We start from the raw sequence: 144,179 nt of genomic DNA, 5'->3' as shown, positions 1-144,179 counted from the left end.
GTGTAGTATAAAGACAGAGATTGAACCGAGAGCACATAGAGTGGACTGAGAGGACAGTGAGTGAACTGACAATACAAAGAGGGGACTGAGATGACAGAGTGAACTGAGAGGACAGAGAGTAGACGGAGAGTGGACTGATATGACAGATTGGACTGAGACTACAGGAAATGGACTGGTAGGAAAGAGAGTGCAGTGACAGGAAAGAGATTGGAATGAGAGCACATTGATTGGACTGATAGAGTGGACTGAGAGTACATAGAGTGGAGTGAGCATACAGGTAGTTGACTGAGAGAACGTAGAGTAGATTGTCAAGAGGGAGTGGACTGAGATGACACAGAGTGTACTGAGAGAAGAGAGTGGACTGAGGAGACATAGAGTGGACTCAGAAAACAGGGAGTGGACTGAGAGGACACAGAGTGTACTGACAGAACATTGGGTGGACTGAGACGACATAGAGTGGACTGAGAGTAAAAGGAGTCGACTCAGAGGATATAGAGTGTATTGAGATGACAGAGTGGATTGAGAAGACAGGCAGTGGACTGAGAGGACATAGACTGTACTGAGAATATAGGGAGTGGACTGAGAGAACACAGAGTGGGGAGAGAGGACAGGGAGTGGAATAAGAGGACATAGAGTGGACTGAGAAGACAGGCAATGGACTGAGATTAGATAGAGTGGACTGAGGGGACAGGGAGTGGACTGAGAGGACATAGAGTGGACAGAGAGTACACAGAATGTACTAAGAGGACAAAGATTGTACTGAGAGGACATAGAATGGACTGAGAAGACAGGGAGTGGACTGAGAAGACATAGAGTGGACTGAGAGGACATAGAGTGGACTGAGAGGACATAGAGTGGACTGAGAATAAATACAGTGGACTGAGAAGACAGGGAGGGGACTAAAAGAACATAGAGTGGACTGAGATGACATAGAGTGGACAGAGAAGACAGGGAGTGGATTGAGATGACATAGATTGGAGTGAGAAGACATAGAGTGAACTGAGAAGAAAGGGATTGGTCTGAGAGGACACAGAGTGTACTGAGAGAACAGTGTGTGGACTGAGATGACATAGAATGGACTGAGAAGACAGGGAGTGGACTGAGAAGACATGGAGTGGACTGAGAAAACGGAGTGGTCTGAGAGGTCACAGAATGACTGAGATTACTGAGAGTGGACTAAGAGAACATAGAGTGGACTGAAAAGACATAGAGTGGACTGAGAAGAAAGGGATTAGTCTCAGAGGACACAGAGTGTGCCCAGAGAACAGTGGGTGGAGTGAGAGAGCATAGAGTGGACTGAGATGTCATAGAGTGGACTCAGAAGACAGGTAGTGGTCTGAGAGGACATGAGGTGGACTGAGAAAAGCTGGGAGTGGATGAGAGGACACAGAATGTACAGAGATAACACAGAGTGTACCAAGATGACATAGAGTGGACTAAGATGACACAGAGTGTACTGACAGAACAGAGGGTGGACTGAGACGACATAGAGTGGACTGAGAAGATATAGAGTGGAGTGAGAAGACACAGAATGTACTGAGAGAAAAGAGATTGTACTGAGAGAACGTAGAATGGACTGAGAAAACATAGAGTGGACTGAGAGGACATAGGGCGGACTGAGAACACAGGGAGTGGACTGAAAATAGATACAGTGGACTGGGAGGACAGGGAGGGCACTAAGAGGACATAGAGTGAATAGATATGACATAGAGTGGACTCAGACGACATAGAGTGGACAGAGAAGATAGGGAGTGGACTGAGATGACATAGAGTGGACTGAGAAGACATAGAGTGGACTGAGAAGACAGGGAGTGGACTGAGAGGACATGGGGTGAACTGAGAAAACAGGGAGTGGATTGGGAGGACACTGAATGTACTGAGATCACAGAGAGTGACCTGAGAGGACATAGAGTGGACGGAGAAGACAGGAAGTGGAGTGAGATGACATAGAGTGGACTGAGAGAACATAGAGTGGTCTGAGAATACATAGATTGAACTGAGAAGACAGGGAATGGACTGAGAGAACACAGAGTGTACTGAGATGACATAGAGTGGACTGCGAAGACAGGGAGTGGACTGAGTGAACACAGAGTATACTGAGATGACGCAGAGAGTACTGAGATAACATAGAGTGGACTGAGAAGACAGGGAGTGGACTGAGAGAACACAGAGTGTATTGAGATAACACAGAGGGTACTGAGATGACATAGAGTGGACTGAGATGACACAGAGTGTACTGACAACAGAGGGTGGACTGAGACGACATAGAGCGGACTGAGAAGACATAGAGTGGACTGAGAAGACAGGGAGTGGACTGAGATGACATAGAGTGGACTGAGAGGACATAGAGTGGACTGACATGACACAGAGTGTACTGACAGAACAGAGGGTTGTCTGAGACGACATAGATTGAACTGAGAAAAAAGGGAGTGGACTCAGAGGATATTGAATGTACTGAGATGACACAGAGTTGACTGAGAAGACAGGGAGTGGACTGAGAGTACACAGAGTTTGCTGAGAGAACAGAGAGTGGACAGAGAGGTCAGGAAGTGGACCAAGGGGACATCGAGTGGACTGAGAAGCAGGCATTGGACTGAGATTAGAGTGGACGGAGAGGACATAGGTAGGACTGAGAGAATATAGAGTGGACTGAGAGGACATAGGGAGGACTGAGAGAATATAGAGTGGATTGAGATGACATGGAGATTATTGAGATGGTAGGGAGTGGACTGAGAGGACATATAATGTACTGAGAGAACAGGGATTATATTGAGAGGAAATAGAATGGACTGAGAAGACAGGGAGTGGACTGAGAATAGATACAGTCGACTGAAAAGACAGGAAGGGGACTAAAAGGATATGGAGTGGACTGAGATGACATAGATTGGACAGAGAAGACAGGGAGTGGACTGAGATGACATAGAGTGGACTGAGAAGACACAGAGTGGACTGAGAACAGAGGGATTGGTCTGAGAGGACACAGATTGTACTGAGAGGACATTGGGTGTAATGAGAGAACATAGAGTGTAGTGAGATGACATAGAGTGGACTGAGAAGACAGGGAGTGGACTGATCGTACATGGGGTGGACTGAGAAAGCAGGGAGTGGACTGAGAGGACAGGGAGTGGACTGAGAGGACACAGAATGTACTGAGAGAATAGAGATTGTACTGAGAGGAAATACAATGGACTGAGAAGACAGTGAATGGACTGAGAAGACATAGAGTGGACTGAGAATACAGAGAGTGGACTCAGAAAAGATACAGTCGACTGGAAAGACAGGAAGAGGACTAAAAGGACATGGAGTGGACTGAGATGACATAGAGTGGACTGAGAAGACACAGAATGTACTAAGAGAACAGAGATTGTACTTAGAGAACTTAGAATGGACTGAGAAGACATAGAGTGGACTGAGAGGACATAGAGCGGACTGAGAACACAGGGACTGGACTGAGAATAGATACAGTGGACTGGGAGGAAAGGGAGGGGACTGAAAGGACATAGAGTGAACACAGATGACATAGAGTGGACTCAGAAGACATAGAGTGGACAGAGAAGACAGGGAGTGGACTGAGAAGACATAGAGTTGACTGAGAAATAAGGGATTGGTCTGAGAGAACACAGAGTGTATTGAGAGGACAGTGAGTGTAATGAGAGTACATAGAGTGGACTGAGATGACATAGAGTGGACTGAGAAGACGTAGAGTGGACTGAGAACAGAGGGATTGGTCTGAGAGAACACAGATTGTACTGAGAGGACATTGGGTGTAATGAGAGAACATAGAGTTGTACTGAGATAACATAGAGTGTACTGAGAAGACAGGGAGTGGACTAATCGGACATAGGGTGGACAGAGAAAACAGGAAGTGGTCTGAGAGGACACAGAATGTACTGAGATCACAGAGAGTGGACTGAGAGTACATAGAGTGGACGGAGAAGACAGGGAGTGGACTGAGATGACATAGAGTGGACTGAGAGAATATGGAGTTGTCTGGGAGTACATAGAGTGGACTCAGATGACATAGAGTGGACTGAAATGTCAGAGAGAAGACTGAGAGGACATAGAGTAGACTGAGAAGACAGATAGTAGACTGAGAGGACTCAGAGTGTACAGAGATGACATAGAGTGGACTGAGATGACAGGGAGTGGGCTGAGAGTACACAGAGTGTATTGAGATGACACAGAGAGTAATGAAATTACATAGAATGGACTGAAAAGACATAGAGTGGGCTGAGGGAACACAGAGTGTACTGAGATGACACAGAGAGTACAGAGATGACATAGAGTGGACTGAGAAGACATGGAGTGGGCTTATAGAACACAGAGTGTACTGAGATGACACAGAAAGTACTGAGATGACATAGAGTGGACTGAGATCACACAGAGTGTACTGAGATGACGGAGAGTGTACTGAGATGACACAGAGGGTACTGAGATGACATAGAGTGGACAGAGAAGACAGGGAATGGGCTGAGAGAACACAGAGTGTACTGAGATGACACAGAGTGTACAGAGATGACATAGAGTGGACTGAGAAGACAGGGAGTGGGCTGAGAGAACACAGACTGTACTGAGATGACACAGAGAGTACTGAGATAACATAGAGTGGACTGAGATGACGCAGAGTGTACTGAGATTAAACAGAGTGTACAGAGATGACACAGAGAGTACTGAGATGACATAGAGTGGACTGAGATGACACAGAGTGTACTGAGATGACATAGAGTGGACTGAGATGCCACAGAGTGTACTGAGATGACACAGAAAGTACTGAGATGACATAGAGTTTACTGAGATGACACAGAGAGTACTGAGATGACATAGAGTGGACTGAGATGACACAGAGTGTACTGAGATGACACAGAGAGTACTGAGATGACATAGAGTGGACTGAGATGACACAGAGTGGACTGAGATGCCACAGAGAGTACTGAGATAACATAGAGTGGACTGAGATGACACAGAGTGCACTGAGATGACTCAGAGAGTACTGAGATGACATAGAGTGGACTGAGATGACATAGAGTGCACTGAGATGGCACAGAGTGTACTGAGATGACACAGAGTGTACTGAGATGACACAGAGTGGACTCAGATGACACAGAGTGTACTGAGATGACATAGAGTGGACTGAGATGACATAGATTGGACTGGGATGACGAAGATTTGACTGAGATGACACAGAGAGTACTGAGATGACATAGAGTGGACTGAGATGACACAGATTGTACTGAGATGACAGAGAGTACTGAGATGACATAGAGTGGACTGAGATGACACAGAGAGTACTGAGATGACATAGTGTGGACTGAGATGACACAGAGTTTACTGAGATGACATAGTGTATTGAGATGACACAGAGTGGACTGAGATGACACAGAGAGTACTGAGATGACATAGAGTGGACTGAGATGACACAGAGTGTACTGAGATGACACAGAGAGTACTGAGATGACACAGAGTGTACTGAGATGACACAGAGTGTAGTGAGATGACACAGAGTGTACTGAGATGACACAGAGAGTACTGAGATGACATAGAGTGGACTGTAAAAACAGGGAGTGGGCTGAGAGATCACAGAGTGTACTGAGATGACACAGAGAGTACTGAGATGACATAGAGTGGACTGAGATGACACAGGGTGTACTGAGATGACACAGAGTGTACTGAGATGACATAGAGTGGACTGAGAAAACAGGGAGTGGGCTGAGAGAACACAGGGTGTACTGAGATTACACAGAGTGTACAGAGATGACATAGAGTGGACTGAGAAGACAGGGATTGGGCTGAGCGAACACAGAATGTACTGAGATGACACAGAGTGTACTGTAATGACATTGAGTGGACTGAGATGACACAGAGTGTACTGAGATGACATAGAGTGGACTGAGAAGACAGGGAGTGGGCTGAGGGAACACAGAGTGTACTGAGATGACATAGAGTGGACTGAGAAAACGGGGAGTGGACTAAAAGAACACAGAGTGTACTGAGAGAACTGAGGGTGGACTGAGAGGACATAGAGTGGACTGAGAAAACAGGGAGTGGACTAAGAGGACACATAATTGACTGATAGGGCAGAGAGTGTACTGAGTGTCAGAGGAATGGACAGGTTGGCTGTGTGTGGACAGAGAGGAAGCAGATTTTACTGTGGAGAGAGTGGACTGGGAGGACAGAGTGAACTGAGAGCACATAGAGTGCACTGAGAAGACAGAGAGTGGACAGACAGTTTAGAGAGTGGACTGAGAGGTCAGAGAGTGGACTCAGAATACAGAGAATGGACTGTGATGACAGAGAGTTGACTGAGAGGACATAGAATGGACTAAGAGTTCAGAGAGTGGAATATGAGTACAGAGAGTTGACTGAGAGAACAGAGAGTGGACTGAGAGGCCAGAGAGTGGACTGAGAGTACATAGATTGGACTGAAAGGAACCAGATTGGACTGAGAGAAGAGAGAGTGGACTGAGTGCACAGAGAGTGGTCTCAGAGGACAGAGAGTGAACTAAGAGAACATAGAGAACTGAGTGGACAGAAAAGGGATTAAAAGGACAGAAATTGGACTGAGAGGACATAGAAGAAAATGACAGAGTAGATAGAGAGAACAGAAATATATGTTGATCTCAAGAAAGTTATTCCCCTCAGTGAGACTTGTAATCTTGCTAGTTATTAGTAGGGGAAAGAAGAAAATGCTAAAGAAAAAAAGAAAAGAAAAAGAAAAAACAAAAGCAGGAAATGTAGATATAAGTCTCTTGCTGTGATAATTACGGGCTACCGTTTGAACTCAGTGAGGGCATTTTTCTTGAGGTCGAAACTAGTAAATTTAAAACAAATCGTTATAAAAAAAAAGCTATTTCTGTAAACATAATATCCCATGTCCACCTATTAGCAGGCCATAGTTGGAATCCTGTCAGGACATTATTTCCCTAGTTCGATCCTTGTAAACTTATTAGTGACAGGTACAGCCGGTACAGGTATGAAGAAAATGCTAAAAAAAATTGTACAATTTGTAAATATTAACGCCGTTACTGGAATAGTAACAGGCTGTACTTTGAAGTAAAGAATAATTTACCTAATTCTAGCCTAATGTAAACATGTGACATTAGTATGGCTATTAAGGAGTTAGTATTCTAAAAAATGCATGTGAAATCACAGCTGATAACATACGAAATGTCGGTTACCTCTTTATTCACAACTTACACCAAATGTAAATTACATGAAGTTATCAGTTCTGGTGGGCCTGTTATGCACTGGAATGAAATGGAATTTCGGGATAGGGGCACTATGACCCAGCACTGCTACCTATAACTATTGCACTAACCCTCGAGGTAGGCACATTCCCAAACTCAGACCGGCTGACTACAATAAGGTGCGCTATGTATCCAGGTTTCGAGTAGGCAAACCCACTCATCCCTAGGCCAGCCCCTCCTTACGTCACTAGCAGGCATTCGAGGAATGCTATGGAATAATGACTGAATGGAGAAATGTAGATTCCTAATCAGGGAAAACGGGATAACCCCGAGGAAAACCCAACTGCAACCTTGCTAATCACGAGTGTCACTATGGATTCTACAATTAAAGATCCCATACAAACCTGACTCTGTCAGAGAGTTACGCCTTATGACTTGTTATAAAAGTTTCATTTGTCCTAGAAGTTCGTTTTTTATGATGTGTAGTACTCAGTTTCTTACAAGTAGGCCTAGTCGAACCGTTATTTTGTTCGGTACTTGCTTTGTTTTTTTTTCATTTGTCTTTTAATCCTAGTATTTTTTCAATTCTCTTTTAATCCTAGCATATCGGTATATACGAGTAATTAAGTTTACTGTTACCCTATTTATTTAGAAAGGAGAAAGTTACACAACAGAACTGGATGCATTTTATTCTACACCTGATATAATTATGAACATTAAATCTAGACGTTAGAGATGGGCAGGGCATGTAGCATGTATGGGCGAATCCAGAAATGCATATACAGTGTTAGTTGGGAGGCCGGAGGGAAAAAGACCTTTGAGGAGACCGAGACGTAGATGGGAAGATAATATTAAAATGGATTTGAGGGAGGTGGGATATGATGATAGAGACTGGATTAATCTTGCTCAGGATAGGGTCCAGTGGCGGGCTTATGTGTGGGCGGCAATGAACCTCCGGGTTCCTTAAAAGCCAGTAAGTAAGTATGTTTATAGGCACCCTAACCCTTTTTTTGATACTTCTAATTTCTGCAAATGCGGCGAATTTATTTTTGCCACCAATTCGGTAACATTGACTTCTGAAATATAACTGAAAAATGCTTAATGAAGTCCATAAACAGAAATAAAATAATATTTCCCTTTTTCTCAACATCAGCCTCCGTGTCACTCATAGCTCAATCACTAATTCTTTCGATAGAAATACACGTGCCGGTATCGCTTGTTGTGGCTGGACTGACCTCGACCGACGACTTTACTGATACGAACTCCCACGCGAGGTGAAGCAAACTATGTGAGCAAGCTACAGCACGTACAGTAGGAACAAGCTCCGATACTTTTTATTAATACATTTCAGAGCTTCCTCGCAAAAAGACCAAACTCGTTTTGCTCATGAGGAAGATGACCAAAGCAAAGTAAGGTCTTCAATTAAATTAATACCACCCTAATATTTAGATGCAGTGCAAGTAGTAAATTCCGTATAAAGGAAATAATTAGTTCGTGAGTTTTGGCAAGGAAAACTTGTAGTTGAACAGATTCTTAACTGTATTATTCCCTATAGAGTTCAAATCGTGTGTGGGACAAATTGACTGGTTGACGATTTTTCCAGGGTTTTCCCTCAACCCTTTTAGAGCAGATGCTGGGTAGCTTTCGCCGCTGGACCCTAAAATCATTTCGCTTGCATTATCACCTTTATATTAGCCAGACGCTAGATAGCTATTATAGTTGAAGCGTAGGGCAGAATAACGGTCTATGTTACAATTTTTAAAATCGAGTTTTAATGGAAATTGTTTTTCAATTTCAGTATCAGAGGCGCTTCTACACAAGTTACAACCATGAATTTCTTGCTACAAACAACGGTCTATTTCACTATATTTTTAGTCACTTCTACCAAAAGCATATAGTATTGTAGGGCGGTGTCTAGTAGCTACTTCTGAGAGAGGTATTGAGGAACTAGGAGACCGTAACCTCTCGACCTATGAGTGCAATATGCCGAGCTGAGATAACTGAGATAACATTCAGTAGGGTATATCATCCGTTGAAAAACATTACCGCTCCATAGTCTGTAAAGAAACATTTTAAATCTCTGCCTCTATGCAAGTCACAGTTTGCGTTTAGAAGGAAGAGAGATAGCAAAATGTTGTAATGTTTTTAATACTATACTAAAAGCATGAGATTTCTGCGGAAGATACTGCAGGATCGAAGACTCATTCGAGGACGACCGAACATTATTGATTTGCGTTGCAAGAATATGACAAAAGTTAAATGCTTTAGAGCAGAGCATAGACAAATTGTCTCTGTGAGTCTTCGATAGACACCGATTTGAATTTCCAAAAAATAGTGCCAGAAAAGATAAGATGTTAGAAGGAAACAAGTCAAAAGGCTAATAATAGTAGATATAGGTTTCGAAACTGATTTCTTGATGGTGGTCATCTCAGTTATAAAGTTGGCTCAACTAGTGGTGACTACCACCAAGAAATGAATTCCTCCAGCTTAGAGAAATGGTTGAGAGAGCGAGTACCTCCAAACTTGCCACCTGCCTCTGTAACAGTGCGAGTCATCTATGGACGAAATAATTCGAGTAAGTGGAGATGAGATGATGGAAGTGATAGTGATGATGGTGGTGGTAGTGGAATGAAAGTCCTAGTGCTAGTGATAACTCTGTCTTAGCTATGCCTTTGGAGTGAAAAACACATGGTTTTATGTGACAATAATAACATATACAAGTTAGACTATGTATATAATTATATAAACTGGGTGTAGTATAAGCAGTAATATGTGCTGTTGTTAGGAAGTCAGGAGGAGAATAGCAATGGCAAAAGAAGCTTTAATACAATAATGAGCACCTTCTGCCGACCTATGAAAAAAGAAGAGGAAGAGACTAGTGATGTGCTTTGTGTGGAGTGTGGCATTCTGTGATGCTTAAACATGGACATTACGACGAAGTGAAAATAAGAGACCAGAAGCATTTAAAATACGGATATGGAGAACAATGTAGCGTATGAAATGGACAGACAGAATAATAAATGAAGCTGTGTTGTAAAGAGTAGGTGAAAGAATAATGCTGAAACTGTTCAGGAAGAGAAAAAGAAATAATTGGCTGGGTCACTGGCTGAGAAGAAACTGTCTACTAAAGTATGCACTGGAACGAATAGTGACCGGAAGATAAGTTCGAGGCAGAAGAAGATATCAGATGATAGACAACTTTATGATACACGAATCATATGCGGAGGTTAAGAGGAAGGCAGAAAGTAGTGAAGATTTGAGATTGTTGGGTTTGCATTGTAAGGCCTGCCTTTGGGCAGAAAACTATGAATTTTCATTCATTCATTCATTCATAGTGTTCTGCCCTTGGGCAGGTCTTTCATTACAAACCCAGCATTCTCCAGTCTTTCCTATTTCTTGTCGTCCTCTTTGTCTCCGCATATGATCCATATATCTTAATGTCGTCTATCATCTGATATCTTCTTCTGCCCCGAACTCTTCTCTCGTTCACCATTCCTTCCAGTGCATCCTTAAGTAGGCAGTTTCTTTTCAGTCAGTGACCCAGCCAATTCCTTTTCCTCTCTCTGGTAAGTTTCCGCATCATTCTTTCTTACCCACTGTTTCCAACACAGTTTCGTTTCTTATTCTGTCTGTCCATTTCACACGTCCCTTCCTTCTCCATATCCACTTTTCAAATGTTCATAGTCGGTTCTATCCACTTCGTCGTAATGTCCATGTTTCTGCCCCATACAATACTACACTCCACACAAAGCACTTCACTAGTCCCTTCCTTAGTTCTTTCTCCAGAGGTCCACAGAAGATGAGCACGATGAATATATATATATATATATATATATATATATATATATATATATATATATATATATATATATATATATATATACTTATACATGCCAGTAAATCTACTGACATGAGCCTGTCGCATTTAAGCACACTTAAATGCCATCGACCTGGCCCGGGATCGAACCCGCAACCTTGGGCATAGAAGCCCAGCGCTATATATATATATATATATATATACATTCATAGCGTTCTGTCCAAGGGTAGGTCTTTCAATGCACACCCATTATTCTACAGTCTTTCCTATTTTCTGCTTTCCTCTTTGTCTCCTCTTATGAACCATATAATATATAATTTTTAAGAATGTAATAAATGGATTTAACTGCTAATTCACACAATACTCAACTTGGATAGTCTATGTCTATATTCGTAATTTACATATCCTCAACGTTCAAGAACGTCGTAAGGAATGTGTGCAGTATACAACACTTGGGAATGAGCTTATTATCATAAATAAAGACTTGCTACTACATCCATACAGTGAAATCTTGTTCTCCTTATCGGAATTATAACATAACTTGTGCTGCTTATGTATATAGAGCAAATGTTTTTCGTACGCTAGTACCAGCTTTTGTAGAAGTTAATATAATTCGCTTCTCGCGATTACGTCATAATCAGGACTACGGAGTCCAGCTCGCTACTACGCGGCCCTACACGAGATACTTTACAAGTGCACACAAATATGTTGCAGTATCAGTACCGCAGGCCACAATACAAAACTATTCCTTTCTATGTACAGTAAAAAGGTAAAGGTATCCCCGTAACATGCCATGAAGACACTTGGGGGGCATGGACGTAGAGCCACATGCTTTCCATGACCTCGGCACTAGAATGAGGTGGTGTGGTCGGCACCACGCTCTGACCATCTTTTACCCCGGGGAAAGACCCGGTATTCAATTTTATAGGAGGCTGAGTGAACCTCGGGCCCGTTCTGAAAGTTTGGCAACGAGAAAAACTTTTGTCGCCACCTGGGATCGAAACCCGGACTTTCCAGTCCGTAGTCAGCTGCTTTACCAACTGAGCTACATACAGAAATATTTGACTGATAAGTGATATATTTTGAAAGCAGTGTGCCGTAAAAAGTAGGGACTGTTCATATTTGAAACTCAATATTTAAAAAAAAATCATAATGTTCAATAAATATAATACGGCATGTTGAGTTCGTGTAATATTAAATGATGAACGTGGTACGTAGACTGTAAAGTATGAGTGTAGTGATCATTGACTAATCAGCCAAACATAACTTCGACCTTGTTGAGGCACGACACTGCACAGCCATGCAGAACTTTCAATTACGTCAGGCTCAACAGTATGCAATATGTTGACTTACTGGAGCCTCCTCATATAAGAGACGCAGTGGAGATGGGGAAGCACCTTCAATTGCCCACGTGCAGGTGTTATACTTTGGTTTAACATAGGTACAGTACTGATGCACTAGGCTTTCATTTATCGCATAGGCAAGGGTATTATAAGAAATCATTGATTTAGACATCGAAGCCCATATCACGCCAAATATAAACTGTAAGAAAACCGAAAGAAAACGATAGGTTTGTTCCTACGTTAGGCAATTATATGGAAATACACTCCTTTACAGTTTATGTTATTTCCTTATTTTTAATGATTATATTGGTGTTGTAAAATAATTGCATTTGCACGCGTTTTTTATGTTTTACCGTCATTGCATTCATCATTACCTAAATATTGTCATGCAGTTAGGTACCAGTACTGGTTCAACATTATTGATTAGTTTCTTCATATACTGTTTACTAACATCTGTAGTTTATTATTGTTTATACCAGAATGTGTTAGGATTGTTCAATATGTAATACATTCTATGTGTACAACAATATTGGTATGATTTATTTACTTGTTTCATGATTAATGTCTCACTTTCCCTGCGGATCACTTTCCCTCATACTAGGCCTATCCTTACCATCTGTGTCAACTGTTCTTATTGGATTACATTATTCCACTCTAGAAAATAATCCCCTTCCAGGTGTGATACTAAGGATATTTCAGTAAGATGTCGTGAAGTATAATAATCTTCCAATTTTTTTTTGCCTTTCCCTTCATACACACACTTATAACTCATAAGTTCACAATGCTCGAACTTAGGAGTTAATGCCCTTCAGCCTTAAATCAATTGTCGATTACTATTTAGGACAGGGACTTCTTTACAAATTCTGCATTCTTTCTTTAGAGTACCAAATCCTTCATACCCATACTAATGTCATATGTTTACACTAGGCTCGAATTAGGATAATAATTCTCTGACTTACTTCAGAGTACGACCTGTTACTAATCCAGTAAGGGCGTGTATATTTACTAATTCTGCAATTCTTTTTTAGCATTTCATACCTCTACCTGTCATTCAGAAGTTTACAAGGATCGAACTCGCGAAATAATGTCCTGACAGGATTCCAACTATGACCTGCTAATACATTGACATGGGACATTCTGTTTACAGGACTATCATTTCTTACAGTTCCTTCATATCCATAACGATATGTTATAAGTTTACTAGGATCAAACTCAAGACAGAATGCCTTCACTGAGTTCAAACAGTGGCCCGTAAGTTTCACAGCAAGAGACTTACCGTATGTCTAGATTTTCTGCTTTTGATTTTTTTATAGCAATTTATTACTTCCCGTATTAATCACATGCAAGATTACAAGTCTCACTGAGGGGAATAATTTTCTCGAGCTCAACCTATATTTCTATTCTCTCTGTCTACTCTGTCATATTCTTCTGTGTCCTCTCAGTCCACTTTCTGCCCTTACAATTCTCTTTTTGTCCCTCAGTCCTCTCACTGTCCTCTCAATCCACTTTTTGTCCTCTCAGTCCATTCTATGTCCTCTCAGTCCACTCTGTACTCTGATTCCACTCTCTGAACTCTCAGTCCACTCTATGTTCTCAGTCAATTCTCTGTCCTCTCAGCCCCATTTCTGAACTTTCAGTCCACTCTCTGTACTCTCAGATCACTCTATGGGCTCTCAGTCCACTCTTTGTCCTCTCAGTCCACTCTCTCACCTCTCATTACAATCTGGTTCCTCTCAGTCCAACCAGTCCAGTCTCTGAAATATCGCTTCACTTTATGTCCTCTCAGTCCATTCTCTGTCCTCTGAGCCCTCCCAGTCCACTCTATGTCCTCTCAGTCCACTCTGTATTCTCAGTCCACTCTATGTCCTCTCAGTCCGCTCTATGTACACTCAATCCACTCCCAGTTTTCTCAGTCCACTCTATGTCTTCTCGGTCCACTATATGTCCTCCCAGTCAACTCCCTGTCTTCTCAGTCCAATTTATATCATCTGAGAACACTCAATGTCTTCTCAGACCATTCTATGTCCTCTAAGTCCACACCCTGCTTCTGAGTCCACCCTATAACTTCTCAGAAAACTCCCTGTCTTCTCAGTCCACTCTATGTCATCTCAGTCCACTCTATAACTTCCAAGTCCACTCTATGTGTTCTCAGTCTACTGTAAGTCCTCTCAGTCCACTCCATGTCTTCTCATTCCATTCTATGTGATCTCAGCCCACGCCATATCCTCTCAGTAAACTCTATGCCCTCCCAGTCCACTCTATGCCCTATCAGCCCACTCTATGTCCTCTCACTCCACTATATGCCTTCTCAGTCCACTCTATGTCCTCTCAGTCCACTCTATGCCCTATCAGTCCACTCCCTGTCTTCTCAGTCCACTCTATGACATCTCAGTCCACTCTAAGTTCTCTCAGTCCACTCTATGTGTTCTCAGTTCACTCTATGTCCTCTCAGTCCACTCTATGTTTTCTCAGATTTCTGTATGTCATCTCAGTCCACTATATGTCATCTCAGACCACTCTATGTCCTCTCAGTCCGCTCTATGTCCTCTCAGTCCACTCCCTGTCCTCTCAGTCCACTCTATGTCTTCTCAGTCAAATCTCTGTCTTCTCAGTCCACTCTATGTCATCTCAGTCAATTCCGTGTATTCTCAGTCCAGTCTATATGTCATCTCAGACCACTCTATGTCTACTCAGTCCACACTATGTTTTCTCAGTCCACACTATGTTTTCTCAGTCCACTCCATGTCCTCTCAGTCCACTGCCTGTTTTCTCAGTCCATTCCCTGTCTTCTCAGTCCAAGATATGTCCTCTCAGTCCACTGTATGTCATCTCTGTCCACTCCAAGTTTTTCGGTTCACTATGTGTCATATCATTCCACTCTATGTCTTCTCAGTCCACTCTATGTCATCTCAGTCCACTCCCTGTTTTCTCAGTCCACTATGTGTCAACTCAGTCCACTCTATGTCTTCTCAGACCACTCTATGTCTTCTCAGTCCACTCTATGTTTTCTCAGTCAACTCTTTGTCTTCTCAGTCCACTCAATCTATTCTCAGTGCACTCAAAGTCTTCTCAGACCAATATAAGTCCTCCCAATCCACGGTATCTCCTCTCAGTCCACACTATGTCCTCTCAGTCCATTCTATCTGCTCTCAGTCCACACTAAGTCCTCTCAGTCCACTCTATGTCCTCTCTATACACTGTGTCTCCTCTCAGTCCACTCTATGGTTTTTCCGTGCACACTATCTCCTCTCAGTCCATTCTATGTCCTCTCAGTCCATTCTATTTCCTCTCAGTCCACTCTATCTCATCTCAGTCCACTCTATCACCTCTCAGTATACTGTATGTCCTTTCAGTCCATTAAATCAATTCTCCGTCCAATCTATGTGCTTACAGTGCACTCTATCTCCTCTCAATCCAGTCTATCTCCTCTCAGTCCCCTCTATGTCCTCAGTCCACTATATCTCCACTCAGTCCACTCTATGTCCTCTATGTCCACTCTATCTATTCTAAGTCCATTCTACCTCCTCTCAGTCCACTCTATCTCCTCTCAGTCCACTCTATCTCCTCTCTATCCACTCTATTTCCTCTCAGTCTACTCAATGTCCTCTCAGTCCACTCTATGTCCTTTCAGTGCACTCTATCTCCTCTCAGTCCACTCTATCTCCAATCAGTCCACTGTATGTCCTTTCAGTGCACTCTATCTCCTCTAAGTCCACTTTATCTCATCTCAATCCACTCTATCTCTTCTCAGTCCACTCTATCTCTTCCCAGTCCACTCTATCTCCTTTCAGTACACTCTATGACCTTTCAGTGCACTCTATCTCCTCTCAGTCCACTCTATGTCCTCTCGGTCCATTCTTTGTCCTCAGTCCAATCTATCTCCTCTCAGTCCACCCTAAGTCCTCTCAGTCCACTCTATCTCCTGTCAGTCCACACTATTTCACATCACTCCACTCTATCTCCTCTCAGTCCACTCTATGTCCTCTCCGAACAATCTGTGTCCTTGCAGTGCACTCTATCTCCTCTCAGTCCACTCTATGTCCTTACAGTGCACTCTATCTCCTCTCAGTCCACTCTATCTCCTCTCAGTCCACTGTGTGTCCTCTCAGTCCACTATATCTCCTCTCAGTCCACTCTATGTGCTCTAAGTCCACTCTATCTCCCCTCAGTCCATTCTACTTCCTCTCAGTCCACTCTATGTCCTCTCAGTCCACTCTATCTCCTCTCAGTCCACTCAATGTCCTCTCAGTCCACTCTCTCTCCTCTCAGACCACTCTATCTCCTCTCAGTCCACTCTATCTCCTCTCAGACCACTCTATGTCCTCTCAGTCCACTCCAGCTCCTCCTAGTCCAGTCTTTCTCTCAGTCCACTATTTCTTTTCTCAGTCCAGTCTAATCTCCTCGCAGTCCACTGTCTCCCCTCTCAGTCCACTCCCCTTCTTCTCAGTCCACTCTAAATATTCGCAGCCGACTCTATGTTCTTTCAGTGCACACTATCTCCTCTCAGTCCACTCTATATCCTCTCAGTCCACTCTCTATACTCTCAGTTCACTCTACCTACTCTCAGTCCACTCTATCTCCTCTCAATCTACTGTATGTCCTCTCAGTCCACTGTATCTCCTCTCACTCCACTCTATGTCCTCTCAGTCCACTCCATGTATTCTCAGTCCACTCTAGCTCTTCTCAGTCTACTCTATCTCCTCTCAGTCCACTATATCTCCTTTCTGTCCATAATATCTCCTCTCAGTCCACTCTATCTCCTCTCGGTCCTCTCTATTTCCTGTCAGTCCACTCTATCCCCTCTCAGTCCACCCTATCTCCTCTCAATCCTATCTATCTCCTCTCAGTCCACTCTATCTCCTCTCAGTCCACTCTGTCTGCTCTCAGTCCACTCTCTCTCCTATCAGTCCAATGCATTTGCTCTCAGTCCACTGTATCTCGTCTCAGTCCACTCTATCTCCTCTCAGTCCAATCTATGTACTTTAAGTCCACTGTATCTGCTCTCAATCCACTCTATGTAATCTCAGTCCACTCTAACGCCTCTCTATCCACTATAAGTCCTCTCAGTCCACTCTATGGTCCTCTCAGTCCACTCTATCTCCTGTCAGTCCACACTATCTCCTCTCAGTCCACTCTGTCTTCTCTCAGTCCACTCTATGTCCTCTCCGAAAAATCTATGTCCTTTAAGTGTACTCTAACTCCTCTCAGTCCACTCTATCTCCTCTCAGTGCACTGTATGTCCTCTCTGTCCATTATAACTCCTTTCAGTCCACTCTATGTGCTCTAAGTCCACTCTATCTCCTATCAGTCCAATCTACCTCCTCTCAGTCCACTCTATCTCCTCTCAGTCCACTCTATCTCCACTCAGTACACACGATGTCCTCTCTGTCCACTCTATCTACTCTCAGTCCATTCTATCTCCTCTCAGTCCACTCTAAGTCCTCTCAGACCACTCTAGCTCCTCTCAGTCCAGTCTTTCTCCTTTCAGTCCACTCTCTCTCCTCTCAGTCCACTCTAATCTCCTCTCAGTTCACTCTCTCTCCTCTCAATCCACTCTGCCTCCTCTCAGTCCACTCTAACTACTCTCAGTCCACTCTATGTCCTTTCAGTGCACGCTATCTCTTCTCAGTGCACTCTATCTCCTCTCAGACTACTCTATAACCTCTCACCCCACTGTATCTCCTCTGAATCAACCCTATCTCCTCTCGGTACACTCTATCTCCTCCAGTCCACTCTATATCATCTCAGTCCACTCTATGTACTTTGAGTCCATTCTAGCTCTTCTCAGTCGACTCCATCTCTTCTCTGTCCACTCTATCTCTTCTCAGACCACACTATCTCCTCTTAGACCACCTTATCTCCCTTCACACCACTCAATGCTCTCTCTGCCCACTCTATCTCCTCTCAGTCCACTCTATGTCCTCTTAGTCCACTGTATCTCCTCTCAGTGCAGTCTACGTCCTTTCAGAGCGCTCAATCTCCTCTCAGTCCACTCTATGTCCTCTCGGTCCATTCTATGTACTCTCAGTCCACTACATATCCTCTCAGTCCACTCTAAATCCTCTCAGTCCACTATATATCCTCTCCGAACAATCTATGTGTTTTCAGTGCACTCTATCTCCTCTCAGTCCACTCTATGTCCTGACAGTGCACTCTATCTCCTCTAAATCCACTCTACCTCCTGTCAGTCCACTGAATGTCCTCTCAGTCCATTATATCTCCTCTCATTTCACGCTATGTGCTCTAAGTCCACTCTATCTTCTCTCAGTCCATTCTAACTCCTCTCAGTCCACTCTATCTCCTCTCAGTCCACTCTATCTCGTCTCAGTCCACTCAATGTCGTCTGAGTCCACTCTCTCTCCTCTCACTCCGCTCTATCTCCTCTCGGTCCACTCTATCTCCTCTCAGTCCACTCTACGTCCACTCAGTCCACTCTATATACGCTCAATCCAATCTATGTCCCCTCAATCCACTCTATATACTCTCAGTTCACTCAATCTCCTCTCAGTTCACTCTGTCTCCTCTCAGTCCCCTGTATGTCTTTTCAGTGCACTCTAATCACCTCTCAGTCCACTCTATGTCCTCTCGGTTCATTCTATGAACTCAGTCCACTCTATCTCTTCTCAGTCCACTCTAAGTACTCTCTGTTCACTCAATCTCCTCTCGGTTCACTCTGTCTCCTCTCAGTCCCCTCTATTTTTTTTCAGTGCACTCTAATCACCTCTCACTCCACTCTATCTCCTCTCGGTCCACTCTATCTCCTGTCAGTCCACACAATCTCCTCTCAGTGCACTCTGTCTCCTCTCCGAACAATCTATGTCCTTTCAGTACACTCTATCTCCTCTCAGTCCACTCTATGTAATAACAGTGCACACTATCTCCTCTCAGTCCACTGTATATCCTCTCAGTCCACTATATTTACTCTCAGTCCACTCTAGCTCCTCTCGGTCCACTCTATCTCATCTCAGTACATTCTACATCCTCTCAGTCCACTGTATCTCCTCTCAGTCCACTCTATGTAATCTCAGTCCACTCTATCTCCTCTCAGTCCACTCTATGTCCTCTCAGTCCACTCTACCTCCTCTCAGTCCACTCTAGCTCTTCTCAGTCCACTCTATCTCCACTCAGTCCACTCTATCTTCTCTCTGTCCATTCTATCTCATCTCAGTCCACTCTATCTTCTCTCAGTCCACTCTATTTCTTGTCAGTCCACTCTAACTCCTCTCAGTCCACTCTATCTGCACTCACTCCACTCTATCTCATCTCATTCCAATCTAAATCCTCTCAGTCCACTCTATCTGCTCTCAGACGACTCTATGTGCTCAGTCCACTCTCTCATCTCTTAGTCTACTCTATGTACTCTCAGTCCACTCTATCTCCTCTCAGTCTACTCTATGTCCCCTCAGTCCACTCTATCACCTCTCAGTCCACTCTGTCTCCTCTCAGTCCACTCTCTCTCCTCTCAATCCAATCTATTTCCTCTCAGTCCCCTCTATCTCCTCTCGGTCCACTCTACGTCTTCTCGGTCCATTCTATCTCCTGTCGGTCCACTCTAGCTCCTGTCGGTCCACACTTTCTGCTCTCACTCCACTCTATCTCTCCTCAGTCCACTCTATCTCCTCTCAGTCCACCCTATCTCATCTCAGTCCACTCTATCTCCTCTCAGTCCACTGTATCTCCTCTCAGTACACTCTATGTCCTCTCAGTTCAATCTATCATCTCTCAGTCCACACTATTTCCTCTCAGTCCACTTTATGTCCTCTCAGTCCACTGTATCTAATCTCAGTCCACTCTATGGGTTTTCAGTGGAATCTATCTCCTCTCAGACCACTCTATGAGCTCTCGGTCTATCCTATGTCTTCTCAGTCCATTCTATGTCCTCTCAGTCCACTCTATCTCATCTCAGTCCACTCTATCTCCTCTCAGTCCCCTCTATGTCCTCTTAGTACACTGTATGTTCTTTCAGTCCATTAAAACAATTCTCAGTCCACTCTATGTCCTTATAGTGCGCTCTATCTCCTCTCAATCCACTCTATCTCTTCTCATTCCACTGTATATCTTCTCAATCCACTCTATCTCCTCTCAGTCCAATCTATTTCCTCTCAGTCCACTCTAACTCCTCTCAGTCCACTCTATCTCCTCAGTCCACTCTCTCTCCTCTCAATCCACTCTATCTCCTCTCAGTCCACTCTGTCTCCTCTCAGTCCACTCTATCTCCTCTCATTGCACTGTATTTCCTCTCGTTCCACTCTAGCTCATCTCGATCCAGACGTTATCCTCTCAGGCCAGTCTATCACTTCACAGTCCACTCTATCTTCTCTCTGTCCACTCTGTTTCCTCTCAGTCCGCTCTAAGTTCTCTCAGTTCACTGTATCTCCTCTCAGTTCACTCTATGTCCTCTCAGTCCACTCTATGTCCTCTCAGTCCACACTATGTCCTCTCAGTCCACTCTATGTCCTCTCAATCCTCTCTATTTCCTCTCAGTCCACTCAATGTTCTCTCAGTCAACTCTCACCCCTCTCAGTCCACTCTATCTCCTCTCAGTCCCCTCTATCTCGTCTCTGTCCACTCTATCTCCTCTCTGTCCACTCTATGTCCTCTCAGTGCACTCTATCTCCTCTCAGTCCCCTCTATGTTCTTTCAGTGCACTCTATCTCCACTCAGTCCACTCTATGTCCTCTCGGTATATTCTATGTCTTCATTCCAATATAAGTTCTTTCAGGTTACTCTATGTCCTCTCGGTCCACTCTATATCCTGTCAATCCACACTATCTCCTCTCAGAGCACTCTATGTCCTCTCCGAACAATCTATGTCCTTTCAGTACACTCTATCTCCTCTCAGTCCAATGTATGTCCTTACTGTGCACTCTATCTCCTCTCAGTCCACTGTATGTCTTCTCAATCCACTATAGTTCCTCTCAGTCCGCTCTAGCTTCTCTCGGTGCACTCTATCTCCTCTCAGTCCACACCATCACCTCTCAGTCCACTATATCTCCTCTCAGTCCATTCTATGTAATCACATTCCACTCTATATTCTCTCTGTCCAGTCTATGTCCTCTCAGTCCAATCTATATCCTCTCAGTCCACTCCAGCTCTTCTCAGTCCACTCTATCTCCTCTCAGTCCACTCTATCTCCTCTCAGTCCATTGTATCTCCTCTCAGTCCACTCTATCTCCTCAGTCCACTCTCTCTCCTCTCGGTCCAGTCTATTTCCTGTCAGTCCACTCTATCACCTCTCAGTCCACACTATGTCCTTTCCGTGCACTCTATCTCCTCTCAGTCCATTCCATGTCCTCTCAGTCCATTCTATGTCCTCTCAGTCCACTCTATCTTCTCACAGTCACCTCTATCTCCTCTCAGTCCACTCTGTGTCCTCTCAGTACACTCTATGTCTTTTCAGCCCATTAAATGAACTTCCGGTCCACTCTATGTACTTACAGCGCAGTCTAACTACTCTCAATCCTGTCTATCTCCTCTCTGTCTACTCTATGTACTCTCAGTCCACTATATCTCCACTCAGTAAACTCTATGTCCTCCAAGGCCCCTGTATCTCCTTTCAGTGCATTCTACCTATTCTCACTCCACTCTATCTCCTCTCAGTCCACTCTATCTCCTCTCAGTCTTCTGTATGTCGTCTCTGTCAACTGCATCTCCTCTCAGTCCCCTCTATGTCCTCACAGTCCAATCTATCTTCTCTCAGTCCAATAAATGTCCTCTCTGTCCACTCTATGTCTTCTCAGTCCACTCTACCTCTTCTCAGTCCACTCAATCTCCTCTCAGTCCACTAAATCTCCTCTCTGTCCATCCTATGTCCTCTCAGTCCACCCTTTCTCCACTCAAACCTATCTATCTCCTCTCAGTCCACACTAGCTCCTCTGAGTCCACTCTGTCTCCTCTCAGTCCACTCTCTCTCCTCTCAGTCCAATCCATCTGCTCTCAGTCCACTCTGACTCCTCTCAGTCCACTCTAATTCCTCTCAGTCCAGTCTATCTCCTCTCAGTCCACTCTATGTACTTTAAGTCCACTGTATCGGCTCTCAATCCACTCTATGTCTTCTCAGTCCACTCTAGCTCTTCTCAGTCCACTCAATCTCCTCTCAGTCCACTCCCTCTCTTCTCAGTCCACTCTAAATCGTCGCAGCCCACTCTATGTTCTTTCAGTGCACACTATCTTCTCTCAGTCCACTCTATGTTCTTTCAGTGCACACTATCTCCTCTCTGTCCACTCTAAATCCTCTCGGTCCACTCTCTCTCGTCTCAGTCCTCTCTATGTCCTCTCAGTCCACTCTATGTCTTCTCAGTCCACTCTAACTCTACTCAGTCCACTCTATCTCCTCTCAGTCCACTCTATGACCTCTCTGTTTACTCTATGTCCTCTCAGTCCACTCTATCGCCTCTCAGTCCCCTCTATCTCCTCTCAGTCCACTCTATCTCCTCTCAGTCCACTCTAAGTCCTTACAATGCATTCTATCTCCTCTCAGTCCATTGTATGTCCTCTCAATCCACTATAGTTCCCCTCTGTCCGCACTAGCTTCCCTCGGGCCACTCTATTTCCTCTCAGTCCACTCTAGCTCCTCTCAGTCCACTATATCTCCTCTCAGTCCACTCTATGTAATCTCATTCCACTCTCAGTCCTCTCTAAGTCCTTTCAGTCCAATCTAGCTGTTCTCAGTCCACTCTATCTCCTCCCAGTCTACTCTATCCCCTCTCAGTCCATTCTATCTCCTCCCTGTCCACTCTATCTCCTCTCAGTCCACTCTATTTCCTGTCAGTCCACTCTATCTCCTCTCAGTCCACTGTATCTCCCCTCAGTCCACTCTATCTCCTCTCAGTTGAATCTACATCCTCTAAGACCACTCCTTCTGCTCTCAGTCCACTCTATATCCTCAGTCCACTCTCTCTCCTCTCAGTCCACTCTATGTTCTCTCAGTCCACACTATCTCCTCTCAGTCTACTCTATGTCCCCTCAGTCCACTCTATCTCCTCTCAGTACAATCTGTATCCTATCAGTCCACTCTATCTCCTCTCAGTCCAATCTACATTCTCTAAGACCACTACTTCTGCTCTCAGTCCACTCTATATCCTCAGTCCACTCTCTCTCCTCTCAGTCCACTCTATGTTCTCTCAGTCCACACAATCTCCTCTCACTATACTCTATTTCCCCTCAGTCCACTCTATCTCCTCTCAATACATTCTGTTTCCTATCAGTCCACTCTCTCTCCTCTCAGTCCACTCCATCTCCTCTCAGTCCACTCTACCTCCTCTCAGTCCACTCTATTGCCTCTCGGTCCACTCTATGTCTTCTCGGTCCATTCCATCTCCTCTCGGTCCACACTAGCCCCTCTCGGTTCACTCTATGTATTCTCAGTCCACTCTATCTCTTCTCAGTCCACTCTATCTCCTCTCAGTCCACTCCCCCTCTTCTCAGTCCACTCTGAATCCTCGCAGCCCACTGTATGTTCTTTTAGTGCACACTATCTCCCCTCAGTCCACTCTATCTTCTTTCAGTGCACACTATCAACTCTCAGTCCACTCTATATACTCTCAGTCCACCCACTCCTCTCAGTCCACTCTATATCCTCTCAGTCCACTCTATGTCTTCTCAGTCCACTCTAGCTCTACTCAGTCCACTCTATCTCCTCTCAGTCCACTATATCTCCTCTATGTCTGCTGTATGTCCTCTCACTCCACTCTATCGCCTCAGTCCCCTCTATGTCCTCTAAGTCCACTCTATCTTCTCTCAGTCCACTCAATGTCCTCTCTGTCCACTCTATGTCTTCTCAGTCCACTCTAAATCTTCTCAGTCCACTCTATCTCCTCTCAGTCCACTCTATCTCCTCTCTATCCATCCTATCTCCTCTCAGTCCACTCTATCTCTCTCGGTCCACTCTATGTCCTCTCCGAAAAATCTATGTTCTTACAGTGGACTCTATTTCCACTCAGTCTTCTCTGTCTCCTCTCTGTGCACTGTATGTACTCTCTGTCCACTATATCTCCTCTCAGTACACGCTATGTGCTCTAAGTCCACTCTATCACCTCTCAGTCCACTCTAGCTCCTCTCAGTCCACTCTACCTCCTCTCAGTCCACTCTAGCTCTTCTCAGCCCACTGTATCTCCTCTCAGTCCGTTCTATCTCAGTCCACACTATCTCCTCTCTGTCCACTCTATTTCTTGTCAGTCTACGCTATCTCCTCTCAGTCCACTCTATCTCCACTCTGTCCACTTTATCTCCTCTCAGTCTACTGTATGTCCTCTCAGTCCACTATATGTCCTCTCAGTCTATTCTAGCTCCTCTCAGTCCAGTCTTTCTCCTCTCAGTCCAGTCTTTCACCTCTCAGTCCAATCTCTCTCCTCTCAGCCCACTCTAATCTCCTCTCAGTCCTCTCTCTCTCCTCTCACCCACCTCAGCCTCCTCTGAGTCCAATCTATCTCCTGTCTGTCCTCTATATCTCCTCTCAGTACTGTCTGTGTGCTCTAACTCCACTCTAACTACTCGCAGTCCAATCTATCTCCTCTCGGGCAACTCTATCTCCACTGAGTCCACTCAATGTCCTCTCAGTCCACCGCATCTCCACTCAGTACACTCTATGTCCTCTCAGTCCACTCTATGTCCTCTCAGTCCACTCTGTCCTCTCAGTCCACTCTACCTCATCTCAGTCCACTCTAGCTCTTCTCAGTCCACTCTATCTCCACTCTGACCACTCTATCTCCTCTCAGTCCGTTCTATCTCATCTGAGTCCACTCTGTCTTCTCTCAGTCCACTCTATTTCTTGTCAGTCCACTCTACCTCCTCTCAGTCCACTCTATCTCGTCTCAATCCACTCTATCTCATCTCAGTCAAATCTAAATCCTCTCAGTCGCCTCTATGTCCTCAGTCCACTCTCTCTCCTCTCAGTCTACTCTATGTTCTCTCCGTCCACTCTATCTCCTCTCACCCTACTCTATGTCCCCTCAGTCCACTCTATCTTCTCTCTGTCCACTCTGCCTCTTCTCAGTCCACTCTCTCTGATCTCAGTCCACTCTATCACCTCTCGGTCCACTCTATCTCCTCTCAGTCCCCTCTATCTCCTCTCGGTCCACTCCACGAATTCTCGGTCCATTCTATCTCCTCTCGGTCCACTCTAGCTCCTCTCGGTCCACACTTTCTCCTCTCACTCCTCTTTATCTCTTATCAGTCCACTCTATCTCCTCTCAGTCCACTCTAGCTCCTCTCAGTCCACTCTTTGTCCTCTCAGTCCACTCTATCTCATCTCAGTGCACTTTGTCCCCTCTCATTCCACTCTCTATCCTCTCGGTCCACTGTATCTCCTCTCGGTCGACTCTATGTCTTTTCGGTCCATTCTATCTCCTCTGTTTCCACTCTATCTTCTCTCTGTCCAGACTCTCTCCTCTCAGTCCACTCTATCTCGTCTCTGTCTACTCTAAGTCCTCTCATTCCACTGTAGCTCCTCTCAGTCCACTCTATGTTCTCTCAGTCCATTCTATCTCCTCTCAGTCCACATTATGTCCTCTCAGTCCACTCTTTGTCCTCTCTATCCACTGTAAGTAATCTCAGTCCAATCTATGGCCTTGCCGTGCGCTGTATCTCCTCTCTGTCTATTCTATGTCCTCTCAGTCCATTCTATATCCTCTCAGTCCACTCTATCTCCTCTCAGTCCACTCTATCTCCCGTCAGTTCACCCTATGACCTCTGAGTACACTCTATGTACTATGATTCCATTAAATCAAATCACAGTCCAATCTATGTCCTTACAGTGCACTCTATCTCCTCTCAGTCAACTGTATGTTCTCTCAGTCCACTATATCTCCACTCAGTCCACTCTATGTACCCTAAGATCACTCTATCTCCTGTCAGTCCATTCTACCTCCTCTCAGTCCACTCTATCTCCTCTCGGTCCACTCTATCTCCTCTACGTCTACTCAATGTTTTCTCAGTCCGCTCTCCCTCCTCTCATTCCACTCTATCTCTTCTCAGTCCAATCTATCTCTTCTTAGTCCACCTTATCTACTCTTAGTCCACCCTATCTCCTCTCAGTGCACTCAATGTCATCTCAGTCCACTGTATGTCCTTTCAGTGTACTCTATCTCCTCTCAGGCCACTTTATCTAATCTCAATCCTCTCTATCTCCTCTCAGTCCACTCTATGTACTCTCAGTCCACTACAGCTCTTTTCAGTCCACAACATCTCTTCTCTCTCCACTCTAGCTCTTCTCAGACGAACCTATCTACTCTTAGTCCACCCTATCTCCTCTCAGTCCACTCAATGTACTCTCAGTCCACTCTATGTCCTCTCAGTCCACTGTACCTCCTCCCATTCCACTCTATGTTCCTTCCGTGTAATCTATCTCCTCTCAGTCCACTCTATGTCCTCTCGGTTCAATCTATGTCCTCAGTTCAATCTATCTCCTCTCTGTCCACTCTAAGTACTCTCAGTTTACTATATGTCCTCTCAGTCCACCCTATCACCTGTCAGTCCACACTATCACCACTCAGTGCACTCTGTGTCTTCTCCGAATAATCTTTGTTCTTTCAGTACACTCTAAGTCCTCTCAGTCCACTCTAGCTCCTCTCAGTCCACTCTATCTGCTCTCAGTTCACTCTATGTCTTCAGTCCACTCTCTCTCCTCTCAGTCTACTCTATGTCCTCTCAGTCCACTCTATCTCCTCCCAGTCCACCTTATGTCCCCTCAGTCCACTCTATCTCCTCTCAGTCCACTTTTTCACCTCTCAGTCCACTCTCTCTCCTCTCAGTCCTCTCTATCTCCTCACAGTCCACTCTATCTCCTCTCGGACCACTCTACGTCTTCTCGGTCCATTATATATCTTCTCGGTACACTCTAGCTCCTCTCGGTCCACTCTAACTCCTCTCAGTCCACTCTATCTCATTTCAGTGCACTGTATCGCCTCTCAGTCCACTCTATGTCCTCTGAGTCGACTCTGTCTCCTCTCAGTACACACTATGTCCTCTCAGTCCACTATATTTCCTCTCGGTCCACTCTAGCTGCTGTCTGTTCACTTTATCTCCTCTCAGTCCATTCTATATCCTCTCTGTCCACTCTATCTCCTTCCAGTCCCCTCTATCTCCTCTCAGTCCACTCTATCTCCTCTCAGTCCACTCTATGTAATCTCAGTCCACTCTATCTCCTCTCAGTCCACCCTATGTCCTCTCAGTCCACTCTATATCCTCTCAGTCCACTCTAGCTTTTCTCAGTCCACTCTAACTGCTCTCAGTCCATTCCATCTCATCTCAGTCCACTCTATCTTTTCTCAGTCCACTCTATTTCTTATCAGTCCACTCTATCTCCTCTCTGTCCACTCTATCTCCTATCAGTCACTCTACCTCCCCTAATTCCAATCTCTTTCCTCTCTGTCCACTCTATCTGCTCTCAGTCCACTCTATGTCTTCAGTCCACTCTCTCTCCTCTCACTATACTCTATGTCCTCTCAAAGCACTCTATCTCCTCTCAGTACACTTTATGTCCCCTCAGTCAACTCTATCTCCTCTCAGTCTATTCTGTCTCCTCTCAGTCCACTCTCTTTCCTCTCAGTCCACTCTATCCTCTCAGTCCACTTTGTCACCTCACAGTCCACTCTCTCTCCTCTCAGTCCACTCTATCTCCTCTCAGTCCACTCTATCTCCTCTCGGTCCTCTCTACGTCTTCTCGGTCCATTCTATGTCCTCTCGGTGCACTCTAGCTCCTTTCGGTCCACTCTAACTCCTCAGTCCACTCTATCTTCTCTCAGTTAACTCTATCTTTTTTCAGTCCCCTGTATCTCCTCTGAGTACACACTAAGATCTCTCTGTCCACTGTCTGTCTTTTCAGTCCACCGCACCTCCTCTCAGTCCACTCTATGGCTTTTCAGTGCACTCTATCTCCTCTCAGACCACTCTATGTGCTCTCTGTCTATTCTATGTCCTCTCAGTCCAATCTATGTCCTTTCTGTCCACTCTATCTCCTCTCAGTGCACACTATATCCTCTTAGTCCACCCTATCTCCTCTCAGTGCACACTATTTCCTCTTAGTCCACTCTATGTCCTCCCAGTTCCCTTTATGTAATTCATTCCATTAAATCAACTCTCAGTCCACTCTATGTCCTTACAGTGCCCACTATCTCCTCTCAGTCCACTCTATGTACTCTCAGTCCACTCAGCTCTTCTCAGTCCACTCCATCTCTTCTCTGTCCTCTCTATCTCTTCTCAGACGACCCTATCTCCTCTTAGTCCACCATATCTCCTCTCAGTCCACTCCATGTACTCTCAGTCCACTCTATCTCCTCTCAGTCCACACTATGTCCTCTCAGTCCACTGAATCTCCTCCCATTAAACTCTATGTTCCTTCAGTGCAATCTATCTTCTCTCAGTCCACTCTATGTTCTTTCAGTGAACTCCATCACCTCTCAGGCCACTCTATGTCCTCTCGGTCCATTCTGTTTCCTCTCAGTCCACTCCATCTACTCTCAGTCCACTCTAAGTCTTCTCTGTCCACGCTATGTCCTCTCAGTCCACTCTATCTCCTCTCAGTCCACCCTATCTTCTCTCAGTCCACTATATATCCTCTCCGAACAATCTATTTCTTTCCAGTGCACTCTATCTCCTCTCAGTCCTCTCTATGTCCTCTCGGTTCATTCAATTTCCTCAGTTCAATCTACAGCCTCTCACTCCACTCTAAGTCCTCTCTATTTACTCTATGTCCTCTCAGTCCACTCTATCACCTGTCAGACCACACTATGACCTCTCAGTGCACTCTGTGTCCTCTCCGAACAATCTATGTCCTTTCAGTACACTCTATGTGATATCAGTCCACTCTATGTCGTTACAGTGCACTCTATATCCTCTCTGTCCACTGTATGTCCTCTCAGTCCACTATATTTCCTCAAGGTCCACTCTAGACCCTTTCGGTCCACTCTATCACCTCTCAGTCCGTTCTACATACTCACAGTCCACTCTATCTCCTTTCAATCCCCTCTATCTCCTCTCAGTCCACTATATGTCCTCTCAGTCCACTATGTCCTCTCAGTCCACTATAGCTCTTCTCAGTCCACTCTATCTGCTCTCAGTCCATTCTATCTCGTATAACTCACTCTATCTCCTCTCAGTCCAAACTATCTCCTCTCAGACCACACTACCTTCCCTCAGTCCAATCTATATCCTCTCAGTTCAATCTATCTGCTCTCAGTCCACTCTATGTCTTCAGTCCACTCTCTCTCCTCTCAGTCTACTCTATGTCCTCTCAGTCCACTATGTCACCTCAAAGTCCACTCTCTCTCCTCTCAGTCCACTCTATCTCGTCTCGGTCCACTCTATCTCCTCTCAGTCTACTCTAAGTCTTCTCGGTCCATTCTATCTCTTCTCTGTACACTCTAGCTCCTCTCGGTCCACTCTAACTGCTCTCAGTCCACTCTATCTCCTCTCAGTCCACTGTATCTCCTCTCAGTCCACTCTATGTCCTCTGAGTCGACTCTATCTCCTCTCAGTACACACTAAGATCTCTCAGTCCACTGTTTGTACTTTCAGTCCACCGCCCCTCCTCTCAGTCCAGTCTATGGCTCTTCAGTGCACTCTATCTCCTCTCAGACCACTCTATGTGCTCTCAGTCTATTCTATGTCCTCTCAGTTCAATTTATGTCCTTTCTGTCCACTCTACCTCCTCTCAGTGCACACTATCTCCTCTTAGTCCACTCTATCTCCTCTCAGTGCACACTATTTCCTCTTAGTCCTCTCTAAGTCCTCCCAGTTCCCTTTATGTAATTCAGTCCATTAAATCAACTCTCTGTCCACTCTATGTCCTTACAGTGCGCTCTATCACCTCTCAGTCCACTCTATCTACTCTCTGCCCAATGTATGTCCTCTCAGTCCTCTATATTTCCTCTCGGTCCACTCTAGACCCTTTCGGTCCACTCTATCACCTCTCAGTCCATTCTACATCCTCACAGTCCGCTCTATCTCCTTTCAATCCCCTCTATCTCCTCTCAGTCCACTGTATCTCCTCTCAGTCCACACTAACTTCCCTCAGTCCAATCTATCTCCTCTCAGACCACTCTCTCCTCTCAGTCCACTCTATCTCTTCTCAGACCACCCTATCTCGTCATAGTCCACCCTATCTACTCTTAGTCCACTCAATGTCCTCTCAGTCCACTCTATGTACTTTCTGTGCACTCTATCCCCTATCGGTCCACTCTATGTCCTATCAGTCCACTCTATGTACTTTCAGTGCACTCCATCTCCTCTCAGTCCACTCTATCTCCTCTCGGACATTTCTATCTCCTCACAGTCAACTCTATCTACTCTCGGTCCACTCTATTTCCTGTCAGTGAACGCTGTATCCATCAGTCCGCTCATTCTCCTCTTTGTCCAATCTATCTCCTCTCAGTCCACTCTATCTCCACTCTGTCCACTTTATCTCCTCAGTCCACTCTCTCTCCGCTCAGTCCACTCTATGTCCTCTCACTCCATTCTATCTCTTCTCAGTCCACCTTATCTACTCTTAGTCCACCCTATCTCCTTTCAGTCCACTCAATGTCCTCTTAGTCCACTCTATTTCCTTTCAGTCCACTCTATCTCCTCTCAGTCCACTCTGTCTCCTCTCAATCCACTCTCTCTCCTCTCAGTCCACTCTATCTCCTCTCAGTCCACTCTATCTCCTCTCAGTCCTCTCTATCTCCTCTCGGTCCACTCTACGTCTTCTCGGTCCATTCTATGTCATCTCGGTACACTCTAGCTCCACTCGGTCCACTCTAACTCCTCTCAGTCCACTCTATCTCCTCTCAGTCCACTCTTTCTTCTTTCAGTCCACTGTATCTCCTCTCAGTCCACTCTATGTCCTCTGAGTCGACTCTATCTACTCTCAGTACACACGATGTCCTCTCAGTCCACTGCGGGTCCTCTCACTCCACCGCACCTCCTCTCAGTCCACTCTACGTCCTTTCAGTGCACTCTATCTCCTCTCAGATCACTCTATGTGCTCTCAGTCTATTCTATGTCTTCTCAGTCCATTCTATGTCCTGTCAGTCCACTGTATCTTCTCTCAGTGCTCACTATCTCCTCTTAGTCCACTCTATGTCCTCTCAGTTCCCTTTATGTAATACAGTCCATTAAATCAACTCTCAGTCCACTCTATGTCCTTACAGTGCCCTCTATCTACTCTCAATTCTCTCTATCTCCTCTCGGGCCACTGTATGTCCTCTCAGTACACTATATCTCCACTCAGTCCTCTCTATATCCTCTAAGTCCACTCTAATTTCTCTCAGTCCATTCTACCTCCTCCAGTCCACTCTATCTGCTCTCAGTCCTCTCTATCACCTCTCAGTCTACTGAATGTACACTCAGACCACTTTCTCTCCTCTCAGTCCACTCTATCTCTTCTCGGTCCACTCTATCTCTTCTCAGACCACCCTATCTCTTAGTCCACCCTATCTCCTCTCAGTCCACTCAATGTCCTCTCAGTCCACTCTATGTACTTTCAGTGCACTCTATCCCCTATCGGTCCACTCTATGTCTTCTCAGGCCACTCTATGTACTTTCAGTGCACTCCATCTCCTCTCAGTCCATTCTATTTCCTCTCAGTCCACTCTATCTTCTCTCAGTCCACTCTACTCTCAGTCTACTCTATGTCCTCTCAGTCCACTCTAAATCCTCTCAGACCACACTATGTCCTCTCAGTCCACTCTATGTATCCCCATTCCACTCTATCTCCTCTTAGTCCACTCTATGTCCTCTCAGTTCGCTTTATGTAATTCAGTCCAATAAATCAACTCTCAGTCCACTCTATGTCTTTACAGTGCGCTCTATCTACTCTCAATCCACTCTATCTCCTCTCAGTCCACTGTATGTCCTCTCAGTCCACTATTTCTCCACTCTGTCCACTCTATATCCTCTAAGTCCACTCTAATTTCTCTCAGCCCATTCTACCTCCTCCAGTCCACTCTATCTCCTCTCAGTCCTCTCTATCTCCTCTCAGTCTACTGAATGTGCACTCTGACCACTCTCTCTCCACTCAGTCCACTCTATTTCTTCTCAGTCCACTCTATCTCTTCTCAGACCACCCTATCTCAGTCCACCCTATCTCCTCTTAGTCCACTCAATGTCCTCTCAGTCCACTCTATGTACTTTCAGTGCACTCTATCCCCTATCGGTTCACTCTATGTCTTCTCAGTCCACTCTATGTACTTTCAGTGCACTCCATCTCCTCTCAGTCCAGTCTACTTCCTCTCAGTCCACTCTATCTTCTCTCAGTCCACTCTACTCTCAGTCCACTCTATGTCCTCTCAGTCCACTCTAAATCCTCTCAGACCACACTATGTCCTCTCAGTCTACTCTATATCCTCTCACTCCACTCTATATCCTCTCAGTCCACTCTATGTATCCCCCGTCCACTCTATCTCCTCTCAGTCCACTCTAAGTCCTCTCAATCCGCTCTATATCCTCTCAGTCCACTCAAGCTCTTCTCAGTTCACTATATCTGCTCTCAGTCCACTCTATCTCCTCTCAGACATTTCTATCTCCTCACAGTCAACTCTATCTACCCTCGGTCCACTCTATTTCCTGTCAGTCCACGCTGTATCCATCAGTCCGCTCATTCTCCTCTTTGTCCAATCTATCTCCTCTCAGTCCACTCTATCTCCACTCTGTCCACTTTATCTCCTCAGTCCACTCTCTCTCCTCTGAGTCCACTCTATGTCCTCTCACTCCACTCTATCACTTCTCAGTCCACCTTATCTACTCTTAGCCCACCCTATCTCCTTTCAGTCCACTCAATGTCCTCTCAGTCCACTCTACTTCCTTTCAGTCCACTCTATCTCCCCTCAGTCCACTCTGTCTCCTCTCAGTCCACTCTCTCTGCTCTCAGTCCACTCTATCTCCTCTCAGCCCACTCTATCTCCTCTCAGGCCACTCTATCTCCTCTCGGTCCACTCTACGTCTCCTCGGTCCATTCTATGTCCTCTCGGTACACTCTAGCTCCTCTCGGTCCACTTTAACTACTCTCAGTCCACTCTATCTTCTTTCAGTCCACTGTATCTCCTCTCAGTCCACTCTATGTCCTCTGAGTCGACTCTATCTACTCTCAGTACACACTATGTCCTCTCAGTCCACTGTGGGTCCTCTCACTCCACCGCACCTCCTCTCAGTCCACTCTACGTCCTTTCAGTGCACTCTATCTCCTCTCAGACCACTCTATGTGCTCTCAGTCTATTCTATGTCCTCTGAGTCCATTCTATGTCCTGTCAGTCCACTCTATCTTCTCTCAGTGCTCACTATCTCCTCTTAGTCCACTCTATTTCCTCTCAGTTCCCTTTATGTAATTCAGTCCATTAAATCATCCCTCAGTCCACTCTATGTCCTTACAGTGCCCTCTATCTACTCTCAATCCTATCTATCTCCTCTCAGTCCACTGTATGTCCTCTCAGTACACTATATCTCCACTCAGTCCACTCTATATCCTCTCAGCCCACTCTATCTCCTCTCTGGCCACTCTATCTCCTCTCGGTCCACTCTACGTCTTCTCGGTCCATTCTATGTCCACTCAGTCCACTCTATGTCCTTTCAGTGCACTCTATCCTTTATCCGTCCACTCTATGTCCTTTCAGTCCACTCTATGTAGTTTCAGTGCACTCCATCTCCTCTTAGTCCAGTCTATCTCCTCTCAGTCCTCTCTAACTCCTCTCAGTCCACTCTATGTCCTCTTAGTCCACTCTAAATCCTCTCAGTCCACACTAGGTCCTCTCAGTCTACTCTATGTACTCTCACTCCACTCTATCTCCTCTTTGTCCACTCTATGTACTCTCAGTCCACTCTATCTCCTCTCAGACCACTCTATGTCCTCTCAGTCCACTATATCTGCTCTCAGTCCACTCTATCTCCTCTCAGACCATTCTAACTCCTCTCAGTCCACTCTATCTCCACTCTGTCGACTTTATCTCCTCAGTCCACTCACTCTCCTCTCAGGCCACTCTACGTTCTCTCATTCCACTCTATATCCTCTCAGTCCACTCTTTGTCCTCTCAGTCCACTCTATCTCATCTCAGTCCACTTTGTCTCATCTCAGTCCACTCTCTATCCTCTCAGTCCGCACTATCTCCTCTTAGGCCACTTTATCTAATCACAATCCACTCTATCTCCTCTCAGTCCACTGTATGTACTCTCAGTCCACTCTAGCTCTTCTCAGTCCACTCCATCTCTTCGCTGTCCTCTCTATCTCTTCTCAGACGACCCTATCTCCTCTTAGTCCACCCTATATTCTCTCAGTCCACTCAATGTACTCTCGGTACACTCTATCTCCTCTCAGTCCACTCTATGTTCCTTCAGTGCAATCTATCTCCTCTCAGTCCACTCTATGTTCTTTCAGTGAACTCTATCACCTCTCAGTCCACTCTATGTCCTCTCGGTCCATTCTGTTTCCTCTCAGTCCACTCCATCTACTCTCAGTCCACTCTAAGTCTTCTCTGTCCACTCTATGTCCTCTCAGTCCACTCTATCTCCTCTCAGTCCACTCTATCTTCTCTCAGTCCACTATATATCCTCTCCGAACAATCTACTTCCTTTCAGTCCACTCTATCTCCTCTCAGTCCACTCTGTCTCCTCTCAGTCCACTCTCTCTCCTCCCAGTCCACTCTATCTCCTCTCAGCCCACTCTATCTCCTCTCTGGCCACTCTATCTCCTCTCGGTCCACTCTACGTCTTCTCGGTCCATTCTATGTCCTCTCGGTACACTCTAGCTCCTCTCGGTCCACTCTAACTCCTCTCAGTCCACTCTATCTTCTTTCAGTCCACTGTATCTCCTCTCAGTACACTCTATGTCCCCTGAGTCGACTCTATCTACTCTAAGCACACACTATCTCCTCTCAGTCCACTCTATGTCCTCTCAGTCCACTCTATGTAATCTCAGTCCGCTCTATCTCCTCTCAGTCCACTCTATGTCCACTCAGTCCACTCTATGTCCTCTCAGTCCACTCTAGCTCTTCACAATCCACTCTATCTGCTCTCAGTCCATGCTATCTCGTCTCACTCCACTCTATCTTCTCTCAGTCCACTCTGTTTCTTGTCAGTCCACTCTATCTCCTCTCAGTCCACTCTACCTCCTCTCAGTCCACACTAACTCCCCTCAGTCCACTCTATCTCCTCTCAGTCCACTTTACCTCCTCTCAGTCCACACTAACTTCCCTCAGTCCAATCTATCTCCTCACATTCCACTCTCTTTCCTCTCAGTCCACTCCCTCTCCTCTCTGTCCACTCTATCTCCTCTCATTCCACTCTGTCTCCTCTCCACTCTATGTCCTCTCAGTCCACTCTCTCTCCTCTCTGTCCATTTTCTCTTCTCTCAGTCCACTCTTTCTCCTCTCAGTTCACTCTAGCTCCTCTCAGTCCACTCTAAATCCCCTCTGTTCACTCTCTCTCCTCTCCGATCTCTCCAGCACCTCTCAGTCCATTATATGTCCTCTTAGTCCACTCTATGTGCTTACGGTGCAGTCTGTTTCCTCTCAGTCCACTCTATGTTCTTTCAGTGAAATCTATCTCCTCTCATTCCACTGTATGTTCTTTCAGTGCACTCTATCTCCTCTCAGTCCACCCTGTGTCCTCTCGGTCCATTCTATGTCCTTGCAGTCCACTATATCTACTCAGTCCACTCTAAGTCCTCTCTGTCCACTCTATGTCGTCTCAGTCCACTCTATCTCCTCTCAGTCCACTCTATCTTCTCTCACTCCACTATATATCCTCTCCGAACAATCTATGTCCTTTCAGTGTACTCTATCTCCTCTCAGTCCACTCTATGTCCTTGCGGTTCATTCTATGTCCTCAGTTCAATCTATCTCATCTCAGTCCACTCTAAGTCCTCTCAATTTACTCCATGTCCTCTCAGTCCACTCTATCTCCTGTCAGTCCACACTATCACCTGTAAGTGCACTCTGTGTCCTCTGCGAACAATCTATGTCCTTTCAGTACACTCTATGTGATCTCAGTCAATTCTATGTCGTTACAGTGCACTCTATCTCCCCTCAGTCCACTCTATGTACTCTCAGTCCACTCTATCTCCTCTCAGTCAATTCTACATCCTCTCAGTCCACTCTATCTCCTTCCAGTCCCCTCTATCTCCTCTCAGTCCACTGTATCTGCTCTCAGTCCACTCTATGTAATCTCAGTCCGCTCTATCTCCTCTAAGTCCACTCTATGTCCTCTCTGTCCACTCTATATCCTCTCAGTCCACTTTAGCTCTGCTCAGTCCAATCCAACAGCTCTCAGTCCATTCCGTCTTATCTCAGTCCACTCTATCTACTCTCAGTCCACTCTACCTCTTCTCGGTCCACTCTATCTCTGCTCAGACCACCCTATCTCCTCTTAGTCTACCCTATCTCCTCTCAGTCCACTCAATGTCCTCTCAGTCCACTCTATGTCCTTTCAGTGCACTCTATCCATTATCCGTCCACTCTATGTCCTTTCAGTCCACTCTATGTACTTTCAGTGCACTCCATCTCCTCTCAGTCCAGTCTATCTTCTCTCAGTCCTCTATCTCCTCTCAGTCCACTCTATGTCCTCTCAGTCCACTCTAAATCCTCTCAGTCCACACTAGGTTCTCTCAGTCTACTCTATGTCCTCTCACTCCACTCTATCTCCTCTCAGTCCACTCTATGTACTCTCAGTCCACTCTATCTCCTCTCAGTTCACTCTATGTCCTCTCAGTCCACTCTATGTCCTCTCGGTCCACTATATCTTCTCTCAGTCCACTCTATCTCCCTTCAGACCATTCTAACTCCTCACAGTCCACACTATCTACTCTCGGTCCACTCTATTACCTGTCAGCCCAATCTATCTTTTTTCAGTCCACTCGTTCCCCTCTCTGTCCAATCTATCTTTTCTCAGTCCACTCTATCTCCACTCTGTCGACTTCATCTCCTCAGTCCACTCACCCTCCTCTCAGCCCACTCTAAGTTCTCTCATTTCACTATCTCCTCTCAGCCCACACTTTGTCCTCTCAGTCCACTCTATCTCATCTCAGTCCACTTTGTCTCTTCTCAGTCCACTCTCTATACTCTCAGTCCACACTATTTCCTCTTAGGCTACTTTATCTAATCTCAATCCACTCTATCTCCTCTCAGTCCACTCTATGTACTCTCAGTCCACTCTATCTCTTCTCAGTCCACTCCATCTCTTCTCTGTCCTCTCTATCTCTCCTCAGACGACCCTATCTCCTATTATTCCACCCTATCTCCTCTCAGTCCACTCAATGTACTCTCAGTCCACTCTATCTCCTCTCAGTCCACTGAATCTCCTCCCATTCCACTCTATGTTCTTTCAGTGCAATCTATCTCCTCTGAGTCCACTCTATGTTCTTCAGTGAACTCCATCACCTCTCAGTCCACTCAATGTCCTCTCGGTCCATTCTGTTTCCTCTCAGTCCACTCTGAGTCTTCTCTGTCCTCTCTATGTCCTCTCGGTTCATTCAATGTCCTCAGTTCAATCTACAATCTCTCACTCCACTCTAAGTCCTCTCTGTTTACTCTATGGCCTCTCAGTCCACTCTATCACCTGTCAGTCCACACTATCACCTCTCAGTGCACTCTGTGTCTTCTCCGAACAATCTATGTCCTTTCAGTACACTCTATGTGATCTCAGTCCACTCTATGTCGTTACAGTGCACTCTATCTCCTCTCTGTCCACTGTATGTCCTCTGAGTCCACTATATTTCCTCTCGGTCCACTCTAGACCCTTTCGGTCCACTCTATCACCTCTCAGTCCGTTCTACATCCTCACAGTCCACTCTATCTCCTTTCAATCCCCTCTATCTCCTCTCAGTTCACTCTATGTAATCTCAGTCCGCTCTATCTCCTCTCAGTCCACTATATGTCCTCTCAGTCCACTCTATATCCTCTCAGTCCGCTATAGCTCTTCTCAGTCCACTCTATCTTCTCTCAGTACATTCTATCTCGTCTCACTCCACTCTATCTACTCTCAGTCCACACTATCAACTCTCAGACCACACTACCTTCCCTCAGTCCAATCTATATCCTCGCAGTTCAATCTATCTGCTCTCAGTCCACTCTATGTCTTCAGTCCACTCTCTCTCCTCTCAGTCTACTCTATGTCCTCTCAGTCCACTCTATCTCCTCTCAGTCCACATTATGTCCAATCGGTCCACTATATCTCCTCTCAGTCCACTATGTCACCTCTCAGTCAACTCTCTCTCCTCTCAGTCCACTCTATCTTGTCTCGGTCCACTCTATCTCCTCTCAGTCCACTCTACGTAATCTCAGTCCGCTCTATCTCCTCTCAGTCCACTCTATGTCCTCTCAGTCTACTCTATGTCCTCTCAGTCCACTATAGCTCTTCTCAGTCCACTCTATCTGCTCTCAGTCCATTCTATCTCGTCTCACTCCACTCTAACTTCTCTCAGTCCTCTCTGTTTCTTGTCAGTCCACTCTATCTCCTCTCAGTCCACACTATCTCCTCTCAGACCACACTACCTTCCCTCTGTCCAATCTATCTCCTCTCAGTTCAATCTATCTGCTCTCAGTCCACTCGATGTCTTCAGTCCACTCTCCTCTCAGTCCACTCTATCTCGTCTCGGTCCACTCTATCTCCTCTCAGTGCACTCTAAGTCTTCTCGGTCCATTCTATCTCTTCTCTGTACACTCTAGCTCCTCTCGGTCCACTCTAACTCCTCTCAGTCCACTCTATCTTCTTTCAGTCCACTGTATCTCATCTCAGTCCACTCTAAGTCCTCTCAATTTACTCTATGTCCTCTCAGTCCACTCTATCTCCTGTCAGTCCACACTATCACCTGTAAGTGCACTCTGTGTCCTCTGCGAACAATCTATGTCCTTTCAGTACACTCTATGTGATCTCAGTCAATTCTATGTCGTTACAGTGCATTCTATCTCCCCTCAGTCCACTGTATGTACACTCAGTCCACTCTATCTCCTCTCAGTCAATTCTACATCCTCTCAGTCCACTCTATCTCCTTCCAGTCCCCTCTATCTCCTCTCAGTCCACTGTATCTGCTCTCAGTCCACTCTATGTAATCTCAGTCCACTCTATATCCTCTAAGTCCACTCTATGTCCTCTCTGTCCACTCTATATCCTCTCAGTCCACTTTAGCTCTGCTCAGTCCAATCCAACAGCTCTCAGTCAATTCCGTCTTATCTCAGTCCACTCTATCTACTCTCATTCCACTCTATCTCTTCTCGGTCCACTCTATCTCTGCTCAGACCACCCTATCTCCTCTTAGTCTACCCTATCTTCTCTCAGTCCACTCAATGTCCTCTCAGTCCACTCTATGTCCTTTCAGTGCACTCTATCCATTATCCGTCCACTCTATGTCCTTTCAGTCCACTCTATGTACTTTCAGTGCACTCCATCTCCTCTCAGTCCAGTCTATCTTCTCTCAGTCCTCTATCTCCTCTCAGTCCACTCTATTTCCTCTCAGTCCACTCTAAATCCTCTCAGTCCACACTAGGTTCTCTCAGTCCACTCTATGTACTCTCAGTCCACTCTATCTCCTCTCAGTTCACTCTATATCCTCTCAGTCCACTCTATGTCCCCTCAGTCCACTATATCTGCTCTCAGTCCACTCTATCTCCCTTCAGACCATTCTAACTCCTCACAGTCCACTCTATATCCTCTCAGTCCACTCTTTGTCCTCTCAGTCCACTCTATCTTATCTCAGACCACTTTGTCTCATCTCAGTCCACTCTCTATCCTCTCAGTCCGCACTATCTCCTCTTAGGCCACTTTATCTAATCACAATCCACTCTATCTCCTCTCAGTCCACTGTATGTACTCTCAGTCCACTCTAGCTCTTCTCAGTCCACTCCATCTCTTCGCTGTCCTCTCTATCTCTTCTCAGACGACCCTATCTCCTCTTAGTCCACCCTATCTTCTCTCAGTACACTCAATGTACTTTCAGTACACTCTATCTCCTCTCAGTCCACTCTATGTTCCTTCAGTGCAATCTATCTCCTCTCAGTCCACTCTATGTTCTTTCAGTGAACTCTATCACCTCTCAGTCCACTCTATGTCCTCTCGGTCCATTCTGTTTCCTCTCAGTCCACTCCATCTACTCTCAGTCCACTCTAAGTCTTCTCTGTCCACTCTATGTCCTCTCAGTCCACTCTATCTCCTCTCAGTCCACTCTATCTTCTGTCAGTCCACTATATATCCTCTCCGAACAATCTACTTCCTTTCAGTCCACTCTATCTCCTCTCAGTCCACTCTGTCTCCTCTCAGTCCACTCTCTCTCCTCCCAGTCCACTCTATCTCCTCTCAGCCCACTCTATCTCCTCTCTGGCCACTCTATCTCCTCTCGGTCCACTCTACGTCTTCTCGGTCCATTCTATGTCCTCTCGGTACACTCTAGCTCCTCTCGGTCCACTCTAACTCCTCTCAGTCCACTCTATCTCCTTTCAGTCCACTGTATCTCCTCTCAGTACACTCTATGTCCCCTGAGTCGACTCTATCTACTCTAAGCACACACTATCTCCTCTCAGTCCACTCTATGTCCTCTCAGTCCACTCTATGTAATCTCAGTCCGCTCTATCTCCTCTCAGTCCACTCTATGTCCACTCAGTCCACTCTATGTCCTCTCAGTCCACTCTAGCTCTTCACAATCCACTCTATCTGCTCTCAGTCCATGCTATCTCGTCTCACTCCACTCTATCTTCTCTCAGTCCACTCTGTTTCTTGTCAGTCCACTCTATCTCCTCTCAGTCCACTCTACCTCCTCTCAGTCCACACTAACTCCCCTCAGTCCACTCTATCTCCTCTCAGTCCACTTTACCTCCTCTCAGTCCACACTTCCCTCTGTCCAATCTATCTCCTCACATTCCACTCTCTTTCCTCTCAGTCCACTCTCTCTCCTCTCTGTCCACTCTATCTCCTCTCATTCCACTCTGTCTCCTCTCCACTCTATGTCCTCTCAGTCCACTCTCTCTCCTCTCTGTCCATTTTCTCTTCTCTCAGTCCACTCTTTCTCCTCTCAGTTCACTCTAGCTCCTCTCAGTCCACTCTAAATCCCCTCTGTTCACTCTCTCTCCTCTCAGATCTCTCCAGCACCTCTCAGTCCATTATATGTCCTATTAGTCCACTCTATGTGCTTACGGTGCAGTCTGTTTCCTCTCAGTCCACTCTATGTTCTTTCAGTGAAATCTATCTCCTCTCATTCCACTGTATGTTCTTTCAGTGCACTCTATCTCCTCTCAGTCCACCCTATGTCCTCTCGGTCCATTCTATGTCCTTGCAGTCCACTATATCTACTCAGTCCACTCTAAGTCCTCTCTGTCCACTCTATGTCGTCTCAGTTCACTCTATCTTCTCTCACTCCACTATATATCCTCTCCGAACAATCTATGTCCTTTCAGTGCACTCTATCTCCTCTCAGTCCACACTATCACCTGTAAGTGCACTCTGTGTCCTCTGCGAACAATCTATGTCCTTTCAGTACACTCTATGTGATCTCAGTCAATTCTATGTCGTTACAGTGCACTCTATCTCCCCTCAGTCCACTGTATGTACTCTCAGTCCACTCTATCTCCTCTCAGTCAATTCTACATCCTCTCAGTCCACTCTATCTCCTTCCAGTCCCCTCTATCTCCTCTCAGTCCACTGTATCTGCTCTCAGTCCACTCTATGTAATCTCAGTCCACTCTATCTCCTCTAAGTCCACTCTATGTCCTCTCTGTCCGCTCTATATCCTCTCAGTCCACTTTAGCTCTGCTCAGTCCAATCCAACAGCTCTCAGTCCATTCCGTCTTATCTCAGTCCACTCTATCTACTCTCAGTCCACTCTATCTCTTCTCGGTCCACTCTATCTCTGCTCAGACCACCCTATCTCCTCTTAGTCTACCCTATCTCCTCTCAGTCCACTCAATGTCCTCTCAGTCCACTCTATGTCCATTCAGTGCACTCTATCCATTATCCGTCCACTCTATGTCCTTTCAGTCCACTCTATGTACTTTCAGTGCACTCCATCTCCTCTCAGTCCAGTCTATCTTCTCACAGTCCTCTATCTCCTCTCAGTCCACTCTATGTCCTCTCAGTCCACTCTAAATCCTCTCAGTCCACACTAGGTTCTCTCAGTCTACTCTATGTCCTCTCACTCCACTCTATCTCCTCTCACTCCACTCTATGTACTCTCAGTCCACTCTATCTCCTCTCAGTTCACTCTATGACCTCTCAGTCCACTCTATGTCCTCTCGGTCCACTATATCTTCTCTCAGTCCACTCTATCTCCCTTCAGAACATTCTAACTCCTCACAGTCCACACTATCTACTCTCGGTCCACTCTATTACCTGTCAGCCCAATCTATCTTTTTTCAGTCCACTCGTTCCCCTCTCTGTCCAATCTATCTTCTCTCAGTCCACTCTATCTCCACTCTGTCGACTTCATCTCCTCAGTCCACTCACCCTCCTCTCAGCCCACTCTAAGTTCTCTCATTTCACTCTATCTCCTCTCAGCCCACACTTTGTCCTCTCAGTCCACTCTATCTCATCTCAGTCCACTTTGTCTCTTCTCAGTCCACTCTCTATACTCTCAGTCCACACTATCTCCTCTTAGGCTACTTTATCTAATCTCAATCCACTCTATCTCCTCTCAGTCCACTCTATGTACTCTCAGTCCACTCTATCTCTTCTCAGTCCACTCCATCTCTTCTCTGTCCTCTCTATCTCTTCTCAGACGACCCTATCTCCTATTATTCCACCCTATCTCCTCTCAGTCCACTCAATGTACTCTCAGTCCACTCTATCTCCTCTCAGTCCACTGAATCTCCTCCCATTCCACTCTATGTTCTTTCAGTGCATTCTATCTCCTCTGAGTCCACTCTATGTTCTTTCAGTGAACTCCATCACCTCTCAGTCCACTCAATGTCCTCTCGGTCCATTCTGTTTCCTCTCAGTCCACTCTGAGTCTTCTCTGTCCTCTCTATGTCCTCTCGGTTCATTCAATGTCCTCAGTTCAATCTACAATCTCTCACTCCACTCTAAGTCCTCTCTGTTTACTCTATGGCCTCTCAGTCCACTCTATCACCTGTCAGTCCACACTATCACCTCTCAGTGCACTCTGTGTCCTCTCCGAACAATCTATGTCCTTTCAGTACACTCTATGTGATCTCAGTCCACTCTATGTCGTTACAGTGCACTCTATCTCCTCTCTGTCCACTGTATGTACTCTGAGTCCACTATATTTCCTCTCGGTCCACTCTAGACCCTTTCGGTCCACTCTATCACCTCTCAGTCCGTTCTACATCCTCACAGTCCACTCTATCTCCTTTCAATCCCCTCTATCTCCTCTCAGTCCACTCTATGTAATCTCAGTCCGCTCTATCTCCTCTCAGTCCACTATATGTCCTCTCAGTCCACTCTATATCCTCTCAGTCCGCTATAGCTCTTCTCAGTCCACTCTATCTTCTCTCAGTACATTCTATCTCGTCTCACTCCACTCTATCTACTCTCAGTCCACACTATCAACTCTCAGACCACACTACCTTCCCTCAGTCCAATCTATATCCTCGCAGTTCAATCTATCTGCTCTCAGTCCACTCTATGTCTTCAGTCCACTCTCTCTCCTCTCAGTCTACTCTATGTCCTCTCAGTCCACTCTATCTCCTCTCAGTCCACATTATGTCCAATCGGTCCACTCTATCACCTCTCAGTCCACTATGTCACCTCTCAGTCAACTCTCTCTCCTCTCAGTCCACTCTATCTTGTCTCGGTCCATTCTATCTCCTCTCAGTCCACTCTACATAATCTCAGTCCGCTCTATCTCCTCTCAGTCCACTCTATGTCCTCTCAGTCTACTCTATGTCCTCTCAGTCCACTATAGCTCTTCTCAGTCCACTCTATCTGCTCTCAGTCCATTCTATCTCGTCTCACTCCACTCTAACTTCTCTCAGTCCTCTCTGTTTCTTGTCAGTCCACTCTATCTCCTCTCAGTCCACACTATCTCCTCTCAGACCACACTACCTTCCCTCAGTCCAATCTATCTCCTCTCAGTTCAATCTATCTGCTCTCAGTCCACTCGATGTCTTCAGTCCACTCTCCTCTCAGTCCACTCTATCTCGTCTCGGTCCACTCTATCTCCTCTCAGTGCACTCTAAGTCTTCTCGGTCCATTCTATCTCTTCTCTGTACACTCTAGCTCCTCTCGGTCCACTCTAACTCCTCTCAGTCCACTCTATCTTCTTTCAGTCCACTGTATCTCATCTCAGTCCACTCTAAGTCCTCTCAATTTACTCTATGTCCTCTCAGTCCACTCTATCTCCTGTCAGTCCACACTATCACCTGTAAGTGCACTCTGTGTCCTCTGCGAACAATCTGTGTCCTTTCAGTACACTCTATGTGATCTCAGTCAATTCTATGTCGTTACAGTGCACTCTATCTCCCCTCAGTCCACTGTATGTACTCTCAGTCCATTCTATCTCCTCTCAGTCAATTCTACATCCTCTCAGTCCACTCTATCTCCTTCCAGTCCCCTCTATCTCCTCTCAGTCCACTGTATCTGCTCTCAGTCCACTCTATGTAATCTCAGTCCACTCTATCTCCTCTAAGTCCACTCTATGTCCTCTCTGTCCACTCTATATCCTCTCAGTCCACTTTAGCTCTGCTCAGTCCAATCCAACAGCTCTCAGTCCATTCCGTCTTATCTCAGTCCACTCTATCTACTCTCAGTCCACTCTATCTCTTCTCGGTCCACTCTATCTCTGCTCAGACCACCCTATCTCCTCTTAGTCTACCCTATATCCTCTCAGTCCACTCAATGTCCTCTCAGTCCACTCTATGTCCTTTCAGTGCACTCTATCCATTATCCGTCCACTCTATGTCTTTTCAGTCCACTCTATGTACTTTCAGTGCACTCCATCTGCTCTCAGTCCAGTCTATCTTCTCTCAGTCCTCTATCTCCTCTTAGTCCACTCTATGTCCTCTCAGTCCACTCTAAATCCTCTCAGTCCACACTAGGTTCTCTCAGTCCACTCTATGTACTCTCAGTCCACTCTATCTCCTCTCAGTTCACTCCATGTCCTCTCAGTCCACTCTATGTCCTCTCAGTCCACTATATCTTCTCTCAGTCCACTCTATCTCCCTTCAGACCATTCTAACTCCTCACAGTCCACTCTATATCCACTCAGTCCACTCTTTGTCCTCTCAGTCCACTCTATCTCATCTCTGACCACTTTGTCTCATCTCAGTCCACTCTCTATCCTCTCAGTCCGCACTATCTCCTCTTAGGCAACTTTATCTAATCACAATCCACTCTATCTCCTCTCAGTCCACTGTATGTACTCTCAGTCCACTCTAGCTCTTCTCAGTCCACTCCATCTCTTCGCTGTCCTCTCTATCTCTTCTCAGACGACCTTATCTCCTCTTAGTCCACCCTATCTTCTCTCAGTCCACTCAATGTACTCTCAGTACACTCTATCTCCTCTCAGTCCACTCTATGTTCCTTCAGTGCAATCTATCTCCTCTCAGTCCACTCTATGTTCTTTCAGTGAACTCTATCACCTCTCAGTCCACTCTATGTCCTCTCGGTCCATTCTGTTTCCTCTCAGTCCACTCCATCTACTCTCAGTCCACTCTAAGTCTTCTCTGTCCACTTTATGTACTCTCAGTCCACTCTATCTCCTATCAGTCCACTCTATCTTCTGTCAGTCCACTATATATCCTCTCCGAACAATCTACTTCCTTTCAGTCCACTCTATCTCCTCTCAGTCCACTCTGTCTCCTCTCAGTCCACTCTCTCTCCTCCCAGTCCACTCTATCTCCTCTCAGCCCACTCTATCTCCTCTCTGGCCACTCTATCTCCTCTCGGTCCACTCTACGTCTTCTCGGTCCATTCTATGTCCTCTCGGTACACTCTAGCTCCTCTCGGTCCACTCTAACTCCTCTCAGTCCACTCTATCTTCTTTCAGTCCACTGTATCTCCTCTCAGTACACTCTATGTCCCCTGAGTCGACTCTATCTACTCTAAGCACACACTATCTCCTCTCAGTCCACTCTATGTCCTCTCAGTCCACTCTATGTAATCTCAGTCCGCTCTATCTCCTCTCAGTCCACTCTATGTCCACTCAGTCCACTCTATGTCCTCTCAGTCCACTCTAGCTCTTCACAATCCACTCTATCTGCTCTCAGTCCATGCTATCTCGTCTCACTCCACTCTATCTTCTCTCAGTCCACTCTGTTTCTTGTCAGTCCACTCTATCTCCTCTCAGTCCACTCTACCTCCTCTCAGTCCACACTAACTCCCCTCAGTCCACTCTATCTCCTCTCAGTCTACTTTACCTCCTCTCAGTCCACACTAACTTCCCTCAGTCCAATCTATCTCCTCACATTCCACTCTCTTTCCTCTCAGTCCACTCTCTCTCCTCTCTGTCCACTCTATCTCCTCTCAGTCCACTCTGTCTCCTCTCCACTATAGGTCCTCTCATTCCACTCTCTCTCCTCTCTGTCCATTTTCTCTTCTCTCAGTCCACTCTTTCTCCTCTCAGTTCACTCTAGCTCCTCTCAGTCCACTCTAAATCCCCTCTGTTCACTCTCTCTCCTCTCAGATCTCTCCAGCACCTCTCAGTCCATTATATGTCCTCTTAGTCCACTCTATGTGCTTACGGTGCAGTCTGTTTCCTCTCAGTCCACTCTATGTTCTTTCAGTGAAATCTATCTCCTCTCATTCCACTGTATGTTCTTTCAGTGCACTCTATCTCCTCTCAGTCCACCCTATGTCCTCTCGGTCCATTCTATGTCCTTGCAGTCCACTATATCTACTCAGTCCACTCTAAGTCCTCTCTGTCCACTCTATGTCGTCTCAGTCCACTCTATCTCCTCTCAGTCCACTCTATCTTCTCTCACTCCACTATATATCCTCTCCGAACAATCTATGTCCTTTCAGTGCACTCTATCTCCTCTCAGTCCACTCTATGTCCTTGCGGTTCATTCTATGTCCTCAGTTCAATCTATCTCATCTCAGTCCACTCTAAGTCCTCTCAATTTACTCTATGTCCTCTCAGTCCACTCTATCTCCTGTCAGTCCACACTATCACCTGTAAGTGCACTCTGTGTCCTCTGCGAACAATCTATGTCCTTTCAGTACACTCTATGTGATCTCAGTCAATTCTATGTCGTTACAGTGCACTCTATCTCCCCTCAGTCCACTGTATGTACTCTCAGTCCACTCTATCTCCTCTCAGTCAATTCTACATCCTCTCAGTCCACTCTATCTCCTTCCAGTCCCCTCTATCTCCTCTCAGTCCACTGTATCTGCTCTCAGTCCACTCTATGTAATCTCAGTCCACTCCATCTCCTCTAAGTCCACTCTATGTCCTCTCTGTCCACTCTATATCCCCTCAGTCCACTTTAGCTCTGCTCAGTCCAATCCAACAGCTCCCAGTCTATTCCGTCTTATCTCAGTCCACTCTATCTACTCTCAGTCCACTCTATCTCTTCTCGGTCCACTCTATCTCTGCTCAGACCACCCTATCTCCTCTTAGTCTACCCTATCTCCTCTCAGTCCACTCAATGTCCTCTCAGTCCACTCTATGTCCTTTCAGTGCACTCTATCCATTATCCGTCCACTCTATGTCCTTTCAGTCCACTCTATGTACTTTCAGTGCACTCCATCTCCTCTCAGTCCAGTCTATCTTCTCTCAGTCCTCTATCTCCTCTCAGTCCACTCTATGTCCTCTCAGTCCACTCTAAATCCTCTCAGTCCACACTAGGTTCTCTCAGTCTACTCTATGTCCTCTCACTCCACTCTATCTCCTCTCAGTCCACTCTATGTACTCTCAGTCCACTCTATCTCCTCTCAGTTCACTCTATGTCCTCTCAGTCCACTCTATGTCCTCTCAGTCCACTATATCTTCTCTCAGTCCACTCTATCTCCCTTCAGACCATTCTAACTCCTCACAGTCCACACTATCTACTCTCGGTCCACTCTATTACCTGTCAGCCCAATCTATCTTTTTTCAGTCCACTCGTTCCCCTCTCTGTCCAATCTATCTTCTCTCAGTCCACTCTATCTCCACTCTGTCGACTTCATCTCCTCAGTCCACTCACCCTCCTCTCAGCCCACTCTAAGTTCTCTCATTTCACTCTATCTCCTCTCAGCCCACACTTTGTCCTCTCAGTCCACTCTATCTCATCTCAGTCCACTTTGTCTCTTCTCAGTCCACTCTCTATACTCTCAGTCCACACTATCTCCTCTTAGGCTACTTTATCTAATCTCAATCCACTCTATCTCCTCTCAGTCCACTCTATGTACTCTCAGTCCACTCTATCTCTTCTGAGTCCACTCCATCTCTTCTCTGTCCTCTCTATCTCTTCTCAGACGACCCTATCTCCTATTATTCAACCCTATCTCCTCTCAGTCCACTCAATGTACTCTCAGTCCACTCTATCTCCTCTCAGTCCACTGAATCTCCTCCCATTCCACTCTATGTTCTTTCAGTGCAATCTATCTCCTCTGAGTCCACTCTATGTTCTTTCAGTGAACTCCATCACCTCTCAGTCCACTCAATGTCCTCTCGGTCCATTCTGTTTCCTCTCAGTCCACTCTGAATCTTCTCTGTCCTCTCTATGTCCTCTCGGTTCATTCAATTTCCTCAGTTCAATCTACAATCTCTCACTCCACTCTAAGTCCTCTCTGTTTACTCTATGGCCTCTCAGTCCACTCTATCACCTGTCAGTCCACACTATCACCTCTCAGTGCACTCTGTGTCCTCTCCGAACAATCTATGTCCTTTCAGTACACTCTATGTGATCTCAGTCCACTCTATGTCGTTACAGTGCACTCTATCTCCTCTCTGTCCACTGTATGTCCTCTGAGTCCACTATGTTTCCTCTCGGTCCACTCTAGACCCTTTCGGTCCACTCTATCACCTCTCAGTCCGTTCTACATCCTCACAGTCCACTCTATCTCCTTTCAATCCCCTCTATCTCCTCTCAGTCCACTCTATGTAATCTCAGTCCGCTCTATCTCCTCTCAGTCCACTATATGTCCTCTCAGTCCACTCTATATCCTCTCAGTCCGCTATAGCTCTTCTCAGTCCACTCTATCTTCTCTCAGTACATTCTATCTCGTCTCACTCCACTCTATCTCCTCTCAGTCCACACTATCAACTCTCAGACCACACTACCTTCCCTCAGTCCAATCTATATCCTCGCAGTTCAATCTATCTGCTCTCAGTCCACTCTGTCTTCAGTCCACTCTCTCTCCTCTCAGTCTACTCTATGTCCTCTCAGTCCACTCTATCTCCTCTCAGTCCACATTATGTCCAATCGGTCCACTCTATCTCCTCTCAGTCCACTATGTCACCTCTCAGTCAACTCTCTCTCCTCTCAGTCCACTCTATCTTGTCTCGGTCCATTCTATCTCCTCTCAGTCCACTCTACGTAATCTCAGTCCGCTCTATCTCCTCTCAGTCCACTCTATGTCCTCTCAGTCTACTCTATGTCCTCTCAGTCCACTATAGCTCTTCTCAGTCCACTCTATCTGCTCTCAGTCCATTCTATCTCGTCTCACTCCACTCTAACTTCTCTCAGTCCTCTCTGTTTCTTGTCAGTCCACTCTATCTCCTCTCAGTCCACACTATCTCCTCTCAGACCACACTACCTTCCCTCAGTCCAATCTATCTCCTCTCAGTTCAATCTATCTGCTCTCAGTCCACTCGATGTCTTCAGTCCACTCTCCTCTCAGTCCACTCTATCTCGTCTCGGTCCACTCTATCTCCTCTCAGTGCACTCTAAGTCTTCTCGGTCCATTCTATCTCTTCTCTGTACACTCTAGCTCCTCTCGGTCCACTCTAACTCCTCTCAGTCCACTCTATCTTCTTTCAGTCCACTGTATCTCATCTCAGTCCACTCTAAGTCCTCTCAATTTACTCTATGTCCTCTCAGTCCACTCTATCTCCTGTCAGTCCACACTATCACCTGTAAGTGCACTCTGTGTCCTCTGCGAACAATCTATGTCCTTTCAGTACACTCTATGTGATCTCAGTCAATTCTATGTCGTTACAGTGCACTCTATCTCCCCTCAGTCCACTGTATGTACTCTCAGTCCATTCTATCTCCTCTCAGTCAATTCTACATCCTCTCAGTCCACTCTATCTCCTTCCAGTCCCCTCTATCTCCTCTCAGTCCACTGTATCTGCTCTCAGTCCACTCTATGTAATCTCAGTCCACTCTATCTCCTCTAAGTCCACTCTATGTCCTCTCTGTCCACTCTATATCCTCTCAGTCCACTTTAGCTCTGCTCAGTCCAATCCAACAGCTCTCAGTCCATTCCGTCTTATCTCAGTCCACTCTATCTACTCTCAGTCCACTCTATCTCTTCTCGGTCCACTCTATCTCTGCTCAGACCACCCTATCTCCTCTTAGTCTACCCTATATCCTCTCAGTCCACTCAATGTCCTCTCAGTCCACTCTATGTCCTTTCAGTGCACTCTATCCATTATCCGTCCACTCTATGTCTTTTCAGTCCACTCTATGTACTTTCAGTGCACTCCATCTGCTCTCAGTCCAGTCTATCTTCTCTCAGTCCTCTATCTCCTCTTAGTCCACTCTATGTCCTCTCAGTCCACTCTAAATCCTCTCAGTCCACACTAGGTTCTCTCAGTCCACTCTATGTACTCTCAGTCCACTCTATCTCCTCTCAGTTCACTCCATGTCCTCTCAGTCCACTCTATGTCCTCTCAGTCCACTATATCTTCTCTCAGTCCACTCTATCTCCCTTCAGACCATTCTAACTCCTCACAGTCCACTCTATATCCTCTCAGTCCACTCTTTGTCCTCTCAGTCCACTCTATCTCATCTCTGACCACTTTGTCTCATCTCAGTCCACTCTCTATCCTCTCAGTCCGCACTATCTCCTCTTAGGCCACTTTATCTAATCACAATCCACTCTATCTCCTCTCAGTCCACTGTATGTACTCTCAGTCCACTCTAGCTCTTCTCAGTCCACTCCATCTCTTCGCTGTCCTCTCTATCTCTTCTCAGACGACCCTATCTCCTCTTAGTCCACCCTATCTTCTCTCAGTCCACTCAATGTACTCTCAGTACACTCTATCTCCTCTCAGTCCACTCTATGTTCCTTCAGTGCAATCTATCTCCTCTCAGTCCACTCTATGTTCTTTCAGTGAACTCTATCACCTCTCAGTCCACTCTATGTCCTCTCGGTCCATTCTGTTTCCTCTCAGTCCACTCCATCTACTCTCAGTCCACTCTAAGTCTTCTCTGTCCACTCTATGTCCTCTCAGTCCACTCTATCTCCTATCAGTCCACTCTATCTTCTGTCAGTCCACTATATATCCTCTCCGAACAATCTACTTCCTTTCAGTCCACTCTATCTCCTCTCAGTCCACTCTGTCTCCTCTCAGTCCACTCTCTCTCCTCCCAGTCCACTCTATCTCCTCTCAGCCCACTCTATCTCCTCTCTGGCCACTCTATCTCCTCTCGGTCCACTCTACGTCTTCTCGGTCCATTCTATGTCCTCTCGGTACACTCTAGCTCCTCTCGGTCCACTCTAACTCCTCTCAGTCCACTCTATCTTCTTTCAGTCCACTGTATCTCCTCTCAGTACACTCTATGTCCCCTGAGTCGACTCTATCTACTCTAAGCACACACTATCTCCTCTCAGTCCACTCTATGTCCTCTCAGTCCACTCTATGTAATCTCAGTCCGCTCTATCTCCTCTCAGTCCACTCTATGTCCACTCAGTCCACTCTATGTCCTCTCAGTCCACTCTAGCTCTTCACAATCCACTCTATCTGCTCTCAGTCCATGCTATCTCGTCTCACTCCACTCTATCTTCTCTCAGTCCACTCTGTTTCTTGTCAGTCCACTCTATCTCCTCTCAGTCCACTCTACCTCCTCTCAGTCCACACTAACTCCCCTCAGTCCACTCTATCTCCTCTCAGTCTACTTTACCTCCTCTCAGTCCACACTAACTTCCCTCAGTCCAATCTATCTCCTCACATTCCACTCTCTTTCCTCTCAGTCCACTCTCTCTCCTCTCTGTCCACTCTATCTCCTCTCAGTCCACTCTGTCTCCTCTCCACTATAGGTCCTCTCAGTCCACTCTCTCTCCTCTCTGTCCATTTTCTCTTCTCTCAGTCCACTCTTTCTCCTCTCAGTTCACTCTAGCTCCTCTCAGTCCACTCTAAATCCCCTCTGTTCACTCTCTCTCCTCTCAGATCTCTCCAGCACCTCTCAGTCCATTATATGTCCTCTTAGTCCACTCTATGTGCTTACGGTGCAGTCTGTTTCCTCTCAGTCCACTCTATGTTCTTTCAGTGAAATCTATCTCCTCTCATTCCACTGTATGTTCTTTCAGTGCACTCTATCTCCTCTCAGTCCACCCTATGTCCTCTCGGTCCATTCTATGTCCTTGCAGTCCACTATATCTACTCAGTCCACTCTAAGTCCTCTCTGTCCACTCTATGTCGTCTCAGTCCACTCTATCTCCTCTCAGTCCACTCTATCTTCTCTCACTCCACTATATATCCTCTCCGAACAATCTATGTCCTTTCAGTGCACTCTATCTCCTCTCAGTCCACTCTATGTCCTTGCGGTTCATTCTATGTCCTCAGTTCAATCTATCTCATCTCAGTCCACTCTAAGTCCTCTCAATTTACTCTATGTCCTCTCAGTCCACTCTATCTCCTGTCAGTCCACACTATCACCTGTAAGTGCACTCTGTGTCCTCTGCGAACAATCTATGTCCTTTCAGTACACTCTATGTGATCTCAGTCAATTCTATGTCGTTACAGTGCACTCTATCTCCCCTCAGTCCACTGTATGTACTCTCAGTCCACTCTATCTCCTCTCAGTCAATTCTACATCCTCTCAGTCCACTCTATCTCCTTCCAGTCCCCTCTATCTCCTCTCAGTCCACTGTATCTGCTCTCAGTCCACTCTATGTAATCTCAGTCCACTCCATCTCCTCTAAGTCCACTCTATGTCCTCTCTGTCCACTGTATATCCCCTCAGTCCACTTTAGCTCTGCTCAGTCCAATAAAACAGCTCCCAGTCTATTCCGTCTTATCTCAGTCCACTCTATCTACTCTCAGTCCACTCTATCTCTTCTCGGTCCACTCTATCTCTGCTCAGACCACCCTATCTCCTCTTAGTCTACCCTATCTCCTCTCAGTCCACTCAATGTCCTCTCAGTCCACTCTATGTCCTTTCAGTGCACTCTATCCATTATCCGTCCACTCTATGTCCTTTCAGTCCACTCTATGTACTTTCAGTGCACTCCATCTCCTCTCAGTCCAGTCTATCTTCTCTCAGTCCTCTATCTCCTCTCAGTCCACTCTATGTCCTCTCAGTCCACTCTAAATCCTCTCAGTCCACACTAGGTTCTCTCAGTCTACTCTATGTCCTCTCACTCCACTCTATCTCCTCTCAGTCCACTCTATGTACTCTCAGTCCACTCTATCTCCTCTCAGTTCACTCTATGTCCTCTCAGTCCACTCTATGTCCTCTCAGTCCACTATATCTTCTCTCAGTCCACTCTATCTCCCTTCAGACCATTCTAACTCCTCACAGTCCACACTATCTACTCTCGGTCCACTCTATTACCTGTCAGCCCAATCTATCTTTTTTCAGTCCACTCGTTCCCCTCTCTGTCCAATCTATCTTCTCTCAGTCCACTCTATCTCCACTCTGTCGACTTCATCTCCTCAGTCCACTCACCCTCCTCTCAGCCCACTCTAAGTTCTCTCATTTCACTCTATCTCCTCTCAGCCCACACTTTGTCCTCTCAGTCCACTCTATCTCATCTCAGTCCACTTTGTCTCTTCTCAGTCCACTCTCTATACTCTCAGTCCACACTATCTCCTCTTAGGCTACTTTATCTAATCTCAATCCACTCTATCTCCTCTCAGTCCACTCTATGTACTCTCAGTCCACTCTATCTCTTCTGAGTCCACTCCATCTCTTCTCTGTCCTCTCTATCTCTTCTCAGACGACCCTATCTCCTATTATTCAACCCTATCTCCTCTCAGTCCACTCAATGTACTCTCAGTCCACTCTATCTCCTCTCAGTCCACTGAATCTCCTCCCATTCCACTCTATGTTCTTTCAGTGCAATCTATCTCCTCTGAGTCCACTCTATGTTCTTTCAGTGAACTCCATCACCTCTCAGTCCACTCAATGTCCTCTCGGTCCATTCTGTTTCCTCTCAGTCCACTCTGAATCTTCTCTGTCCTCTCTATGTCCTCTCGGTTCATTCAATTTCCTCAGTTCAATCTACAATCTCTCACTCCACTCTAAGTCCTCTCTGTTTACTCTATGGCCTCTCAGTCCACTCTATCACCTGTCAGTCCACACTATCACCTCTCAGTGCACTCTGTGTCCTCTCCGAACAATCTATCTCCTTTCAGTACACTCTATGTGATCTCAGTCCACTCTATGTCGTTACAGTGCACTCTATCTCCTCTCTGTCCACTGTATGTCCTCTGAGTCCACTATGTTTCCTATCGGTCCACTCTAGACCCTTTCGGTCCACTCTATCACCTCTCAGTCCGTTCTACATCCTCACAGTCCACTCTATCTCCTTTCAATCCCCTCTATCTCCTCTCAGTCCACTCTATGTAATCTCAGTCCGCTCTATCTCCTCTCAGTCCACTATATGTCCTCTCAGTCCACTCTATATCCTCTCAGTCCGCTATAGCTCTTCTCAGTCCACTCTATCTTCTCTCAGTACATTCTATCTCGTCTCACTCCACTCTATCTCCTCTCAGTCCACACTATCAACTCTCAGACCACACTACCTTCCCTCAGTCCAATCTATATCCTCGCAGTTCAATCTATCTGCTCTCAGTCCACTCTGTCTTCAGTCCACTCTCTCTCCTCTCAGTCTACTCTATGTCCTCTCAGTCCACTCTATCTCCTCTCAGTCCACATTATGTCCAATCGGTCCACTCTATCTCCTCTCAGTCCACTATGTCACCTCTCAGTCAACTCTCTCTCCTCTCAGTCCACTCTATCTTGTCTCGGTCCACTCTATCTCCTCTCAGTCCACTCTACGTAATCTCAGTCCGCTCTATCTCCTCTCAGTCCACTCTATGTCCTCTCAGTCTACTCTATGTCCTCTTAGTCCACTATAGCTCTTATCAGTCCACTCTATCTGCTCTCAGTCCATTCTATCTCGTCTCACTCCACTCTAACTTCTCTCAGTCCTCTCTGTTTCTTGTCAGTCCACTCTATCTCCTCTCAGTCCACACTATCTCCTCTCAGACCACACTACCTTCCCTCAGTCCAATCTATCTCCTCTCAGTTCAATCTATCTGCTCTCAGTCCACTCGATGTCTTCAGTCCACTCTCCTCTCAGTCCACTCTATCTCGTCTCGGTCCACTCTATCTCCTCTCAGTGCACTCTAAGTCTTCTCGGTCCATTCTATCTCTTCTCTGTACACTCTAGCTCCTCTCGGTCCACTCTAACTCCTCTCAGTCCACTCTATCTCCTTTCAGTCCACTGTATCTCCTCTCAGTCCACTCTATGTCCTCTGAGTCGACTCTATCTCCTCTCAGTACACACTAAGACCTCTCAGTCCACTGTATGTCCTTTCAGTCCACCGCACCTCCTCTCAGTCCACTCTATGGCTTTTCAGTGCACTCTATCTCCTCTCAGACCACTCTATGTGTTCTCAGTCTATTCTGTGTCCTCTCAGTCGAATCTATGTCCTTTCTGTCCACTCTATCTCCTCTCAGTGCACACTATCTCCTCTTAGTCCACTCTATCTCCTCTCACTGCACACTATCTCCTCTTAGTCCACTCTAAGTCCTCTCAGTTCCCTTTATGTAAAACAGTCCATTAAATCAACTCTAAGTTCACTCTATATCCTTACAGTGCGCTCTATCTCCTCTCAATCCACTCTATATACTCTCTGTCCAATGTATGTCCTCTCAGTCCTCTATATTTCCTCTCGGTCCACTCTAGACTCTTTCGGTCCACTCTATCAACTCTCAGTCCATTCTATATCCTCACAGTCCACTCTATCTCTTTTCAATTCCCTCTATCTCCTCTCAGTCCACTCTATGTAATCTCAGTCCGCTCTATGTTCTCTCGGTCCACTCTAGCTCTTCTCAGTCCACTCTATCTGCTCTCAGTCCATTCTATCTCGTCTGACTCCACTCTATCTTCTCTCAGTCCACTCTGTTTCTTGTAGTCCACTCCATCTCCTCTCAGTCCACACTATCTCCTCTCAGACCATACTACCTTCCCTCAGTCCAATCTATCTCTTCTCAGTTCACTATATCTGCTCTCAGTCCACTCTATCTCCTCTCAGACATTTCTATCTCCTCACAGTCAACTCTATCTACCCTCGGTCCACTCTATTTCCTGTCAGTCCACGCTATCTCCATCAGTCCACTCATTCTCCTCTTTGTCCAATCTATCTCCTCTCAGTCCACTCTATCTCCACTCTGTCCACTTTATCTTCTCAGTCCACTCTCTCTCCTCTCAGTCCACTTTACGTCCTCTCACTCCACTCTATCTCTTCCCAGTCCACCATTTCTACTCTTAGTCCACCCTATCTCCTCTCAGTCCACTCAATGTCCTCTCAGTCCACTCTGTTTCCTATCAGTGCACTCTATCTCCACTCAGTCCACTCTGTGTCCTCTGAGTGCACTCTATCTCCAAACATTCCACTGTATGTCCATTCAGTGCACTCTATCTCCTCTCAGGCCACTTTATTTAATCTCAATCCACTCCATCTCCTCTCTGTCCACTCTATCTCCTCTCAGTCCACTCTATCTCCTCTCAGTCCATTCTGTCTCCTCTCAGTCCACTCTCTTTTCTCTCAGTCCACTCTATCCTCTCAGTCCACTTTGTCACCTCTCAGTCCACTCTCTCTCCTCTCAGTCCACTCTATCTCCTCTCAGTCCACTCTATCTCCTTTCGGTCCTCTCTACGTCTTCTCGGTCCATTCTATGTCCTCTCGGTACACTCTAGCTCCTCTCGGTCCACTCTAACTCCTCTCATTCCACTCTATCTTCTCTCAGTTCACTCTATCTTTTTTCAGTCCACTGTATCTCCTCTCAGTCCACTCTATGTCCTCTGAGTCGACTCTACCTACTCTCAGCACATACTATGTCCTCTCAGTCCACTGTATGTCCTCTCAGTCCACCGCACCTCCTCTCAGTCCACTCTACGGCCTTTCAGTGCACTCTATCTCCTCTAAGACCACTCTATGTGCTCTCAGTCTATTCTATGTTCTCTCAGTCAATTCCTTGTCCTCAGTCCACCCTATCTCCTCTCAATGCACACTCTTTCCTCTTAGTCTACTCTATGTCCTCTCAGTTCGCTTTATGTAATTCAGTCCAATAAATCAATTCTCAGTCCACTCTATGTCCTTACAGTGCGCTCTATCTACTCTCAATCCACTCTATCTCCTCTCAGTCCACTGTATGTCCTCTCAGTCCACTATATCTCCACTCTGTCCACTCTTTATCCTCTAAGTCCACTCTAATTTCTCTCAGCCCATTCTACCTCCTCCAGTCCACTCTATCTCCTCTCAGTCCTCTCTATCTCCTCTCATTCTACTGAATGTACACTCAGACCAATCTCTCTCCACTCAGTCCACTCTATTTCATCTCAGTCCACTCTATCTCTTCTCAGACCACCCTATCTCTTAGTCCACCCTATCTCCTCTCAGTCCACTCAATGTCCTCTCGGTCCACCCTATGTCCTTTCAGTGCACTCTATCCGCTATCGGTCCACTCTATGTCCTCTCAGTCCACTCTATGTACTTTCAGTGCACTCCTTCTCCTCTCAGTCCAGTCTATTTCCTCTCAGTCCACTCTATCTTCTCTCAGTCCACTCTATGTCCTCTCAGTCCACTCTAAATCCTCTCAGACCACACCATGTCCTCTCTGTCTACTCTATATCCCCTCACTCCACTCTATGTCCTCTCAGTCCACTCTATGTACACTCAGACCACTCTCTCTCCTCTCAGTCCACTCTATCTCTTCTCGGTCCACTCTATCTCTTCTCAGACCACCCTATCTCCTATTAGTCTACCCTATCTCCTCTCAGTCCACACAATGTCCTCTCGGTCCACTCTATATCCTTTCAGTGCACTCTATCCTTTATCGGTCCACTCTATGTCCTTTCAGTCCACTCTATGTACTTTCAGTGCACTCCATCTCCTCTCAGTTCAGTCTATCTCCTCTCAGTCCTCTCTATCTCTTCTCAGTCCACTCTATGTCCTCTCAGTCCACTCTAAATTCTCTCAGTCCACACTAGGTCCTCTCAGTCTACTCTATGTCCTCTCAGTCCACTCTATCTCCCCTCAGTCCACTCTATGTACTCTCAGTCCACTCTATCTCCTCTCCGTCCACTCTATGTCCTCTCGGTCCACTCTATGTCCTCTCAGTCCACTCTATGTCCTCTCGGTCCACTATATCTTCTCTCAGTCCACTCTATCTCCCTTCAGACCATTCTAACTCCTCACAGTCCACACTATCTACTCTCGGTCCACTCTATTACCTGTCAGCCCAATCTATCTTTTTTCAGTCCACTCGTTCCCCTCTCTGTCCAATCTATCTTTTCTCAGTCCACTCTATCTCCACTCTGTCGACTTCATCTCCTCAGTCCACTCACCCTCCTCTCAGCCCACTCTAAGTTCTCTCATTTCACTATCTCCTCTCAGCCCACACTTTGTCCTCTCAGTCCACTCTATCTCATCTCAGTCCACTTTGTCTCTTCTCAGTCCACTCTCTATACTCTCAGTCCACACTATTTCCTCTTAGGCTACTTTATCTAATCTCAATCCACTCTATCTCCTCTCAGTCCACTCTATGTACTCTCAGTCCACTCTATCTCTTCTCAGTCCACTCCATCTCTTCTCTGTCCTCTCTATCTCTCCTCAGACGACCCTATCTCCTATTATTCCACCCTATCTCCTCTCAGTCCACTCAATGTACTCTCAGTCCACTCTATCTCCTCTCAGTCCACTGAATCTCCTCCCATTCCACTCTATGTTCTTTCAGTGCAATCTATCTCCTCTGAGTCCACTCTATGTTCTTCAGTGAACTCCATCACCTCTCAGTCCACTCAATGTCCTCTCGGTCCATTCTGTTTCCTCTCAGTCCACTCTGAGTCTTCTCTGTCCTCTCTATGTCCTCTCGGTTCATTCAATGTCCTCAGTTCAATCTACAATCTCTCACTCCACTCTAAGTCCTCTCTGTTTACTCTATGGCCTCTCAGTCCACTCTATCACCTGTCAGTCCACACTATCACCTCTCAGTGCACTCTGTGTCTTCTCCGAACAATCTATGTCCTTTCAGTACACTCTATGTGATCTCAGTCCACTCTATGTCGTTACAGTGCACTCTATCTCCTCTCTGTCCACTGTATGTCCTCTGAGTCCACTATATTTCCTCTCGGTCCACTCTAGACCCTTTCGGTCCACTCTATCACCTCTCAGTCCGTTCTACATCCTCACAGTCCACTCTATCTCCTTTCAATCCCCTCTATCTCCTCTCAGTTCACTCTATGTAATCTCAGTCCGCTCTATCTCCTCTCAGTCCACTATATGTCCTCTCAGTCCACTCTATATCCTCTCAGTCCGCTATAGCTCTTCTCAGTCCACTCTATCTTCTCTCAGTACATTCTATCTCGTCTCACTCCACTCTATCTACTCTCAGTCCACACTATCAACTCTCAGACCACACTACCTTCCCTCAGTCCAATCTATATCCTCGCAGTTCAATCTATCTGCTCTCAGTCCACTCTATGTCTTCAGTCCACTCTCTCTCCTCTCAGTCTACTCTATGTCCTCTCAGTCCACTCTATCTCCTCTCAGTCCACATTATGTCCAATCGGTCCACTATATCTCCTCTCAGTCCACTATGTCACCTCTCAGTCAACTCTCTCTCCTCTCAGTCCACTCTATCTTGTCTCGGTCCACTCTATCTCCTCTCAGTCCACTCTACGTAATCTCAGTCCGCTCTATCTCCTCTCAGTCCACTCTATGTCCTCTCAGTCTACTCTATGTCCTCTCAGTCCACTATAGCTCTTCTCAGTCCACTCTATCTGCTCTCAGTCCATTCTATCTCGTCTCACTCCACTCTAACTTCTCTCAGTCCTCTCTGTTTCTTGTCAGTCCACTCTATCTCCTCTCAGTCCACACTATCTCCTCTCAGACCACACTACCTTCCCTCTGTCCAATCTATCTCCTCTCAGTTCAATCTATCTGCTCTCAGTCCACTCGATGTCTTCAGTCCACTCTCCTCTCAGTCCACTCTATCTCGTCTCGGTCCACTCTATCTCCTCTCAGTGCACTCTAAGTCTTCTCGGTCCATTCTATCTCTTCTCTGTACACTCTAGCTCCTCTCGGTCCACTCTAACTCCTCTCAGTCCACTCTATCTTCTTTCAGTCCACTGTATCTCATCTCAGTCCACTCTAAGTCCTCTCAATTTACTCTATGTCCTCTCAGTCCACTCTATCTCCTGTCAGTCCACACTATCACCTGTAAGTGCACTCTGTGTCCTCTGCGAACAATCTATGTCCTTTCAGTACACTCTATGTGATCTCAGTCAATTCTATGTCGTTACAGTGCATTCTATCTCCCCTCAGTCCACTGTATGTACACTCAGTCCACTCTATCTCCTCTCAGTCAATTCTACATCCTCTCAGTCCACTCTATCTCCTTCCAGTCCCCTCTATCTCCTCTCAGTCCACTGTATCTGCTCTCAGTCCACTCTATGTAATCTCAGTCCACTCTATATCCTCTAAGTCCACTCTATGTCCTCTCTGTCCACTCTATATCCTCTCAGTCCACTTTAGCTCTGCTCAGTCCAATCCAACAGCTCTCAGTCAATTCCGTCTTATCTCAGTCCACTCTATCTACTCTCATTCCACTCTATCTCTTCTCGGTCCACTCTATCTCTGCTCAGACCACCCTATCTCCTCTTAGTCTACCCTATCTTCTCTCAGTCCACTCAATGTCCTCTCAGTCCACTCTATGTCCTTTCAGTGCACTCTATCCATTATCCGTCCACTCTATGTCCTTTCAGTCCACTCTATGTACTTTCAGTGCACTCCATCTCCTCTCAGTCCAGTCTATCTTCTCTCAGTCCTCTATCTCCTCTCAGTCCACTCTATTTCCTCTCAGTCCACTCTAAATCCTCTCAGTCCACACTAGGTTCTCTCAGTCCACTCTATGTACTCTCAGTCCACTCTATCTCCTCTCAGTTCACTCTATATCCTCTCAGTCCACTCTATGTCCCCTCAGTCCACTATATCTGCTCTCAGTCCACTCTATCTCCCTTCAGACCATTCTAACTCCTCACAGTCCACTCTATATCCTCTCAGTCCACTCTTTGTCCTCTCAGTCCACTCTATCTTATCTCAGACCACTTTGTCTCATCTCAGTCCACTCTCTATCCTCTCAGTCCGCACTATCTCCTCTTAGGCCACTTTATCTAATCACAATCCACTCTATCTCCTCTCAGTCCACTGTATGTACTCTCAGTCCACTCTAGCTCTTCTCAGTCCACTCCATCTCTTCGCTGTCCTCTCTATCTCTTCTCAGACGACCCTATCTCCTCTTAGTCCACCCTATCTTCTCTCAGTACACTCAATGTACTTTCAGTACACTCTATCTCCTCTCAGTCCACTCTATGTTCCTTCAGTGCAATCTATCTCCTCTCAGTCCACTCTATGTTCTTTCAGTGAACTCTATCACCTCTCAGTCCACTCTATGTCCTCTCGGTCCATTCTGTTTCCTCTCAGTCCACTCCATCTACTCTCAGTCCACTCTAAGTCTTCTCTGTCCACTCTATGTCCTCTCAGTCCACTCTATCTCCTCTCAGTCCACTCTATCTTCTGTCAGTCCACTATATATCCTCTCCGAACAATCTACTTCCTTTCAGTCCACTCTATCTCCTCTCAGTCCACTCTGTCTCCTCTCAGTCCACTCTCTCTCCTCCCAGTCCACTCTATCTCCTCTCAGCCCACTCTATCTCCTCTCTGGCCACTCTATCTCCTCTCGGTCCACTCTACGTCTTCTCGGTCCATTCTATGTCCTCTCGGTACACTCTAGCTCCTCTCGGTCCACTCTAACTCCTCTCAGTCCACTCTATCTCCTTTCAGTCCACTGTATCTCCTCTCAGTACACTCTATGTCCCCTGAGTCGACTCTATCTACTCTAAGCACACACTATCTCCTCTCAGTCCACTCTATGTCCTCTCAGTCCACTCTATGTAATCTCAGTCCGCTCTATCTCCTCTCAGTCCACTCTATGTCCACTCAGTCCACTCTATGTCCTCTCAGTCCACTCTAGCTCTTCACAATCCACTCTATCTGCTCTCAGTCCATGCTATCTCGTCTCACTCCACTCTATCTTCTCTCAGTCCACTCTGTTTCTTGTCAGTCCACTCTATCTCCTCTCAGTCCACTCTACCTCCTCTCAGTCCACACTAACTCCCCTCAGTCCACTCTATCTCCTCTCAGTCCACTTTACCTCCTCTCAGTCCACACTTCCCTCTGTCCAATCTATCTCCTCACATTCCACTCTCTTTCCTCTCAGTCCACTCTCTCTCCTCTCTGTCCACTCTATCTCCTCTCATTCCACTCTGTCTCCTCTCCACTCTATGTCCTCTCAGTCCACTCTCTCTCCTCTCTGTCCATTTTCTCTTCTCTCAGTCCACTCTTTCTCCTCTCAGTTCACTCTAGCTCCTCTCAGTCCACTCTAAATCCCCTCTGTTCACTCTCTCTCCTCTCAGATCTCTCCAGCACCTCTCAGTCCATTATATGTCCTATTAGTCCACTCTATGTGCTTACGGTGCAGTCTGTTTCCTCTCAGTCCACTCTATGTTCTTTCAGTGAAATCTATCTCCTCTCATTCCACTGTATGTTCTTTCAGTGCACTCTATCTCCTCTCAGTCCACCCTATGTCCTCTCGGTCCATTCTATGTCCTTGCAGTCCACTATATCTACTCAGTCCACTCTAAGTCCTCTCTGTCCACTCTATGTCGTCTCAGTTCACTCTATCTTCTCTCACTCCACTATATATCCTCTCCGAACAATCTATGTCCTTTCAGTGCACTCTATCTCCTCTCAGTCCACACTATCACCTGTAAGTGCACTCTGTGTCCTCTGCGAACAATCTATGTCCTTTCAGTACACTCTATGTGATCTCAGTCAATTCTATGTCGTTACAGTGCACTCTATCTCCCCTCAGTCCACTGTATGTACTCTCAGTCCACTCTATCTCCTCTCAGTCAATTCTACATCCTCTCAGTCCACTCTATCTCCTTCCAGTCCCCTCTATCTCCTCTCAGTCCACTGTATCTGCTCTCAGTCCACTCTATGTAATCTCAGTCCACTCTATCTCCTCTAAGTCCACTCTATGTCCTCTCTGTCCGCTCTATATCCTCTCAGTCCACTTTAGCTCTGCTCAGTCCAATCCAACAGCTCTCAGTCCATTCCGTCTTATCTCAGTCCACTCTATCTACTCTCAGTCCACTCTATCTCTTCTCGGTCCACTCTATCTCTGCTCAGACCACCCTATCTCCTCTTAGTCTACCCTATCTCCTCTCAGTCCACTCAATGTCCTCTCAGTCCACTCTATGTCCATTCAGTGCACTCTATCCATTATCCGTCCACTCTATGTCCTTTCAGTCCACTCTATGTACTTTCAGTGCACTCCATCTCCTCTCAGTCCAGTCTATCTTCTCACAGTCCTCTATCTCCTCTCAGTCCACTCTATGTCCTCTCAGTCCACTCTAAATCCTCTCAGTCCACACTAGGTTCTCTCAGTCTACTCTATGTCCTCTCACTCCACTCTATCTCCTCTCAGTCCACTCTATGTACTCTCAGTCCACTCTATCTCCTCTCAGTTCACTCTATGACCTCTCAGTCCACTCTATGTCCTCTCGGTCCACTATATCTTCTCTCAGTCCACTCTATCTCCCTTCAGAACATTCTAACTCCTCACAGTCCACACTATCTACTCTCGGTCCACTCTATTACCTGTCAGCCCAATCTATCTTTTTTCAGTCCACTCGTTCCCCTCTCTGTCCAATCTATCTTCTCTCAGTCCACTCTATCTCCACTCTGTCGACTTCATCTCCTCAGTCCACTCACCCTCCTCTCAGCCCACTCTAAGTTCTCTCATTTCACTCTATCTCCTCTCAGCCCACACTTTGTCCTCTCAGTCCACTCTATCTCATCTCAGTCCACTTTGTCTCTTCTCAGTCCACTCTCTATACTCTCAGTCCACACTATCTCCTCTTAGGCTACTTTATCTAATCTCAATCCACTCTATCTCCTCTCAGTCCACTCTATGTACTCTCAGTCCACTCTATCTCTTCTCAGTCCACTCCATCTCTTCTCTGTCCTCTCTATCTCTTCTCAGACGACCCTATCTCCTATTATTCCACCCTATCTCCTCTCAGTCCACTCAATGTACTCTCAGTCCACTCTATCTCCTCTCAGTCCACTGAATCTCCTCCCATTCCACTCTATGTTCTTTCAGTGCATTCTATCTCCTCTGAGTCCACTCTATGTTCTTTCAGTGAACTCCATCACCTCTCAGTCCACTCAATGTCCTCTCGGTCCATTCTGTTTCCTCTCAGTCCACTCTGAGTCTTCTCTGTCCTCTCTATGTCCTCTCGGTTCATTCAATGTCCTCAGTTCAATCTACAATCTCTCACTCCACTCTAAGTCCTCTCTGTTTACTCTATGGCCTCTCAGTCCACTCTATCACCTGTCAGTCCACACTATCACCTCTCAGTGCACTCTGTGTCCTCTCCGAACAATCTATGTCCTTTCAGTACACTCTATGTGATCTCAGTCCACTCTATGTCGTTACAGTGCACTCTATCTCCTCTCTGTCCACTGTATGTACTCTGAGTCCACTATATTTCCTCTCGGTCCACTCTAGACCCTTTCGGTCCACTCTATCACCTCTCAGTCCGTTCTACATCCTCACAGTCCACTCTATCTCCTTTCAATCCCCTCTATCTCCTCTCAGTCCACTCTATGTAATCTCAGTCCGCTCTATCTCCTCTCAGTCCACTATATGTCCTCTCAGTCCACTCTATATCCTCTCAGTCCGCTATAGCTCTTCTCAGTCCACTCTATCTTCTCTCAGTACATTCTATCTCGTCTCACTCCACTCTATCTACTCTCAGTCCACACTATCAACTCTCAGACCACACTACCTTCCCTCAGTCCAATCTATATCCTCGCAGTTCAATCTATCTGCTCTCAGTCCACTCTATGTCTTCAGTCCACTCTCTCTCCTCTCAGTCTACTCTATGTCCTCTCAGTCCACTCTATCTCCTCTCAGTCCACATTATGTCCAATCGGTCCACTCTATCACCTCTCAGTCCACTATGTCACCTCTCAGTCAACTCTCTCTCCTCTCAGTCCACTCTATCTTGTCTCGGTCCATTCTATCTCCTCTCAGTCCACTCTACATAATCTCAGTCCGCTCTATCTCCTCTCAGTCCACTCTATGTCCTCTCAGTCTACTCTATGTCCTCTCAGTCCACTATAGCTCTTCTCAGTCCACTCTATCTGCTCTCAGTCCATTCTATCTCGTCTCACTCCACTCTAACTTCTCTCAGTCCTCTCTGTTTCTTGTCAGTCCACTCTATCTCCTCTCAGTCCACACTATCTCCTCTCAGACCACACTACCTTCCCTCAGTCCAATCTATCTCCTCTCAGTTCAATCTATCTGCTCTCAGTCCACTCGATGTCTTCAGTCCACTCTCCTCTCAGTCCACTCTATCTCGTCTCGGTCCACTCTATCTCCTCTCAGTGCACTCTAAGTCTTCTCGGTCCATTCTATCTCTTCTCTGTACACTCTAGCTCCTCTCGGTCCACTCTAACTCCTCTCAGTCCACTCTATCTTCTTTCAGTCCACTGTATCTCATCTCAGTCCACTCTAAGTCCTCTCAATTTACTCTATGTCCTCTCAGTCCACTCTATCTCCTGTCAGTCCACACTATCACCTGTAAGTGCACTCTGTGTCCTCTGCGAACAATCTGTGTCCTTTCAGTACACTCTATGTGATCTCAGTCAATTCTATGTCGTTACAGTGCACTCTATCTCCCCTCAGTCCACTGTATGTACTCTCAGTCCATTCTATCTCCTCTCAGTCAATTCTACATCCTCTCAGTCCACTCTATCTCCTTCCAGTCCCCTCTATCTCCTCTCAGTCCACTGTATCTGCTCTCAGTCCACTCTATGTAATCTCAGTCCACTCTATCTCCTCTAAGTCCACTCTATGTCCTCTCTGTCCACTCTATATCCTCTCAGTCCACTTTAGCTCTGCTCAGTCCAATCCAACAGCTCTCAGTCCATTCCGTCTTATCTCAGTCCACTCTATCTACTCTCAGTCCACTCTATCTCTTCTCGGTCCACTCTATCTCTGCTCAGACCACCCTATCTCCTCTTAGTCTACCCTATATCCTCTCAGTCCACTCAATGTCCTCTCAGTCCACTCTATGTCCTTTCAGTGCACTCTATCCATTATCCGTCCACTCTATGTCTTTTCAGTCCACTCTATGTACTTTCAGTGCACTCCATCTGCTCTCAGTCCAGTCTATCTTCTCTCAGTCCTCTATCTCCTCTTAGTCCACTCTATGTCCTCTCAGTCCACTCTAAATCCTCTCAGTCCACACTAGGTTCTCTCAGTCCACTCTATGTACTCTCAGTCCACTCTATCTCCTCTCAGTTCACTCCATGTCCTCTCAGTCCACTCTATGTCCTCTCAGTCCACTATATCTTCTCTCAGTCCACTCTATCTCCCTTCAGACCATTCTAACTCCTCACAGTCCACTCTATATCCACTCAGTCCACTCTTTGTCCTCTCAGTCCACTCTATCTCATCTCTGACCACTTTGTCTCATCTCAGTCCACTCTCTATCCTCTCAGTCCGCACTATCTCCTCTTAGGCAACTTTATCTAATCACAATCCACTCTATCTCCTCTCAGTCCACTGTATGTACTCTCAGTCCACTCTAGCTCTTCTCAGTCCACTCCATCTCTTCGCTGTCCTCTCTATCTCTTCTCAGACGACCTTATCTCCTCTTAGTCCACCCTATCTTCTCTCAGTCCACTCAATGTACTCTCAGTACACTCTATCTCCTCTCAGTCCACTCTATGTTCCTTCAGTGCAATCTATCTCCTCTCAGTCCACTCTATGTTCTTTCAGTGAACTCTATCACCTCTCAGTCCACTCTATGTCCTCTCGGTCCATTCTGTTTCCTCTCAGTCCACTCCATCTACTCTCAGTCCACTCTAAGTCTTCTCTGTCCACTTTATGTACTCTCAGTCCACTCTATCTCCTATCAGTCCACTCTATCTTCTGTCAGTCCACTATATATCCTCTCCGAACAATCTACTTCCTTTCAGTCCACTCTATCTCCTCTCAGTCCACTCTGTCTCCTCTCAGTCCACTCTCTCTCCTCCCAGTCCACTCTATCTCCTCTCAGCCCACTCTATCTCCTCTCTGGCCACTCTATCTCCTCTCGGTCCACTCTACGTCTTCTCGGTCCATTCTATGTCCTCTCGGTACACTCTAGCTCCTCTCGGTCCACTCTAACTCCTCTCAGTCCACTCTATCTTCTTTCAGTCCACTGTATCTCCTCTCAGTACACTCTATGTCCCCTGAGTCGACTCTATCTACTCTAAGCACACACTATCTCCTCTCAGTCCACTCTATGTCCTCTCAGTCCACTCTATGTAATCTCAGTCCGCTCTATCTCCTCTCAGTCCACTCTATGTCCACTCAGTCCACTCTATGTCCTCTCAGTCCACTCTAGCTCTTCACAATCCACTCTATCTGCTCTCAGTCCATGCTATCTCGTCTCACTCCACTCTATCTTCTCTCAGTCCACTCTGTTTCTTGTCAGTCCACTCTATCTCCTCTCAGTCCACTCTACCTCCTCTCAGTCCACACTAACTCCCCTCAGTCCACTCTATCTCCTCTCAGTCTACTTTACCTCCTCTCAGTCCACACTAACTTCCCTCAGTCCAATCTATCTCCTCACATTCCACTCTCTTTCCTCTCAGTCCACTCTCTCTCCTCTCTGTCCACTCTATCTCCTCTCAGTCCACTCTGTCTCCTCTCCACTATAGGTCCTCTCATTCCACTCTCTCTCCTCTCTGTCCATTTTCTCTTCTCTCAGTCCACTCTTTCTCCTCTCAGTTCACTCTAGCTCCTCTCAGTCCACTCTAAATCCCCTCTGTTCACTCTCTCTCCTCTCAGATCTCTCCAGCACCTCTCAGTCCATTATATGTCCTCTTAGTCCACTCTATGTGCTTACGGTGCAGTCTGTTTCCTCTCAGTCCACTCTATGTTCTTTCAGTGAAATCTATCTCCTCTCATTCCACTGTATGTTCTTTCAGTGCACTCTATCTCCTCTCAGTCCACCCTATGTCCTCTCGGTCCATTCTATGTCCTTGCAGTCCACTATATCTACTCAGTCCACTCTAAGTCCTCTCTGTCCACTCTATGTCGTCTCAGTCCACTCTATCTCCTCTCAGTCCACTCTATCTTCTCTCACTCCACTATATATCCTCTCCGAACAATCTATGTCCTTTCAGTGCACTCTATCTCCTCTCAGTCCACTCTATGTCCTTGCGGTTCATTCTATGTCCTCAGTTCAATCTATCTCATCTCAGTCCACTCTAAGTCCTCTCAATTTACTCTATGTCCTCTCAGTCCACTCTATCTCCTGTCAGTCCACACTATCACCTGTAAGTGCACTCTGTGTCCTCTGCGAACAATCTATGTCCTTTCAGTACACTCTATGTGATCTCAGTCAATTCTATGTCGTTACAGTGCACTCTATCTCCCCTCAGTCCACTGTATGTACTCTCAGTCCACTCTATCTCCTCTCAGTCAATTCTACATCCTCTCAGTCCACTCTATCTCCTTCCAGTCCCCTCTATCTCCTCTCAGTCCACTGTATCTGCTCTCAGTCCACTCTATGTAATCTCAGTCCACTCCATCTCCTCTAAGTCCACTCTATGTCCTCTCTGTCCACTCTATATCCCCTCAGTCCACTTTAGCTCTGCTCAGTCCAATCCAACAGCTCCCAGTCTATTCCGTCTTATCTCAGTCCACTCTATCTACTCTCAGTCCACTCTATCTCTTCTCGGTCCACTCTATCTCTGCTCAGACCACCCTATCTCCTCTTAGTCTACCCTATCTCCTCTCAGTCCACTCAATGTCCTCTCAGTCCACTCTATGTCCTTTCAGTGCACTCTATCCATTATCCGTCCACTCTATGTCCTTTCAGTCCACTCTATGTACTTTCAGTGCACTCCATCTCCTCTCAGTCCAGTCTATCTTCTCTCAGTCCTCTATCTCCTCTCAGTCCACTCTATGTCCTCTCAGTCCACTCTAAATCCTCTCAGTCCACACTAGGTTCTCTCAGTCTACTCTATGTCCTCTCACTCCACTCTATCTCCTCTCAGTCCACTCTATGTACTCTCAGTCCACTCTATCTCCTCTCAGTTCACTCTATGTCCTCTCAGTCCACTCTATGTCCTCTCAGTCCACTATATCTTCTCTCAGTCCACTCTATCTCCCTTCAGACCATTCTAACTCCTCACAGTCCACACTATCTACTCTCGGTCCACTCTATTACCTGTCAGCCCAATCTATCTTTTTTCAGTCCACTCGTTCCCCTCTCTGTCCAATCTATCTTCTCTCAGTCCACTCTATCTCCACTCTGTCGACTTCATCTCCTCAGTCCACTCACCCTCCTCTCAGCCCACTCTAAGTTCTCTCATTTCACTCTATCTCCTCTCAGCCCACACTTTGTCCTCTCAGTCCACTCTATCTCATCTCAGTCCACTTTGTCTCTTCTCAGTCCACTCTCTATACTCTCAGTCCACACTATCTCCTCTTAGGCTACTTTATCTAATCTCAATCCACTCTATCTCCTCTCAGTCCACTCTATGTACTCTCAGTCCACTCTATCTCTTCTGAGTCCACTCCATCTCTTCTCTGTCCTCTCTATCTCTTCTCAGACGACCCTATCTCCTATTATTCAACCCTATCTCCTCTCAGTCCACTCAATGTACTCTCAGTCCACTCTATCTCCTCTCAGTCCACTGAATCTCCTCCCATTCCACTCTATGTTCTTTCAGTGCAATCTATCTCCTCTGAGTCCACTCTATGTTCTTTCAGTGAACTCCATCACCTCTCAGTCCACTCAATGTCCTCTCGGTCCATTCTGTTTCCTCTCAGTCCACTCTGAATCTTCTCTGTCCTCTCTATGTCCTCTCGGTTCATTCAATTTCCTCAGTTCAATCTACAATCTCTCACTCCACTCTAAGTCCTCTCTGTTTACTCTATGGCCTCTCAGTCCACTCTATCACCTGTCAGTCCACACTATCACCTCTCAGTGCACTCTGTGTCCTCTCCGAACAATCTATGTCCTTTCAGTACACTCTATGTGATCTCAGTCCACTCTATGTCGTTACAGTGCACTCTATCTCCTCTCTGTCCACTGTATGTCCTCTGAGTCCACTATGTTTCCTCTCGGTCCACTCTAGACCCTTTCGGTCCACTCTATCACCTCTCAGTCCGTTCTACATCCTCACAGTCCACTCTATCTCCTTTCAATCCCCTCTATCTCCTCTCAGTCCACTCTATGTAATCTCAGTCCGCTCTATCTCCTCTCAGTCCACTATATGTCCTCTCAGTCCACTCTATATCCTCTCAGTCCGCTATAGCTCTTCTCAGTCCACTCTATCTTCTCTCAGTACATTCTATCTCGTCTCACTCCACTCTATCTCCTCTCAGTCCACACTATCAACTCTCAGACCACACTACCTTCCCTCAGTCCAATCTATATCCTCGCAGTTCAATCTATCTGCTCTCAGTCCACTCTGTCTTCAGTCCACTCTCTCTCCTCTCAGTCTACTCTATGTCCTCTCAGTCCACTCTATCTCCTCTCAGTCCACATTATGTCCAATCGGTCCACTCTATCTCCTCTCAGTCCACTATGTCACCTCTCAGTCAACTCTCTCTCCTCTCAGTCCACTCTATCTTGTCTCGGTCCATTCTATCTCCTCTCAGTCCACTCTACGTAATCTCAGTCCGCTCTATCTCCTCTCAGTCCACTCTATGTCCTCTCAGTCTACTCTATGTCCTCTCAGTCCACTATAGCTCTTCTCAGTCCACTCTATCTGCTCTCAGTCCATTCTATCTCGTCTCACTCCACTCTAACTTCTCTCAGTCCTCTCTGTTTCTTGTCAGTCCACTCTATCTCCTCTCAGTCCACACTATCTCCTCTCAGACCACACTACCTTCCCTCAGTCCAATCTATCTCCTCTCAGTTCAATCTATCTGCTCTCAGTCCACTCGATGTCTTCAGTCCACTCTCCTCTCAGTCCACTCTATCTCGTCTCGGTCCACTCTATCTCCTCTCAGTGCACTCTAAGTCTTCTCGGTCCATTCTATCTCTTCTCTGTACACTCTAGCTCCTCTCGGTCCACTCTAACTCCTCTCAGTCCACTCTATCTTCTTTCAGTCCACTGTATCTCATCTCAGTCCACTCTAAGTCCTCTCAATTTACTCTATGTCCTCTCAGTCCACTCTATCTCCTGTCAGTCCACACTATCACCTGTAAGTGCACTCTGTGTCCTCTGCGAACAATCTATGTCCTTTCAGTACACTCTATGTGATCTCAGTCAATTCTATGTCGTTACAGTGCACTCTATCTCCCCTCAGTCCACTGTATGTACTCTCAGTCCATTCTATCTCCTCTCAGTCAATTCTACATCCTCTCAGTCCACTCTATCTCCTTCCAGTCCCCTCTATCTCCTCTCAGTCCACTGTATCTGCTCTCAGTCCACTCTATGTAATCTCAGTCCACTCTATCTCCTCTAAGTCCACTCTATGTCCTCTCTGTCCACTCTATATCCTCTCAGTCCACTTTAGCTCTGCTCAGTCCAATCCAACAGCTCTCAGTCCATTCCGTCTTATCTCAGTCCACTCTATCTACTCTCAGTCCACTCTATCTCTTCTCGGTCCACTCTATCTCTGCTCAGACCACCCTATCTCCTCTTAGTCTACCCTATATCCTCTCAGTCCACTCAATGTCCTCTCAGTCCACTCTATGTCCTTTCAGTGCACTCTATCCATTATCCGTCCACTCTATGTCTTTTCAGTCCACTCTATGTACTTTCAGTGCACTCCATCTGCTCTCAGTCCAGTCTATCTTCTCTCAGTCCTCTATCTCCTCTTAGTCCACTCTATGTCCTCTCAGTCCACTCTAAATCCTCTCAGTCCACACTAGGTTCTCTCAGTCCACTCTATGTACTCTCAGTCCACTCTATCTCCTCTCAGTTCACTCCATGTCCTCTCAGTCCACTCTATGTCCTCTCAGTCCACTATATCTTCTCTCAGTCCACTCTATCTCCCTTCAGACCATTCTAACTCCTCACAGTCCACTCTATATCCTCTCAGTCCACTCTTTGTCCTCTCAGTCCACTCTATCTCATCTCTGACCACTTTGTCTCATCTCAGTCCACTCTCTATCCTCTCAGTCCGCACTATCTCCTCTTAGGCCACTTTATCTAATCACAATCCACTCTATCTCCTCTCAGTCCACTGTATGTACTCTCAGTCCACTCTAGCTCTTCTCAGTCCACTCCATCTCTTCGCTGTCCTCTCTATCTCTTCTCAGACGACCCTATCTCCTCTTAGTCCACCCTATCTTCTCTCAGTCCACTCAATGTACTCTCAGTACACTCTATCTCCTCTCAGTCCACTCTATGTTCCTTCAGTGCAATCTATCTCCTCTCAGTCCACTCTATGTTCTTTCAGTGAACTCTATCACCTCTCAGTCCACTCTATGTCCTCTCGGTCCATTCTGTTTCCTCTCAGTCCACTCCATCTACTCTCAGTCCACTCTAAGTCTTCTCTGTCCACTCTATGTCCTCTCAGTCCACTCTATCTCCTATCAGTCCACTCTATCTTCTGTCAGTCCACTATATATCCTCTCCGAACAATCTACTTCCTTTCAGTCCACTCTATCTCCTCTCAGTCCACTCTGTCTCCTCTCAGTCCACTCTCTCTCCTCCCAGTCCACTCTATCTCCTCTCAGCCCACTCTATCTCCTCTCTGGCCACTCTATCTCCTCTCGGTCCACTCTACGTCTTCTCGGTCCATTCTATGTCCTCTCGGTACACTCTAGCTCCTCTCGGTCCACTCTAACTCCTCTCAGTCCACTCTATCTTCTTTCAGTCCACTGTATCTCCTCTCAGTACACTCTATGTCCCCTGAGTCGACTCTATCTACTCTAAGCACACACTATCTCCTCTCAGTCCACTCTATGTCCTCTCAGTCCATTCTATGTAATCTCAGTCCGCTCTATCTCCTCTCAGTCCACTCTATGTCCACTCAGTCCACTCTATGTCCTCTCAGTCCACTCTAGCTCTTCACAATCCACTCTATCTGCTCTCAGTCCATGCTATCTCGTCTCACTCCACTCTATCTTCTCTCAGTCCACTCTGTTTCTTGTCAGTCCACTCTATCTCCTCTCAGTCCACTCTACCTCCTCTCAGTCCACACTAACTCCCCTCAGTCCACTCTATCTCCTCTCAGTCTACTTTACCTCCTCTCAGTCCACACTAACTTCCCTCAGTCCAATCTATCTCCTCACATTCCACTCTCTTTCCTCTCAGTCCACTCTCTCTCCTCTCTGTCCACTCTATCTCCTCTCAGTCCACTCTGTCTCCTCTCCACTATAGGTCCTCTCAGTCCACTCTCTCTCCTCTCTGTCCATTTTCTCTTCTCTCAGTCCACTCTTTCTCCTCTCAGTTCACTCTAGCTCCTCTCAGTCCACTCTAAATCCCCTCTGTTCACTCTCTCTCCTCTCAGATCTCTCCAGCACCTCTCAGTCCATTATATGTCCTCTTAGTCCACTCTATGTGCTTACGGTGCAGTCTGTTTCCTCTCAGTCCACTCTATGTTCTTTCAGTGAAATCTATCTCCTCTCATTCCACTGTATGTTCTTTCAGTGCACTCTATCTCCTCTCAGTCCACCCTATGTCCTCTCGGTCCATTCTATGTCCTTGCAGTCCACTATATCTACTCAGTCCACTCTAAGTCCTCTCTGTCCACTCTATGTCGTCTCAGTCCACTCTATCTCCTCTCAGTCCACTCTATCTTCTCTCACTCCACTATATATCCTCTCCGAACAATCTATGTCCTTTCAGTGCACTCTATCTCCTCTCAGTCCACTCTATGTCCTTGCGGTTCATTCTATGTCCTCAGTTCAATCTATCTCATCTCAGTCCACTCTAAGTCCTCTCAATTTACTCTATGTCCTCTCAGTCCACTCTATCTCCTGTCAGTCCACACTATCACCTGTAAGTGCACTCTGTGTCCTCTGCGAACAATCTATGTCCTTTCAGTACACTCTATGTGATCTCAGTCAATTCTATGTCGTTACAGTGCACTCTATCTCCCCTCAGTCCACTGTATGTACTCTCAGTCCACTCTATCTCCTCTCAGTCAATTCTACATCCTCTCAGTCCACTCTATCTCCTTCCAGTCCCCTCTATCTCCTCTCAGTCCACTGTATCTGCTCTCAGTCCACTCTATGTAATCTCAGTCCACTCCATCTCCTCTAAGTCCACTCTATGTCCTCTCTGTCCACTGTATATCCCCTCAGTCCACTTTAGCTCTGCTCAGTCCAATAAAACAGCTCCCAGTCTATTCCGTCTTATCTCAGTCCACTCTATCTACTCTCAGTCCACTCTATCTCTTCTCGGTCCACTCTATCTCTGCTCAGACCACCCTATCTCCTCTTAGTCTACCCTATCTCCTCTCAGTCCACTCAATGTCCTCTCAGTCCACTCTATGTCCTTTCAGTGCACTCTATCCATTATCCGTCCACTCTATGTCCTTTCAGTCCACTCTATGTACTTTCAGTGCACTCCATCTCCTCTCAGTCCAGTCTATCTTCTCTCAGTCCTCTATCTCCTCTCAGTCCACTCTATGTCCTCTCAGTCCACTCTAAATCCTCTCAGTCCACACTAGGTTCTCTCAGTCTACTCTATGTCCTCTCACTCCACTCTATCTCCTCTCAGTCCACTCTATGTACTCTCAGTCCACTCTATCTCCTCTCAGTTCACTCTATGTCCTCTCAGTCCACTCTATGTCCTCTCAGTCCACTATATCTTCTCTCAGTCCACTCTATCTCCCTTCAGACCATTCTAACTCCTCACAGTCCACACTATCTACTCTCGGTCCACTCTATTACCTGTCAGCCCAATCTATCTTTTTTCAGTCCACTCGTTCCCCTCTCTGTCCAATCTATCTTCTCTCAGTCCACTCTATCTCCACTCTGTCGACTTCATCTCCTCAGTCCACTCACCCTCCTCTCAGCCCACTCTAAGTTCTCTCATTTCACTCTATCTCCTCTCAGCCCACACTTTGTCCTCTCAGTCCACTCTATCTCATCTCAGTCCACTTTGTCTCTTCTCAGTCCACTCTCTATACTCTCAGTCCACACTATCTCCTCTTAGGCTACTTTATCTAATCTCAATCCACTCTATCTCCTCTCAGTCCACTCTATGTACTCTCAGTCCACTCTATCTCTTCTGAGTCCACTCCATCTCTTCTCTGTCCTCTCTATCTCTTCTCAGACGACCCTATCTCCTATTATTCAACCCTATCTCCTCTCAGTCCACTCAATGTACTCTCAGTCCACTCTATCTCCTCTCAGTCCACTGAATCTCCTCCCATTCCACTCTATGTTCTTTCAGTGCAATCTATCTCCTCTGAGTCCACTCTATGTTCTTTCAGTGAACTCCATCACCTCTCAGTCCACTCAATGTCCTCTCGGTCCATTCTGTTTCCTCTCAGTCCACTCTGAATCTTCTCTGTCCTCTCTATGTCCTCTCGGTTCATTCAATTTCCTCAGTTCAATCTACAATCTCTCACTCCACTCTAAGTCCTCTCTGTTTACTCTATGGCCTCTCAGTCCACTCTATCACCTGTCAGTCCACACTATCACCTCTCAGTGCACTCTGTGTCCTCTCCGAACAATCTATCTCCTTTCAGTACACTCTATGTGATCTCAGTCCACTCTATGTCGTTACAGTGCACTCTATCTCCTCTCTGTCCACTGTATGTCCTCTGAGTCCACTATGTTTCCTATCGGTCCACTCTAGACCCTTTCGGTCCACTCTATCACCTCTCAGTCCGTTCTACATCCTCACAGTCCACTCTATCTCCTTTCAATCCCCTCTATCTCCTCTCAGTCCACTCTATGTAATCTCAGTCCGCTCTATCTCCTCTCAGTCCACTATATGTCCTCTCAGTCCACTCTATATCCTCTCAGTCCGCTATAGCTCTTCTCAGTCCACTCTATCTTCTCTCAGTACATTCTATCTCGTCTCACTCCACTCTATCTCCTCTCAGTCCACACTATCAACTCTCAGACCACACTACCTTCCCTCAGTCCAATCTATATCCTCGCAGTTCAATCTATCTGCTCTCAGTCCACTCTGTCTTCAGTCCACTCTCTCTCCTCTCAGTCTACTCTATGTCCTCTCAGTCCACTCTATCTCCTCTCAGTCCACATTATGTCCAATCGGTCCACTCTATCTCCTCTCAGTCCACTATGTCACCTCTCAGTCAACTCTCTCTCCTCTCAGTCCACTCTATCTTGTCTCGGTCCACTCTATCTCCTCTCAGTCCACTCTACGTAATCTCAGTCCGCTCTATCTCCTCTCAGTCCACTCTATGTCCTCTCAGTCTACTCTATGTCCTCTTAGTCCACTATAGCTCTTATCAGTCCACTCTATCTGCTCTCAGTCCATTCTATCTCGTCTCACTCCACTCTAACTTCTCTCAGTCCTCTCTGTTTCTTGTCAGTCCACTCTATCTCCTCTCAGTCCACACTATCTCCTCTCAGACCACACTACCTTCCCTCAGTCCAATCTATCTCCTCTCAGTTCAATCTATCTGCTCTCAGTCCACTCGATGTCTTCAGTCCACTCTCCTCTCAGTCCACTCTATCTCGTCTCGGTCCACTCTATCTCCTCTCAGTGCACTCTAAGTCTTCTCGGTCCATTCTATCTCTTCTCTGTACACTCTAGCTCCTCTCGGTCCACTCTAACTCCTCTCAGTCCACTCTATCTCCTTTCAGTCCACTGTATCTCCTCTCAGTCCACTCTATGTCCTCTGAGTCGACTCTATCTCCTCTCAGTACACACTAAGACCTCTCAGTCCACTGTATGTCCTTTCAGTCCACCGCACCTCCTCTCAGTCCACTCTATGGCTTTTCAGTGCACTCTATCTCCTCTCAGACCACTCTATGTGTTCTCAGTCTATTCTGTGTCCTCTCAGTCGAATCTATGTCCTTTCTGTCCACTCTATCTCCTCTCAGTGCACACTATCTCCTCTTAGTCCACTCTATCTCCTCTCACTGCACACTATCTCCTCTTAGTCCACTCTAAGTCCTCTCAGTTCCCTTTATGTAAAACAGTCCATTAAATCAACTCTAAGTTCACTCTATATCCTTACAGTGCGCTCTATCTCCTCTCAATCCACTCTATATACTCTCTGTCCAATGTATGTCCTCTCAGTCCTCTATATTTCCTCTCGGTCCACTCTAGACTCTTTCGGTCCACTCTATCAACTCTCAGTCCATTCTATATCCTCACAGTCCACTCTATCTCTTTTCAATTCCCTCTATCTCCTCTCAGTCCACTCTATGTAATCTCAGTCCGCTCTATGTTCTCTCGGTCCACTCTAGCTCTTCTCAGTCCACTCTATCTGCTCTCAGTCCATTCTATCTCGTCTGACTCCACTCTATCTTCTCTCAGTCCACTCTGTTTCTTGTAGTCCACTCCATCTCCTCTCAGTCCACACTATCTCCTCTCAGACCATACTACCTTCCCTCAGTCCAATCTATCTCTTCTCAGTTCACTATATCTGCTCTCAGTCCACTCTATCTCCTCTCAGACATTTCTATCTCCTCACAGTCAACTCTATCTACCCTCGGTCCACTCTATTTCCTGTCAGTCCACGCTATCTCCATCAGTCCACTCATTCTCCTCTTTGTCCAATCTATCTCCTCTCAGTCCACTCTATCTCCACTCTGTCCACTTTATCTTCTCAGTCCACTCTCTCTCCTCTCAGTCCACTTTACGTCCTCTCACTCCACTCTATCTCTTCCCAGTCCACCATTTCTACTCTTAGTCCACCCTATCTCCTCTCAGTCCACTCAATGTCCTCTCAGTCCACTCTGTTTCCTATCAGTGCACTCTATCTCCACTCAGTCCACTCTGTGTCCTCTGAGTGCACTCTATCTCCAAACATTCCACTGTATGTCCATTCAGTGCACTCTATCTCCTCTCAGGCCACTTTATTTAATCTCAATCCACTCCATCTCCTCTCTGTCCACTCTATCTCCTCTCAGTCCACTCTATCTCCTCTCAGTCCATTCTGTCTCCTCTCAGTCCACTCTCTTTTCTCTCAGTCCACTCTATCCTCTCAGTCCACTTTGTCACCTCTCAGTCCACTCTCTCTCCTCTCAGTCCACTCTATCTCCTCTCAGTCCACTCTATCTCCTTTCGGTCCTCTCTACGTCTTCTCGGTCCATTCTATGTCCTCTCGGTACACTCTAGCTCCTCTCGGTCCACTCTAACTCCTCTCATTCCACTCTATCTTCTCTCAGTTCACTCTATCTTTTTTCAGTCCACTGTATCTCCTCTCAGTCCACTCTATGTCCTCTGAGTCGACTCTACCTACTCTCAGCACATACTATGTCCTCTCAGTCCACTGTATGTCCTCTCAGTCCACCGCACCTCCTCTCAGTCCACTCTACGGCCTTTCAGTGCACTCTATCTCCTCTAAGACCACTCTATGTGCTCTCAGTCTATTCTATGTTCTCTCAGTCAATTCCTTGTCCTCAGTCCACCCTATCTCCTCTCAATGCACACTCTTTCCTCTTAGTCTACTCTATGTCCTCTCAGTTCGCTTTATGTAATTCAGTCCAATAAATCAATTCTCAGTCCACTCTATGTCCTTACAGTGCGCTCTATCTACTCTCAATCCACTCTATCTCCTCTCAGTCCACTGTATGTCCTCTCAGTCCACTATATCTCCACTCTGTCCACTCTTTATCCTCTAAGTCCACTCTAATTTCTCTCAGCCCATTCTACCTCCTCCAGTCCACTCTATCTCCTCTCAGTCCTCTCTATCTCCTCTCATTCTACTGAATGTACACTCAGACCAATCTCTCTCCACTCAGTCCACTCTATTTCATCTCAGTCCACTCTATCTCTTCTCAGACCACCCTATCTCTTAGTCCACCCTATCTCCTCTCAGTCCACTCAATGTCCTCTCGGTCCACCCTATGTCCTTTCAGTGCACTCTATCCGCTATCGGTCCACTCTATGTCCTCTCAGTCCACTCTATGTACTTTCAGTGCACTCCTTCTCCTCTCAGTCCAGTCTATTTCCTCTCAGTCCACTCTATCTTCTCTCAGTCCACTCTATGTCCTCTCAGTCCACTCTAAATCCTCTCAGACCACACCATGTCCTCTCTGTCTACTCTATATCCCCTCACTCCACTCTATGTCCTCTCAGTCCACTCTATGTACACTCAGACCACTCTCTCTCCTCTCAGTCCACTCTATCTCTTCTCGGTCCACTCTATCTCTTCTCAGACCACCCTATCTCCTATTAGTCTACCCTATCTCCTCTCAGTCCACACAATGTCCTCTCGGTCCACTCTATATCCTTTCAGTGCACTCTATCCTTTATCGGTCCACTCTATGTCCTTTCAGTCCACTCTATGTACTTTCAGTGCACTCCATCTCCTCTCAGTTCAGTCTATCTCCTCTCAGTCCTCTCTATCTCTTCTCAGTCCACTCTATGTCCTCTCAGTCCACTCTAAATTCTCTCAGTCCACACTAGGTCCTCTCAGTCTACTCTATGTCCTCTCAGTCCACTCTATCTCCCCTCAGTCCACTCTATGTACTCTCAGTCCACTCTATCTCCTCTCCGTCCACTCTATGTCCTCTCGGTCCACTCTATGTCCTCTCAGTCCACTATATCTTCTCTCAGTCCACTCTATCTCCTCTCAGACCATTCTAACTCCTCACAGTCCACTCTATGTACTCTCGGTCCACTCTATTACCTGTCAGCCCAATCTATCTTTTTTCAGTCCACCAGTTCCCCTCTCTGTCCAATCTATCTCCTCTCATTCAACTCTATCTCCACTCTGTCGACTTTATCTCCTCAGTCCACTCACTCTCCTCTCAGCCCACTCTAAGTTCTCTCATTCCACTCTATCTCCTCTCAGTCCACTCTTTGTCCTCTCAGTCCACTCTATCTCATCTCAGTCCACTTTGTCTCATCTCAGTCCACTCCCTATCCTCTCAGTCCACACTATCTTCTATTAGGCCTCTTTATCTAAACTCAATCCACTCTATCTCCTCTCAGTCCATTCTATGTACTCTCAGTCCACTCTAGCTCTTCTCAGTCCACTCCATCTCTTCTCTGTCCTCTCTATCTCTTCTCAGACGACCCTATTTCTTCTTAGTCTACCCTATCTCCTCTCAGTTCACTCAATCTACTCTCAGTCCACTCTATCTCGTCTCAGTCCACTCTATGTCCTCCCAGTCCACTGAATCTACTCCCATTCCACTCTATGTCCCTTCAGTGCAATCTATCTCCTCTCAGTCCACTCTATGTTCTTTCAGTGAACTCCATCACCTCACAGTCCAGTCTATGTCCTCTCGGTCCATTCTGTTTACTCCCAGTGCACTCTAAGTCTTCCCTGTCCACTCTATGTCCTCTCAGTCCACTCTATCTCCTCTCAGTCCACTCTATCTTCTCTCAGTCCACTATATATCCTCTCGGAACAATCTATTTCTTTTCAGTGCACTCTATCTCCCCTCAGTCCTCTCTATGTCCCTTCGGTTCATTCAATGTCCTCAGTTCAATCTACAACCTATCACTCCACTCTAAGTCCTCTCTGTTTACTCTATGTCCTCTCAGTCCACACTATCACCTCTCAGTGCACTCTGTGTCCTCTCCGAACAATCTATGTCCTTTCAGTACACTCTATGTGATCTCAGTCCACTCTATGTCGTTACAGTGCACTCTATCTCCTCTCTGTCCACTGTATGTCCTCTCAGTCCACTATATATCCTCTCGGTCCACTCTAGACCCTTTCGGTCCACTCTATCACCTCTCAGTCCGTTCTACATCCTCACAGTCCACTATATCTACTTTCAATCCCCTCTATCTCCTCTCAGTCCACTCTATGTAATGTCAGTCCGCTCTATCTCCTGTCAGTCCACTATATGTCCTCTCAGTCCACTCTATGTCCTCTCAGTCCTCTATAGCTCTTCTCAGTCCACTCTATCTGCTCTCAGTCCATTCTATCTCGTCTCACTCCACTATATCTTCTCTCAGTCCACTCTGTTTCTTGTCAGTCCACTCTATCTCCACTCAGTCCACACTATCTCCTCTCAGACCACACTACCTTCCCTCAGTCCAATCTATCTCCTCTCAGTTCAATTTATCCTCTCTCAGTCCACTCTATGTCTTCAGTCCACTCTCTCTCCTCTCAGTCTACTCTATGTCCTCTCAGTCCACTCTATCTCCTCTCAGTCCACTCTAAGTGCTCTCAGACTATTCTATGTTCTCTCAGTCAATTCCTTGTCCTCAGTCCACCCTATCTCCTCTCAGTGCACACTATTTCCTCTTAGTCTACTCTATGTCCTCTCAGTTCGCTTTATGTAATTCAGTCCAATAAATCAACTCTCAGTCCACTCTATGTCCTTACAGTGCGGTCTATCTACTCTCAATCCACTCTATCTCCTCTCCGTCCACTGTATGTTTTCTCAGTCCACTATATCTCCACTCTGTCCACTCTTTATCCTCTAAGTCCACTCTAATTTCTCTCAGCCCATTCTACCTCCTCCAGTCCACTCTATCTCCTCTCAGTCCACTCTATTTCTTCTCAGTCCACTATATCTCTTTTCAGACCACCCTATCTCTTAGTCCACCCTATCTCCTCTCAGTCCACTCAATGTCCTCTCAGTCCACCCTATGTCATTTCAGTGCACTCTATCCCCTATCGGTCCACTCTATGTCCTCTCAGTCCACTTTATGTACTTTCAGTGCACTCCTTCTCCTCTCAGTCCAGTCTATTTCCTCTCAGTCCACTCTATCTTCTCTCAGTCCACTCTATGTCCTCTCAGTCCACTCTAAATCCTCTCAGACCACACTATATCCTCTCAGTCTACTCTATATCCTCTCACTCCACTCTATGTCCTCTCAGTCCACTCTATGTACACTCTGACCACTCTCTCTCCTCTCAGTCCACTCTATCTCTTCTCGGTCCACTCTATCTCTTCTGAGACCACCCTATCTCCTATTAGTCTACCCTATCTACTCTCAGTCCACACAATGTCCTCTCGGTCCACTCTATGCCCTTTCATTGCACTCTATCCTTTATCGATCCACTCTATGTCCTTTCAGTCCACTCTATGTACTTTCAGTGCACTCCATCTCCTCTCAGTTCAGTCTATCTCCTCTCAGTCCTCCCTATCTCCTCTCAGTCAAATCTAAATTCTCTCAGTCCACACTAGGTCCTCTCAGTCTACTCTATGTCCTCTCAGTCCACTCTATGTACTCTCAGTCCACTCTATCTCCACTCAGTCCACTCTATGTCCTCTCAGTCCACTCTATGTCCTCTCAGTCCACAATATTACTCTCAGTACACTCTATCTCCTCTCAGACCATTCTAACTCCTCACAGTCCACTCTATGTACTCTCGGTCCACTCTATTACCTGTCAGCCCAATCTATCTTTTTTCAGTCCACCAGTTCCTCTCTCTGTCCAATCTACCTCCTCTCATTCAACTCTATCTCCACTCTGTCGACTTTATCTCCTCAGACCACTCACTCTCCTCTCAGCCCACTCTAAGTACTCTCATTCCACTCTATCTCATCTCAGTCCACTTTGTCTCATCTCAGTCCACTCCCTATCCTCTCAGTCCACACTATCTTCTCTTAGGCCACTTTATCTAATCTCAATCCACTCTATCTCCTCTCAGTCCATTCTATTTACTCTCAGTCCACTCTAGCTCTTCTCAGTCCACTCCATCTCATCTCTGTCCTCTCTATCTCTTCTCAAACGACCCTATCTCTTCTTAGTCCACCCTATCTCTCAGTCCACTCAATGTACTCTCAGTCCACTCTATCTCGTCTCAGTCCACTCTATGTCCTCTCAGTCCACTGAATCTCCTCCCATTCCACTCTATGTCCCTTCAGTGCAATCTATCTCCTCTCAGTCCACTCTATGTTCTTTCAGTGAACTCCATCACCTCTCAGTCCACTCTATGTCCTCTCGGTCCATTCTGTTTACTCTCAGTGCACTCTAAGTCTTCTCTGTCCACTCTATGTCCTCTCAGTCCACTCTATCTCCTCTCAGTCCACTCTATCTTCTCTCAGTCCACTATATATCCTCTCCGAACAATCTATTTCTTTTCAGTGCACTCTATCTCCCCTCAGTCCTCTCTATGTCCCTTCGGTTCATTCAATGTCCTCAGTTCAATCTACAACCTATCACTCCACTCTAAGTCCTCTCTGTTTACTCTATGTCCTCTCAGTCCACTCTATCACTTGTCAGTCCACACTAGCACCCCTCAGTGCACTCTGTGTCCTCTCCGAACAATCTATGTCCTTTCAGTACACTCTATGTAATCTCAGTCCACTCTATGTCGTTACAGTGCACTCTATCTCCTCTCTGTCCAGAGTATGTCCTCTCAGTCCACTATATATCCTCTCGGTCCACTCTAGACCCTTTCGGTCCATTCTATCACCTCTCAGTCCGTTCTACATCCTCACAGTCCACTCTATCTCCTTTCAATCCCCTCTATCTCCTCTCAGTCCACTCTATGTAATGTCAGTCCGCTCTATCCCTCTCAGTCCACTATATGTCCTCTCAGTCCACTCTATGTCCTCTCAGTCCACTATAGCTCTTCTCAGTCCACTCTATCTGCTCTCAGTCCATTCTATCTCGTCTCACTCCACTATATCTTCTCTCAGTTCACTCTGTTTCTTGTCAGTCCACTCTATCTCCACTCAGTCCACACTATGTCCTCTCAGACCACACTACCTTCCCTCAGTCCAATCTATCTCCTCTCAGTTCAATCTATCCTCTCTCAGTCCACTCTATGTCTTCAGTCCACTCTCTCTCCTCTCAGTCTACTCTATGTCCTCTCAGTCCACTCTATCTCCTCTCAGTCCACTCTATGTGCTCTGTCTATTCTATTTCTCTCAGTCAATTCCTTGTCCTCAGACCACCCTATCTCCTCTCAGTGCACACTCTTTCCTCTTAGTCTACTCTATGTCCTCTCAGTTCGATTTATGTAATTCAGTCCAATAAATCAATTCTCAGTCCACTCTATGTCCTTACAGTGCGCTCTATCTACTCTCAATCCACTCTATCTCCTCTCAGTCCACTGTATGTCCTCTCAGTCCACTATATCTCCACTCTGTCCACTCTTTATCCTCTAAGTCCACTCTAATTTCTCTCAGCCCAGTCTACCTCCTCCAGTCCACTCTATCTTCTCTCAGTCCTCTCTATCTCCTCTCAGTCCACTCTATTTCTTCTCAGTCCACTCTATCTCTTCTCAGACCACCCTATCTCTTAGTCCACCCTATCTCCTCTCAGTCCACTCAATGTCCTCTCACTCCACCCTATGTCCTTTCAGTGCACTCTAGCCCCTATCGGTCCACTCTATGTCCTCTCAGTCCACTCTATGTACTGTCAATGCACTCCTCCTCCTCTCAGTCCAGTCTATTTCCTCTCAGTCCACTCTATCTTCACTCGGTCCACTCTATGTCCTCTCAGTCCACTCTAAATCCTCTCCGACCACACTATTTCCTCTCAGTCTACTCTATATCCTCTCACTACACTCTATGTCCTCTCAGTCCACTCTATGTACACTCAGACCACTCTCTCTCCTCTCAGTCCAATCTATCTCTTCTCGGTCCACTCTATCTCTTCTCAGACCACCCTATCTCCTATTAGTCTACCCTATCTCCTCTCAGTCCACACAATGTCCTCTCGGTCCACTCTATGTCCTTTCAGTGCACTCTATCCTTTATCGGTCCACTCTATGACCTTTCAGTCCACTCTATGTACTTTCAGTGCACTCCATCTCCTCTCAGTTCTTTCTATCTCCTCTCAGTCCTCTCTATCTCCTCTCAGTCCACACTATGTCCTCTCAGTCCACTCTAAATTCTCTCAGTCCACACTAGGTCCTCTCAGTCTACTCTATGTCCTCTCACTCCACTCTATCTCCTCTCAGTCCACTCTATATACTCTCAGTCCGCTCTATCTCCTCTCAGTCCACTCTATGTCCTCTCAGTCCACTCTATGTCCTCTCAGTCCACTATATCTCCTCTCAGTCCACCCTATCTCCTCTCAGACCATTCTAACTCCTCACAGTCCACTCTATGTACTCTCGGTCCACTCTATTACCTGTCAGCCCAATCTATCTTTTTTCAGTCCACCAGTTCCCCTCTCTGTCCAATCTATCTCCTCTCATTCAACTCTATCTCCACTCTGTCGACTTTATCTCCTCAGTCCACTCACTCTCCTATCAGCCCACTCTAAGTTCTCTCATTCCACTCTATCTCCTCTCGGTCCACTCTTTGTCCTCTCAGTCCACTCTATCTCATCTCAGTCCACTTTGTCTCATCTCAGTCCACTCCCTATCCTCTCAGTCCACACTATCTTCTCTTAGGTCACATTATCTAATCTCAATCCACTCTATCTCCTCTCAGTACATTCTATGTACTCTCAGTCCACTCTAGCTCTTCTCAGTCCACTCCATCTCTTCTCTGTCCTCTCTATCTCTTCTCAGACGACCCTATCTCTTCTTAGTCCACCCTATCTCCTCTCAGTCCACTCAATGTACCCCCAGTCCACTCTATCTCGTCTCAGTCCACTCTATGTCCTCTCAGTCCACTGAATCTCCTCCCATTCCGCTCTATGTCCCTTCAGTGCAATCTATCTCCTCTCAGTCCACTCTATGTTATTTCAGTGAACTCCATCACCTCTCAGTCCACTTTATGTCCTCTCGGCCCATTCTGTTTACTCTCAGTGCACTCTAAGTTTTCTCTGTCCACTCTATGTCCTCTCAGTCCACTCTATCTCCTCTCAGTCCACTCTATCTTCTCTCAGTCCACTATATATCCTCTCCGAACAATCTATTTCATTTCAGTGCACTCTATCTCCCCTCAGTCCTCTCTATGTCCCTTCGGTCCATTCAATGTCCTCAGTTCAATCTACAACCTATCACTCCACTCTAAGTACTCTCTGTTTACTCTATGTCCTCTCAGTCCACTCTATCACCTGGCAGTCCACACTAGCACATCTCAGTGCACTCTGTGTCCTCTCCGAACAATCTATGTCCTTTCAGTACACTCTATGTGATCTCAGTCCACTCTATGTCGTTAAGGTGCACTCTATCTCCTCTCTGTGCCACTGTATGTCCTTCAGTCCACTATATATCCTCTCGGTACACTCTAGACCCTTTCGGTAGACTCTATCACCTCTCAGTCCGTTCTACATCCTCACAGTCCACTCTATCTCCTTTCAATCCCCTCTATCTCCTCTCAGTCCACTCTATGTAATGTCAGTCCGCTCTATCTCCTCTCAGTCCACTATATGTCCTCTCAGTCCACTCTATGTCCTCTCAGTCCACTATAGCTCTTCTCAGTCCACTCTATCTGCTCTCAGTCCATTCTATCTCGTCTCACTCCACTCTATCTTCTCTCTGTCTACTCTGTTTCTTGTCAGTCCACTCTATCTCCACTCAGTCCACACTATCTCCACTCAGACCACACAACCTTCCCTCTGTCCAATCTATCTCCTCTCAGTTCAATCTGTCCTCTCTCAGTCCACTCTATGTCTTCAGTCCACTCTCTCTCCTCTCAGTCTACTCTATGTCCTCTCAGTCCTCTCTATCTCCTCTCAGTCCACCTTATGTCCCCTCGGTCTACTCTATCTCCCCTCAGTCCACTATGTCACCTCTCAGTCCACTCTCAATCCTCCCAGCCCACTCTATCTCGTCTCGGTCCACTCTAACTCCTCTCAGTGCACTCTAAGTCTTCTCGGTCCATTCTATCTCTTCTCTGTACACTCTAGCTCCTCTCGGTCCACTCTAACGCCTCTCAGTACACTCTATCTCCTCTCAGTCCACTCTATCTCCTTTCAGTCCACTGTATCTCCTTTCAGTCCACTCTATGTCCTCTGAGTCGACTCTATCTCCACTCAATACACAATAAGACCTCTCAGTCCACTGTATGTCCTTACAGTCCAACGCACCTCCTCTCAGTCCACTCTATGGCTTTTCAGTGCACTCCATCTCCTCTCAGACCACTCTATGTGTTCTCAGTCTATTCTATGTCCTCTCAGTCCAATCTATGTCCTCTCAGTCCACTCTATGTCCTCTCAGTCCACTCTACTTCTTCTCAGTCCACTCTATCTTCCCTCAGTCCATTCTATCTCATCTCAGTCCACTCTATCTTCTCTCAGTTCACGCTTTTTCTTGTCAGTCCACTCTGCCTCCTCTCAGTCCACACTACCTTCCCTCAGTCCACTCCATCTGCTCTCAGTCCACTCTATGTATTCAGTCCACTCTCTCTCCTCCGGTCTACTCTATGTCCTCTCAGTCCACTCTATCTCCCCTAAGTCCACTTTATGTCCCCTCAGTGAACTCTATCTCCTATCAGTCCACTCTGTCACCTCTCAGTCCACTCCATCTCCTCTCAGTCCACTCTATCTCGTCTCGGTCCACTCTAACTCCTCTCAGTGCACTCTAAGTCTTCTCGGTCCATTCTATCTCCTCTCGGTACAGTCTAGGTCCTCTCGGTCCACTCTAACTCCTCTCAGTCCACTCTATCTCCTCTCATTCCACTCTATCTCCTCTCAGTCCACTCTATCCCCTTTCAGTCCACAGTATCTCCTCTCAGTCCACTCTATGTCCTCTGAGTCAACTCTATCTCCTATCAATACACAATATATACTCTCAGTCCACCGTATGTCCTCTCAGTCCACCGCACCTGCTCTCAGTCCACTCTATGGCTTCTCAGTGCACTCTATCTCCTCTCAGACCACTCTATGTGCTCTCAGTCTATTCTATGTCCTCTCACTCCATTCTATGCCATCTCAGTCCACTTTATCTCCTCTCAGTCACTCTACCTCCCCTAATTCCAATCTATTTCCTCTCTGTCCACTGTATCTGCTCTCAGTCCATTCTATGTCTTCAGTCCACTCTCTCTCCTCTCACTCTACTCTATGTCCTCTCTGTCCACTCTATCTCCTCTCAGTACACTTTATGTCCCCTCAGTCCACTCTATCTCCTCTCAGTCCATTCTGTCTCCTCTCAGTCCACTCTCTTTTGTCTCAGTCCACTCTACCCTCTCAGTCCACTTTCTCACCTCTCAGTCCACTCTCTCTCCTCTCAGTCCACTCTATCTCCTCTCAGTCCACTCTATCTCCTCTCGGTCGTCTCTACGTCTTCTCGGTCCATTCTATGTCCTCTCGGTACACTCTAGCTCCTCTCGGTCCACTCTAACTCCTCTCAGTCCACTCTATCTTCTCTCAGTTCACTCTATCTTTTTTCAGTCCACTGAAACTCCTCTCAGTCCACTCTATGTTCTCTGAGTCGACTCTATCTACTCTCAGCACACACTATGTCCTCTCAGTCCACTTTATGTCCTCTCAGTCCACCGCACCTCCTCTCAGTCCACTCTACGGTCTTTCAGTGCACTCTATCTCCTCTCAGACCACTCTATGTGCTCTCAGTCTATTCTATGTTCTCTCAGTCAATTCCTTGTCCTCTCAGTGCACCCTATCTCCTCTCAGTGCACACTATTTCCTCTTAGTCCACTCTATGTCCTCTCAGTTCGCTTTATGTAATTCAGTCCAATAAATCAATTCTCAGTCCACTCTATGTCCTTACAATGCGCTCTATCTACTCTCTATCCACTCTATCTCCTCTCAGTCCACTGTATGTCCTCTCAGTCCACTATATCTCCACTCTGTCCACTCTATATCCTCTAAGTCCACTCTAATTTCTCTCAGCCCTTTCTACCTCCTCCAGTCCACTCTATCTCCTCTCAGTCCTCTCTATCTCCTCTCAGTCTACTGAATGTACACTCAGACCACTTTCTCTCCACTCAGTCCATTCTATTTCTTCTCAGTCCACTCTATCTCTTCTCAGACCACCCTATCTCTTAGTCCACCCTATCTCCTCTCAGTCCACTCTATGTCCTCTCAGTCCACTCTATGTACTTTCAGTGCACTCCATCTCCTCTCAGTCCAGTCTATTTCCTCTCAGTCCACTCTATCTTCTCTCAGTGCACTCTATGTCCTCTCAGTCCACTCTAAATCCTCTCAGACCACACTATGTCCTCTCAGTCTACTCTATATCCTCTCACTCCACTCTATGTCCTCTCAGTCCACTCTATCTCCTCTCAGTCCTCTCTATGTCCTCTCAATCCACTCTATATCCTCTCAGTCCACTCAAGCTCTTCTCAGATCACTATATCTGCTCTCAGTCCACTCTATCTAGTCTCAGACATTTCTATCTCCTCAGTCAACTCTATCTACTCTCGGTCCACTGCAAGTCCTCTCTGTCCACTCTATCTCCTCTCTGTCCACTCTATCTCCTCTCAGTCCACTCTATCTCCTCTCGGTCTACTCTATTTCTTCTCGGTCCATTCTATGTCAGTCCACGCTGTATCCATCAGTCCGCTCATTCTCCTCTTTGTCCAATCTATCTCCTCTCAGTCCACTCTATCTCCAATCTGTCCACTTTATCTCCTCAGTCCATTCTCTCTCCTCTCAGTCCAATCTATGTCCTCTCACCGCACTCTATCTCTTCTCAGTCCACCTTATCTACTCTTAGTCCACCCTATCTCCTTTCAGTCCACTCAATGTCCTCTCAGTCCTCTCTATTTCCTTTCAGTCCACTCTATCTCCTCTCAGTCCACTCTGTCTCCCCTCAGTCCACTCTCTCCTCTCAGTCCACTCTATCTCCTCTCAGTCCACCTTATCTCCTCTCAGTCCACTCTATCTCCTCTCGGTCTACTCTATTTCTTCTCGGTCCATTCTATGTACTCTCGGTACATTCTAGCTCCTCTCGGTCCACTCTAACTCCTCTCAGTCCACTCTATCTCCTCTCAGTCCACTCTATCTTCTTTCAGTCCACTCTAACTCCCCTCAGTCCACTCTATGTCCTCTGAGTCGACTCCACCTACTCTCAGTACACACTATGTCCTCTCAGTCCACTGTGGGTCCTCTCCACCGCACCTCCTCTCAGTCCACTCTACGTCCTTTCAGTGCACTCTATCTCCTCTCAGACCACTCTATGTGCCCTCAGTCTATTCTATGTCCTCTCAGTCCATTCTATGTCCTGTCAGTCCACTCTATCTTCTCTCAGTGCTCACTATCTCCTCTTAGTCCACTCTATGTCCTCTCAGTTCCCTTTATGTAATTCAGTCCATTAAATCAACTCTCAGTCCACTCTATGTCCTTACAGTGCCCTCTATCCACTCTCAATCCTCTCTATCTCCTCTCGGTCCACTGTATGTCCTCTCAGTACACTATATCTCCTCTCAGTCCACTCTATCTCCACTCTGTCGACTTTATCTCCTCAGTCCACACTATCTCCTCTTAAGCCACTTTATCTAAACTCAATCCACTCTATCTCCTCTCAGTCCACTCTATGTACTCTCAGTCCACTCTAGCTCCTCTCAGTCCACCCTATCATCTCTCAGTCCACTATATATCCTCTCCGAACAATCTATTTCTTTTCAGTGCACTCTATCTCCACTCAGTCCTCTCTATGACCTCTCGGTTCATTCAATGTCCTCTGTTCAATCTACAACCTCTCACTGCACTCTAAGTCCTCTCTGTTTACTCTATGTCCTCTCAGTCCACTCTATCACCTGTCAGTCCACACTATCATCTCTCAGTGCACTCTGTGTCCTCTCCGAACAATCTATGTCCTTTCAGTACACTCTATGTGATCTCAGTCCACTCTATGTCGTTACAGTGCACTCTATCTCCTCTCTGTCCACTGTATGTCTTCTCAGTCCTCTATATTTCCTCTCGGTCCACTCTAGGCCCTTTCGGTCCACTCTATCACCTCTCAGTCCGTTCTACATCCTCACAGTCTACTCTATCTCCTTTCAATCCCCTCTATCTCCTCTCTGTCCACTCTATGTAATCTCTGTCCGCTCTATCTCCTCTCAGTCCACTATATGTCCTCTCAGTCCACTCTATGTCCTCTCAGCCCACTATAGCTCTTCTCAGTCCACTCTATCTGCTCTCAGTACATTCTATCTCGTCTCACTCCACTCTATCTTCTCTCAGTCCACACTATCTAATCTCACACCACACTACCTTCCCTCAGTCCAATCTATATCCTCGCAGTTCAATCTATCTGCTCTGAGTCCACTCTATGTCTTCAGTCCACTGTAACTCCTCTCAGTCCACTATGTCACCTGTCAGTCCACTCTCTCTCCTCTCAGTCCACTCTATCTTGTCTCGGTCCACTCTATCTCCTCTCAGTTAACTCTAAGTCTTCTCGGTCCATTCTATCTCTTCTCTGTACACTCTAGCTCCTCTCGGTCCACTCTAACTCCTCTCAGTCCACTCTATCTCCTCTATGTCCACTCTATCTACTCTCAGTCCACTCTATCTCCTTTCAGTCTACTGTATCTCCTCTCAGTCCACTCTATGTCCTCTGAGTCGACTCTATCTCCTCTCAGTAAACACTAAGATCTCTCAGTCCACTGTATGTACTTTCAGCCCACCGCACCTCCTCTCAGTCCACTCTATGGCTTTTCAGTGCACTCTATCTCCTCTCAGATCACTCTATGTGCTCTCAGTCTATTCAATGTCCTCTCCGTCCAATCTATGTCCTTTCTGTCCACTCTATCTCCTCTCAGTGCACACTATTTCCTCTTAGTCCACTCTATCTCCTCTCAGTGCACACTATCTCCTCTTAGTCCACTCTAAGTCCTCTCAGTTCCCTTTATGTAATTCAGTCCATTAAATCTCCTCTCAATCCACTCTATCTACTCTCTGCCCAATGTATGTCCTCTCAGTCCTCTATATTTCCTCTCGGTCCACTCTAGACCCTTTCGGTCCACTCTATCACCTCTCGGTCCATTCTACATTCTCACAGTCCACTCTATCTCCTTTCAATACCCTCTATCTCCTCTCAGTCCACTCTATCTCCTCTCAGTCCACTCTATGTAATCTCAGTCCGCTCTATCTCCTCTCAGTCCACTCTATGTCCTCTCAGTCCACTCTATGTTCTCTGTCCACTCTAGCTCTTCTCAGTCCACTCTATCTGCTCTCAGTCCATTCAATCTCGTCTCACTCCACTCTATCTTCTCTCAGTCCACTCTATTTCTTGTCAGTCCACTCTATCTCCTCTCAGTCCACTCTATTTCCTCTCAGTCCACACTAACTTCCCTCAGTCCAATCTACCTCGTCTGAGACCACTCTCTCCTCTCAGTCCACTCTATCTCTTCTCAGACGACCCTATCTCCTCTTAGTCCACCCTATCTCCTCTTAGTCCACTCAATGTCCTCTCAGTCCACTCTATGTACTTTCAGTGCACTCTGTCCCCTATCGGTCCACTCTATGTCCTCTCAGTCCACTCTATGTACTTTCAGTGCACTCCATCTCCTCTCAGTCCACCCTATGTCCTCTCGGTCCATTCTATGTCCTTTCAGTCCACTATATCTACTCTCAGTCCACTCTAAGTCCTCTCTGTCCACTCTATGTCCTCTCAGTCCACTCTAAGTTCTTTGAGTGAAATCTATCTCCTCTCATTCCACTGTATGTTCTTTCCGTGCACTCTATCTCCTCTCAGTCCACCCTATGTCCTCTCGGTCCATTCTATGTCCTTTCAGTCCACTATATCTACTCTCAGTCCACTCTAAGTCCTCTGTCCACTCTATGTCGTCTCAGTCCACTCTATCTCCTCTCAGTCCACTCTATCTTCTCTCAGTCCACTATGATCCTCTCCGAACAATCTATTTCTTTTCAGTGCACTCTATCTCCTATCAGTCCTCTCTATGTCCTCTCGGTTCATTCAATGTCCTCAGTTCAATCTACCTCCTCTCAGTCCACTCTAAGTCCTCTCAGTTTACTCTATGTCCTCTCAGTCCACTCTATCTCCTGTCAGTCCACACTATCACCTCTCTGTGCACTCTTTGTCCTCTCCGAACAATCTATGTCCTTTCAGTACAGTCTATGTGATCTCAGTCCACTCTATGTCCTTACAGTGCACTCTATCTGCTCTCAGTCCACTGTATGTCCACTCAGTCCACTATGTTTCCTCTCGGTCCACTCTATCTCCTCTCAGTCCATTCTACATTCTCTCAGTCCAATCTAACAACTTTCAGTCCCCTCTATCTCCTTTCAGTCCACTCTATGTCCTCTCAGTCCACTCTATGTCCTCTCAGTCCACTCTATCTTCTCTCAGTCCATTCTATCTCATCTCTGTCCACTCTATCTTCTCTCAGGTCACGCTTTTTCTTGTCAGTCCACTCTATCTCCTCTCAGTCCACTCTATCTCCTCTCAGTCCACTCTACCTCCCCTCAGTCCAATCTATCTCCTCTCAGTCCACTCTATCTGCTCTCAGTCCACTCTATGTATTCAGTCCACTCTCTCTCCTCTCGGTCTACTCTATGTCCTCTCAGTCCACTCTATCTCCTCTCAGTCCACTTTATGTCCCCTCAGTCGACTCTATCTCCTTTCAGCTCACTCTGTCACCTCTCAGTCTACTCTCTCTCCTCTCAGTCCACTCCATCTCCTCTCAGTTCACTCTATCTCCTCTCGGTCCACTCTACGTCTTCTCGGTCCATTCTATCTCCTCTCGGTACAGTCTAGGTCCTCTCGGTCCACACTAACTCCTCTCAGTCCACTCTATCTCCTCTCAGTCCACTCTATCTCCTCTCAGTCCACTCTATCTCCTTTCAGTCCACACTATCTCCTCTCAGTCCACTCTATGTCCTCCGAGTCAACTCTATCTCCTATCAGTACACAATATGTACTCTCAGTCCACCGTATGTCCTCTCAGTAAACCGCACCTCCTCTCACTCTACTCAATGGCCTTTCAGTGCACTCTATCTCCACTCGGACCACTCTATGTGCTCTCTGTTTATTCTATGTCCTCTCACTCCATTCTATGCCATCTCAGTCCACTCTATCTCCTCTCAGTCACTCTATGTCCCCTAATTCCAATCTGTTTCCTCTCTGTCCACTCTATCTGCTCTCAGTCCACTCTATGTCTTCAGTCCACTCTCTCTCCTCTTACTCTACTCTATGTCCTCTCAGTCCACTCTATCTCCTCTCAGTACACTTTATGTTCCCTCAGTCCACTCTATCTCCTCTCAGTCCATTATGTTTCCTCTCTGTCCACTCTCTTTCCTCTCAGTCCACTCTATCCTCTCAGTCCACTTTGTCATCTCTCAGTCCACTCTCTCTCCTCTCAGTCCACTCTATCTCCTCTCAGTCCACTCTATCTCCTCTCGGTCCTCTCTACGTCTTCTCGGTCCATTCTACGTCCTGTCGGTACACTCTAGCTCCTCTCGGACCACTCTAACTCCTCTCAGTCCACTCTATCTCCTTTCAGTCCACACTATGTCCTCTCAGTCGACTCTATCTACTCTCAGCACACACTATGTCCTCTCAGTCCACTGTATGTCCTCAGTCCACCGCACCTCCTCTCAGTCCACTCTACGGCCTTTCAGTCCAACCTATATCCTCTCAGACCACTCTATGTGCTCTCAGCCTATTCTATGTTCTCTCAGTCCATTCCATGTCCTCTCAGTCCACCCTATCTCCTCTCAGTGCACACAATTTCTTCTTAGTCCACTCTATGTCCTCTCAGTTCGCTTTATCTAATTCAGTCCAATAAATCAACTCTCAGTCCACTCTATGTCCTTACAGTGCGCTCTATCTACTCTCAATCCACTCTATCTCCTCTCAGTCCACTGTATGTCCTCTCAGTCCACTATATCTCCACTCTGTCCACTCTATATTCTCTAAGTTCACTCTAATTTCTCTCAGCCCATTCTACTTCCTCCAGTCCACTCTATCTCCTCTCAGTCCTCACTATCTCCTCTCAGTCCCCTCTATCTCCTCTCAATCTACTGAATGTACACTCAGACCACTCTCTCTCCACTCTGTCCACTCTATTTCTTCTCAGTCCACTCTATCTCTTCTCAGACCACCCTATCTCTTAGTCCACCCTATCTCCTCTCAGTCCACTCAATGTCCTCTCAGTCCACTCTATGTCCTTTCAGTGCACTCTATCCCCTATCGGTCCACTCTATGCCCTCTCAGTCCACTCTATGTACTTTCAGTGCACTCCATCTCCTCTCAGGCCAGTCTATTTCCTCTCAGTCCACTCTATCTTCCGTCAGTCCACTCTACTCTCAGTCCACACTATGTCCTCTCAGTCCACTCTATGTCCTCTCAGTCCACTCTAAATCCTCTCAGACCACACTATGTCCTCTCAGTATACTCTATATCCTCTCACTCCACTCTATGTCCTCTCAGTCCACTCTATGTACTCTCAGTCCACTCTATCTCCTCTCAGTCCACTCTATGTCCTCTCAATCCACTCTATATCCTCTCAGTCCACTCAAGCTCTTCTCAGTTCACTATATCTGCTCTCAGTCCACTCTATCTTCTCTCAGACATTTCTATTTCCTCACAGTCAACTCTATCTACTCTCGGTCCACTCTATTTCCTGTCAGTCCACGCTGTATCCATCAGTCCGCTCATTCTCCTCTTTGTCCAATCTATCTCTTCTCTGTCCACTCTATCTCCACTCTGTCCACTATATATCCTCAGTCCACTCTCTCCCCTCTCAGTCCACTCTATGTCCTCTCACTCCACTCTATCTCTGCTCAGTCCACCTTATCTACTCTTAGTCCACCCTATCTCCTTTCAGTCCACTCAATGTCCTCTCAGTCCACTCTATTTCCTTTCAGTCAACTCTATCTCCTCTCAGTCCACTCTGTCTCCTCTCAGTCCACTCTTTCTCCTCTCAGTCCACTCTATCCCCACTCAGTCCACTCTATCTCCTCTCGGTCCATTCTACGTCTTCTCGGTCCATTCTATGTCCTCTTGGTACGCTCTAGCTCCTCTCGGTCCATTCTAACACCTCTCAGTCCACTCTATCTCCTCTCTGTCCACTCTATCTTCTTTCAGTCCACTGTATCTACTCTCAGTACAAACTATGTCCTCTCAGTCCACTGTGGGTCCTCTCACTCCACCGCACCTCCTCTCAGTCCACTCTACGTCCTTTCAGTGCACTCTATCTCCTCTCAGACCACTCTATGTGCTCTCAGTCCATTCTATATCCTGTCAGTCCACTCTATCTTCTCTCTGTGTTCACTATCTCCTCTTAGTCCACTCTATGTCCTCTCAGTTCCCTTTATGTAATTCAGTCCATTAAATCAACTCTCAGGCCACTCTATGTCCTTACAGTGCGCTCTATCTCCTCTCAATCCACTCTATCTACTCTCTGCCCAATGTATGTCCTCTCAGTCCTCTATATTTCCTCTCGGTCCACTCTAGACCCTTTCGGTCCACTCTATCACCTCTCAGTCCATTCTACATCCTCACAGTCCACTCTATCTCCTTTCAATCCCCTCTATCTCCTCTCAGTCCACTGTATCTCCTCTCAGTCCACTCTATGTAATCTCAGTCCGCTCTATCTAATCTCAGTCCACTCTATGTCCTCTCAGTCCACTCTACGTCTTCTCAGTCCACTCTAGCTCTTCTCAGTCCACTCTATCTGCTCTCAGTCCATTCTATCTCGTCTCACTCCACTCTATCTACTCTCAGTCCACTCTATCTCCTCTGAGTCCACACTAACTTCCCTCAGTCCAATCTATCTCCTCTCAGACAACTCTCTCCTCTCAGTCCACTCTATCACTTCTCAGTCCACTCTATCTCTTCTCAGACCACCCTATCTCCTCTTAGTCCAACCTATCTCCTCTTAGTCCACTCAATATCCTCTCAGTCCATTCTATGTACTTTCAGTGCACTCTATCTCCTATCGGTCCACTCTATCCTCTCAGTCCACTCTATGTTCTTTCAGTGCACTCCATCTCCTCTCAGTCCAGTCTATCTCCTCTCAGTCCACTCTACTCTCAGTCCACTCTATGTCTACTCAGTCCACTCTAAATCCTCTCAGTACACACTATGTCCTCTCAGTCTACTCTATGTATTCTCACTCCACTCTATCTCCTCTCAGTCCACTCTATGTCCTCTCAGTCCACTCTACCTCTTCTCAGTCCCTTATATCTCCCCTCAGTCCACTCTATCTTCTCTCAGTCCATTCTATCTCATCTCAGTCCACTCTATCTTCTCTCAGTTCACGCTTTTTCTTGTCAGTCCACTCTAACTCCTCTCAGTCCACTCTATCTCCTCTCAGTCCACTCTACCTCCCCTCAGTCCAATCTATCTCCTCTCAGTCCACTCTATCTCTTCTCAGTCCACTCTATGTATTCAGTCCACTCTCTCTCCTCTCGGTCTACTCTATGTCCTCTCAGTCCACTCTATCTCCTCTCAGTCCACTTTATGTCCCCTCAGTCGACTCTACCTCCTTTCAGTCCTCTCTGTCACCTCTCAGTCCACTCTCTCTCCTCTCAGTCCACTCTATCGCCTCTCAGTCTACTCCATCTCCTCTCAGTCCACTCTATCTCCTCTCGGTCCACTCTACATCTTCTCGGTCCATTCTATCTCCTCTCGGTACAGTCTAGGTCCTCTCGGTCCTCTCTAACTACTCTCAGTCCACTCTATCTCCTCTCACTCCACTCTATCTCCTTTCAGTCTACAGTATCTCCTCTCAGTCCACTCTATGTCCTCCGAGTCAACTCTATCTCCTATCAGTACACACTAAGTACTCTCAGTCCACCGTATGTCCTCTCAGTCCACCGCACCTCCTCTCAGTCCACTCTATGGCCTTTCAGTGCACTCTATCTCCTCTCAGACCACTCTATGTGCTCTCAGACTATTCTATGTCCTCTCTTTCCATTCTATTCCATCTCAGTCCACTCTATCTCCTCTCAGTGCACACTATCTCCTCTTAGTCCACTCTATGTCCTCTGAGTCTACTCTATCTTCTCTCAGAACACACTAAGACCTCTCAGTCCACTGTATGGCCTTTCAGTCCACTGCACCTCCTCTAAGTCCACTCTGTGGCTTTTCAGTGCACTCTATCTCCTCTCAGACCATTCTATGTGCTCTCAGTCTATTCTATGTGCTCTCAGTTCAATCTATGTCCTTTCTGTCCACTCTATCTCCTCTCAGTGCACACTATCTCCTCTTAGTCCACTCTATCTCCTCTCAGTGCACACTATCTCCTCTTAGTCCACTCTAAGTCCTCTCAGTTCCCTTTATGTAATTCAGTCCATTAAATCAACTCTCAGTCCACTCTATGTCCTTACAGTGCGCTCTATCTCCTCTAATTCCAATCTATCTACTCTCTGCCCAATGTATGTCCTCTCAGTCCTCTATATTTTGCTCTCGGTCCACTCTAGACCCTTTCGGTCCACTCTATCACCTCTCTGTCCATTCTACATCCTCACAGTCCACTCTATCTCTTTTCAGTCCCCTCTATCTCCTCTCAGTCCACTTTATCTCCTCTCAGTCCACTCTATGTAATCTCAGTCCGCTCTATCTCCTCTCAGGCCACTCTATGTCCTCTTAGTCCACTCTATGTCCTCTCAGTCCACTCTAGCTCTTCTCAGTCCACTCTATCTGCTCTCAGTCCATTCTATCTCGTCTCACTCCACTCTATCTTCTCTCAGTCCACTCTGTTTCTTGTCAGTCCACTCTATCTCCTCTCAGTCCACTCTATCTCCTCTGAGTCCACACTAACTTCCCTCAGTCCAATCTGTCTCCTCTCAGACAACTCTCTCCTCTCAGTCCACACTATCACTTCTCAGTCCACTCTATGTCTTCTCAGACCACCCTATCTCCTCTTAGTCCCCCCTATCTCCTCTTAGTCCACTCAATATCCTCTCAGTCCACTCTATGTACTTTCAGTGCACTCTACCTCCTATCGGTCCACTCTATATCCTCTCAGTCCACTCTATGTTCTTTCAGTGCACTCCATCTCCTCTCAGTCCAGTCTAACTCCTCTCAGTCCACTCTATCTCCTCTCAGTCCTCTCTACTCTCAGTCCACTCTATGTCTACTCAGTCCACTCTAAATCCTCTCAGTACACACTATGTCCTCTCAGTCTACTCTATGTAATCTCACTCCACTCTATCACCTCTCAGTCCACTCCATGTCCTCTCAGTCCACTCTACCTCTTCTCAGTCCCTTATATCTCCCCTCAGTCCACTCTATCTCCTCTCAGACCATTCTATCTCCTCACAGTCCACTCTCTCTCCTCTCAGTCCACTCTCTCTCCTCTCTGTCCACTCTATCTCCTCTCAGTCCACTCTGTCTCCTCTCCACTCTATGTCCTCTCAGTCCACTCTCTCTTCTCTCCGCCCATTTCCTCTTCTCTCAGTCCACTCTCTCTCCTCTCAGTTCACTCTAGCTCCTCTCAGTCCACTCTATGTCCCCTGAATCCACTCTCTCACCTCTCAGTTCTCTCTAGCACCTCTCAGTCCATTATATGTCCTCTCAGTCCACTCTATGTGCTTACGGTGCAGTCTATTTCCTCTCAGTCCACTCTATGTTCTTTCAGTGAAATCTATCTCCTCTCATTCCACTGTATGTTCTTTCAGTGCACTCTAGCTCCTCTCAGTCCACTCTATGTCCTCTCGGTCCATTCTATGTACTTTCAGTCCACTATATCTACTCTCAGTCCACTCTAATTCCTCTCTGTCCACTCTATGTCCTCTCAGTCCACTCTATCTCCTTTCAGTCCACTCTATCTTCTCTCTGTCCACTATATATCCTCTCCGAACAATCTATGTCCTTTCAGTGCACTCTATCTCCTCTCAGTCCACTCTATGTCCTCTCGGTTCATTCTATGTCCTCAGTTCAATCTATCTCCTCTCAGTCCTCCCTAAGTCCTCTCAGTTTACTCTATGTCCTCTTAGTCCAATCTATCTCCTATCAGTCCACACTATCACCCCTCAGTGAACTCTGTGTCCTCTGCGAACAATCTATGTTCTTTCAGTACACTCTATGTGATCTCAGTCAAATCTATGTCGTTACAGTGCACTCTATCTCCCCTCAATCCACTGTATGTACTCTCAGTCCACTATATCTCCTCTCGGTCGAATCTATGTAATCTCAGTCCACTTTATGTCCTCTCAGTTCATTCTATATCCTCTCAGTCCACTTTAGCTCTGCTTAGTCCAATCCAACAGCTCTCAGTCCATTCCGTCTCATCTCAGTCCACTCTATCTTCTCTCAGTCCACTCTATTTCTTGTCAGTCCACCCTATCTCCTCTGTCCACTCTATCTCCTCTCAGTCAACTCTATCTCCCCTCATTCCAATCTATCTCCTCACAGTCCACTCTATCTGCTCTCTGTCCACTCTATGTCTTCTGTCCACTCTCTCTCCTCTCACACTACTATATGTCCTCTCAGTCCACTTTATCTCCTCTCAGATACTTTATGTCCCCTCAGTCCACTCTCTCTCCTCTGAGTCCACTCTCTCCTCTCAGTCCACTCTATCTCCTCTCAGTCCACTCTATCTCCTCTCGGTCCACTCTACGTCTTCTCGGTCCATTCTATGTCCTCTCGGTACACTCTAGCTCCTCTCGGTCCACTCTAACTCCTCTTAGTCCACTCTATCTTCTCTCAGTCCACTCTATCTTCTTTCAGTCCACTTTATCTCCTCTCAGTCCACTCTATGTCCTCTGAGTCGACTCTATCTACTCTCAGTACACACTATGTCCTCTCAGTCCACTATATGTCCTCTCACTCCACCGCACCTCCTCTCAGTCCACTCTACGGCCTTTCAGTGCACTCTATCTACTCTCAGACCACTCTATGTGCTCTCAGTCTATTCTATGTCCTCTCAGTCCATTCTATGTCCTCTCAGTCCACTCTATCTCCTCTCAGTGCACACTATCTCCTCTTAGTCCACTCTATGTCCTCTCAGTTCCCTTTATGTAATTCAGTCCATTAAATCAACTCTCAGTCCACTCTAAGTCCTTACAGTGCGCTCTATCTACTGTCAATCCACTCTATTTCCTCTCAGTCCACTGTATGTCCTCTCAGTCCACTATAACTCCACTCAGTCAACGCTATACCCTCTAAGTCCACTCTAATTTCTCTCAGTCAATTCTACATCCTCCAGTCCACGCTATTTCCTCTCAGTTCCCTTTATCTCCTCTCAGTCTACTGAATGTACACTCAGACCACTCTCTCTCCTCTCAGTCCACTCTATCTCTTCTCAGTCCATACTATCTGTTCTCATACCACCATCTCTCCTCTTAGTCCACCCTATCTCCTCTCAGTCCACTCAATGTCCTCTCAGTCCACTCTATGTCCTTTCAGTGCACTCTATCCCCTATCGATCCACTCTATGTCCTCTCAGTCCACTCTATGTACTTTCAGTGCACTGCATCTCCCCTCAGTCCAGTCTATCTCCTCTCTGTACACTCTACTCTCAGTCTACTCTATGTCCTCTCACTCCACTAGATCTCCTCTCAGCCCACTCTATGTACTCTCAGTCCACTCTATCTCCTGTCAGTCCACTCTATGTCCTCTCAGTCCACTCTATGTCCTCTCAGTCCACTCAAGGTCTTCTCAGTTCACTATATCTGCTCTCAGTCCACTCTCTCTCCCCTCAGATATTTCTATCTCCTCACAGTCCACTCTATCTACCCTCGGTCCACTCTATTTCCTGTCAGTACACGCTCTCTCCATCAGTCCACTCATTCTCCTCTTTGTCCAATCTATCTCCTCTCAGTCCACTCTATCTCCACTCTGTCCACTTTATCTCCTCAGTCCACTCTCTCCCCTCTCAGTCCACTCTACGTCCATTCACTCCACTCTATCTCTTCCCAGTCCACCTTATCTACTCTTAGTCCACCCTATCTCCTCTCAGTCAACTCAATGTCTTCTCAGTCCACTCTATTTCCTATCAGTGCACTCTATCTCCTCTCAGTCCACTCTATGTCCTCTGAGTGCACTCTATCTCCAATCATTCCACTCTATGTCCTTTCAATGCACTCTATCTCCTCTCAGGCCACTTTATCTAATCTCAATCCACTCTATCTCCTCTCTGTCCATTCTATGTCCTCTCAGTCCACTCTGTGTCCTCTCAGTCCACTCTAGCTCTTCTCAGTCCACTCTATATGCTCTCAGTCCATTCTATCTCGTCTCACTCCACTCTATCTTCTCTCAGTCCACTCTGTTTCTTGTCAGTCCACTCTATCTCCTCTCAGTCCACACTACCTTCCCTCAGTCCAATTTATCTCCTTTCAGTTCACTCTCTCATCTCAGTCCACTCTATCTCTTCTCAGTCCACTCTATCTCTTCTCAGACCACCCTATCTCCTCTTAGTCCAACCTATCTCCTCTTAGTCCACTCAATGTCCTCTCAGTCCACTCTATGTACTGTCGGTGCACTCTATCTCCTATCGGTACTCTCTATGTCCTCTCAGTCCACTTTATGTAGTTTCAGTGCACTCCATCTCCTCACGGTCCAGTCTATCTCCTCCCAGTCCACTCTATCTCCTCTCAGTCCACTCTACTCTCAGTCCACTCTATGTCCTCTCAGTCCACTCTAAATCCTCTCAGTCCAGACTATGTCCTCTCAGTCTACTCTATGTCCTCTCACACCACTCTATCTCATCTCAGTCCACCATATCTCCTCTCAGTGCACACTATCTCCTCTTAGTCCACTCTATGTCCTCTCAGTTCCCTTTATGTAATTCAATCCATTAAATCAACTCTCAGTCCACTCTATGTCCTTACAGGGCGCTCTATCTACTCTCAATCCACTCTTTCTCCTCTCAGTCCACTGTATGTCCTCTCAGTCCACTATAACTCCACTCAGTCCACTGTATATCCTCTAAGTCCACTCTAATTTTTCTCAGTCCATTCTACCTCCTCCAGTCCACTCTACCTCCTCTCAGTCCTCTCTATCTCCTCTCAGTCTACTGAATGTACACTCAGACCACTCTCTCTCCTCTCAGTCCACTCTATCTCTTCTCAGTCCATTCTATCTGTTCTCAGACCACCATCTCTCCTCTTAGTCCACTCCATCTCCTCTCAGTCCACTCAATGTCCTCTCAGTCCACTCTATGTCCTTTCAGTGCACTCTATCCCCTATCGGTCCACTCTATGTCCTCTCAGTCCACTCTATGTACTTTCAGTGTACTGCATCTCCCCTCAGTCCAGTCTATCTCCTCTCAGTCCACTCTATCTCCTCTCTGTCCACTCTACTCTCAGTCCATTCTATGTCCTCTCAGTCAACTTTAAATCCTCTCAGTCCACACTATGTCCTGTCAGTCTACTCTATGTCCTCTCACTCCACTCTCTCTCCTCTCAGTCCACTCTATGTACTCTCAGTCCACTCTATCTCCTCTCAGTCCACTCTATGTCCTCTCAGTCCACTCTATGTCCTCTCAGTCCACTCAAGCTCTTCTCAGTTCACTATATCTGCTCTCAGTCCACTCTCTCTCCCCTCAGACATTTCTATCTCCTCACAGTCCACTCTATCTACTCTCGGTCCACTCTATTTCCTGTCAGTCCACGCTATCTCCATCAGTCCACTCATTCTCCTTGTCCAATCTATCTCCTCATAGTCCAGTCTATCACCACTCTGTCCACTTTATCTCCTCAGTCCACTCTCTCTCCTCTCAGTCCACTTTACGACCTCTCACTCCACTCTATCTCTTCCCAGTCCACCTTATCTACTCTTAGTCCACTCTATCTCCTCTCAGTCCACTCAATGTCCTCTCAGTCCACTCTGTTTCCTATCAGTGCACTCTATCTCCTCTCAGTCCACTCTATGTCCTCTGAGTGCACTCTATCTCCAAACATTCCACTGTATGTCTTTTCAGTGCACTCTATCTCCTCTCAGGCCACTTTATCTAATCTCAATCCACTCTATTTCCTCTCTGTCCACTCTATCTCCTCTCAGTCCACTCTATGTACTCTCAGACCACTCTAGCTCTTCTCAGTCCACTCCATCTTTTCTCTGTCCACTCTATCTCTTCTCAGACCAACCTATCTCCTCTTAGTCCACCCTATCTCCTCTCAGTCCACTCAATGTCCTTTCAGTCCACTCTATCTCCTCTCAGTCCACTCTAAGTCCTCTCAGTCCACTGTATCTCCTACCATTCCATTCTATGTTCCTTCAGTGCAATCTATATCCTCTCAATCCACTCTGTGTTCTTTCAGTGAACTCTATCTCCTCTCAGTCCACTGTATGTTCTTTCAGTGCACTCTATCTCCTCTCAATCCACTCTAAGTCCTCCCTGTCCACTCTATGTCCTCTCAGTATACTCTATCTCCTCTCAGTCCACTTTATCTTCTCTCAGTTCACTATATATCCTCTCCGAACAATCTATGTCCTTTCAGTGCACTCCAACTCCTCTCAGTCCTCTCTATGTCCTCTCGGTTCATTCTATGTCCTCAGTTCAATCTACCTCCTCTCAGTCCACTCTAAGTCCTCTCAGTTTACTCTATGTCCTCTGAGTCCACTCTATCTCCTGTCAGACCACACTATCACCTCTCTGTGCACTCTTTGTCCTCTCCGAACAATCTATGTCCTTTCAGTACAGTCTATGTGATCTCAGTCCACTCTGTCCTTACAGTGCACTCTATCTCCTCTCAGTCCACTGTATGTCCTCTCAGTCCACTACGTTTCCTCTCAGTACACTCTATCTTCTCTCAGTCCATTCTACATTCTCTCAGTCCAATCTATCTCCTTTCAGTCCCCTCTATCTCCTCTCAGTCCACTCTATGTCCTCTCAGTCCACTCTATATCCTCTCAGTCCACTCTAGTTCTTCTCAGTCCACTCTATCTTCTCTCAGTCCATTCTATCTCATCTCAGTCCACTCTATCTTCTCTCAGTTCACGCTTTTTCTTGTCAGTCCACTCTATCTCCTCTCAGTCCACTCTATCTCCTCTCAGTCCACTCTACCTCCCCTCAGTCCAATCTATCTCCTCTCAGTCCACTCTATCTCTTCTCAGTCCACTCTATGTATTCAGTCCACTCTCTCTCCTCTCGGTCTACTCTATGTCCTCTCAGTCCACTCTATCTCCTCTCAGTCCACTTTATGTCCCCTTAGTCGACTCTATCTCCTTTCAGTCCTCTCTGTCACCTCTCAGTCCACTCTCTCTCCTCTCAGTCCACTCTATCGCCTCTCAGTCTACTCCATCTCCTCTCAGTCCACTCTATCTCCTCTCGGTCCACTCTACGTCTTCTCGCTCCATTCTATCTCCTCTCGGTACAGTCTAGGTCCTCTCGGTCCACTCTAACTCCTCTCAGTCCACTCTATCTCCTCTCAGTCCACTCTATCTCCTCTCAGTCCACTCTATCTCCTTTCAGTCTACAGTATCTCCTCTCAGTCCACTCTATGTCCTCTGAGTCAACTCTATCTCCTATCAGTACACACTATGTACTCTCAGTCCACCGTATGTCCTCTCAGTCCACCGCACATCCTCTCAGTCCACTCTATGGTCTTTCAGTGTACTCTATCTCCTCTCAGACCACTCTATGTGCTCTCAGTCTATTCTATGTCCTCTCACTCCATTCTATGCCATCTCAGTCCACTCTATCTCCTCTCAGTGCACACTATCTCCTCTTAGTCCACTCTATGCCCTCTCTGTTCCCTTTATGTAATTCAGTATATTAAATCAACTCTCAGTCCACTCTATGTCCTTACATTGCGCTCTATCTACTCTCAATCCACTCTATCTACTCTCTGCCCACTGTATGACCTCTCAGTCCGCTATATCTCCACTCAGTCCACTCTATATCCTCTAAGTCCACTCTAATTTCTCTCAGTCCATTCTACCTCCTCCAGTCCACTCTATCTCCTCTCAGTCCTCTCTATCTCCTCTCAGTCTAATGAATGTACACTCAGACCACTCTCTCTCCTCTCAGTCCACTCTATCACTTCTCAGTCCACTCTATCTCTTCTCAGACCACCCTATCTCCTCTTAGTCCACACAATGTCCTCTCAGTCCACTCTATGTACTTTCAGTGCACTCTATCTCCTATCGGTCCACTCTATGTCCTCTCAGTCCACTCTATGTACTTTCAGTGCACTCCATCTCCCCTCAGTCCTGTCTATCTCCTCTCAGTCCACTCTATCTCTTCTGAGTCCACTCTACTCTCAGTCCACTCTATGTCCCCTCAGTCCACTCTAAATCCTCTGAGTCCACTCTATGGCCTTTCAGTGCACCCTATCTCCTCTCTGTCCACTCTATGTCCTCTCAGTCCACTCTATCTCCTCTCAGTCCACTCTATGTCCTCTCAGTCCACTCTATGTCCTCTCAGTCCACTCTAGCTCTTCTCTGCGCACTATATCTCGTCTCAGTCCGCTCTATCTCCTCTCAGTCCACTCTGTCTCCTCTCCACTCTATGTCCTCTCAGTCCACTCTCTCTCCTCTCAGTCCACTCTCTCTCCTCTCTGTCCACTCTATCTCCTCTCAGACCATTCCCTCTCCTCTCAGTCCACACTATCTCCTCTGAGTCCACTCTCTCTCCTCTCAGTCCACTCTATGTCCTTTCAGTCCACTCTCTCTCCTCTCAGTTCACTCTAGCTCCTCTCAGTCCACTCTATGCCCTCTCAGTCCACTCTATGTGCTTACAGTGTGCAGTCTATCTCCTCTCAGTCCACTCTATCTCCTTTCAGTCCACTGTATGTCCTCTCAGTCCACTATATCTCCTTTCAGTCCACTCTATGTCCTCTAAGTCCACTCTATGTCTTCTCAGTCCATTCTACCCCCTCTCACTCCACTCTATCTCTTCTCAGTCCACTCTATCTCTTCTCAGACCACCTTATCTCCTCTTAGTCCACTCAATGTCCTCTCAGTCCACTCTATGTACTTTCAGTGCACACTATCTCCTATCGGTCCACTCTATGTCCTCTCAGTCCTCTCTGTGTACATTCAGTGCACTCCATCTCCTCTCAGTCCAGTCTATCTCCTCTCTGTCCACTCTATCTCCTCTCAGTCCACTCTACTCTCAGTCCACTCTATGTCCTCTCAGTCCACTCTAAATCCTCTCAGTCCACTTTATGGACTTTAATTGCACTCTATCTCCTCTCAGTCCACTCTATGTCGTCTCAGTCCACTCTATGTCCTTTCAGTCCACTCTAGCTCTTCTCAGTCCACTATATCTCCTCTCAGTCCACTCTATCTCCTCTCGGAGCATTCTATCTCCTCACAGTCCACTCTCTCTCCTCTCAGTCCACACTATCTCCTCTCTGTCCACTCTCTCTCCTCTCAGTCCACTCTATCTCCTCTCAGTCCACTCTGTCTCCTTTCTTTGCACTCTATGTCCTCTCAGTCCACTCTCTCTCCTCTCTGTCCACTCTATCCCCTCTCAGTTCACTCTAGCTTCTCTCAGTCCACTCTATGTCCTCTCAGTCCACTCTTACTCCTTTCAGTTCACTCCAGCTCCTCTCAGTCCACTCTATGTCCTCTCAGTCCACTCTATGTGCTTACAGTGCAGTCTATCTCCTCTCAGTTCACTCTATCTCCTTTCAGTCCACTGTATGTCCTCTCAGTCCACTATATCTCCTTTCAGTCCACTCTATGTCCCTTAAGTCCACTCTATTTCCTCTCAGTCCATTCTACCCCCTCTCACTCCACTCTATCTCTTCTCAGTCCACTGTCTCTCCTCTCAGTCCACTGAATCTCCTCTCAGTGCACTCCATGTCCTCTCAGTCCACTGTATGTCCTTTCAGCGTACTCTATCTCCTCTCAGTCCACTCAATCTCCTCTCAGTCCACTCTATGTCCTCTCAGTCCACACTATCTGCTCTCAGTCCACTCTATCTCCTCTCAGTCCACTCTGTCTCCTCTCAGTCCACTCTCCATCTTTTCAGTCCATTCCCTGTCCTGTCATTGTATGTTTTAATTTCTAATTTTACGATCATTTGCAATTCTCTCATACATTTTCCAAAGAATTACTTCTATACGGGAATCGATCCCGGGTATTAATGTTTTAGGTGAACACTTGTTGTACCGCTCGAGTTTGCTCTGCTGGAGGCATCGTAACAATGCGAATCTGGTGTTGTGTCTATAAACTACGTATACCATTTCATAGTTACAACATATTGGCTTTTCAAATACATGATTGTAGGCTTTCTCTCATCGCTAAATATTGTAGTGTTGGCTGCAATGCATACGGGTATAACTTTGAATGACGTAGTAGCTTGCGCTCGTCCGCCATGACACTTGGCAACCCATAGTTGGATTTAACCACTACCGTATTATCACTACTACTAATACTGCTACTACTAATGCTACTATACCAATGCTACTACTACTGTTACTATTAGTACTACTACAATTACCACTACTACTGGCACTGCTACTAGTAATACTAATACACCACAGCTACTACAACTGTTACTATTAGTACTATTACTAGTATAACTTCTGCAATTACTGCTACTACTAATACTACTATACCAATGCTACTACTACTGGTACTATTAGTACTACTACTATTATCACTACTACTATTACTGCTAATACTAATACTTTTACACCAATGCTACTACTACTGTTACTATTAGTACTACCACTATTACCACTATTACTAGTACTGCTACTACTAATACTAATACACAACAGCTACAACTACTGTTACTATTAGTACTACTACTATTATCACTACTACTAGTACTACTACTACTAATAAAACTACACCACTGCTACTACTACTGTTACTATTAGTACTACTACAATTATCAATACTACTAGTAGTGCAACTACTAATACTACTACACCACTTCTACTACTACTGTTACTATTAGTACTACTACTATTACCACTACTACCAGTACTGCTACTACTAATACTACTACAAAACTGCTACTACTACTACTACTGTTACTATTAGTACTATTCATATTATCACCACTACTGTTACTACAGTCACAATTTCTACTACTACTATTATGACTACTACTAGTGCTCTTACTAATAATACTACTACACCACTGCTACTACTACTGTTACTATTAATCTACTATTTTTATCACTACTACTAGTACAGCTACTGCTAATACTACTACACCACAGCTACTACTACTTTTAATATTATTCCTACTACTATTATTACTACTGCTATTACTGCTACTACTAATAATACTACACCACTGCTACTACTAATGTTACTGTTAGTAATAATACAATTATCACTGCTACTAATACAACTACACCACTGCTACTACTACTGTTACAATTAATACTACTACTATTATCAGTTCTGCTAGTGCTGCTACTACTAATACTACTATATCAATGCTACTACTACTACTGTTACTATTACTAATACTAATATTATCACTACCTCTATTATCAGTACTACTTATACTACTACACCACTGCTACTACTACTCTTACAATTAGTACTACTACTATTACCACTACTACTAGTACTGCTACTACTAATACTACTACACCACTGCTAATGCTACTGTTACTGTTAGTACTACTACTATTATCACTACTACTCTGCAAATCGAGTATTTTTTGGTAAAGCTGCCTGTAAAGCAGATTTGAATAATTTGAAGGGAAAAAAATTTTCCGGGGCCGGGTATCGATCCCGGGACCTCGTGTTAAACGAACCTGCGCTCTTCCAACTGAGCTACCAGGGAACTCTACCCGTCACCGTCTCAACTTTTCCCTTTATATCCACACAACTCGCGTGGGCAGATGAAACGCCGGAGACCCACATCGAGTGCAACAAACTCTGTGTGACTTGAATTTGTGGTTTTCTGTTAACGTACACAATAACGAATACATTATTCAAATCTAATCATTCAGACAAAGCTTCCCGTGAAACAGATTTGAATAATTTCAGGGGAAAAATTGTTCCGGGGCCGAGTTTTATTACTATTATCACTACTACAGATTTTGCTAATACTAAAGATACTATTAATACTACTACTATTACCACTATTACTAGTACTGATACTACTAATACTACTACACCACTGCTACTACTACTGTTACTATTAGTGCTACTACTATTATCACTACTACAAGTACTGATACTACTAGTAATAATACACCACTGCCACTACTACTGTTACTATTAGTACTAATACTATTATTACTATTACTAGTACTGCTATTACTAATACTACTTCACCACTGCCACTACTACTGTTACTATTAGTACTATTACTAGTATCACTATTACTATTATCACTACTACTTATACTACTACATCACTGCTACTACTATTGTTACTTTTAGTACTACTACTATTATCACTAATACTACTGCTACTACTAATAAAACTACACCACTGCTACTACTAATACTACAATTGCTACACCACTGCTACTGCTACTACTACTACTGCTACTACTATCACTGCTACTGCTACTGTTACTATTACTGCTACTACTATTAACACTACTACTACTACTGCTACTAATAATGCTACTACGCCACTGCTACTACTACTGTTACTATAAGAATTATTACTATTATTACTACTACTAGTACTTATAGCACTAATACTACAACACCTCTGCAACTGCTACAATTACCACTACTGCTACACCACTGCAAATGCTACTACTAGTAGCACTGCTAATACTACTGTTACTATTAATACTACTACTATTAATACTACTGCTAGCACTGCTACTACTAATACCATTACACCACTGCTACTGATACTACTACTGCTACTACCACAGTTACTATTAGTTCTACTACTATTATCACCACTACTAGCACTGCTATTTCTAATTCTACTACATCACTGCTATTGCTACTACTACTGTTACTATTAATACTACTAATATTACCACAAATAGTTGTACTGATACTACTAATACTACTACACCGCTGCTACTGCTATAACTACTGCCACAGCACTGCTACTATCACTACTACTCTTCTACTACTACTATTAATATTAGTACTACTACTATTATCAGTACTACTACTATAAAACTACTACTGCTACTACTACTAATACTGCTACACCACAGTTTCTGGTACTACAACTACTACTGTTACTATTAGTACTAATACATCTACTAGTACTACTGCTACACCATTGCTACTACTACTACTAGTACCACTACTCTTAATATTAGTAATATTAATATTATTACTAATACTACTGCTACTAATAATAATACTACACCACTTCTACTGCTACTACTACTACTGCTACACCACTGCTACTATTACTACTACCATTAGTGCAAATAATATTATTACTACCACTAGTACTGCTACCACTAATACTACTACACAACTGCTACTACTAGTGTTACTATTACTACTACTACTATTATTACTGCCGCTAGTAATGCTACTACTAATACTAATACACCACTGCTATTACTACTATTACTATTAGTACTACTGCTATTATCACTACTACTGATACTACTACACCACTGCTACTACTACTGCTACTATCAGTACTACTACTATCACTAGTTCTAGTACTCTTACTACTAAAACTACTACACCACTGGTACTGCTTCTACTACTACTACTGCCACTACGAGTACTACTGCTGCACCACTCCTACTGATACTACTACTACCACTGCTAATACTATTGTTACCATTAGTACTAATATTATTATTACTACTCCTAGTATTGCTACTACTAATACTACTACACCACTGCTAGTAATACTGTTCCTATTATTACTACTACTACTGCTACTACAAATAGTACTACACCACTGCTACTACTACTGTTATTATTAGTAGTATTTCTATTATTACTACTACTAGTAATGTTACTAGAAATACTACTAAACCACTTCTATTGCTACTACTACTACTGCTTCACCACTGCTACTACTACGGTTACTAATTATACCAATACTATTATGACTAACACTAGTACTTCTACTACTTATACTACTACACCACTGCTAATGCTACTATTGCTATTTATACTAGTACTATTATTACTACTATTAGTACTGCTACTACTAATGCTACTACACCTATGCTAGAACCACTGTTAATATTAGTACTCTTACTAATATTACTACGGCTAGTACTGATATTATTAATATTACTACACCACTGCTACTACAACTGTTACTATTAGTACTAATACTTTTATCATTACTACTATTATCACTACTACTATTAATACTACACCAGTGGTACTACTGTTGTTACTATTAGTACTACTACTATCAATACCACTACTAGTACTGCTACTACTAATACTACTACACCACTGCTAATGCTACTGTTACTATTACAACTACTACTACTACTATCACTACCACTAGTACTGCTATTACTAATACTACTTCACCACTGCTACTGATATTACTAATACTAATACACCACTGCTACTGCTATTACTACTACTACTACTACTACTACTACTAGTGCTACACCACTGCTACTGCCAATACTACTAACTCTGCTGTCACTATTTTTACTACTAACTCTACTACTATTATTTCTACTGCTAGTACTGCTAGAACTAATATTAGTACACCACTACTACTACTACTGTTGGTAATTTTACTGTTATCACTACTACCAATACTACTACACCACTGCTACTAGTACTTAAATTTTTAGTACTGCTTCTGTTAGTGTTACTATTAGTACTACTAATAATATCACTACTACTAGTACTACTACTACTAATACTACTGCAACACTGCTACTATTACTGTTACTTTTAGTACTAGTATTATTACCCTACAACTGTTACTACTACTGTAACTATTAGTACTACTTCTAGCACTGCTACTATTTATACTACTACACCACTGCAACTACTACTGTCACTATTAGTACTATTACTATTATTACAAACACTAAAAGTGCTACTACTAATACTACTACACTACTGCTACTACTGTTACTATTAGTACTATTACTGTTAACATTACTACTAGTATTGCTACTACTAACACTACTACACCACTGCTACTACTACTGTTACTATTAGTAGTACTAATATTATCACTACTACTAATACTACACTACCACTGCTACATCTAGTGTTAGAATTAGTACTATTATTATTATCACTACTACTAGTGCTGCTACTACTAATTCTACTATACCACTGCAACTACAACTGTTACTATTAGTAATACTATGATTATCACTACCACTATCACTACTTCTACTTATACTACTACACCACTGCTACTACTACTGTTAAAATTAGCACTACTACTATTATCAATACTACTAGTACTGCTACTAATAATAATACTACACCACTGCTATTGCTACTGTTACTATTAGTACTACTACTATTATCACTACTACTACTGCTACTAGTACTGTTGCTATTAGTACTACTACTATTATCACTACTACTACTGCTACTACTAACACTACTACACCACTATTATTACTACTACTAATAATTCTACTACTAATACTACTAAAACACTGCTACTGCTATTGTTACTATTAGTACTACTAACATTATCACTATCATTATTATCACTATTACTCATACTACTACACCACTGTTACTATTATTGTTACTAATAGTACTACTACTATTATCACTACTACGAGAACTGCTACTACTAATATATCTACACCACTACTGCTGCTACTAGTACTATTGCTACTACTGCTACTGCCATGCCACTACTACTGCTACTACTACTACCACTGCTACTACAACTCTTACTATTAGTACTATTACTATTATTACTAGTACTAGTAGTGCTACTACTAATAATACTACACCACTGCTACTACTACTCTTACTATTAGTAATATTAATATTATTCCGACTATTACTGCTACTGCTAATAATACTACACCAGAGCTACTGCTACTACTACTACAGCTACACCACTGCTACTACTACTATTACTATTAGTTCTATAAATATTATTACTACTACTAGTACTGCTGCTACTAATACTACTACATCACTGCTACTATTACTGTCACTATTAGTACACGTACCATTATCAAAACAACTAATACTGCTACACCACTGCTACTGCTACTTTTAGTACTATCATAATTGTCACTGCTACTCGTACTGCTATTACATATGCTTCTACACCACTGCTACTACTACTGTAACTCTTAGTAATACTAATATTATCACTAAGACTATTATCACTAATACTAAAACCACTACACCGCAGCTACTACTACTGTTACCATTAGTACTACAACTGTTATCACTACTACTAGTACTCATACTACTATTGCTACTACACCATTGCTACTGCTACTACTACTACTACTACTACTACTATTACTACTGCTATAACACTCCCACTACTACTACTGCTACCACTGTTACTACTACTGTTACTATTAGTACCACTACTATTAGTAGGAGTGCTAGCACTGCTACTACTAATACTACTACACCACTGCTACTGCTACTGTTACTATCAGTACTACTATTATTACTACTTTTAATACTGCTACTACTAATGCTACTACAACAATGCCAGTACTACTCTTAGTATTAGTACCCCTATTAAAATTACTACTGCTAGTACTGCTACTACTAATACTATTATCATTACTACTATCACTACTACTGATACTACTACACCAGTGGTACTACTATTGTTACTATTAGTACTACTACTACCAAAATTGCTACTAGTACTGCTACTACTAATACTAGTACACAACTGCTAGTGCTACTGTTACTATTAGAACTACTACTACTATCTCTACCAGTAGTATTGCTAATACAATACTACTACACCACTGCTACTACTAATGTTACTATTAGTATTACTATCATTATCACTACTTTTACAACCACTGTTACTATTAGCATTACTATAAATTTCATTACTACTAATACTACTACACAACTGCTAATCCGACTGTTACTATTAGTAGTTCTACTATTATCACTACCACTAGTACTGCTACTACTAATACAATTACACTACTGCTACTACTAATGTTACTATCAGTAATTCTACTATTATCACTTCTGCTACTACTGCTAATACTACTGTTACTATTAGTACTACTACTTTTATCAATACAAATATCATTACTACTAATACTACTACACCGCTGCCAATACTACTGTTATTCTTAGTACTACCACTATTATCACTACTACAGCTGTCACTACTAATTCTACAACACCAATGCTACTACTACCGGTCCTATTAGTACTATTACTATTATCACTACTACCAGTTCTGCTACTACTAATACTACTATACCACTGCTAGTCCTACTGCTACTATTAGTACTATTATTATTATCACTAGTTCTAATACTGTTACTACTAATACTTCTACACCACTAATACTACTACTGCTGTGACTATCATTACTGCTACTATCATCACGACTACTGTTATCACTACTATTACTAGTACTACAAAACTGCTGCTACTACTGTTACTATTATTGCCACTACTATTATCACTACTACTGTTATTACTACTACTAATACTGCTACACAACAGCTACTGCTACTACTAATTATACTATTAGTATTACTACTATTATCACTATTACTAGTACCGCTACACAACAGCTACTGCTACTACTAATTGTACTATTAGTATTACTACTATTATCACTACTACTAGTACCGCTACTATTAATAATACTACACCACTGCTACTGCTACTGTTACTATTAGTGCTACTGCTATTATTACTAATGCTAGTATTGCTACTACTAGTACTACTACACCACTGCTACTACTAATGTTACTATTAGCACAACTATTATTATCAGTATTACTACTGCTGCTGCTACTACTACAACACTGCTAATACTACTTTTACTATAAGTACTACTACTATTATCACTACTACTGGTACTGCTACTACTAATACTACTACACCACTGCTACTACTACTGTCATTATTAGTACTACTACTATTATCACTACTACTATAATCACTACTACTAATACTACTACACCACTATTACTACAACTGTTACTATTAGTACTACTACAATTATTGATACTGTTATTCCTGCTACTACTAAAACTATTACACCAATGCTAGTACTATTGTTACCAGTAGTACTACAAATATTATCAATACTACTATTATCATTACTACTTATACCTATACACCACTGCTACTACTACTGTTACAATTAGTACTACTACTATTATCACTACTACTAGTGCTGCTACTACTAATACAACTACACCACTGTTACTACTACTGTTACAATTAGTACTACTACTATTATCACTAATACTCGTACTGCTACTACTAATAATATTACACCACTGCTACTGCTACTGATACTATTAATAATAATATTATCACTAATACTAATACTGCTACTACTAATACTACTACACCACTGCCACTACTACAGTTACTATTAGTAATACAACAATTATCACTAGCGCTAGCAATGCTAATACTAATACTACCACACCACTGCTATTACTACTGTTACTATTGGTACTATAGGTACTATGACTACTACTAGTACTGTTACTACTAATACTACTACACCACTGCTAGTACTACTGTTACTATTATCACTACTACCATTATCACTACTACTAATATTACTACACCAGTGCTCATGCTACTGTTACTGTTAGTACTACTGCTGCTATCACTACCATTAGTACTTCTACTACTAACACTACTACTAATATTATCACTACTACTATTACCGTTCCTACTTATACTACTACACCACTGCTAATACTACTGTTTGTATTAGTACTACTACTATTATCACTACTACTAATACCGCTACTATTAATAATACTACACCACTGCTACTGCTACTGTTACTATTAGTGCTACTGCTATTATTACTAATGCTAGTATTGCTACTACTAGTACTACTACACCACTGCTACTACTAATGTTACTATTAGCACAACTATTATTATCACTATTATTACTGCTGCTGCTGCTACTACAACACTGCTAATACTACTGTTACTATAAGTACTACTACTATTATCACTACTACTGGTACTGCTACTACTAATACTACTACACCACAGCTACTACTACTGTCATTATTAGTACTACTACTATTATCACTACTACTATAATCACTACTACTAATACTACTACACCACTATTACTACAACTGTTACTATTAGTACTACTACAATTATTGATACTGTTATTCCTGCTACTACTAATACTATTACACCAATGCTAGTACTATTGTTACCATTAGTACTACAAATATTATCAGTACTACTATTATCATTACTACTTATACCTATACACCACTGCTACTACTACTGTTACAATTAGTACTACTACTATTATCACTACAACTAGTGCTGCTACTACTAATACAACTACACCACTGCTACTACTACTGTTACAATTAGTACTACTACTATTATCACTAATACTCGTACTGCTACTACTAATAATATTACACCACTGCTACTGCTACTGATACTATTAATAATAATATTATCACTAATACTAATACTGCTACTACTAATACTACTACACCACTGCCACTACTACATTTACTATTAGTAATACAATTATCACTAGTGCTAGTAATGCTAATACTAATACTACCACACCACTGCTATTACTACTGTTACTATTGGTACTATAGGTACTATGACTACTACTATTACTGTTCCTACTAATACTACTACACCACTGCTAATACTACTGTTTGTATTAGTACTACTACTATTATTACTACTGCTAGTACTGCTACTACTAATACTACTACACCACTGCTAATATTACTGTTACTATTAGTACTATTCCTATTATCATTACTGCTAGTACTGCTACTACTAATAATACACCACTGCTAATGCTAATTTTACTACTATTACTATTACCATTATCACTACTACTATTACCGATATTACTAATACTACTACACCACTGCTACTATTACTGTTACTATTAGTACTGCTATTATTATCACTACTACTATTACCACTACTACTGCTACTGCTACTGCTATTGTTACAATTAGTACTACTAATATTATCACTACTACTAGTACTGCTACTGATATTACTACACCACTGCTTCTACTACTACTGTTACTATTATTACTGCTACTATTATTACTACTACTAGTAGTGCTACTATTACTGCTACATCACTGTTACTGCTTCTGCTTCTACTGTTACTATTAGTAATACTCGTATTATTACTACTATTACTGCTACTACTAACACTACTATACAACTGTTACTCCTCTTACTACTACTACTAAATTGCTAATGCTACTACTACTACTACTGCTACAATTACTATTACTATTAGTACTACTATAATTATCACTACTACAACTATCACTACTACTAATACAACTACACCACTGCTACTACCACTGTTACTCTTAGTACACTACTATTATCGCTACAACTATCACTACCAATAGTACTACTACACCACTGCTACTACTAAACTTACTATTAGTACTACCACTATTATCACTACTAGAACTATCACTAGTACTAATACTACTAAACCACTGCTACTTCCACTGTTACTCTTAGTACTAACTGCTACTATCTCTACCACTAGCACTGCTACTATCTCTACCACTAGCACTGCTACTACTAATACTTCTACACCACTGCTACTACTGCTGCTACTATTAGTACTACTACTATTATCACTACTACAATAACAAGTACTACTTATACTACCACTATTTTCACTACTACTAGTACTGCTACTACTTATACTACTACACCACTGCTAATACTACTGTTAGTATTAGTACTATTACTGTTATCACTACTACTAGTACTGCTACTACTAATACTTCTACACCACTGCTACTACTAGTGTTATTATTATAAATACTACTGCTATTACTAGTACTAGTACTGCTACTACTAATACTACTACTCCACTGCTACTTCTACTACTACTGCTACTATTACTACTACTGCTACTACTACTACTACTACAGCTACTACTACTACTACAGCTACTACTACTGTTACTATTAGTATTACTACAACTATCACTACTACTAATACCACTACACCACTGCTAATGCTACTGTTACTATTAGTACTACTAATACTATCACGACCACTAGTACTGCTACTACTAATACTACTATACCACTGCTACTAATAATGTTACTATTAGTACTACTACTATTATCACTACTGCTACTGCTACTGTTACTATTATTACTACTACTATTATCACTACTACAACAATCACTACTAATACTACTACACCACTGCTACTACTACAGTTAGTCTTTGTACTACTACTACTGTCACTATTACAACTATCACTACTTCTAATACTACTACACCACTGCTAATGCTACTGTTACTATTAGTACTACTATCACTACCACTAGTACTGCTACTACTAATACTACTACACCACTGCTACCACTACAGTTAGTATTTGTACTACTACTACTACTACTATCACTATCATTAGTACTGCCACTACTAATACGACTACATTACTGCTACTACTACTGTTACTATTAGTACTACTACTATCACTACTTCAACTATCACTACTACTAATACTACTACAAAACTGCTACTACTACTGTTACTATTAGTACTACCACTATTATCACTACTACAACTATCACTACTACTAATACTACTACACCACTGCTACTACTACTGTTACAATTTGTACTACAACTACTATCACTATTACAACTATCACTACTACTAATGCTACTATACCACTGCTAATGCTACTGTTACTATTAATACTACTACTACTATCACTACCACTAGTACTGCTACTACTAATACTACTACACCACTGCTACTACTACTTTTACTATTAGTACTACTACTGTTATCACTACTACAACTATCTCTACTACTAATACTACTACACCACTGCTACTACTACTACTGTTACTATTAGTACTACTTCTATTATCACTACTACTAGTACTGCTACTACTAATACTACTGCACCACTGCTACTACTACTGTTACTGTTGGTACCATTACTATTATCACTACTACTAGTACTTCTACTACTAATACTACTACACCACTGCTACTACTACTTCTGTTACTATTAGTGCTACTAATATTATTACCACTGCTAGTGCTGCGACTACTAATACTACTACACCATTGCTACTACTACTGTTACTGTTAGTACTATTACTATTTTCACTACTACTAGTACTTCTACTACTAATACCACTACACCACTGCTACTACTACTGTTACTATTAGTGCTACTAATATTATTACTACTGCTAGTGGTGATACTACTAATACTACTACACCACTGCTACTACTACTGTTTCTATTAGTACTACTACTATTATCACTACTACATCTATCACTACTACTAATACTACTACACTATTGCTACTACTACTGTTACTATTAGTACTATTACTATTATCACTACTGCTAGTATTGCTACTACTAATACTACTACACCACTGCTACTATTACTGTTTGTCTTAGTACTACTACTATTATTACTACTGCTAGCACTGCTACTACTAATACTACTACACCACTGCTACTGCTACTGTTATTATTATTACTACTACTATAATCACTACTATTAGTATTGCTACTACTAATACTACTACACCACTGCTTCTACTACTGTTACTATTAGTATTACTACTATTATCACTACTACTACTACTACTGCTACTGCTAGCGTAACTATTAGTACTACTACTATTATCACTACTACTAGTACTGCTACTACTGGTACTACTGCACCACTGCTTCTACTACTACTGTTACTATTAGTACCACTACTATTATTACTAATACTAGTGCTTCTACTACTACTACTACTACTGCTACACCACTGCTACTGCTACTGTTACTATTAGTACTACTACTATAATCACTACTATTATTACTGCTACTACTAATACTACTACACCACTGCTTCTACTACTGTTACTACTAGTACTACTACTATTATCACTACTACTATTATCAGTACTACTACTACTGCTACTGCTAGCGTTACTATTAGTACTACTACTATTATCACTACTACTAGTACTGGTACTACTGATACTACTACACCACTGCTTCTACTACTGCTGTTACTATTAGTACTACTACTATTATTACTACTACTATTACTGCTACTACTAATACCACTACATCACTGCTACTGCTACTACTACTACTACTATTGCTACACCACTGCTACTGCTACTACTACTACTACTACTACTACTACTACTACAACTGTTACTAGTACTGTTAATATTAGTACTACTACTGTTATCACCACTACTAGAACTGCTACTACTAATACTATTACACCACTGCTACTGCTACTACTACTGCTACACCGCTGCTACTGCTACTACGATTACTTCTACTGCTACTTTTACTATTAGTACTACTACTATTATCACTACTAGTAGTACTGCTACTACTAATACTACTACACCACTGCCACTACTACTGTTACTATTATCACTATCACTACTACTAGTACTGCTACTACTAATACTACTACACCACTGCTAATACTACTGTTAATATTAATTCTACTGCTATTAGTACTAGTACTATTATCACTAGTACTAGTACTGCTACTATTGCTACTAGCATTACTATAAATTGTTCCAGCTTTGTATTGGTTTTTACAATGAAACAACTTATGAGCCACAATCAGATATTTCACCCTTTCCAGTTTTACAAAATAAAGATTAAATATTTTTACTAAAGTAATAAATTTTCCTGTTATAATTTTGTAGTGTAACTGCGTTTTGGGTTCCGAAAAAATCTGCACACCCACCAACTCTATTTTTAAATATAAATTCTTTTAATATCCACTTTTAAGTAGTGACTCTCATCTCCGTCCCCATCCAGAACAGAATTGATATTCTTACAGAATGACTTATACTGACATAAATACAGTATTAATACTCTAACTCACTTATGGAACGGGATTTGTTTATAATCCACACATAAGCAGATACTTTCCGCCACCCATACACAAGCTGACAGTGACCTGCTTACATGTAAATGTTATGTTTAAGGGAAAGAGTTGTATAATTTGAAATTTTTTTGTCAAACGTTTAATTTTTCATTTTCATGTAGAAATATCATTGCTGTAGCAACTGAAATTCAAGATTAGTCAAAATAATTTGGTCAGAAATCTTGGAAAAAAAAGTCAAGTACCGGGGCACTGTAGATCGCCAGAGTGAATATATCTCAGCCATTATTAAGACAAATTCAAAACATCTTTGTCATTTTACTCCTAAATGCACATTCTTATAAATGTCTTCAGTATAATTTTGATATTCGCTCTCACAATATTAAAATGAAGAATATATCTAAAGAATCAATTAAAAAAATTCTTTTATAGAAACATGGGAGGATATTCTTCAAAGGGAACGAAATAAATCTCTGTTATACAGAAAAGTTTCCTAATAGCCTAAGAATGTTTGTTGCAAATATCATGTATTACGTAGCATTAATAGTTCGGAATATATAAAGATATTAATACTTTTTGGTGAGAATAAAGTAACAAATTAAAGTTACAGAAATTGCAATCCAAGTTTATTGTCATTTAGCCTGTGCAGCAGAGCTTTCAAATGACATTTAAAAGGGTCGCAAGTGTGCATTAAATTTTGTCTGATAAATTTGATAATTTGGAGGATTATTTTAAAGAAAACATTTTTCTTTTAAAAGTATACTGGTTTTCCACCACATTGTAAACGTCCTTTCCCCTTGAAAATCCTGTGCACCAGAGCTATAAAAAAGAGCGTTGCAGCAGGTAACAAAGGCATATATCTGCATTACATTTTTCTCACATATCAAAGTGTATCTTACAGCAATTTTTTTTTAATTTATAGATTTTCCACCATATTAAAACCATCCTCTCTTCTTAACATCCCAAGCAAGCAAGGGCAAGCGAGCAAAAGCAAGCAAGAAAAAGCAAGCAAGCATGCAAAAGCAAGCAAGCAAGCAAACAAAAGCAAGAAAAGCAAGCAAGCAAGCAAAAGCAAGCAATTAAAAGCAAGCAAGGAAGCAAGCAAAAGCAAGCAAGCAAGCAAGCAAAAGCAAGCAAGCAAGCAAGCAAAAGCAAGCAAGCAAAAGGAGCAAAAGCAAGCAAAATAAGCAAGCAAGCAAAAGCAAAAGCAAGCAAAAGCAAGCACGCAAGCAAAAGCAAGGAAGCAAAAGCAAGCAAGCAAAAGGAAAAGCAAGCAAAACCAAAAGCAAAAGGAAGCAAAAGCAAAAGCAAGCAAAAGCAATAAAAAGAAAAAGCAAGCAAAAGCAAAAGCAACCAAAAACAAAAGCAAGCAAAAGCAAAAGGAAGCAAAAGCAAAAGCAATCAGAAGCAAGCAAGAGCAAAAGCAAGCAAAAGCAAAAGCAACCAAAAGCAAAAGCAAACAAGCAAAAGCAAAAGCAAAAGAAAGCAAAAGCAAAAGCAAGCAAGCAAAAGCAAAAGCAAGCAAGAAAGCAAAAGCAAAAGCAAAAGAAAGCAAAAGCAAACAAGCAAAAGCAAGCAAGCAAAAGCAAAAGCAAGCGAATGCAAAAGCAAACAAAAGCAAAAGAATGCAAAAGCAAAAGCAAGCAAAAGCAAAAGCAAGCTAAAGCAATAGCAAGCAAAAGCAATCAAAAGTAAGCAAGCAAAAGCATGCGAGCAAGCAAAAGCAAGCGAGCAAGCCAAAGCAAGCAAGCTAAAGCAGGCAAGCAAGCAAAAGCAAGCTAAAGCAGGCAGGCAAGCAAGCAAAAGCAAGCAGGCTAGCAAAAGCAGGCAGGCAGGCAAGCAAGCAAAAGCAAGCAGGCAAGCAAAAGCAGGCAGGCAGGCAAGCAAGCAAAAGGAGGCAGGCAAGAAAAAGCAGGCAGGCAGGCAAGCAAAAGCAGGCAGGCAGGCAGGCAAGCAAAAGCAGGCAGGCAGGCAAGCAAAAGCAGGCAGGCAGGAAAGCAAAAGCAGGCAGGCAGGCAAGAAAAAGCAGGCAGGCAGGCAAGCAAATGCAGGCAGGCAGGTAAGCAAAAGCAGGCAGGCAGGTAAGCAAAAGCAGGCAGGCAGGCAGGCAAGCAAAAGCAGGCAGGCAGGCAAGCAAAAGCAGGCAGGCAGGCAAGCAAAAGCAGGCAGGCAGGCAAGCAAAAGCAGGCAGGCAGGCAAGCAAAAGCAGGCAGGCAGGCAAAAGCAGGCAGGCAAGCAAAAGCAGGCAGGCAGGCAAGCAAAAGCAGGCAGGCAAGCAAGCAAAAGCAGGCAGGCAGGCAAGCAAAAGCAGGCAGGCAGGGAAGCAAGCAAAAGCAGGCAGGCAGGGAAGCAAGCAAAAGCAGGCAGGCAGGCAAGCAAAAGCAGGCAGGCAGGCAAGCAAAAGCAGGCAGGCAGGCAATCAAACGCAGGCAGGCAAGCAAAAGCAGGCAGGCAAGCAGAAGCAGGCAGGCAGGCAAGCAAAAGCGGGCAGGGAGGCAGGCAAGCAAAAGCAGGCAGGCAAACAAGCAAAAGCAGGCAGGCAGGCAAGCAAAAGCAGGCAGGCAGGCAAGCAAAAGCAGGCAAGCAAGCAAAAGCGGGCAGGCAGGCAAGCAAAAGCGGGCAGGCAAGCAAGCAAAAGCAGGCAGTCAGGCAAGCAAAAGCAGGCAGGCAGGCAAGCAAACGCAGGCAGGCAAGCAAAAGCAGGCAGGCAGGCAAAACAAGCAGGCAGGCAAGCAAAAGCAGGCAGGCAAGCAAAAGCAGGCAGGCAAGCAAAAGCAGGCAAGCAAAAGCAGGCAGGCAGGCAAGCAAAACAATCAGGCAGGCAAGCAAAAGCAGGCAGGCAGGAAGGCAGGCAAGCAAAAGCAGGCAGGCAGGAAGGCAGGCAAGCAAAAGCAGGCAGGCAGGGAAGCAAAAGTAGGCAGGCAAGCAAGCAAAAGCAGGCAGGCAGGCAAGCAAAAGCAGGCAGGCAGGCAAGCAAAAGCAGGCAGGCAGGCAAAAGCAGGCAGGCAAGCAAAAGCAGGCAAGCAAGCAAAAGCAGGCAGGCAAGCAAGCAAAAGCAGGCAGGCAGGCAAGCAAAAGCAGGCAGGCAGGTAAGCAAGCAAAAGCAGGCAGGCAGGCAAGCAAAAGCAGGCAGGCAGGCAAGCAAAAGCAGGCAGGCAGGCAAGAAAAAGCAGGCAGGCAGGCAGGCAATCAAACGCAGGCAGGGAAGCAAAAGCAGGCAGGCAAGCAGAAGCAGGCAGGCAGGCAAGCAAAAGCGGGCAGGGAGGCAGGCAAGCAAAAGCAGGCAGGCAAACAAGCAAAAGCAGGCAGGCAGGCAAGCAAAAGCAGGCAGGCAGGCAAAAGCAGGCAGGCAAGCAAAAGCAGGCAGGCAGGCAAGCAAAAGCGGGCAGGCAAGCAAGCAAAAGCAGGCAGTCAGGCAAGCAAAAGCAGGCAGGCAGGCAAGCAAACGCAGGCAGGCAAGCAAAAGCAGGCAGGCAGGCAAAACAAGCAGGCAGGCAAGCAAAAGCAGGCAGGCAAGCAAAAGCAGGCAGGCAAGCAAGCAAAAGCAGGCAGGCAGGCAAGCAAAAGCAGGCAGGCAGGCAGGCAAGCAAAACAATCAGGCAGGCAAGCAAAAGCAGGCAGGCAGGAAGGCAGGCAGGGAAGCAAAAGCAGGCAGGCAAGCAAGCAAAAGCAGGCAGGCAGGCAAGCAAAAGCAGGGAGGCAGGCAAGCAAAAGTAGGCAGGCAAGCAAAAGCAGGCAGGCAGGCAAAACAAGCAGGCATGCAAGCAAAAGCAGGCAGGCAAGCAAAAGCAGGCAGGCAAGCAAAAGCAGGCAGGCAGGCAGGCAGGCAGGCAGGCAATCAAACGCAGGCAGGCAAGCAAAAGCAGGCAGGCAAGCAAAAGCAGGCAGGCAGGCAGGCAGGCAGGCAAGCAAAAGCGGGCAGGGAGGCAGGCAAGCAAAAGCAGGCAGGCAGGCAAGCAAAACAAGCAGACAGGCAAGCAAAGGAGGCAGGCAGGAAGGCAGGCAAGCAAAAGCAGGCAGGCACGCAGGCAGGCAAGCAAAAGCAGGCAGGCAGGCAAGCTAGGCAGGCAGGCAAGCAAAAGCAGGCAGGCAGGCAGGCCAGCCAGCTAGCGAGCAAGGAAGCGATCTGTCTTCAAAACTCTCACTGAGCGCGCTCATAGAATCTGTGACTCTGACAACCTACGAGCAGAACTTCAATTCCTACACAAACCCTTCAAAAGCAACAACGGAAATGACAACAACATTATAAGGAAGTACATATAAAATAACTGACGACCAGAAGCACACGAACAAGATCCTGAACTTATGAACATGAAACAGAAAGCCTTCCTCCCATACATAGAAGGAACCACAGACAGAATTGGGAAATTACTTAGGAAATTCAATATCAACACGGTATACAACGCCCCACACAAGATCTCCCACTAATTAGTCAAAGTCAAAGATAAACTTCCATACCTCCAATCAGCCGGAATATAATATCCTACTCTGCGAATACGGACCATACAATCATGATGATGCTGCTGCTCCTGCTGTTGCTCCTGCTGCTGCTGCTGCTGCTGCTCCTGCTGCTGCTGCTGCTTCTGCTACTGCTGCTGCTCCTGCTCCTGCTGCTGCTGCTGCTGCTGCTGCTCCTGCTGCTGCTGCTCCTGCTACTCCTGCTGCTCCTGCTCCTGCTCTTGCTGCTGCTGCTGCTGTTGCTCCTGCTGCTGCTGCTGCTACTGCTGCTGCTCCTGCTCCTGCTCTTGCTCTTGCTGCTGCTGCTGCTGCTGCTCCTGCTGCTGCTGCTCCTGCTGCTATTGCTACTGCTGCTACTGTTTCTGTTATTGCTGCTGCTACTGCTGCTGTTGCTACTGCTGCTGCTGCTTCTGCTGCTGCTTCTCCTGCTCCTGCTCCTGTTGCTGCTGCTGCTACTGCTACTGCTGCTCCTACTGCTGCTGCTACTCCTGCTCCTGCTGTTACTGCTCCTGCTCCTGCTGCTGCTGCTAGTGCTGCTGCTGCTCCTGCTCCTGTTGCTGCTGCTAATGCTGCTGCTGTTACTGCTACTGCAATTGCTCCTGCTTTTGCTCCTGCATTTGCTAGTGCTTCTGCTCCTGCTGCTACTATTGCTCCTGCTGCTATTACACCTCCTTGTTCTATTCCTGCTCCTGCTATTAGTGCTCCTGTTAATGCTACTGGTCCTACTGCTGTTAATCGTGCTGCTTCTCCTAATTCTGATCCTGCTGCTACTGCTGCTGCTGTTCCTATTGCTGCTCCTACTCCTGCTGTTGCTGCTAGTTGTCGTACTTCTCTTGCTGCTGCTGCTGCTCTTGCTGCTGCTGCTGCTGCTCTTGCTGCTGCTGCTGCTGCTCTTGCTGCTGCTGCTGCTGCTGCTCTTGCTCCTGCTGCTGCTCTTGCTCCTGCTGCTGCTGCTCTTGCTGCTGCTCTTGCTGCTGCTGCTGCTCTTGCTCCTGCTGCTCCTGCTACTCCTATACATTTAGGAGCCACAATCAGATAGTTCACCCTTTTCAATTTCCCAAAATAAAAATAAAATAATTTTTATTACAATAATACATTTTCCTGTACCCATGTTAAAGTTTAAGTGTCCTGCAACGTCAGAGAAAATTTACACAGCTATTCACCAACTGTGTATTTAATAACATTTTTTTATAATTTCCACTTTTTTTTAATGACTCTCATCCCTATCTCCCTCCCGAATGAAATAGATATTCTCACAGAATCAGTTAAACTGGCATAAATATTTAATACTTTAATTCACTTATGGAACGGAATTTCTTTATAATCTCTACATAAACTGGTACACACTTTCCCCCACTCATACACATGGCATGCACAAGCTGTCAGTGACCTGCATAGACTATTTCCGATGCATGTAAATCTTATTTTTAAGGGGAGGTGGTTGTATAATTTGAATTTTTTCCTATTTCATCGTAATTTTCCTTCTTTTTTTTCATTATGTAGAAATATCATTGCTGCAACAACTTAAATTTGAGATTAGTAAAAAAAATTGGGGCAGAAATCCTGGGGAGAAAAAGTACCAGGACACTGTAGTTCACAACAGTGAATATATCTCAGCCATTTTTAAGATAAATTCAAAACCTCTTTGTCTTTTTACTCCTAAAAGCACATTCTGTAAAATTGTTATAGCATAATTTTGATATTCGTTTTCACAATGCTCAAATAAAGCATAGGCTACATCTTAAGAATAAATTTTAGAGATATTTTTTAAATGCAACAAAATAACAAATCTCTGATACACAGAAAAGTTTCATAATACCCTAAGAATGAGTGTTTCAAATATCATGCATGCAGCATCAAATAGTTCCGAAGATATAACGATATTAACTCTTTTGTGTGAGAATAAAACAAACAATTAAAGTTACCAGAAATTTCAATCAAAGTTCAGTGTAATTTAAAAACCCTGTGCATCAGAGCTTTAAAAATGACAGCTAAAAGTACCATAAATGTATTAAATTTAGTGTGATGAAAGTTTCAAATTTCAAAGATTATTATAAAGCAAGAATTTTTCTTTCTAAAAATATACTGGCTTTTCGCCAAAATTTAACCATCCTTTCCCCTTGAAAACACCGTGCACCAGAGCTTTAAAAATTGCAGCTAAAAGCGCTATAAATGTGCATTAAATTTGTGCGATGAAAGTTTAAAATTTCAAAGATTATTTTAAAGCAAAAAAATTTACTGGTTTTCCACCACATTTTAACTATCCTTGCGCCTTGAAAATCATGTGCACCAGAGCTTTAAAATAGCTTTGCAGTAGCTGACGAGGGCATAAATACACATTAAAATTTACGTAATATATATATTTCTCACGTATCGATGTGTATTTTACAACAAAATCATTTTTTAATTCAACGGTTTTCCACGATATTAAAGCCATCCTCTCTCCTTAATATTCACTGTAGCATTTACAATGAATTTTCCTATTTTCTTTTTGTATTAAAGTTTTCTTTTCTTATTGCTTGCCTATTTTTATTTAACAATTTTAATGACAAATACATATGTATTTATTTCCTTCTAGTTACTTATCCTGTATTATAAACCATAAAGTCATTAAATTGTGATATAAATATGGAATTTATTGGTGAAGCTATATTACATTCGCCATGTAATGGCATCTTCAGTCTTGTACAATTAGTTAACACAAAATGAACACTTTCAGGAATATTTAATTTTCTAAAAAAATACTCTCTTAAATATGAATACAAGCATGGATCAATAACACTAATGAGAATGTCATAAAATAAATAGTTGATTTACTTTCGATTACACTAAAACACAATTATTTCTCTTTCAATGGCGAAGTATACCAACAAACTAAGGGATTAGCAATGGGTGATCTGATCTTAGGCCTTCTAGCCGAGATTTTTCTACAGGAATTGGAAAACAAACACGTTCCCAATTTCAAGACAGAATTCAATACCGGTATACAATTTTATGCTCGATATGTTGATGATACATCGGTATTTTGTAACAATAACAATCTCCACCTGAAGATGATTTTTAAAAAGTCGAAAATATTTGTGGATATATAACCTTGTGATGTGAAAATTGTTTTCTGTATTAATTCATAAGTTGTTGAATGAAATTGTAAAATAATTCATTATTAGAGAAGGATTTAACTAAATCATCAGCCCTCCAGCGAGGGTGACCACAAGGATCCTGAATACAGAGCAGTTATGTTTTTTTAAGTACATTAATTAAAAAAAAAAAAAAAAAAGATACTCAATTTTAGATTTGGGAGTAGCTTGTTGCCAGAATGTCATATTCACAAAATTATCTTTCTTCAAAATATAAATGATATTGAATGATATGTAAAGAGTCAACTTGTCTGAAATCTTAACCTCAATATGACTTTCAAATTTATCGAAACCAGTCAGGCAAAGAAACTTGGATACACGTAGTTGAACATTAAGGTGAAATTACATAAAACCAAAGCCAATCTTCGGTTCAACAAACAATGCCTTCAACATAAAGTGATCAATAATAATTCCATAGCTGCCAAGAAATTCAATGACAAACTCAATTCTGTTGGCTCAAAAATTAAATTAAATTTCAAAATAAGAAAAAAGAAACACTCAGCAATAAATTATATACACTGCATTTACTCACAGCAAAATCAACTGGTATATATTGGGATAGCATACAAAAAAAGGGCAAGATAAAGTTAATCAATTGATGAAAACTAAATATGAAACTTTAAACAAGAAATTAGACACCCTTCTAATTTCAAAATCGCAGCGAACTACATCATCAATTCAACTAATAGATTAACCAACTTAACAGACACTTCTCTTTCCCCATCAGAATTAGAAATCATTAACAGAGGCTACAAACATAACTACGAACCATGTGATGAAGATAAAATTCTCGACAATTTAATAATAGAGACAGAACATATTATACAAAGTAGCTCACATGAAAATAAAGAACACCTAAGATATCAAGCTTCAAAAATAATTTCAGAGTATATTAAAGATCCCAAAACCAAACATCAAATACAAAAAGCTAAATCCGAACATAAGAAGGTCATCAAGCTAGAGAAAAAATTTAATCGAAATAATATCATTCATATTAAAGCTGATAAATCCGATTCTATTGTTCTGATGAAAAAAAAGAAGATTACGTTAACAAAACATCAGAATTTATCACTAAAAATCAAATAACAGAACTTAAAGTGGATCCTACTGAACTCTATCAAAAACAAATAAAGCAGGCTATAAAATCAGCAGTTGACCTAATTCCTCCGTCAAAATCCTACAGATATATAAGTAAAAACCCTAGTATCTCTATCTTGAAGACTACCCAAAACTCATAAAGCAAATTTATAAATGACACCTTTCGTTAATAGTATGCAGGCTCCAAATCACAAAATTAATAAATTCCTGTTACAACTAAAAAAACACACACACTTCCAATAGAAAATAAATATACACTTCTGAATTCTCAACAACTTATTCAACAGTTAGGTATGTTAAAAGTCAATGAACATGATAAAATGATTTCCTTGGACATATAAAATCTTTACACGAACATTCACATAGATGAAACCATTCAAATAATAGTTACAAAATTACAAGGATTACATATCAACCCTAGCACAGTAAAACAAATTGAAAATATATTACACATTTCTTATATCAAAATTATTTTACTTTCGATAATAGAATATACAAACAAACAAAAGGTTTAGCTATGGGAGATTCAGTGTCAGGCTTCATAGCCGATATCTTCCTTCAGCACTTATAAAATCAACATATTCCTAATATACAGCTACAACATAGCATTAAAGCATACTTTCGATATGTTGACGACACTTTAATAATATACAATAGTACTTCATAACCGTCATTTACTGGAAACCTACATCAATCAATTATACCAAACATCAAACATCTAATCATCACAGTTCAGTTCAGAAGCTCGGAGACTGCAGTCGGGTTTTTGTGTGCTCCGTGTTGCAAGTTACATATAGAATATAATCTAAATTTAACAGAAGAAATACTAAAATCAGAAGTAAACACTGAAATACTAAAACAATTGTCTTTAGAGACAATTAATATTAGGTACCCTCCACAAAACTGGCTCCATTTATACACTGACGGATCCATGATCTCCAGAGAACAAGGTGCCGGTGCAGGTGTTACATGCTGTCTCTTCTCACTTTATAGATCTCTTGGATATGTAACAACAAGTTTTGATGGAGAAATCATTGCAATAAGTGAAAGTCTCAGGAATCTTCTATGCCACATCAATAAATTTAAAAATGCAGTTATATTGTCAGACTCCAAAGCAGCTATTCTATCAATAGTCTCTAAACACACACACCTTCATCTCAAACAGCAGAAATAACTAAAATGCTCTCTCAATTAATATCCCTCAATAAAAGAATTGTATTCCAATGGATACCATCCCATTGTGGAATCCTGGGAAACGAGAATGCGGATGCTTTAGCAAAGAAGGGTAGCACTGCTACTTACAGACCTGTTACTAAATCTACGTATTACTCTGTGAAAATATTTATTAAATCTACATACTTAGACTTCAACAAACAAAATTTGATAACACAATCTCAAGGGAAAAAATGGAACTCTCTGCATCAAAATCCACAGTTAATTCCCGATTTACCACGAAAATCGTCTGTAGCTGCATTTAGATTGGCAACAGGCCATGATTGTTTGGCCAAACACCTGCATAGAATTGGAATATATCAGTCCCCTAACTGCCCATTGTGCAACTCAAACCAAGAAATGGATTCGGAACACCTCAAAATCTGTGCTTCAGTGGCTGGCCATGATAATATCTTTAAAATATATTGGAGTGCAAGAGGTCAAATGGCTTTATTGTCAAATGCCTGGCATTAGAAAACAACAACAGCATATTTTATAATATGGACTTTGGTTATTCTCTATAACGTATTGATGTTACATTTGTAACACACATTTTTAACAATCCAATAGTTAAATTTTCATTGTGGTTGTTTTATTGATCCATGCTTATATGTATATTTAAAAGAATATTTTTTAGTAAACCAGATATTCCTGAAAGTGTTCATTTTGTGTTAACTAATTGTACGAGATCTTGTAGCTTCACTAATAATAAATTCCATATTTATGTCGTAATGACTTCATGGTTTATAATAAAAGATAAGTAATTAGAGGGAAAGTGAGCAAATGCTGGGCAAGGGTGTATTTTGCGGACTACCAGGGCTACCGGCGGTAGCCCAGGGAAATTACAAAAGAAAAAGTTTATAATATAACATAATGTAATAATTTTGTATTACCGTATTAGTTTTACCACAGTAATTAAAATTAAAGTAATTGTTAGATTTATATGCGCTCTCTGCTCTCGAAAAGAAACAAGTTGTCAAGGCGGCATCACTGGAGAAACCGCTGCTGTGAAGGGTAGCCTGTGACCGTTCCGCTCACGTCGCACAACTGCCCGTCCCCCACTCCCTTCAGTTTCTATCGTGCAGTGTAGGCGGGTGAGTTGCCGCTCTTGTGATCGGTTTCTTGGAAGGCGCGAAGCAACAATACGCTTAGTACGCTAGCTCATTAATGTGATTGTGTTCTTGAAGTGCAGTATTTTAAATTTGTGATTTGTTCGAGTGTCTAAGAGTTATATTAATTGTGAATTATTAAGTTTTTAATTTCCCAATTAAGTGATATTGTGAAAAATATGGCAGAACAAGTTTCTGGAGAGGTTTGTGTTGAAAATGACTGTGTAATAGAAGGTTTATTAAAAGTGCCTTTTAACCGTCGTACATACAACGAGAAAGTTGAAATTGTGAAAATGGAAAGACCAACTCCTGAGTTAAATTTGTCCATGAACGTAAAAGAAAAACAGCGTGAGTACACACGCCATTTCACTTCAACATCATATGGTAAGTGGAATTGGTTGTGTGGTAGTTCTAAACTGTCTAAACTATTTTGCTGGCCAGGTTTGTTATTTAGCCGCGAAACTAATGTGTGGTCAAAAGAGGGGTTTTCTAATATGAACTCCCTTCGAACGGCAGTCCTAAAACACGACAAATCAAAAGCTCATATTTATAGTAGCATGAACTTTGCAAACTTTGGGAAGACAAGAATTGATTTACAGCTAGATAAGCAAAAAGCTCTACACATAAACCAACACAATGCTCTTGTGAAAAAAAAATCAGGAGATTTTACTGCGTCTTATTAATGCAGTCTGCTTTCTAGGAAAACAAGAATTGGCTTTTCGGGGTCATAATGAGAGTGTGGAATCAGACAATAGAGGAAATTATATTGAATATTTAAGTTCCTTAAGTGAATTTGACCATTTACTGGCCAATCATCTTGAGAGTTCAACAGTATTCTGTGGTACTTCTCCCGCAATTCAGAATGACTTAATATTTGCTATAAGTGGGGTTATGATAAAGAACATAAAATCTAAAATAGAAGAAGCACCTTTTGTGGCCATTGTTGTTGATGAAACAAGTGACTGCTCTAATCAGAGTCAATTGTCCACTGTTTTAAGATACGTCGACAGTACTGCCAATGTTCAAGAACAGTTTATAGCATTCACAAATGTCAGTTCGGGCAAAACTGCTGCTGCTTTGTTTCAGCATGTGGAAGGTGTTATAGTAGAATACAATGTCGGCAATAAGTTAATTGCACAGACATACGATGGTGCTTCAGTTATAGCGGGAAATATTAATGGCTTAAAAACAAAAGTTCAAGAAAAGTATCCTCAAGCACTATTTGTCCATTGTTACAGCCATGTTCTCAATTTAGTTTTGCAACAAACTACTTCATCCTTTCCAGAATGCCGCATTTTTTTCAAAACACTGTCGGGTTTAGCTGCATTTTTCTCATCTCCTAAAAGATCAGAAAAATACAAGGAATTTATTAAAAAGAAACTCCCAAAAGTAGCACCAACTAGATGGAATTTTACATCTCAGCTTGTAAATACAGTAAAGGAATACAGAGAACAACTGACTGCTTTCTTTGAAAATATCATTTGTAATGACTCTGAAGAAAACTGGGATGATGATGTAATTGTGCAAGCTCAAGGATATTTGTATTTTTTCACACAGTTTTAGAATATATTTCTTCTTGAAGTCTATGCTAGAGTGTTCGCACATACAGATGTGCTCTACAATATTCTTCAGACAAAAAGTCTAGACATAGCATACTGCTTGCAAGAGGTATCAAAGTTAAAAAATACTATATCCAAGTTCAGACGTAGTGGGTTTCCGTCCATATGGAGTAATATGGAAAATGAAAATTCTTCAGACAATACAATGGAACCACCATTAAAGCGAAGAAAAGGAGATGATGAATTGAAATACAGGCAGCTGTACTACAGCATACTAGATCGTATGCACATGGAAATTACTGACAGATTTTCTGATTATGGAAAGCTTCAGTACACACATCTTCTAGATTCTCAAAAATTTTCTGCTTATAGAGAAAACTTCCCGAATGAGGCACTAAACAAATTATTTCAGTCCTATAACAGTCACTTTGATCAAGTACGTTTGAAAAATGAATTAAGTGTAATATATTCAGCAGAAGTCTTTGATTTTTCGAACAAACCTATCCATGAAATATTATCTGCCATATATGAAAACCAGCTGAACCAAGTTATTCCTGAAGTCCTTCAATTGGCAACATTAATTGTGACAATACCAGCTACGTCAGCATCGGTAGAAAGAACATTTTCTGCGTTGAAGAGAATAAAATCCTACTGTAGATCAACTCATACAAAAGAACGTTTATCCGGCTTGGCACCGATGTCCATTGAAAAGTCATTTCTACAGAAACTTCGCAAGCGGCCCAACTGTAATTTCAATGACGAAGTCATCAAAGTATTTTCGTCCCAATCAAGACGTCTGGAATTCACATATAAATAGGTAAGGAATTTTATTATAGGGTTTTTAAAATATATTTTGTGTAATAATAGGGTCAGTGGTAGCCCAGACCCTTAAACCAGTATACGCCACTGATGCTGGGTAACTATCGGTGCCAGACTCATTTCATTGGCATTATCACCTTCACCTCATTTAGAGACTAAATAACCTAAGATGTTGAAACAGGATCACAAAATAACCTACTAAAAAGATATAAAATAAATGGAAAATGTGACCACAATGCTTAATTGTCGCCACATTGCACAGTGTTTCCAAGAGACTCAAAAGCTGGCCAAAAATAATTTTTCCATTCTTAGTTTTATGGTGTTTACAATATACTCCAACTATCTCCAAGGTCTGGCTGTCATAAAACAGCCACCCTCGTAGAGGTCTAATTCTATGCAGTTGTATTCGAACCTTTGAAGCCAGTGCATCAAGTGTCGTTTTTGCTGTGTTGTAGCTGTGTGTTTTCAATCAGGATTTCAGTTACCGGTATTATTTTTTGTGCTTCTATGGTTGAATTTCAGGTAAGTGTTATTATAGATTGCTAGAGTTATGTTTTTGAATTAAGAGTGCGTTGTTATTATTATAATGATAAGTATATTATGCTTGGCTAAGGACATGTAATCATATTATGTAAAAAAAAGGTATCCCTGTAACATGCCATGAAGGCACTTTGGGGGCATGGAGGTAGAGCCCCATGCTTTCCATGACCTCGGCTCTAGAATGAGGTGGTGTGGTCGGCACCATGCTCTGACCGCCTTTTACCCCCGGGAAAGACCCAGTACTGAATTTTATAGGAGGCTGAGTGAACCTTGGGACCGTTCTGAAAGTTTGGCAACGAGAAAAAATCCTGTCACCACCTGGGATCGAACCCCGGACTTTCCAGTCCGTAGCCAGTTGCTCTACCAACTGAGCTACCTGGCCGCCAACCATATTATGTACAATTTTATTTTGTGATTCCTTAAGTTCGGTCTTTATGCAGACTAACAAAAATTGCCTCACGTTGCCCCGTGTTATTTCCTTGACCAATGTGTAGTGTCACATGTTTACTTAATGATCTCGAAAGGTAAAACTGCCCATACTTGCCCCTTTTGATAAGATTAGATAAATATATTTATTGGTGTATTTCAAATTAATCGTCTAAAATACAAATATTCTCAGTATTAGTTAATTTCTTCTCTAAAGCAAAACTATGTTTAATTTGGCTATCAAATAGTTAGAAAAGTTAAGATTAACAAATTTTTCGTCATTTATTTTGGTTTCAGAATGGAGTACCGTTGCAAAAGAAAGGAATTGTAAGATGATTTATAGAAGGAAAAAAGCGGAAGTGAAAAACAAAAAGACGTAGTATTGCAGTTTCTTATTACAAAAATCGGTATAGAAGACTCCTACGATCAAATTAAATTGCTAGAAAAACAGAAAAGTTATCCTGAATCTGTAATGGTCACAGAATCCCTTACAGAAGTAAAACTTCAAGATCTATTGAATCGTATTGCTAGCCGAATTCTGAGGTCATAAGAACCAGTAATTGAGAATACGAAAGACGAAAAACTATCTATGACATTATTTTCAAAGTGGGGCTGTGATGTCAGTAGAGGACATTCGCTCTACAAACAAAAGGCGGAGGGATTTTCTGACTCTGATATTTTCTTCATGTCTACGGTTCCCTCGCAGCTTTATTCTTCAAACGAAAATGGAGAAAAAAATTATTATTGATTGGCAAAGTCGTCGACCGTCTTCTACATTGTACTGTCACCCCATATGGGTACAATTTCTAAAAGAGACTGCCAAACTTTCTAAGGAAGATGTAGCTTACATTGAAGAACAGATATGTGCTCTCAGTTCCACTCACATTAATTTATTTGGAAAAGAGCTAGAAATTAATCATGAAATTGTACTAACCATGATAGATGGCAAAATTTATAACGCTGTGATGTCAATTTTATCAATCCAAAGGTGTTACATCTGCAGGGCAACACCGAAAGAAATGAAATGGCATAGGCAAGAAGACACATCTACTTTTAAATTTGGCTTGTCAACTTTGCATGGCTGGCATCTTTCCTACTGTTTAGCATTTAAGTTTGGCAAGTGAGAGGCAAGACGTTGAAAGAAGGTGTGGCCACTTGCAAGAAAGAAATCCAAAGTAAATTCCATTCTGAATTAGGGCTATTGGTAGACCAACTCAAGACAGGAGGAAGCTGAAACACAAACGATGGCAACACTGCCAAACGATTTTTTTATAATGAAGGAGTAAGTGCACAAATAACTAGCATTGACAGGAATCTCATCCACAGATGTGTAATTATACTTAAAACTATATCCTGTGGATTTGAAATAAACACGAATTTAAAAATATGCAAAGGAGACTGCCAGATTATTTGTCTCACTGTACTCTTGGTATGTCCCATGCCATGGCGTCGTGGTCTAAGGCATCCTGCCTAGGACCCTCATTATGGAATGCGCGCTGGTTCGAGTCCTCATGGAGGAAGAAATTTTCTCATGAAATGGGACCAGTGCCCACCCAGCATCGTGATGTACGATAGGTAGCGAAATCCAGTTGCGAAAGCCAGCTATAATGGCTGGGGGAATCATCATGCTAACCACACCTCTGCTTCAGCATGTGGGCGTGAGGCCAGCAGCCAGCTGGTCGCTCTAGGCTCTTCATGGGCTGTAGCACCACGGATAATTATTATTATTATTATTATTATTATTATTATTATTATTATTATTATTATTATTATTATTATTAATATTATTATTATGTACTTTTGATCACTGTACATAAAATACTCATATATGGTTCTGCTATTATTTCTGAGGCATTACTTACAATTGGACAAATGTCGGAAGAAGTCCAAGAAGCAAGGAATAAACATCTTAAGCAATTTCGTGAACATCATGCCAGAAATATTTCAAGAGAGGCCACTAATTGGGATGTATTCAATCGACTCCTTGCCACCTCTAATCCTTTTATAACATCCCTCCGCCAACAGTACCGAACAAAAGACAAAAAAGGATCCTACCTGTGGAAGTCATAAACCTATTCAGTTCCAAAACAAACAAGGGATGCCTCATAAATAGGCCTACTACAAGCACAGTAACAACTTTCGGAGAGGTGGACAATACCAATACTAGTGACAGTGATCAATGAACATTTTTTACCCTATTAAAGTGTTTCTAAAACTGTATTGTGTGCGTGCTCACTTAGATTTCTTATTTATTAAGTGCACCATAATAAATATAATAAACAGTGAAGTTACTTTAATATGTAACAACCATTAAAAAGTTACTATTAAACAGTCATGAACATAATCGTACAATGTTTATAACACATAAGGCACATATTAACTCAATGAACACTAATAATTAGGGATCGGAAGTTTAGGAAAATGCCTATTTTGTTAATGTACGTATTTTAAAGCTGTTAATTTACGTATACAGTACGAATCACGAAAAGTGGTGAAGTTTTATATTGCCTATATTTGCCTTTTTTACAGTTTGTGCCTTTTTTATTTTTTATTTTTGTTCTTTTTTTCCTTTTCTGTATAGGGATATATAGTTAACAGCACTCATTATTAATTTTTTCCATGAAACTGAAAAAAACTGATAGTTCTTATAGTATACAAAGATTTCGGACACCCTATTGTAATGGAATTCTTAAGACGCTCTACCTAACTAGCCCATCATTCATACCGGCCAGTCACTGTCTTGAGTTCAGATAACTCGACGTTCTGGACAGCTCGGCTCCTCAGCTCCGCGCATGCGCTGTTGGCTCTTCAGTTATATCATCACGATTGCTCGTATTTTCACAATGTATTTGTCTATATTGATTGAATACATTTTTACTGTTACATAGTTATATTCTATTCTATTATATTCTATTTAACATGTGTTATTAAATATTAATATCTAACATTAAAAACGCGAGAAAATATTTTATCTTTTCTCATATTTCTCCAACCCTTTTAGAATGGCTATCAAAGACGATATTTATACGAAGCTAATTGAAAATATAAAGAATTACAGAATCAAGACCAGTGATAGCCAAATTCATGCAGTTTATGCAAATTCAACATTCAAAATGCAAAAAAAGTATACAGATATGTAAATAAAATCACAAGTCAGGGAGAAACGAGGAAAGAACCACTCAAATTTAATGGGAAAACGTTCACTTCCAGCAGCTCTATTGCCGAAGCCTTTAATAAGCATTATAGCTCTAAACTTTCTCCTGAAGCTAAAAAAAAGCAAAGGAAGATCAAAAAAGATCTCAAAAAATTCAGGAAGTGTCAAGAACAAACAAACGATATATTCCGCAAAGAATTCACCATAAGAGAACTAGATTCTGCAATCCATGAGTTAAAAGATAAAAAATATCCTGGACCTGATAAAATACATGCTGAATTTCTGAAACATCTTGGACAAAAGGGAAGAAATGCACTACTGAAATTATTTAACCTATCATGGACTTCTACTGTGCCTCCAGAGTGGAAAAAAGCAATAATTATCCCTATTCTAAAAAAAGGCAAGACAGGTGATGACATAAATAATTACAGACCAATTTCTTTAACAATTGTCATTGCAAAAACAGCAGAACGTATGATTTCAGTGAGGTTAAATTGGTTCTTAGGAAGTAATAACATACTAACAGCAGCACAAACAGGATTCAGACAACACTTATCTACAAAAGAAAATACAATTCCGCTCTCCCAAGATGTCAAAGAATCTTTCAACAAAAATCAAGATACGCTATCAGTTTTCATTGATTTTGAAAAAGCATAGATTCAGTATGGAGGTATAAACTACTTGAAAAACTCACAAAAATAGGCATTCAAAACAACACGCTAAACTGGATCACTCACTTCCTTTCCCAGCGTTTCTATGCTACAAAATACAATGACAGTACTTCCAAATTCCGACAAATAAAAATGGGCCTCCCACAAGGTGCAGTACTGAGTACAACCTTGTTTAACATCTACATCAATGATCTCCCCCTGGCTGTTTCAAGCCCAGAAATAAAGACAGCTCTTTTTGCAGACGACATGGTCATGTGGACATCTTCCCCACAAATAGTCAAATCCAAAATTTCAATGGAAAAGGCTCTGATCCTATTAGAAAAGTGGACTGACAACAATTTGATGGCCATAAATACTGATAAAATAACGTTTCAAATATTTAGCTTGAAGAAAAAAATCCCAAAACTAAATCTACAGTTCAAGAAAACAAACCTGAGACAAACATATGAAACGAAATATTTAGGGACAATTTTTGATTCAAAACTATCTTGGAAAAATCATACTGAAGCAGTAGTAAACAAATCAACAAAAAGACTTCCAATTTTAAAGAGATTAGCTGGAGCCAAGTGGGGTAGTAATCGGCAGACTTTGAACATCACGTACAAAAACATTCATCAAGCCAATACTTATCTACAATGCAGAGGTATTAATTACAGCAAATAATTTCAACCTGAATCGACTAGAAGTATGCCAAAATCAGGCCCTGCGACTAATAACTGGTGCAGCAAAATCAACCCCAATCACGGCAATGCAAGCCCTAACCCAGAACCCTCCAATATATCTCACTCTAGAGGAGCAGGCACTAACACACCATGAAAAAATGCTACGGTTAACAACAACAAAATGGGAAAAAACACTGTTACAACCAACCAAGTTGAAAACACAAACAAGTTTCCTGTCCAAAGTCACGGAAATAAAAACAGAATTGAATCTCCCTAAATCTAAAGAAAACATTTTAAGCAGAGAAAACCCGGTAACCTTCGAACCAATTAACATTCAACTAGATTTAGAAGAACCAGTTACAAAATCTGAAACTTCCAAACCTGTACTAAAAGCGCTGGCATTAGAAGCTGTGAACAATAGATACCCACCAGAAGAATGGTTACATATCTACACAGATGGGTCTACTGTCGATAACAACTCAGAATCAGGAATTATGTGTGCGTTATTCTCATTTTATCAACCAGCAGGACATCATACAACAAATTTTGGTGCGGAAATAATGGCTATTCATATCTCACTCCAACTCCTACTATACAGAATAGATAAATTTCAAAATACTGTCATTCTCTCTGATTCTAAAGCAGCATTATATGCAATAAATTCATATAAAATGATGTCAATCCAAATTAAAGAATGTCACAAAATGATCCAACAACTTCAAAAACTACAGAAAAGAATTCAATTGCAATGGATACCTGCACATTGCGGAATTGCTGGAAATGAAACTGCTGACTTTCTTGCCAAAAAAAGGATCCAATTTAATTCAGAATACAAATACAAGCCTACCTTTTACATCCATCAAAGACTAATTAAAAACAAATATAAAATCAAGCAAAACCAAGCACTATGTACCAAAGCCAAAGATAAAAAATGGAGCATTTTAATAAAAAAAAACATAAATTATTCCAGAAATCCCACGTAAATCTGCAGTAGCAAAATTCAGACTTCTTACAGAACACGATTATTTGGCCAAACACTTGAATAAAATAAGAATTTACAGAAATCCAAATTGCCCTCTATGCAACAAAGCAGAAGAAATGACTGAAGATCATCTCATAACCTGTGAAGTTCTACCTGATGGATCCACCACAGAGAAATAATGGAGAGCAAGAATGCTAATGGCTTCGTTGCCAAAGCCCGGCATTAGATAACAACAACAACAACATTAAAAATAAGTCACTTATTGACTTTTTCTCAATTTCATACCATAACGTTATGACCTTAGTTGTAAATGTTTCATTTGTCGCACTTACATCTATGGTAGGCGGTTCATATCAGTGAGCGCTGATCTAAACGATTAGTATTTAGATTACTCACCTTCAATTTAGCAGAAGTCGTGAACACTGAAGTAGGCTACTTTATATAACTCTTCTTAATGACATCAGTCACTGTTTTAATGCATATTACAGTTAAGTCTTAATTGCACACTATCACTTTCACATCACACGTATTCCGTTTAAAATAATAAGGCCTATTTTTCATAACATCAATAATGATTATCTATTTACATAAAATGAGAGTTTTATTTTACATAGCCTGAACTATAAAACTGTTCTACACATCAGGAAATTGTGTATCTTCATTGCTCGTACCAGCACTTGATAGATGTCCAATTATAGTGTGGGCTGCAATAGTTTGAGTCTCTGCAGATGTGGGTTTTGGAACTACTTTATTATTTGTTTCTTTTTTCTAATCGTGAATCTTCGTTGAGGGTCAATTTTCATCCTTGTGTCAATTTTTTTTTGTCACAGCTGGGAAACTTCTTGTGACATCTTGAACAGAATCCAGCAATGGCACTTTTTTTTTAGCATTTTTCTAATTAAGACTACTTGATTAGGTTGTGTGACTGTCCAAAATAGAATGAAATTCATTTGAAACCTCCATTTTCATTTCCTCTATATTCACATTTTAAGATTACAAATTATCACCATTCCCTACATAATTTAAAATCGCATTTTTTTTCTTTCAATTTTGCCTCTTCTTCCTCCTCAATTTGAAGACCAGGCTTAGAAACAAAATCATCATTTTCATTAACTGATTCAGTCTTTGTGTGTGAAGTTCCTTTCGTCTCTATAGTGCGACAAACCAAGCGTACATGTTTGCACATATTCCACTTTATACATGCATCAGTATACTTATGGTATTAAATTTGTGTATGCATGCTTTGCAATACTCACAAACCAGGTACAAGTACAAGATGGCTCAATCAGTGTCACAGTATACATTTAATTTGCCGACGATGAAAATACATTCCATGTATCTTAAGAAGAAACTGCAACACTTTCCGCACTCATAGACAGGGACTTTTTATGGCGCTCTCTTATATTTCGGAGTTTATTCGTTACTTTTCCCTTCTCGAGTACAATCAAACGGTCAAATAATTTGCGACCTATGAACCGCATTATAGCATGAATTGCTATGTCGAGTCTTTACCATTTTCCCTTTCAAAAACAGGTGTTTGACTATGCTATGAAGCCTTTCCAAATGCATGTTTGTGTTTATGCCGGCATTTTTTTATAGCAATAGGCCCAAGCCTGACAGTTTTTTAGGTAATTGTTTTTTAAATATAGTCCAAAATCTTGCGTTTCTTCATCTTCACACATCTCATTGACCATCATTTCGAACGCGTTTTCGTCTAATTCATTATGTAAAGCACAAATTTGAATATAGGTGTCTTTCTTCTTCTCTTCTTTCTTTATTTTATCTAGTCGTCTTTGCCACGCTCTTTTGACATGCCAGCTGCAAAACAACCTCTTTTCGCAGTCGCTCATAACGGTTTTCCAAGAATTGTAAAAGACTTCGGCCATGTCAGTCATCAATACCTTAGTGTCAATATGTCCTACTTTCTCTTTTACAGCCCTTAGAAACACGTCTAGACCAGTTTGGTTATTTCTGTTCGAAAA

This window comes from Periplaneta americana, chromosome 15, assembly GCF_040183065.1.
Source record: "Periplaneta americana isolate PAMFEO1 chromosome 15, P.americana_PAMFEO1_priV1, whole genome shotgun sequence".
NCBI classification, from domain to species: domain Eukaryota; kingdom Metazoa; phylum Arthropoda; class Insecta; order Blattodea; family Blattidae; genus Periplaneta; species Periplaneta americana.
Note: the sequence above shows the minus strand (reverse complement) of the source record.